Source organism: Pyrus communis, chromosome 1, assembly GCF_963583255.1.
Source record: "Pyrus communis chromosome 1, drPyrComm1.1, whole genome shotgun sequence".
NCBI classification, from domain to species: domain Eukaryota; kingdom Viridiplantae; phylum Streptophyta; class Magnoliopsida; order Rosales; family Rosaceae; genus Pyrus; species Pyrus communis.
Genome location: NC_084803.1, coordinates 16,740,515 through 16,862,212, shown reverse-complemented (window position 1 = coordinate 16,862,212; position 121,698 = coordinate 16,740,515). Strand labels below are relative to the sequence as shown.

Below are 121,698 nucleotides of genomic sequence, written 5' to 3'. Positions count from 1 at the left end.
TAAACACAAATAGTACTTGACGAAAACTCCTACATCCTAGCCGTTCATCGTACATTGTGCGATTAGTTTTCGTCAGGTACTATTTGTGTTTAATTTTAAATTAAAAAAATCAAATGATTTTTGACCGCACAATGCACGATGAATGATTAAGATGTGAGGATCTTTAGGATACCCACAATTTAAATTCGGATGGGATCCAAATCCTTGTGGTGGGTTAGCTTCTGAGCCTATTAATAATCAAGTGCAGCCCTACTTCCTTGAGTATAACAAAAATGATAACTTATTAATGACTAAAACAATGTCCATAACATTTGACATTAAGCATACTTAATATAGTCTAATCTTTTTAAATAAAGACAATCGCTTTCCACTTAGTACTACAGTCTAATGGTATTCCTCTTCATTTGTAAGTGAAAGGTCTTATGTTCGATTCTCGTCAAAGGAAAATTTGAACCATATTATTACTACCTTATTGTGAGACCAAACACTTTAGTATAGATAATATCATTTCGTTCGAAACAATTTTAAAAAAAAATTAAGACAATCACTATTGGTCACAAATATGCAGTCGGCACTTGCACTATTCTTTTTGTGGCATCAAAACGTGCTATTTTCTCAAGAAATTGTAGGCATTTCACGTATATAACTCTCTACAACATGTGTTTTAATTCGCCCATGGAAACCAACTCCATGTGAACTTTGTATGGTCATGCCAAAAATGGAAGCATGATCTGAGAAAAGCAATCATGGGTCTTGACCCTTTGAAGCATGCAAAGCACACGAGTGAACATACTGCAAATACGAAGATTTTTTATGGTGTTTCAGTATCGATACTCCAGACTTTTTAACTGTTAGTTCTTTACTTCAAACACAAAAATACATGGAGCTTGACCTATACAAGCAGCTATGCTTTTGGAGAAGAACACCCGATTCCACTTGGATTGGAAGAGGTGCTGTTTGAACTTGCTTCAGAAATCCTAGCTGATCCATCACCTAAGATGTTATAATTTCATTGACATGCGTTGGTTGATATGAATCTCATAGTATTGACAAATGTGAAATCCGCGACGGATTCCACATATAACTCTGTTACACCGTTCATCTAACGGCATCCCACAATATTTGAATCGATTTTCCGCATTAGTCTTTTGTCAGGTTATTTTTCATCCGGGGAAAGTTTCAAAAGTTTGAAATTTTGTGTTCATATCTACTTAATCGCCAAAGTATATTTGTCTGACAGAGTTTGCATTTTCCGAAATGCAGAAGCTCATGGAACAGTTCCTCAAGGGAGTAGATGCTAGTTCTAAGTGGGAACTCTATTACTGGCATGCTTGTTTAGTAAGCTCTCTACCTCGTACCTTCTTTCTGCTCTTGGAGAAGACGAACTGAATCAAATGTTGTCCGTGCAGGAGAAAAAGCTCCCGGAAGGAACGAGTGCGCTACTGAAACTAGAAGGTAACATATGCAAGCCATCAAAATCCTTCATCCACTCTTGTAGTAGTTTACTGGTTATATTATGCAGAATCTGTGGCCAAGTGCATGAGCATACACCAGAAGAGTTCCAACAACCGCCAGTACGTGTAGTTTATATGCCCCCTGTTGAGAGTTGATCGTTACTTTCCGCCTATGCATGGGTGTTTATCAAGATTGTGTTACTGCAGTCTACTACTGGGAAAATCAGAACGAACCAAAGACAAATGACCCTGAAGCTTTAGAGATAAAATCACGTGTTCTCTTGTTTACGCTAAAAGAAACCGCGTACTCATTCTCAGTTTAGTAATATGAGTGTGTGTTGTAACATGAGAGTCTAGCACATGTACAAAATATACTGAATCAACATTACCTTCAAAACATACTTAAGAACCCAAATTTATCATTTTGCTTTAGCACAAGGTTCTACAAATCAGCACCATTTTAGTTTTTGGATTTGTTGATAAACCGCTCCCATTCAGACTCTACTTCTTTCCAGAGTACCGCTGTCAAAAACAAATGGAGACGGTATAATAATTAGTTTACATTCATGGTAAGGAATGAATGACCTACAATGAGGGCCAACCACAAAGATGAGGAGAAAGCATGAGAAAATGTTGACTTACCCTCTTTCCGATATCAAACGGGACATATTTGTATTTGATCATGTGTAGGATTTGTCGTTTCATTGTGAGGACAAACAGAACAATCCAGTAGCATAGCAGTATTGGCCAGAAAACAGGTACATCCAGCAGAGAAATAAAGGTCATGATGAATGCAATAACAAATGCCTTTGTGATGGAATACCTGAAAAACATCAAACAATTTTGTTTATTAGGGAAAATAAAGGATCAAAATCAATACAACATCAGTGCATTAAACTCTCCAAGATTTTTTTAAACAATTGTATGTAATAAGAGACAATTCAGCTTCGTAATTCGTAAATGCTTTTCATTTTGTGAGGCGAACCATTTTAGTCATGAAGTCGAGAAATTCTAGCATACCAGACGGTAGACACCCATATGCAAGAACTTCTCACATAAGTCAAGGTATCGGACCCTAATTACCGGGCACATGAATCAGGTGGCAACATGAAATTTAAAATTCATTTCTTGATTATAACTCCTACAACCTGATGCCTGAAAACCAATAAGCAATATCAACTAGGACACCACTTCAACAGTAGAACCATCCTTCAGTAATTAAGAACTACTTCCATCATTATTTGAAGTCAAAATGGATTTCTACGATTAGAGTGAAAAGCATTAAAACCCTTCTCTAAAGAGGGAATGTTTACATACATTTCTAAGCAAGTTGAACTAAATACACAGGGAAAATAGCAGACTGATTGTTCGTTAATCAAGAAGTTCCCCCCATCCCTGGCATTATTAGAAGACACTTGAAGCATTTACACATCCTTTAACATACAGAACATATGGAAAGGGGTTTTTCATCAAAATAGGGAAAGAAGTTTCCCCCTACCTGAAAATAAGAAATCTTAGTCTCTAGAACAGACACTTGAAGCATTTACCACTACAACCTACATTCACACATCCTTTAACATTCATAACATATGGAAAGGGGATTTTCCATCAAAATGAACCCGGAACATAAGAAATCACACCGAACCACGCAATACTAGTTTTAATACCATCACTGCACATATGAAGCAAAGCTGCAAAAGGATGAAAGTAATTTACCAGAACTTAAACTCAGGAAGGCGGCGGACAAAAGGCTTAAACTCATCAGAACCACTTGTTGGCAATGAAGGGCCATCCAAGGACTCAAGCTCCGGGTCAACTTTCGGGGAGAAGAAACCGATCAAGAGATTCAAGATGTAGATCCCCAGACCATAGGAGACAACATAGAAACCCTGAACATAGTACACACGCAGAATGTAAATCATTGCCACAACTAGGGTTCCTAGCCACCTATTCACAGTGTGAGGCGTTGACCGATCCAAATAGTACTGGAATGCTCTCGCAAAATCGCTCCGCCATTGGGCCAGTGGCGCCGCCGCTGCTCCGCCCTCACTTCCAAGTCCCTCCATCAAGTTTGGATTCTACCCGAAAGATAAATAGCAGCAAAAATTACTGTCTTTTCGTTTTTGGAAGCTGACCTAATAATAAATCTACTTGATTTGTTTGCTCAAGTTAGCATAAATGATCTAAAAAATGTACGAATCGAAATTTTCTCTCTCATTTTCTCGGGAAACAAACAGGGGATACAGATTTGTTCTTGTGCATAAATCAGTGAACGAATTAAATTAAGTGCTGAGGTTTAAGCTAAATCAAGAAAAAATGAATGTAGGATCAGCGAGAGATAAAATTACCTGGTGATTGAGTTAGGGTTTCGAGAAGTGGACGAAACTTGGAAGACGATGAATTTACGACTGTTGCCTCTCCACGATTGGCTCTTGTCGTCTGTTGATTCGTAATTCGTAGAGCTCTGGGGAACTGCGATGGCGTTGGATTTGACCCGTGTCCAGCACCGTGAGTAGGCTTATAACATTAACAGGCCGGGTCAATGAGGCCCAGGCTCACGTATAGGGCTTTTAAAATATCGAATTTGAACAAGAGATTTCAAGTAAATAAGTCTAAGCTCCTAAAAACTTGAGCTACAAGATCTTTACAAAACTATTGAATTCATAAGTACTCAACATTTAACATCATAGTACTTAACTGTCATTCTCTTTATTTCACGACAATTAAAGATAAGAATTGAACTTTGGTCCTAAATATTGCTCTATCACGAAAACTAATCGCTCTTTTTTTTTTAACAAACGATATTATCTACACTAAAGGAATGAGGTTGGCTTAGCCTCACAATGGACTAGCAATAATGTGGTTCAAACTCGTATTTGACAAGACTCGAACCTAAAGTAATCGCTCTTATATGCACTAAATTAAGTATAATCAAGGGCGGACTCATAGATTAACGTAGAGAAGTGCATTATTATCTTATACATTATATTTTGGGTGACTGATTGACTTGTGTCTCATCAGGTTGATATGCTATGTTTTATTAGGTCATCTCCAACTAAAGGGGCTATGTTTAGCCCCTGTCCAGATTATAGCCCTGCAAAACAATTATTTTTTAAGGAACACTATCATGCCATATTTATATATCATCTCCAACCGAATGAGACTATTTTTTAGCCCCTCATTAATTTGTTATTTTGAAGTTTGTTCTTTAACTTTATTGATTAATTGAATTAAACTATCATATTTATAAATGAGTAAATCTCCATATTTCTTATCTTTATGTAATCTTTATAATTTTTCGGAATGATATGTTTGTTTTGCTTCCGAAAAAAAAATTTCATTTTTCGGATAGGAGTTTAAAGAATGTGAAGAATTGAAATAAAATGACGTAAGATAATATGGAAGGGTGAAAAAGATGTGAGAAATTGTGTAGAAATGGCTTAGATATTTATAGGAAAAACATAGATTTTACATTTCATCTAAAAAAAATAAAATCTAATGACTAGCTGACATCAGCTAGCATGTGGGTTGCTGATAGCTGGGCCCAGCTTTTCGGGCTGGCTAGCTAGCTTCAATTGCCCAGCCCAATGGACATAGGCTGGAGTTTAGCCCAGTGGGTCCCTTTTTTCTTTGGCATGGACCTCCATTGGAGATGATTTTTTCCTCATTTTAGGCTATAAAAGAGCCTATGGTCCTATGACATGATCAATTGGAGATGGCCTTAGTGTGGGATAACTTTTGTTAGGATGGTTCTGATCCTACTAATGGTTGATCTGGGAAATGTAATGTTTATGTTGGAATGATGATGTTGCCCAATTTCCACCACTTGTCTTATGTACTCTGCCCTAATCTTCTTTCGATTTTTTGCCTCTATATAAGAGCTACATTGAAGCATAAACATCTGTAAAACTCATCATTGTTAGCAAAAGACATAAAAGTAGTATCATTCACACGCTCTTACGTAGATCGGCCAATGTAGTTGGCCTTACTTCCTCCTTAAGTACAACAATGACTCTTAGTCACAAATATGGAAATGGAAATATGGTGGATCAAGTTAGGCACTTGCACTATTCTTTTGTGGCATCAAAAAGTGCTATTGTCTCATGGAATTATGACATTTCATGCAATAATGTCTTTACAACATGTGCCTTAATTCGCCCATGGAAACCAACTCCTAATGAATTTTAACGGTCATGCCAAAAATGAGGAAATCTCCAATTTCGGCTTGTTTTCGAGTATAATCAAGTAGTCTTTTCTTTATTTGTTCTTGTTTTTATATGTAATTATGTATAGTTGCCCCCTTGATGTTGAAAGAAATTCCAGTTGTGTTATTAACAGATCATATTTCTGCCTTATTAGTCCTCTGCCATGTTTTTGACTCTGTGAAATTAACTGTTTCTGTGTAATTGATCAGTGGGTGAAATATGATTTGTTCAAGAAGATTATTTGGTTATGTTGTTTTTTTCTTCCTTCTTTCTGTTTTGAAGGTTAGTGTAAAGGGTGAACATGGCTGACAATGATGGAGAAGGGAGTGGAAAGGATTCGGGGTTACCTCACCCTAAGCTCAATGAAAGAATCCTTTCTTCATTGTCAAGGAGATCGGTTGCTGCTCATCCCTGGCATGACTTAGAGATTGGTAAAATTTGTTGGCTTTTTGACTTGTAATCTTAATTTCTGTCTTATTTTTTGTTCCTAAGCGTTTCCTTATGTCAGCAAAGTTAGAGACCCTAATTCTTTATGTACAGAGGATACTTGGACTCGCATGTAACAACATGTGAGAAAGTGAGGTGCCATGTGTTATAGGTGTTACTTGTGTGTGTGTGTGTGTGAGCTGAGAGAAGCTTAGAGTTCGTTGTGTGTGTGAGTATTGCACTTCATTGTGTTGTGTGTGCGCGTGCGTGTGTGAGTTGAGAGAAGCACAGATTCCTTTGTGTGTGTGTGTGTGTGTGAGACTCGTATTCAAGAGTTCCATGTATAATTTGACCTCAACTTTACATGTTTGGTTAATAATGCCCGATGTTTTTGTCTATGCAGGACCTGGTGCACCAGCAGTTTTCAACTGTGTGAGTCATTGTTTCTAACTTTCTTTTAGTCTTTTTATTGTTCTGATCTTTTAGAAAAAGGACCCTTTAACAAATCCAACATGTAAGTTATGGATGTGTTGCATATGGTCGCCGTGGATGAGTTAAAACCTTTTAGAATAAGATCGTGGAATGCTTCTATCAGTGGACGATGACTTAAATAATCTTCCCCACTTTTTGAAAAATAAATGTCAAAAAAAAAAATATATTTAGCTGAAGATTCTGTTACACTAGTTACATCCAAGTGATAATTTCTGTGGCAGGTTGTTGAAATTGGCAAAGGCAGCAAGGTTAAGTATGAGCTCGACAAGAAAAGTGGCCTTATAGTAGTAAGACTCTTCTTCTTCTTTCCAAATGATAAGTTGTTGCCTCTTTAGTTAACCATGCTTATTCATTACAGTTAGAGAAATTTAAACATGGGCCCTGTATATTTACCGTTGTTTGGTAGACATTGTTATCATAGTGTTTGCTAGGGTATTGGCATCTAGTGTGAAATTGATGCCTTTCATGGAGGACACTAATGCATGAGGCTCTTTAACGCAGGTGGACCGAGTGCTTTATTCATCGGTTGTTTATCCACACAACTATGGTTTCATCCCACGAACAATCTGCGAAGATAGCGATCCTATAGATGTCCTGGTACTGATGCAGGTAATGTCATGTGGACACATAATCCACTTAACTTTTGGAAATAGATATGATCTTGACATCAATCTTGAGGGGAATTCAGGGTTTTAAATCTAGATCAATGCGTTTAAAGAACTTAATGTAACAAGCAAAGGAAGTTTTGTTTATTTTACTGCTGTTTTGATTTGGCTATCAGAATTTCAATATTTCTTCTTTGTATCGCTTCCCCTCATAGCGATCTGATTTCATACATCCAGAAGTGGGTGTAGCTATCGATAACATGAGCTCTATTGCAGGGTGAAAAGGATGACAAGATTATTGCAGTATATGCTGATGACCGAGTACCGCCATTACACTGACATCAAGGAGATTCCTCCACATCGCCTTGCAGAAATTCGTCGGTTCTTTGAGGATTGCATCCTATTACTACATTGCGTGCATTCCATTAAATTGAAGCGGTTGGGAGTCGTCTGACTCCACAGTTATGAATTATACTTAATCTATTAAAAAACTTTGTTTGTCTCTTTGCAATATGAACTGGTTTTTGCTGTATGCCCTTAGCTCTTACGCCCTGATAGACAAAAAGAATGAGAACAAGGAAGTTGCTGTTGAAGACTTTGTACCTGCTGAGGCTGCCATCGAGGCCATCAGATAATCCATGTGAGATAAACTTTAGTTCCTTTCTTTTCACGGTCGCCTATGATTATTGCAAATAGAATGTAAAATTTTCATTGTTATTGTTTTCTTAAAATAAAATCTTGTGTGCAAGAACCTGTATGCATCTTACATCGTGGAGGAGCTTGAGGCAGTAGGCTAACTTGTAGGCTTCATAATTAGCAAAATGGCTGGAACGATTTATTAATGTAGTGAGACCCGTAAACTAGTTGTTGAATACGAAATTATCGCGCTTTATCTCTGGATTTTAAATGATTGATCTTATGTGGTACATATGATTGTATATCTCTTCTGTGTGTTGAATAATGTTTTGTGGATGGTAGATTTTGTCATCGGATGATTTCATGCAACTTTGGATGCAAAGATTTACCTTTTCAAGTGATTGAATCTAAAAATTTGAGTTGTATTTGCTTTTACAGTATTTTTAGTGCATGAAAAGGAAGTAAAATGTTTTGGCATTAGGGTACAAAACTAAGAGAGCTAAACATGTATTGCTAAATTGGACAAGCATATGGGGCAACTGATTTGTAGCTCGGTTGGTCAAAAAGCATTCGCCCTTGAACCGATGTCTCATGTTTGAATCTCCCTTTTCATAATTGGATGAGTTTAGTGGAGATTATTTTCATTATTTGTCACAAAAAAAGATCACAAGCCTTGATCCTCAAATCCAGTTCCATGCTCAAATACTCAACCTTACCATTGTCAACCCCGGCATGAGTATCCTGCCAATTTCTCTCATGAACTTGTATTACATTACTGATTTTATCATGATAAAAAGAATTAAAGAGCTCGTTTTCCCTCTTTCTACGTGGTATACATATAACTGAAAGATCACATTACGATACTGTAGGGAAGCTGTAGTCAATAACCACCAAAACAAGATCCAGGCAGGTGACTAAACGGCGCGCATTGGTTCCGAGTGAGCGAGTCCAGTAACCTCCTTCGCTGGCCAACATTTCCAACCCACTTGTCAGCAACGCCGCTCTCCTCCTCAAACCTCTCAAATTCTCAAATGCTTTGCTCCACCACCCACAGCTGAGACCGCGACTGAACCCAGTACGCGCCGTCCCATACACCATCCCCTGCAAACTCACGCTTGTCGACAAACCCTCCTATCTCCGACGACGATGGGGACCCTTGGCAGAGCAATCTACACCGTCGGATTCTGGATCCGCGAGACCGGCCAAGCCATTGACCGCCTCGGTTCCCGCCTCCAAGGCAATTACTACTTCCAAGAACAGCGTACGCCCCCAATTCTTCTCCTTCATCTCCCAATTCCTTCAAACCCTAACTCACACAAATTTGCACACAAATTGCACAATCCTGAGTCTGTGACTTTGTTTATTGAATGTCGAATTGAATTTTGAGATGTGCCGTGGTTGAATTTTGCGTGATTTTGTTTCGATTGTTGTGATTAGTATCGCGGCATCGGACGCTGATGAACGTGTTTGACAAAGCTCCTGTGGTCGATAAGGAGGCGTTTGTGGCGCCCAGTGCGTCGATCATAGGCCAAGTTCAGGTGGGCCGAGGCTCCTCCATTTGGTACGGTTGCGTTTTGAGAGGTAAGCATTTCAGTGAATTTTGATCACTATATTTTAATTTTGTTGTTACCAAAGTTTGATTTGGATCATATTAGCTCCTAAAGTAGGGTAATTTTGGTTTGAGAATCCAGTTCTGTGAAAAAGTAAGCCAATTTGTTGTTGGGAGTAGAAGCGTAATCCCAAAGATGTTGTATTTACCTGATTGTTGTTTTCGGGTGTGAAGGTGATGCTAACAGCGTCAGCATTGGGTCTGGGACCAACATTCAAGACAATTCCCTTGTTCATGTGGCAAAATCTAACTTGACTGGCAAGGTTTTGCCTACCATTATCGGAGACAATGTTACTGTAGGTGAGTAATGTGTGATTGTGTTTCCGGTGATTTTAGCATGGTCTTGATGTGGGTTTAGTGTCAGGATCTAATTCTGGTGTCGTGGTTTTCGATTTGAACTGTGCAGGCCACAGTGCTGTCTTGCATGGATGTACTGTAGAGGATGAGGCATTTGTTGGTGTGGCTGCAACCTTGCTTGATGGGGTTTATGTTGAGAAACACGCCATGGTTGCTGCCGGAGCCCTTGTAAGGCAGAACACAAGGATCCCCTGTGGAGAGGTATGTCAAAACACCCCTTATTTGCGTGGAATGTGACAAGTCCGTACCCAGTTAAACTAGTTTCTTGATTGTTCAAACTGTTATTACAAAAAGCTCACAATAAGTTCATCCAAGTGACTCAGTGCGAGCTGACACCTTTTAGCTGAATGTAGCTCTTTTTGTTTATTAATTTTTAACGACCAACTTAAATTTTTCGAACTGGTTGTTTACTGAATGTTTTATATAACAGGTATGGGGAGGGAATCCAGCAAAGTTCCTGAGAAAGCTCACAGAAGATGAGATGGCCTTCATCTCCCAGTCAGCCTTAAATTATTCCAACTTGGCTCAGGTTCATGCAGCTGAAAATGCAAAGCCCCTCGACGAGATAGAGTTTCAGAAGGTTCTGCGAAAGAAGTTTGCACGCCGTGATGAGGAATATGACTCGATGTTGGGTGTCACTCGTGAGACACCGGCAGAGACTACTCTTCCTGATAACGCATCGCCACCTAAGGCTGCTTAAGAAAGTACGACTATTAACGATGTTGGTAATGGTACCACCTCTTTGAGATTTAGTGTAAGTGAGTGTTTTTGTTTATGTGCGGATTTATAGCGAATGGCTGCTTTACATTTCGAATAATTTTTGGGGCCGTCTGGAGTGTGAAGGTCAAGACTCAAAACACGAAGTATAGCATATGGCTCTGCTCGTTCTCTCTGATTGATGTGCAACTTCTCTTCTCTTATGATATAAAGCAAGTAAAATCAGGCATCGAAACCTGCTGACACTTTTTTCACATCCTTTGATCGATTTAGTTGTGGACTTAATAAGAATTATGAACGGGATTGTTAAAAAAAATTAACAGTTTTGAAACTACAATTTATAATAATTAGAAAATAGTTCTCATATTTAAGCCTTTAAGGTGTGCAATCGTAGATTTTGTTTCATCACGCTTTCTTCTTTTTTTTTCTTTTTTTTTTTTTTTGTGAGAAGGTTTCATCAAGCTTTAAATCAATCAAAAGATCATTCAATCCATTTCGTTTGGGCGAGATGGAAAATGTGAGTCACGGGGGCCACGGATTTTGATTTCACGGATTTTTGGCAAAGTTAGATTTTCAAAAGTAAACTAGAAAGTAGACGGTTTTAATTATCGAAACATTCTAGAACGAGGAAAAGAGCAGAGAAAATAGAATGAGAAGGTTTGACGGAGGTTGTCGGCAGGATAGCCCAACAAACTAACAACCTTGGATCAGATTGTATGGATTTTGCAGTATTTCTCAACTTCTGTGGGCTGGTCTATAAATCTGTAAACGGATCGGGTTTGTTGGGTTTGGGTCGGATTCAATCCGACCCGTTAAGTTAACAGGTCATCCGAACCCAACCCGTTAATCTAATAAGTCACCCATTTCACTCGTTAACCTCCGTTAACATTTTGTTTTTTTTTTTTTTGGCACTCCAATACACTTACACATGTTAACTACGGAAATTATGAACTTCACCTAATTGAAAAGGATTTCCAAGAGAGCAAGATCAGCAGCCATATTTAATGCAGAAAGCCATTCAATCTTGTAACCTCAGATCATAGTGAAAAAGTCCAGTAAAACAAAGAGCAAAACTTGCTGTTAAAACTCGCGCTCCTCCTCCTCCTCCCCAAAATCCAAAATCTACAGTTTCTGGGGTTTGAATTTGTTTATTAATTTACCATATTACAATCGATTCCGCTCCCCAAATTCTAATTTATAATCTCGCCAAGCGATGTCAACTATCGTCGACAAAATGTCCGGTGACCTCCACATGACGCCGGAGCTCCGCAGAGAATGACTGAGCTTACCAACTTAGCCAGATGAGTAGAGTATATAATGCAGATAGAGGTGTTTGCTCAACAGGTTTGGTGACCATGGTGCAACCAACAGCTAAGAGTTTATTTTTTGTTGTTAAGGCTTTACTGAAATTACTTAAACATCATCCACTAACGGGTGTTAACGGGTTGACCCAAAGTGATCCGTTATTTAACGGGTTCACCCGTTAACAATCCAACCCGTTAAGCATTCACCCAAATACTAATATCAACAGGTCAGATTAGGTTAACAAGTCAAGTCCAAAATTTCAGGTCTACTGGATTGGATAAAGAGCTATTATTTTTCTTTCTATTCTCAAACTTGAAAGTTAAACCTGTCTATGCGTCATCAACTCAAATCTTTACTTCTCCAATCCAAAAAGATAATTAGTTGACAAGTAAATCTAACTTAATTATCCTCATCATAAGTTTGAAATTTACTCATTTGGTTAAAAGTGTCTTCAGCCACTGTTCATGTCGAAATAAATTACAACGTAGAACAAACGTAAAGATCATAATTTACAATTTGAAATAAAAGTTAAGCACATCATGCTAGGGATTCGGGAACGTTAATACTTCAAAAGCATTTTATCCGTTTCACGCTTTTGCAGGACCATCACTAGTCTCAAAATCTTAAGATGTATCACGGCAGTATCATCTCACTTTACAATTTGCAAGCAGACAAAAAGTGGGGACCGAAACTTAGACCTACTAGAATCCAACTTAAGGACACTATCAAAAAAGACTTCGAGACCAACCAATGTATATCAAACTTGTGCTTTTTAATGTTTTCACAAGTCATTCTTCATGAATTGAGATCCTCTTCGATGTTTTGTGTTCAGAGCAAACGGATTCGGAGATACGAACTACTCATTTTAAATCCTACATTGATTTTATTAACTTATTTCATTGGTCCATCTTATACAAATTAAAGGTCTGAATCTTTCTCTCTCTCTCCGCACACTGCAAAATCCGGAGAGAGGATCTAAATTCATTCTTTCACTAGTTTGTTCGTGTAAGATGGTGGCATGCACTTTCTACTATTTATGTGCCACCCACTAAGTTAGGAATGGCAAGCAGTATGACTACCACGTCTTATCTAATTCAGATGTAGAGAGAGAGAGAGAGAGAGAGTGAGAGAGAGAGAGATTTATCCTATCCTAATCCTGTACTTGCGCTCTCCCCTCATGGAATAATTCCATAATTCCTGCTTTGTATACAAATATTATACAATATTTGACAGTAGGTATAATATTCTGCATCGTTAAACAAAGCAAATGAATTCCATTTTTCAAGCACAAAAATGAAGACTTTTGGTGCCTTTTTCATACGAAAGTGGCAAACACAAGGGCCCAGAAAAACCCCCTCTCTTCTTTTCTGGCAATTGGCATTCGGCAATTGGCATTGGCGTGCATGAGAGGCTTATGGGATACCCAACCTCACATTTCAAACATTTCAACATTTCAACAAGGAAAGAGAAATACGTTGTCAGAAGCACTTGCCTTAAACTATTCAAACACGTTCCCAAATTTCTTTCTTTTCAAATTTTTTTGAATTTTAAACATACAAAATTCATTACAAATTCAACTTGCTCGTAATCTACTGTTTTTTTTTTTTTAAGTTCTTATATTATTAAGCAGAGGGGAGAGAAGAGAGTTCGAAAATATAATATTAGTAGAGAAGAGGGGAGAGTTTTGAATCCAGAATGGACGGATAGAAATCCAACACCATTCCATTAGGATATTGGACCAGCTCGTAATCTACTGGTTCTTGATATTGAATGAAGTCTCAAGTTTGAATTTTTATGTACGCACTAATTAAACAAAAATATTGAGCATATGAATCTCAAATTGGGTCACTTATCTATGACCAATTCATTTTAAAGTGAAACCTTAACTTTTTTCATATTATCAAGACATGTTACCTATGTATTGAGTCCAAGGTCTAGGTGATGCCTCGTTATCAATGCCTACGTTCTCTCACGTCATCCAATATGTATGTCCATATGGTTAATGGAGGATGCATATTGGGACTCAGTGATCCCAGGACCATCCAAGTCCTAAAAATATACATGGGAAGGTCTTTTGAGAACCTTCCGAATATTTGATATGAGTCATTTTTGTGCTTAAAAAATGTTTGACGAAATGTTTCTCGCATGTTGCGTCAAAAAAGCTCTTCAAATTTTCTCAATAGCACTCATCAAATTGTTTTGGCATATGTTAATATTTGTTGACATGAGCACAACTTGATTTGACTGACAAAAAGTTAACCAAGAGTTCAACGAAATGTCTTAGTAAATAAACGAATTTTTTTTACACGCTTTGCGTTCTATTTCAATATAAAAAAGAGTGCTACTAGACTCACCCCAATGTCTTATTTTCCCACACACATGATAATCCCACCCACCATAAAAAAATTAAAATAGTAAAATGTTATTTTTCCACCCACCATTATTTCCAAAATAACCCTAATATATTTTTTTAAATAACTCAATTATATCTTTAAATAATATTATAAATAAATAAATAAAAATAGAAAGAAATAAAAGAAAATGCAAGACCTAAGACCTGGACATTCATCATCTCCTTCACACCTATCACTGCCCTGCAGAGACCCCGAATCCCTAAACTACTCTTCTTCCTCCTTTTTTGTCAAAACCGCAGATCTTAAACCCAAGTCTCTTTTTCCTCCATTGAAGTTTCTCGCCTTCATCTAGCCGACGCTTATTCCTTCCTCCAAATTTTGCGTCGATTCTAACACAAATCTTTTCCAACCTCTTTCCACCAAAGATATCACACCCCACTCACCATTATTTATTTATTATTTTAAATTATTTTTATTTTTTCAAAATTTTAGTACTTAAGTAAATAGGGGTTTAAGAGTGTTCTTTTAAAAGGATAAATATGCTATTAACATTTTCATTAAATGGTGGGAAAATAAAATACCAGAGTGGGAATATCAGCACTCATAAAAAATTTAAACTTTTATCACTGGAATCCCAAGATTTGAATCCTGAATCCACCACTACTTGTGACTCATGTGGAAAATAAGAAACTTTCCATATTTTGTATTACTATAGTTAATTAGTTTTATGATAAAACATTTACTTTTTCAAATAAATATTTAAATTTTAAAATTTAAAATACACTCAATAGGCAACAAATCGCATATAAATTATAGACGATTCTGTTTATGTATAGATGTTTGAATCGTTGAATGCAAAAAGAAAATAAATTAACTTTATCTATAGAAAAAGGAGAAGCCAAGTGCTTTATGCATTGGATTGGACTGTTTGACAGGCAATTTGGGAACAGGTGCCAAAGTAATATAAAGAAGAAGATACTATCCATAATCCATGTGTTTAGTTTAATTTAATAGCTGGATTACTTAATTACATTCCGATTCCCAGAACCTTGTTTTAATCCTTTTTTCTCAGTTTTTGTCCTGCTTTCAGACAAAGAGAGAGACACACAGTGTCTGTTGTTTCTTTTCCTTCTTTGGAATATGCAATGTCCTCAAAACAAGAAGCAAAATTACTAAACAAATTATGTCCAACAAGCTTTATAGACACGGTTTGCTTCGACAGTTGTTATTTTGAGTGAACGCCTGTTGATCGTTGACGTATGAAACTTGTAAGTTATAACGCATCTTTCACATTCTACATCTTATGTGACGGTCGCATAATCATAAACTTGGGAGAGAAACGTTGTGCAATTATTTCTCCTACATGGGTGTTTGTCGTTGGAATTTCCCTTTATATGTGTTGCTTGTGCTTTACTTTCCTAAATCGGTTCCTCTTACTGTCATTTGCTTAATTGCTAGTGATAATTTAGTTGAATAAAGCTAGACACATCAAATATGTTTCAGATACACATTATCGACATTTTATCCGTTATAGGCATATTTAAAGTAATTTGAATTTGAATACACAACATTATGGTTATATCATGAGAAATTTTAAGGAGACTCTCTTAAAGTGGGATTCTCCGTGGACTCTCTGCCCACATCTCATGTTTTTTGCACGAATATTGATATTAAAATGTAAGGTGACAAAAAATTCATGGAAAATCATATTTTGAAAAAGTCTCTTTAACATGTATCTCATATCATTCAAGAAATTAATATAACGAGTGTGACAGTACTACTCATCCTAGCTTATGAGTTTGTGACAGGGCAGAATAATAATTGAGTGATGCAACCAAATTGAATGATTGTTTTTTTGGTCCCCATTGACATGGAGAGAGAGAGAGAGAGAGAGCGCCCATGGCTAATAACTTCACCCTGGTAACAGTTAGGGTTATAATATAATGTCTCGGGTGGTGCTATATGCATACATTTTTTTACTTTCCACATATTTTTTAAATTTTTTAACTGTCGAATCGAATAAATTAAAAAAAAATTAAATGATAAAAATTAATAAAAAGTATGTGATAGCTCCATCTTAATGTCTCTATGAAACCCTGCAAAAATGGGAAGCATCAAATCATACATTACATTATATGCACATGCATATATATTATTTATCCACATTAAAAATTTAAATGCTCCAACTACCACCCTTTGAGGAGTTTTTCATTTTTAATGTTGACACCTAATTTCTGCTTGCAGATTGCAGGCTGTGAGAAAATTTTATTCCTTTTGATGATTGAATTTAATATAAATTAATGGATTACGTAGCCTTAATAATATACGAAAAAGAAATGAAAAATGCATTTGAGTGCTTTTTCTTGTTGCAATTAGCATTGGAATTGTGCATGGAATAATGTTTGGCTACTAAAAAATAAGTATGAACTTCTACTTAAAATTCTTTATATTTGAATCACAAAGTTTTGTGCCTATGATCAGAACTTTCATACTATGAATCACTTTGTAAAGATCGTCTCTACAAAAATGAATTGAAAAAGAATTGTTACTAGCACTTTAAAATTCTCATTTTGCATTATTCACGAGTGTATTTTTCTTTGTAAATGGAAAAAATTTGGACTGTAAAATGAGAATTTTGGAGCACCAATAACAATTCCCTAAAGCTAAGGTCATTTAGTCAATCTATTCTAGAAAATACATAGATGGTTATGCTTTTACCAATCTAGTCATCTGGTTTTATGCAGTTAATGACTAAACGATATTAGTTTTAATTGATTTTTTTTTCAAAGGCAATCTTTATAGATTGATTAATAATATGAACAGTTATAATCATAAAAATGAAGTTTTATGAATCTGAAACAAACAGTTTCAAATAAGAACTCCTACTCATTATTTGAGTTGCCAATTATTATTCTTATACATGAGCAATGTTCCAAAGTTGATGATGATTTTTTTTTTCCTTTTAAAAAATAAATTTACATGAGCCACTTAGGTTACGATCTAATGATATTTCTCTTCACTTATAAGTGAAAAGATTTAGATTCGATTATAGCCAAATGCATGTTTGAACTACATTATTGCTAGTCTATTATGAGGCTAAGCCCATCCCTCCTCCCTCAATGTAGATAATATCGTTTGTTAAAAAAAATAAAAAATTTACATGAAAGATCATCAACGGATTCTAAAATCATAAATCGAATATTTAATGATGAATTTTCAGTCCAAAAGGCTTCCATATTCTTCATTCAAATTTCTGCTTTCACCTTTTGCCTCGAAAAATCAATTGTAAATTAATGTTAAAAATGCATGCATCATCTTTACGTTTCTTTAGCAAATTCATTCCAATTTCTCATGGTTGATGATTACTCGATTAGGGATTCTCTTGCAACCAATACTCATCAATGTTGATTTTAACATTATGAGAAAACAAAATGAAAAGTCGATGTTTATTTGAAACAAGAATGCGGGTGATATTTTTTTTTTTTTTTGAACAAGTGATATTATCTACGCTAAGAAGAGAGGGTGGGTTTAGCCTCACAATGAGTTATTAATAATGTGATTATCGAATCTAAGATTTCTCACTTACAAATAAAAAGGAGAACACCGACGAATTAACAATTATTATTCACCTAAAATCTATAGCCCAATATAACATTTGTCATGAACCAAGGTCTAGTCTAGTTTCAAAATTAATAAAAAATAAAAAAAAGGGTCTAGTCTAATTACATGAAAGTTCGTATCATGTTTAATTGAATGCATGTGGGATATTGACGTTAGCAAAATTTACGCTATTTTATTGTCTATGAAGTTGTCACAATCGAAAGTGTTACAAAATAGTATCCTAGATGGGGTTAGAATCCAAAAAATTAATGGATGCACGTAGACGAGAAACGTCGATATTCTCCTACAAGCAGGATATGACAAGTTACTTTCCATCAAATCAAATCAAATGATGTCATATAATACCTAAAAACTAAATTCACCACTTCAAAGTAACCTCTACCATTCGTCGAGAGGCAATCCCAGACTTCTCTTAAAAAGACAAAGGATTGTTTGCTCTCTCACTTCTGATGTTTTTTTATTTGTATGGTCACGATTAAGTCATATTAATATTTTATATTATTATTTATTTTTGTCTTATTATCTCTATAAAAAAATAATATAAAATGTTGACATGGCTTAATTGTGATCACATAAAACAGGAGGGCATGGAAGTGGAAGGACAAACAATCCTTATCCCTCTCAAAGACACCACCGTCCAGGACGGATTGAAGTAAGGACTAAGGTGGTCCCAGGACTACGAAGTTTAAAAAATATATATGTGAACGAGGTCTTTCGAGGATTAAATGTTTGGTACGAATCTTTTTTGTGTATACTAAATGTTTGATGAAATATATGATAGACATATCTTAACATGTTGTTGTCTCGACAGGACTGGATAAGTTTTTTCTATACCACTTATCAGATTCTTTTGGCATATGCCATTACTTATTAATATGTGTGCAACATGGTTTGGCTGACGAAAACAAATCACCAAACATTCGGGGAAATGCCTTTGTGAATAGGCTGAATTTTTGTTTACGCACTCAGTTCCTATCTAAAAAATTTGTTTAACACTAGGACTCCTCAAGTTCAAATTCTAGATCTGCCATTCCCACCATCCTCATTCCTAGACCTGGCAATTTCTTACACGACTCGTTAACACAACATATAAACGACACCAAAATAAAGGGTTTCGTGTTAATATGATAACTAATCGAGTTGTTATTGGGCCACATGAGAAGAACCCCCTTAATAATGGGTCATTCACAGATTTACATGAAGGTGACACTTGGATAACCTGTTTCGATACGTTAAGAAAACAATTATTTTGATGATTTTAATTTTTTATACTAAAAAAACTTACTACAAAATACAAGCGTCATAGACTATATATATATATATATATATATATATATATATATTGTATATTAAATATGTATTATTATTCTATATAAATTTTTAAAAAAATTAAGTTTTATTTATTTTTATAGTACACAATGGGCAAAGAGTGAGTTCAAAAAATTATAAAACATATTAAAGTCTTAATGAAAATATCATTAATATAATTCTTGAAGACAATATATGTCACATCCCCGCCCAGGACGAATCACTTATCGGGCCTGCTCCACCACCGTAGCACGATATTGTCCGTTTTGGGCTTACCATTCCCTCACGGTTTTGTTTTTGGGAACTCACGAGCAACTTCCCAGTGGGTCACCCATCATGGGATTGTTCTAGCCCCCTTCTCGCTTAACTTCGAAGTTCCTACGGAACCCGAAGCCAGTGAGCTCCCAAAAGGCCTCGTGCTAGGTAAAGATGAGAATATACATTTAAGGATCACTCCCCCGGGCGATGTGGGATGTCACAATCCACCCCCCTTAGGGGCCCGACGTCCTCGTCGGCACAAACGCGACCAGGGTTAGGCTCTGATACCAATTTGTCACATCTCGGCCCAGGACAGATCACTTCCCGGGCCTGCTCCACCACCGTAGCACGATATTGTCCGTTTTGGGCTTACCATTCCCTCACGGTTTTGTTTTTGGGAACTCACGAGCAACTTCCCAGTGGGTCACCCATCATGGGATTGCTCTAGCCCCCTTCTCGCTTAACTTCGGAGTTCCTACGGAACCCGAAGCCAGTGAGCTCCCAAAAGGCCTCGTGCTAGGTAGAGATGAGAATATACATTTAAGGATCACTCCCCTGAGCGATGTGGGATGTCACAATATATCAAGCTAAAATTTCAATACTATTTCCTTTGGTGATGGATGAAAATGGAATGGTTTAATTGTAAAATACATGCAAGGTTCCTCAACCTTGAAACACACCCTTTATTTTACATATCTTTGAACATTTGGTATTTTGTAGTAATGTACTAATATTTTTTTCGTTAGACTCTTATTTTGGGATATGTAATACTTTTTTTTTTTTTTTTTTTTGAGAAAGGGATATGTAATACTTGAAAGATAAATATTTTTTATTTTTATTTTTTTTTAGTTTTTTATGTTTTGAATTAATATTTATGTGACAATGTGGTATGCATATACTAATTTTATAATATTTTTCTTTTATTTTTTTGTCGAATTATGTTTTTCATTTTCATCATTTATTGGTTTAAAATATATTTTATTTAATGGATAACGGGTCAGGTCATATTACCTATAATTTTAACGGGTGGATTTCAAGTTGGGTCATATTGCCCATTTACTTTAATTGGTGTTACATAACACGATCTGTTAAGATATCAAATATGTCACAAACATGAAAAACACGACACTAATGTCAATACCAAGACAAATGCAACTTATTTTTTTATTTTTATTTTTTGTTCAAAGACAAATGCAACTAGTTACTCACTTATAAATTGCCAAAGTTTCCCTCAAAGTTCATCAATTTTACAAACCCACCCCACAAAATAGTGAAATACTAGCAAACAAGGCGCCTTGTCATTCATTATTCTCTGTAGCAAGTCCTTCCCAAAGTGTTTATGCGGGAACCAGGTACCTGCTCATCGTACTCAAATTGGGACCCTTTTTGTTGGACATTTTGATGCATTGAAATTGAACCTTATCTAAAAGATTGCAACCCAAATTGCCCATTCCCAGTTGCCCTTTTACTCATTTCATTTTAAAAAAAATGATAAACATACACATTTTATAGCAGCTCGTACATACTTGTGTTTAGTTATGTTGGTTGTTTTCGTTTGATTTATTCAACTGGATGACCATAAATAAAGAGGGATATGTGAGAAGTCAAAAGTCACACTGCATGTTAGTAATTTATTTATAATAATTATATCTATTTAGTAATACTTATAATATACTTATATCCATTTAGTAAGGGCTGGTTTAGAGTTCGTGTTTGGTAAATGAAAAAAAAAATGTTTTTTTTTCTTCTCAAAATCATGGGTTGAAAAAGACCAAAACAACATAAAACAGAAGCAGATCTACAATCTACACATACCTCTCAAAATTTTATTTTTTTTTCATTGAAGATGGGTGAACAGAACCAATTAATGAAATTTTCATATTAAAATCCTAACTCATCTTTGACACCCTTGTTTTTTTTTTTTTTTTTTTTTTTCTGTTTTTTTTTTTGCTAAAAACACTTTTATTATTGTGTACCAAATACTTACCTGCTTCTTTTCACAGTTGTTTATTCTCATAGCATAGCAGAAGTAGTTTTAAAAAAAGCACAACAACCCCAAACTAGCCCTAATATTTATGATTAAATACAAAAAAAAAATAAACGAAGGAAGCACTTTTATGCATAAGTTAAAAGGTAATTTGCTGTTAAGTGAAATGTCTTAGATTCGATTTTTGTCAAATATGAATTTGAATCACATTATTGTTATCACATTGTGAGACTTATCCACTCCCCCGCCCCTTAGTGTAAATAATATCGTTTATTAAAAAAAAGATTATTTGCTGTTGGTATATCAAGAAAGTTGTTACCTTGGACTTTTCGGAATGTTCACGTAACTTTTAACTGGAGTGTCATTTTTTTAGCTGAACAATAAGAGCTCATTTGAAAGTACTTTGAATATTCCTGAAAGAGTTTTTGATAAAAATATTTTTTGAATCAATCCTTAATTAAAATACAAATAAATCCTACAAAAATACTACTAAAATACTTTTTGAAAGAGTGTGCTTCTTGAATAAAGCATCCAGTATATACCATACGCACATGATATACGAAAATTCTCGTTCAGCAAATAACATGTTGTACTCAAAAGTTTCTAGTTGTCCACCATTTACCGGCTAAACCCCGTCACTTGTCCAAATCCATACAAATTGCCAAATCCGAAAAAAGGGAAAAAGGTGAAAGGAAAATTCGTCATGCAATTATACGAGTCCTTTTTGGTAATTTCAGACTTTCCTTTTAATTCCACTTTCGTCGCCCTGTGTCCGAGTTCTGAGTCCTGAGACTCTCTGCAAGCAGGAGGGACTCAGCGGCGGAGAGAGAAAAAAAAGTTAGAGAGAGAGAGAGAGCGAGCGAGAGGGAGGAAAACGAAACGCCTCGCAGCGCAAAACCCTAGAAACGCGAATTTTTCTTCTCTCTCTCATGGATAATTTATCACATTCTCGGCATCCAAACAGGTCTTCTTCCGCGAAAATGATGAACAATGGCGGCCTCTCAGCCAAGACGCTCTACGACGACGTTTACGGCGGTCCGCCGAAGTTCGGCCTCTCGTCCCTCTCGCCCCGCCTGGAGGACTACAGCGAGATTTTCGGGAGCTTCCACGCGTCACGCGCCTCGTCGATTCCGGTGCTGGACGTTCCCTCCGTCGACGAAAACGAGGTCTTCTTCGATGTGCGGAGCTCCGGCTTCGACTACAGCGAGGTCTTCGGCGGCTTTAATGGCCTGGATTTCGCCGTCGCGTACGACGACCTGGCTGATCAATCCCACGGCGGCGGCGGCGGCGATTCCTCCGACGAAGCCTGGTATGATCATGCATGTTTTTGTTAAATTCTCAGTCAAAATTTGTTTCCTCAGTAAATATGTTATTTTTATTTTTTACTGAAATGTGAATAGCATTTTGGGGAACATTTTTGAGCAATTTGGGGAAAAATCTATGTCTTTCTATTTTTTGTGAGTTTTGAGTGGGAACTGTAAACTTGGTGACCAAAACAAAACAAAGTCTTGTGGATTTAGGTATTGGGGTTGATTTAATGAGGTAATTAATAACATTTGATCTGGGTTTTTTCCGGGTTGGATAAGTAAGAAATAGTGACCGCGAGGAACTTGTAGCTGAAAGTGGTTAAGCGCGTTTACTTTTGCACCCGAGCTCTGTGTTCAAATCGGGCCTCCCGGAATATGGATTGTATAGAAAAAAGAAAGTAAGAAATAGTGTCCAAGGGGAGGTTATTTATTTGATAAAAGTTCGATTGAAGTAAAAATTTGACTTCTATGATTGTAGAAAGGCGAGATAAATGTGTTTACCCGGAGTTGGAGACTAACTTCTCTGTTAGGATCTGTGGGTTGTTTTGGTTGAAGGTTGTGACACAGCCCGTGTTCAACACCTCTCTTGATAAGCTTCTTGATCAATCTAATCATGTACTAATGTATCTGAGTGAATTTCTTTACACATGGAAGTATGAAAGAACAAGAAACATAATTGTTTTGTCTATCATTGCAATAGTAAATGAGGAATAAAAAGATTTTTTATTCTTAATTTGAAACATGCAATGCTATAATTTGATGTTAGAATATGTTTTTCTGGTTTCCTCATTCATAGGACTCCTGCAGAATCTGGTTCTCTGTCAGAAGGGTCGGATGATTGCGGAAAGAACCAATGCTCAAACGGAGATCCTTACCAGTCATTTGATGGCAGTACAGATTTCAGCATGGCATATCATACAGCTCATCAAACAGGCAGTAAAGATTCTCTGAATGGGATGACATATGTAACTCAGGCACATGTTGTTCCTGGATACACATTTGTGCTGGATGAAATCACTCCCTCCCAACAGACAGAACATGAGAATCCAATCTTTCAAGTAGCTGATGATAGCAAATTAAATATGAACTCCAATGTGGAAGTGGTGAATCAAAAGTATCTCAAAAAGACCATGTCACACCCCCCTAATGGTAGTTCTTCCGGACAGGCATTTGGAGACAACCTTAAACATGAAAGAGGACATGGTAGATATGGTTCTCATCATAGAAGGCCGTTTGTGACTGTATCAGACATAAGCCTTAGAACTCAGCCCTCTCAGTTGCCACCACCCTCTCGACCACCACCCATACTGGATGGAAGCAGTGGTGATTCTGGTAGATTGTCCTCAAATTCTAACTCGATTGCTTCTGATGGGACTACAGGTGATAGTTCACCCCGGTTCTTTGATGTCGAAGTGGATGCAAGTTCATCTGCAGCAATCTCTGCAGCTGCTATGAGAGAAGCAATGGAGAAAGCCAAAGTACAACTGAAAAGTGCAAAAGAGTTAATGCAGAGGAGGAAAGACGGGTTCCAAACCTGTACAACATCGGGTTCAAAGAAAGAAATGAAAGAGAAGGAAGGAATGGTGGGTAAAATTGTTGATGACTGCAATGGTGTGAAAGATGAGGGAGTGCAGGGCACTTCTGTACGAGAAGATGGTAGAATGAAATTTGTTGTTAAGAAGGAAAGGCTGAAATCTTCAAAGACGACCAGAGAAGTTCCAGAATTTTTAGAAGATGAAATATTATTAAATGTGGCTAAACATTTTGAACAAGAGAAGCATGGGAATGGGTCTTTCAAAATTGATGACGCTAATGAATGGCAGGAAGAAACACAATATTTTGAATTGGCGGCAATTGATGAGTCCAAGAAGGCTTTTGAGCAGGAAAACAAAGAGAAGATTTTGGTTCAGAGCAGAAAAAGTCACGAGAACAGGCATAAAGAAAAGGCAACCATGGAAGCATTAGAGCAGAAAGAAGAAATCGATAAGAAAGTAAGAGCAGTTATTGAAGAGGAACCAGAGAAGCAACCTCGTGGATGGGAGGAATGCAATGCAAGACCCAAAGCGTCTAAGGAGGCATGCAGTCGAAAAGAGCATGACAAAAAGGTGAAAGTGGCTGAAAAAATTCATGAGAACGGACAGCATGAGATGAGTTCTAGAATGGGGACTCTACCTGCAGAACCTGAGAAGCAAAGAGATGCTGAAAAATCAGAAAAGCATGACATTGTGCTGGAGGTTCAAGAGCAGGCCAGGAAGCAGAAGGTAAATGATAAAAGAATTAGAAGTGACAAAAGGCTCAAGGAATCTCGCGGCACAAAAAGTTTTGAACAGAGACAACAAGAAGCTTTGAAGCAGGAAGAGAAGGAAATAAGGCTTAAAGAGGCATTTGAACAAGCAGAAAATGAGAAGAAACTGAAAAAGGTTCTTCAGCAGGAAGAAAATGAGATGAGGTTAAAGGAGGCTGCTCTTGAGCAGGTAGAAAATGAGAAAAGGCTGAAAAAGGCTCTTGAGTTGCGAGAGACTGAGAAGAAACTAAAAGAGGCTGCTGAACGGGAAAATAAGAAGAAACAGAAAGAGGCTGCTCAAATAGAAGAATATGAGAAGCGGATAAAAGAAGCTCTCGAGAGGGAAGAATATGAGAAGAGACAACAAGATGCCTGTGAAAGAAAGGAAGCTGAGCAAAGAATAAAAATGGCCCATGCTTGTGAGCAGCAATATGACATAAATGGATTAATGAAGGCTCGGGACAAAGAAGGAGCTGAGGGAAGATTAAATGAAACTTTTGGGCAAGTTAGAACTGAAAGCACGTTAGAAGAGGCTAATGAGTCAGAACAGACTGGGAAGACTGTTAAAGTTGCTGGTGACTGGGAAGAACTGAATGTCCTAAACACAACAAATGAGGGGACAGAGAGGAATGAAAACGGTCAGACCTTGTACATGAAACAGGAGGATCTCAGGGTATCTGGTGATACATGTAACCAGGATTGTAATCAGAACTCTCAAGCGACTCGACTATCCAATAAGCATGATGAAAGCAGTGAAACAGTGGCAGCAACACAAGAAGTCCCTGCTCATGAAGGAAATGGAGAGAAAAGGACTGAACACAACAATAGTGATACACAGCCAGAAGTAGTACGAGTAAGTATGCTGATTGATTTGGAACTTAAAGCATCTGACGCATCTGCACACCATTTAGAAAATGGAGAGAACTGGTTCAGAAGGGAAGATGCCAGTGAGTCTCTTCCCGTAGATGACAGTGTCAAGAAAGCAAGTGAAGAAATTAGGGCTGAACCTAAAGCTAGCAAAGGGGAATTGGGGGCATTTGAAATCGACAATGTGCCGGTTGATGAAAAGCTCAAAGAATCTGGCATGGCCCAGCAAGGTACACAAGAAGGAAATAGCCAAGTTGCAGTGGAAGATGCCTATGAGTCGGTTCCTTTAGACATTCACATGAAGAAAGCCGGAGAACCTGGCAGTCGCTTTGGACCACCACGGGTTGAGCAATTTAATCAAATGGATTTTGATCATGAAGCTAAAAAGGACTTAAAGGAAGTTGAAGCTGCCTCAATCAGAGAAGAAAACAAGAAAGAATACTTGACACCTAAACTGGTGAGAGAGTTTGTTGAAAATAAAAGGAAAACAGCAGCAGCTCATCCAGCCATGACAGAATTAAACAGCCAGAAATCATCTGGGCAATTTAATGCAGGTCAGCCACCAGAGAGAAAAGAGAAGAGTCTTAAAGAGACCGTTAAAAATGGGGAAAAAGAAAATGAAAGATTGAAAAGAGAAAGAGAGCTTGAAAATGAGCGCCTTAGAAAGATAGAGGAAGAAAGAGAAAGGGAGAGAGAAAGAGAAAAAGATAGGATGGCTGTTGATAGAGCAACACTTGAAGCTCGTGAATGGCCGTTTTTGGATGCTCGTGATAGGACAGAATCAGCTGCTATTGAGAGAGCATCAGCTGAAGCTCGACAAAGAACAATGGCAGAGGCTCGTGAAAGACTGGAGAAGGCATGTGCAGAGGCCAGGGAGAAGTCATTAGCAGGGATGACAGCCATGGAGGCCAGGCTCAAGGCAGAGCGTGCTGCAGTAGAGAGAGCAACTGCAGAGGCTCGAGAGCGTGCTGCAGAAAAAGCAATGGCTGAAAGGGCTGTATATGAAGCAAGAGAGCGTGTGCAAAGATCTGTTTCTGATAAGTTCTATACTTCGTCTACAAATATTGGCTTAAGGCACTGCTCTTCATCGTCGGTGAGTATTTTTTTTTTCCTGCTGGATTTATCATCCTTTTAATTAATTCATATTGTCAAACAGCGATCTGAACTGGCTGGTAATTCATAGGATCTACCGGACAGCACTAGGGGATCAAGATACCCATATTCCTCAGTATATGGTGGTACGTGATTTTTAATGCTCCAATGGTTATTTAAGCAATCTTTCTTTAAACTTTTCATAGTTTCCATCAATATTTGAGTTATTGATTGGTTGGCTCTAAACTATTGTTCTTTTTTCAAAACTTTCTATTACAGAGAGATATGAGGTGGTGGAAGGTGAATCAGCCCAAAGGTGTAAAGCTAGGCTAGAGAGGCATGCTAGAACAGCTGAACGAGCGGTATGATTTTAAATCATTTATAATCTATGAGTGGTTTAGTCTTACCCGGCATTATAATTCCAAGCTTTCTGGGACTGTTTCAGGCAAAAGCTCTTGCGGAGAAGAATACGCGCGATCTTCTTGCACAAAGAGAGCAAGCAGAGAGAAATGTAATTATTCTCTCTACATTAAATGAACTTTTATGACTTCGAATTGTTGTTTCATTTCTCGCTGATTGTCTCGGATCTAATTCTGTTTGCAGAGATTAGCCGAGACTCTGGATGCAGAAGTCAGGAGGTGGTCAAGTGGAAAAGAAGGCAACTTGCGTGCATTACTTTCAACTTTGCAATATGTAGGTGTTACTGATCTGCATACGTTTTGGCATTCATTCTTCATTGACTTCCTTGATCACTTGAGTTTAATTTAACAAAAATAGAACGTATCAGCGAATGAACCTGTTATCTTCAGTTGCATAGAGCTAGGCTCAATCAAGTGGTTAATTGACTAGACGTTTTTCATTGACAGATCCTTGGGGCTGATAGTGGTTGGCAGCCCGTTCCCTTGACAGAAGTCATAACAGCTGCAGCAGTAAAGAGAGCTTACCGGAAAGCCACTCTATGCGTTCATCCTGACAAATTACAACAACGGGGTGCAAGCATTCACCAGAAGTACATATGCGAGAAAGTTTTCGATCTTCTAAAGGTGCGTCAAGTGCAGTTGTCTGTTTGTGCCTTGAGTGATTTCTAGTTGTGCTTCTTCTTCTTCACTTGTTTGATTTTGTTCGTTGGTCTGGTTTAATACAGGAAGCTTGGAACAAATTCAACTCCGAAGAGCGGTAGCGCCGGCTTTTATGCATGCAGATATTATGTAATTTGATTTTTTTTATTTTTACCGCGAGTAATTATGTATCCTTGGCTCAAAAGAATAGTTGTTGGGTAAATTATAATTGAATGAAATATGGTGGTTGTATGTTCAAAATTTGGAAGACCAACGGACACATTCTCTCTGAAGTAAAGGCATATGTAATAAATAAAAAGAAGGAACATCTTAAATCTCCACCCGACCAAACTTAAGGACAAAAATTGAGTTATAAAAGCTAGAGAGGCTTACAGATGACTATTTTGCATGTGACAATCATGACGCCTCAATGATGTATAATTGCTGGAGTTCGACCCTTTTCTTGTTGATCTCTATTATTTTATACTGCTACTAATTATGATTGTATAACAATTGGTTGTTGTTGTAAATTGTTAAATGTCTAGTGTACTGCCCATGTTCTCTTTTCTGCACTAGGGTTTAGGTCAATTTTACGTCATAAAAAATGCGTTGTCTCCCCGAGCATGAGTGTATTTTGAAATGTCAATATCAACTTTCATGTATTTTTAACTAAAAAAGGAAAGTACATGTTGCATGATGCTCGCACGTCAATGAGTCATGTGTCTCTTGCATTCAATCAATAAGAGTAATGTAAGGGAGACCATATTTTCTAGACGGTGATTCCCTCCACCCCCTTCCGTCTTTTCACAATTTTTTTTTTTCCCTTCTCTTTACTTTTTTCTTCTCTCTCCATGCAAGATGAAATCCTGAGCATTCAAACAGGAGAGGAGGGAAAATCATGAGCATTCAAACAAGAGGGGAGGGGAAAAAAAGGAGGGAGATAATCCTTGTTCATATTATTTTACCAACATTCATGAACAATGTGATGCGACAACTGACACATAACAAACATTCAATGACATGAACTTATTAATTCACATGTCAAGTACACATCACATGCAACATCATGTGGTAAAAAGTATGTGCTCTCTTTAGCATTTTGAGGTAATTATTTTTTTCAAGACTATTTAGTTTTATGGTCTAGAGAAATTTCTTTTTGTAAGTAAGAAATTGTAAATTTAATTTTCATAAAGACGAATTCAAATAAAATTATTATGACTAGCTGTGAGACATCCAAATTTTTCAAAAAGATGAATTCAAATAAAATTATTATGATTTTTCACTCAATATGAATAATCTCGTTAAGTTTATATTTTTTTCTAAGTTTCAATAACAATAAACAATTTGATGAGCCATGTGGATGCGGCGTCTCTTCCGGCTCTATATTTCCTTAATAACGCCGTATAAGACTTGGCTTCCATATCCTAACATGTTGGAGAAGGAAGCAAGCCGAGAGTGAGTATAACCTTAGATGTAAGACGTTCCCTCACCCCAATTGATGGCCGCCCTAACTCGTCCTATACGTTCCCTCCGCCTTCCCGCCAAATGCTATTTCAATGGTTTCCACACCCACCACCTGTTTGATGAAACGTCTCACAGAGATATCTACTCGCTCAACTCCCTGCTCGCCTCTTACACTCGCAACGGACAATTTTCCTCTACATGGGCTCTCTTCTGCCGCGTTCATCGCTTGAAATCCGACCTCAATGCCTACACTTTCACTCCGGTGCTTGGTGCCTGCAGGGCTCTTCCCCGCCCCGAACGTGGCAGGCAAGTCCATTGCCTGATGATCAAAAGTGGTTCCGAGTCAGGAACCGTGGCAAAGACTGCCGTCATGGACATGTACTCCAAATATGGGTTTTTGGAGGACTCTGTCAGAGCCTTTGAGGAGATGGAGTTCAAGGATGTTGTGACTTGGAACGCTTTGCTTTCGAGCTTTTTAAGGCATGGGCTTGCCCGAGAAGCGGTTGGTGTTTTTGAAGCAATGAGGAAGGAAAGAGTGGAGTTCAGCGAGTTCACTATGTGTTCTCTGCTTAAAGCTTGTGCCTTTTCCAAGGCATTTCGACAAGGCAAGCAGGTTCACGGGATGGTGGTTGTGATGGGCCGCGATATGGTGATTTTGGGCACCGCTTTGATTGATTTCTACTCTGCTGTTGGATGTATGAGTGAAGCCATGAAAGTGTTCTCGAGCTTGAATTGTCGAAAGGATGATGTCATCTTCAATTCTCTAGTTGCCGGGTGTGTTCGAAACAAGAAGTACGAAGAGGCATTGTCGATTATGTCCGCCATGAAACCGAATGTAATTGCACTTACTAGCGCTCTTGCTGCTTGCTCAGAGAATTCGAATTTGTGGATTGGGAAGCAGATACACTGCGTGGCAATGCGTCATGGGTTCATATCCGATACCCAAATGTGCAATATTTTGCTGGACATGTATGCAAAGTGTGGGAAAATTTTGAATGCTCGATCTTTGTTCAATGGAATTCGTAATAAAGATGTGGTTTCGTGGACAAGCATGATTGATGCATATGGAAGTCATGGGAATGGGGTTGAAGCTCTTGATCTGTTCTACAAGATGGGGGAAGAAAGAACTGGAGTGTTGCCGAATTCTGTGACTTTTCTTGCTGTTCTCTCAGCTTGTGGGCACTCAGGGCTGGTGGAGCAAGGTGGGGAGTGTTTTAATTTGGCGATAGAGAAGCATGGTCTGGGCCTGGGTCCGGAGCACTATGTCTGCTTCATGGATATGTTAGGCCGTGCCGGTCAGATAGATGAAGTGTGGTGTGTGTTTGATGATATGGTTAAGCATGGCATTAGGCCTACAGCAGCAGTCTGGTCAGCATTGTTGAATGCTTGTAGCCTTAATCTGGATGTTAAAAGGGGTGAGCTTGCTGCTAAGCATCTTCTGCAATTAGAGCCCGATAAGCCCGGGAATTATGTTCTGATATCGAATTTTTATGCAACCATCGGAAGGTGGGATTCTGTAGATGAATTGAGGAGTGTAATGGAGACGAAAGGACTGGTTAAGGAAGTCGGAAGTAGCTGGGTTACTGATTCGCACTACCATGAACATGCCACCAGCCCTTACTGTTTGAGAAATCAAGACTAGTAAGAGAACATCTTTTGTTATGGATGCTAAGCTGGGGAAGGGCCGAACCCTCCATTTCATAGATTACAAATTCAAAGGCACAATGATTTCAAATACAGGAGAAACTTGCTTAATTCAACCATCGTCGATCTTCTCTAAATGTCGACAGGTTAGAACGTCCGTAAGACATGGAGAAATGCAGTGGAATTTCTTCATTCTGATTTAGCCTTGTTTTCTACCTTCTCCTCTTGGACTGGTGGAACGACAACCCTAAATGTCCATATTGCCAGCAGAGTGGCCTCTATCGGGGCAAGCCAGTAAACCATGATATGCTCCTTGGTAATATGGTCGCCGCGAGCATAAGCCCATCCCATCACCTGCCAAAGTCCATAAAGTTCAGGTTTAGTGGATTCAAGTTTCGTAAATTAAATCTCAGCAAGCTGAAACAGATTTACAGACGTGAAGAATCGTTGCAGGTACTTACAGAGGCTGGGCTCATGCAACCACCAGTCAGATCAGAGCCAAGAATATGAAGAGTTAACTTAGAAACACTGGAAATCCACGTCTTCCTGAAGAAACTCCCAGGGATTTTTCTGGCGAGTCCAAGCGAGATAGTAACAATCGCAAACGTCAGCAATCCTTCTGTAAGAGCACCTCGATGGATGTCAACGTTCAAACGAGGCCCCAGACCTATTTCGGGAAAGGTCGCAATTAAGAACCTAACCCCAGCAATAGAGCCAATAACCTGAAGAGAGGTAAAAGAAGATCATCGACTTTCCATCTATCCAAACAATATTTTCTATCTAGATTCCGTTATTTTACTTAAAATTTTCTCTCTATCCAAACAAACCATCAACAAGTCAAAGGGGGTCACCTGAGCAGGGATTCTGGCAGCAATAGTGAAAAGAAAGCGCCTGAAACCCCCGGTAAACGCGCCGGTCAACACGGTCAAAGGATTGTAGGTGCCACCGTTGGTCACCTTACCCAGCAACGCAAAGAAAAACATGTTCAAAATCGAAAGGGCGCACTTGATAATCTCCCCGCTGGGTCCGTGGCCAAACCCCAGAAAGCTAAACACGTAGATCTTAATCAGGACGCCCGACCATACCCACATGAACGAGATTACCAAATCCGACGCGAGCAAACCAATCCCCCCCATTTCTGCCGCGCAGCAATCTGAACCGTCGGTCGGTCAGCCGGGCCGGGCGGACGATGGTGACCGAAACTGCCTTCCGAGAATTTGAAGGAAGACGACTGGTTTACTTCGACGCGAAATAAAAAATGAAAATCGTTGGAGGGACGACATTGACGCATGTATTTTTGAAAGACGAGGTGGGAAGACCAGAATAACTTTCGCTGTTTTTTCTGTCGGATTGGAGATTCTTGGGCTTTTTTTTCTGCTTATTTTACAAGCCCACCATAACGGGCCCTTTTTTTATTTTGGGCTGAAATCGAGAATTAAAACATTAGACGTAATAATCATTAATAAACTGTTTCCGATATTATCTGAATGCGAGTAATCATGTATTCTTTAATCACAAGATGACCGTAAGAATATTTTTGGAAGCAAAGATTCCTACTTTCCTTTCTTTCTTGGGATTGGGACCTTTGTAGAAAGGCATTAAATGCGTGCCGTTAATTTCTGATAAGTTAATTTAGACAATGACAATGTAAATAAAAGGAGTATGGCGAGATAATATGAGGAATCTTATGCTCCCTCCACTGAACGAGATTTAGAATCTTGGTGACGTGGACGAAGTTATGGTAAGTGGTAGAGAGACTATGGTTGCGTCACGTTTCAATATCATATATACTAAAATCCGTAGGGGTTGGGTACTGTGGATGACCAGTGTCTGGACGGAACTGCCCTCGCTTCTCTGTTTTCTTTCCGTTTGTGTCCCTGTTTTCCACAAGGCGCTCATCTCATTCTCTCGACTTCGAGAGTCATCTTGAGTTAGGGTTTTGTTCCTTCGTTGCTTTTCTTGATTTCGGTTTTTCAATCCTGGCCTTGCTCTCCCATCTCGAGTTCTCTCTGTGTCTCGGCTTTTTCCAAAAAATGGTTAAGTCATTAAGATTTGTTTAGATCCTTTTGTCGGAGGCTGGAGACGACAACGCTCGCTTGCTAAAAAATAGTCAGTTTGGTCTCGATTTGCAGAAAATTTGGAGCGGATCACGTTTCCTGCTGCCAATTTGGTGTGGACTTTGAATGTTATGTGCTTGGGAGTGTAAATTTGGATTTATAAACGGGTTTTTCATTTAAATTGGTTGTGATTTTGGTTGGATTTATAAACGGGTTTTTCATTTAAATTGGTTGTGATTTTGGGAATTTTGGCCTCAGATTTAATTTGGTTTTCTTTTTGGTTTCAGGAGATCCGGTTTTTCGGGTTTCTGACATTAAGGTGAGGAGTTTTGAAATTCTACGTTTTTTATTCGACTTCCAGCCTGAGATGTAATTTTAAAGCTGAAATTTCCGACTTTTTTTTTATTAATCTTAAATCAGATTAGTTAATTATAGTTAAATAATTTTTTTTTTTCTTTCTGTTATGCAGCTGAAGTAACTAGAGTTGAGAAATAACAATTGGAGCTTAGAGTCTTTGCATATGAAAGTTGAATATGAGCCTTTGAAAGGCTTTGTAAACGTGTTCTCAATTGTAGGGCATTGGATAGCAATTTTGGGTGAGTCTTGATTCCCCAGTGCACATAATTTTGTTTCAGTTTATTTGTCTACTTTTGCATTTCTGTGGAATTTTTTGGAAACCCAAATGATTCAGAATTGAAATTTATGTGTAAATTGATAAGTGTGGGTATGTCTAACAGAGTAAGAGCAGTAATCCAGTTTTGTGATCAGTTCGATTTAGGGGTTTTGATTCAGTAAGGGGTATGGATAGTGTGTGGACAGAGATTAAGCTCTGTGGTGGGCAGAAACTATAGTGTGTCTCCTACGGGGTTTTCTTTTTTGGAATCTCCTTTGGGTCCATCTTTGCTATGCAAAAGATGAGCTGAGTTTGTATGTTTTTGGAAAAGAAAGAAAAATTTGCTTTTCTGTTGTACAAGAAGATTCATAGTGGTTGATCTTTTGTTGCATACTTTTTCAGTTTATTCTTACTCATTTATTTCCTAAATTTTTTACTGTGACTCTGAGTCTGTATTTCAACTTATACTTTATTTACTCTTCTTTTTCAGCGTACTATTTCACACATTTACTCTTCAGTAAACAGGCTAACGAATTTTTGCATACAACATTGTCTCCGATCATCGTTCATTATAAGGTATGCTGTTCTCACATTGTCTTCCGTTCACTTTCATAAAAAAAAATTATTGCATTTGAATATTGATTGGCCTTAGTCTTTCTTTCGTCTTAACTATCAATGCACAAACTTATCAATTATTGACAAACTCACACTCGAATAAACAGTTTTTCATACACTGCAAGACCAGTTTAACCTTTGAGTTACAGCTGCAGTGTTTGTTACCATTGCTCCATTATCAGCTAAAACTTAACCATCTGTTATGTGTATATGTTTGCTTCTTCCTGTAAATATGATTAAAAAAAAAAATTGTTAGATTGACACATAGTTGTGTTAAAGAACATTGAAGGATTGAGTCAGCTGATTGGAGATTAATGTTTATGTGGAGATTAAGTATGTTTTGTTTATTGTTATTGTTGCTTTTGGTGTGTGTATCACAGGATTATTTTGTGTGTTGAGAGTGAACAATGTACTGTTCACAAAGGCAAAACAGGGAACAACAACTACTTCATATGGGAAGAAGAGGTTAGTTTAATTGTAATTATTTTTTTTTATTTGGTTAAATTCGAAGTTGGTTGGCTTGGATCTAATTTGCTCGTTTACTTGCTTAGGTTGGAGTCACTGGTTTTATTAATGCTGGTGATCGAAATCAATCCAAGTTAATGTGAAAACGATATCATTATTTTTGTTATGGTGAGAACTGATTTAAATTAAGAAGTTGAATTACTTTTTTATACCTCTTTTGTGATCATTTACTGAGAATTTGTTAATTGTTTTAATATATATATATATATATATATATATATATATGAGGTAGGATTTCTACGTTCGTTTCTCATCTTTAGAGATTGCTGAATTTCTACATTCATTTTTCATCTTTAGAGATTGTTGGATTTCATATTGTCGAATAGTTTATGGATTTTCATATTAAGCACGTCAATATGTTTTTGCAGTAATTCAATTAGATGTGATATAAGTTGATGTGTTTATATTTTTAAAGATAATTTTTCACATAATTTCTAATCCTGCAGCAACGCGCGGGCAAAACTTTCTAGTCTTAAACAAAAACTTTATTAAATGAGTTAATTAATTAATTTCTCCATTTCTCTTTCCTCTTCCCTACAAAATCTTCGTTGACATTTCATTGCATGCGTCAGCAAACTATACAGCATGGAAACCCTAGATTTGCCTTGTCCTTTTTAACCAATGAAAAACTTTAGTACTTGCTAATAAGATTATTTTTAGCAAAAGTAATTGTAAATAAAAGTGGTTTATTGAGAAACAATCTAAAACATGTTGTACTACGTGACTAGGTTGCATATCTAACCCGAAGAAAATATCAAATATTCAATTTGGATCCGCAAACCAATAAGGACTGCTCAATTTGGGGTGGTAGTTGTTTCCACTTTAATCGGAGGTAGTTACAAATTTGACTCACTACGTTAGAAAACTATGCGTTATTTGTAAAACATATCCTTTGTATAAATCTTATCGTGTTGTCCCATTTGTCCAAACAAATACTAGTAACCTTATTGGAGGTAGGATGTCGTCACTAAAAAACTAGTAATTCTACTTTCAATTGGTAAAATAATTTTACATTCTTGTTCGGATTAATTTTATCTTAAATTAATGTTTTTCTTTTGCTTTTGGAATGGATTTAGGTTTACTTTGGTGCACTTTACTTTATCCGATTATATATTATTGTCATTTATTTCAAGTGACGTTATGGTACGCCGACAATCACACCAAAAGGGTCGAGTGGATCGCCTTAGTTTACGATGCTTCAGAACAAGGCCGGGTTTGATGAGTTTTTGATTAGAGTCCCATGCTGAAATTTATAAGATCGGTAGTTTGCCTCAAACTATAATTAAAGTTGAGTAGCTGGATTTGCACGTCTGGATCTTGACCGTTGCAATCGTGTTTCAAATATCGGTGCGCTCCATACGCTGTGTAATGTAAAAAAATTCATAAATAATAGGGAAATAAGGTGTTAGAGAAATTCAAACGTCCAAAAGCAATTGAGGAAAATCAAAATCCCTGAACGATTCGCAATTTCTCAATTCCCACTTAACAACCAGCTCATTCATTCTAAGAGCATTCCTAGTGAGGGGTTTTATATGAGACTGGAAAAATGATGGATATAGTCCATTTTAGAGTTTAAAGGAATCCTTGGGGCTTTACAAAAGAATCTCTCTCAATGAGGGGCAATTTCTTTCAAGCTCTATATAGGGCTATATTTATTTATTTATGTAGTAATTTGATTATGCAATGATTTTTTTTTTTTTTTTTTGTGTTAACTTTACTTAAGTTGATTTTTGGACGTGCTATCTTTTTTTTTTTTTTTTTGTTTTATGAATCTTTCAACCTAAAAATGTTCAAATTGTGATGAAGTTAGATTTCATCACTTATGAATCATTAATTGGATTAGATTCTCTTATCTCAATCTCATCTATTGAAAGATACAAACTCCCACTTCGCCCTCTGAAATAATTTGATTTTCACGTATAACACAACAATTTACCTAGCACCAATTGGTAAATTAGTATTAGACAATTTTGAATCAAATTTATTTGAAAATTTCACCCATCAATGCCCATGAACGTTAAATCAATTTGAAAGTTTTAATTCTTATGAAATTTAAAACAATCATTAATTTGCCAAATTGCAAAAAAAAAAAAAAAAAAATGTAAGAAAAAAGAATTAAAAAAAAAAGAATAAAAGGAGAGTATAATTGTATTCACAAGTAGAGAGAGTGATATAATTTTGCTCACGTAGGTTACTACTTTTTCTATGGGACTCGTTGTTTTTTGGGGTGAGATATAGCCTAATTTTATGTTACCCAAAAAAGGAAGTTGATAGCCTCAGTGGTGGATCTAGCCCCACTGGGGATGAAATTTCTTGCTACATCAAAATGATAGTTGATAGCTTATGTGGCAATTTGACATTTTGTATAATATTTTACTCCATCCGATATGTTAAATAATAATGTTATTTAATAAACTTTTTATCTTTTTGTGGAGTCCAGTGATTAAGGGAACCAATCAAATATTTAAAAAACATAAGAATATTTATTATATATTATATTAATCTATTAAAATATCATTTAATAAATTTGACATCTGCTGTCAAATTTGACAGTAAAAGGTTTTGCCTTCAAATGACTCAGCGCCACCTAAGAAATTGAAGGCTCGGTTGGAGAGAGCTTGCTGCCATTTTTCATTGTTGTATGCCTACGTGGAAATTTTGACATCTCATTTGAAGATGCTCTAAGACTTGAAATGTAGTAGCTTTATGGAGGATAAAACTCCCATTAAGGATGCTCTAACTCTTCCCCAAGCCAAATGTCTTAACCTTGACCCTCGCAAACGTTCCAACGGCCACCAAACACGCCCTATCAAAATATAACAGCAGAAGAAACGTCACCGTACCGAGATTAACACAACAAAAACATGAGCGCTTGTTGGGAAGCTTGAAAATCCATTCTACCCTTGACCTAAATCGTATATCGGCGGTCTGCTTGCCACAAATTAAAATAACGCTTTGGACTTTTATGTCTTAACATTAAGAAAACCCTACGGGCTACTGCCAACGCAGCACTCAATTTTGATTTAATTTAATTAATACATGACCAAAACAAATGAAAAGTTGCACAAATGGACCTGAACTTTCCCAGTTTTGAGAAATTGCGATATAAATGAAATGTTTTTACAATAACACCCAAATATCATGTTTTGCCACTATTTGTCACTTAAACTTCTCATAATATCTTAGAGCATCCCCAATGACGGCTCTACATGAGGCTAGAAAAATGGTTGATATAGGCAAATTTAGAGGTCCTATGAATCTTTGGGACTCTAAAAAAGAATCTTTCCGTGCTAGTCCATTATGAGGCTAAACACACACACTTATCTTTAGTGTTGATACTATTGTTTGTTAAAAAGAATCTCTCCCAATGAGGGGCTATATATTTTTTGGGCTCTATATAGGGCTATATATTTATTTCTGTAGTAATTTGATAACGGAAAAAATTTATATTTTTGTCTTAACATTTCTTAAGTTGATTTTTGGACATGTTATCTTAAATCTTTTTATGAACTTTTCAATACTAAAATATTCAAATTTTGACAAAGTTAGATTTCATCACTTATGTGTGTGTTATCTTAAATTTCATCACTTTTTATGAATTTTTTTAACCTAGAAAATTGAATACAAAGCACAACATTTTTTTCTTTATCAATAACACAAAGTACAATATTTTTGGATAAGCATAAACACAAAAAAAACTACAACATTAAGAAAGGCAACAAACTACATTAAAACAAATACATCATAATCAAATCTCTCCAGGATACTCCGTTGATGTAAATGGAGGTGATAGTCACCCTCAAAGTTTAAATGGCATGCAATTCTTTTTTCTTTTTTTTTGAACCTCATTTTGTTGCTCTCTTATCCACTCTCTCCTAGCCGGAGTCTTAATCTTTGAAGTTGCGCTTATTCTCAAGAAAATCTATCCCATCTTAGGATACATGTCATTTTCACAACTTGAGTACTTGAAAGTTGAAGTTAATTAACTCAATACACGCCCACTTTATTGCAGCTAAAATAGGTGTTTACGTGGTTTTTTTTTTCTCAAAGAAAAAAACTCAACAATTTCACTTTAGTGTATTTTTTTTTAATTTTGCTTTTTTTTTTATAAATTTTTAACTTATTCAACCTATTTTGTAGTCGAGTGAAATGATGACAATAACCTTAAAAACGAGAGGTTCTTGCGTCCAACTAGTCGTATACATGTACACAAATTATTTTTGATCAAGTCACCACATTAGCTTTGACAATATATACCACGACTAGTTAGCCTGACACTAAACGACACGAAAATAATAGGTTCTTTGTTAACTAGTTAACGAGGCGGGTCTTTATCTGACTACTCGTTAAGATAATGGGTATGACACGTAGACGACACGAACAAGACCCGTTTGCCAAGTCTAGACATTAGGCATGATAGTTTCTTGTATGACCCATTAAATTGACACGAAACAACACGACCCATTAACGAGTTGGGTCCATATTGGATCGCCTATCAAGAACCCGTTAAGATAGTAGATTTAACATAACACGATTTGTTAAGATAACGAGTATAACACAGACACAACTCGTTTGCCAAGTATACCCTACATGCATGAGGCGGGATAGGGGGTTCTTGTGTAACTTAAGGTCTGACCAACAAACTTTTTTTGAACAATCGATATTATCTACATTATGGGGAAGAAGTGAGTTTAGTCTCACAATGGGTTAGCAATAATGTGGTTCAATTGCCTTTGGTGAGAATCGAACCTAAGACCTCTCACTTACAAACAAAAAGAAGTACCACTAGACTGTAGTACTAAGTGACGGTCTGACCAACAAACTTTATACTCTATCTTTGAACAAATGGTAATTGCTAAATAGAAAAAGTTAAAGTAGCATTGTGTAAATTTGAAATATTTGCAAAAGCTTGGTGTACACTTCTAGGAATAGAAAAAGGGACGTTTGAAATATTTGCGGGGACCGTGTGAGAAGGAGGCTTCAAATAGCGAGCGAGAGAAGCTCTCAGAAAAAGAGGCGGTCGTTGCGATAGATTTCAAGACCCATCCAACCAACTCGGAGGTTCAAATATTCTCTCTCATTTGGTGAAAGGAAGAAGAAGGTGGTGATGAAACCCCATAAAACCTAAAAATCTCGATAATGTTTCAGCTCTGCAATTGCACCCTCTCCTCTTTCTTCCGCATCGTCCTTCCCTTTCTTCCTCTCACCTGAACCCCCTTCTCTCTCTATCTCTCTCTTTCTCCTCCCTGGTATGCATCTTACTCTATCTCCGATCTTACTTTTCTGTTTCTGCATCTAGTTTTCATTTCATGATTTTCATGTGTATTTTTGTTTGTGTTTGGCTGCTGAGAATCGGCGTCTCCCCGAAACCTGGAGGATTTTCTGATTTTTTTTTTCTCGGCAACCAAACATAGCGTTAGGATTCTTCCAGATTCGATTTATTTGCTTATTTATTTATTTATTTATGATTAGTCTGTTTATTGTTCTTGAAATTGGAATTTGTGCGGCTTAGGTTTTTACTTGAAGAAAATGAATCGGATTATAAGTGTTTAATTTTTGGATTATAACTGCACAGCTAGGATTGTATTTATTTTTTGTTGATTTGGATTTTTTATGATGATGAATTGATGATGCAGAGCCATGCCGACTTTCACTGTCATAGCTTTAGATAGGTTGTTAGAACCTGGAGCTTCTTCCAAATCTGCTGACATGTCATCTCTTCCAAATTCCAATTCGAAGCCTCTTTCGAGTTCAATGCCGGTTCCTGACTCCAAGCTGGAGAGGAGGAACAGCACCTCCGTTGTGGAGAAGAGGCCTCATCGACCTCAGATTAGGCCGGCCCTCTATGCTACTCCGGAGGCCACACCGCTCCCGGATTCGCCCACTTCATTTCCTCCCTCGCCTTACATCATCAACCACAAGCGCCGTGGTCCAAGGCTTATGAAGAGTTACTCGGAGCAGGATGTGTCCTTGCACCAAAAAGCTGGAGGTGGAGAGAAGCTCAATGGGGATGTCAACCGTGCGGAGGCCAAGGCGGCAAAGCTCAATGGGAATGTCAGCAATGCAGAGGCAAAGGTGGCAAATTCGCCTATTGATGATTTGAATACTTTTACTTTTCAGAAGCCTGTTGAAGTGCATCATTCAAACGGTGTCCATCATTTCGTGAGCAGTAATGGGCAACTTAGAGGCAGTAATGTGGAACTAGGTAGTAGTAGCGAGCATGAAGATAACTTCTATGTGTCCAACAAGAGAAGCAGTAATGTGGAACTGAGTAATGGTTCTGCTAGGGAAGATGATTTGTTGAAGCAAGTTGCCATGAGTCCAGGGAGAGATAGTGAACGTGAAGATTTCGTTGATCCGAAAGACTCCATGAGTGTCTCAAGTTACAACACTGATGGAGAGGGAAATTTTGGGGCAGAGCGTTCTGCACAGACCAGTACGCCCACGGGGGAATTTTATGATGCTTGGGATGGTATGTAGCTTTGCTTTTTTGGTTAATTTTATTTCCTTTCATTTGATTATTAATTTTTCATGAATGTGCTTTGTCCATTTATCTGTGAATTAATTGAGCATCATGATTGAAGATTGGAATATGCTGATTTTGCCATAGTTTGGTATCTTTACATAGAATATGATGTATATTTCTTTTCCCCCCTCTATATGTGTAGGGATGTGCAATTTGGCGGGTCATACTCATATATTTTCATCTCTTATGTAAATGTAGATTGGTGTTGAGCATGTAATCTTTTACTCTACCTTTTTAATTAATCACATTAGATACCTTGACCCATTCGTTAACTCTGTCGTGTTTTGGTTGACATGCATATCTCATGAATTAGAAACTCAAGAACAGAATTTTCATTTCGAACCAAACTCATTTCTTATATCTTCATAAGGTAAAAACCACCTGATCCAAGTATAGCGAGAACTAATCTAGTGCGTTTGATATTCTTGTTAATAATTTGTATTATATTTGGATTCATATCAATTGATAGTTTACTCTAACTCGTCCTACCATACATAATAATTAATCCTAGCTTGTTATTTCGTATTGGGTTCAAGTTGTGTTACTGTTTTGTGTTTTCTTGAAAGTTAATCCTTTCCAGTTTATTTTCATAAAGGGTTTGTGTTGTGTCATACTGTTGCTGAAAATTGACATCTCTGTCTATATGACATATAAATGGTTCATTATTCATGAGATTACTACTAAATTGCTAATCATGATTAAGGGCATTCACATGCTGGTTCTCTAGAGATGCCCGACTATGTGAATTTTGAAATTGCATAGGAGGAGAGATTAAATTATGACATTCTATGCATGTCTTGTGTGTGTTTGAGAGCTTTTTGTTTAGGTTATGCATTAAAAGAACACTTCGTTTCTCCTGTTCAGAAGTTCAGTTTTAAATTACAAAAGGGTTTCCAAGTTTTGTATGCTTAATCTTTTAATGTTCTGTAATCCACCTTATTCTACTATGCACTACAATAATAAAGTTTTGGCATTAATGGACAACTTACTTTTATTGTTACTTTGTGTAGAACTTTCATCTGAGAGCGGGCAAGGGCAGCAGCTTTCTGTTTCTGACCTTGAAGTTGAATTGCGTGAAATGAGATTGAGCCTCATAATGGAGATAGAGAAGCGGAAGCAAGTAGAAGAATCCTTGAATAACATGCGAAGGCAGCGGCAGAGGATTAGGGAACAGTTATCTCTTGTAGGATTCACACTCCCTGAAGATCCCACTGTTGCAAGTGGTCACGAGCAACTAGGTTCTGATCCTGCAGAAGATCTGTGCCAACAAGTTTATCTTGCTAGGTTTGTATCAAATACTATTGGGAGGGGATTGATAAGGGCTGAGATGGAGATGGAGATGGAAGCTCAGGTCGAGTCAAAGAACTTTGAGATTGCTCGGTTGATGGACAAACTTCGTAACTATGAGGCTATGAATCAGGAAATGGTTCAGAGGAATCAGGATGTTCTTGGTGAGATTTCTATACCTTATGCCACTTGTTTATTTCTTGATTTCTAAGGCTTTAGTTAGTTATTCTATTGTTTATTAAATCAAATCATTTCCGATGCCTACCTCAGTCGAACTTGGTCCTCTTCCCCGTGTTTAACCCGGAACCCTCTATTAGGTGGAACATATTGTTTTATTAGTTTGTGGGATGCATTTAAAAATAATATGGGAACCCAGTCCTTGACGGGAATGTAACTGGAAATATTCTATATGGAAGTAAATTTTAACTGTTCTCTCTGTGCCCAAATGTTGACTAAAATGCATCTGTGCACCTTCCTAATGCGCATAATGCAGTCCTTGGATCTACCTCACGTAATTAGCTCAACTAAGTTTCTCTGTTTTTTTTTAATTTTTTAATTTTTTATCATGTAGAGATGGCACGGCGTGACAGGGAGAGAAGGGAAAGAAGACAAAGATGGGTATGGGGCTCGATCGCTACTGCTCTTACTCTTGGCACTGCAGCCTTGGCGTACTCATATATCCCGTCCAGCAGGGGATCGCCAGGCTTTGATTCTGAGGTTCCTGAAAGGAGTGATGCAGGCAAATGATAATCACTTTACGAAGCAACCGTGACCCAATGCCGTAACACAGGAGGAGAAAATAAAAGGTCTTTTATTATGCCACACCCTTTGTGGATCAACAAACATTCTCTCGCACCTTATACAAGTTAGATTTTCCTTTGATCTGAGGAGGTACGGTTCTGCAGAAAATAATTCAAGTTTTGGCCATTACTGGCATATTGGAAGGTTTATAGATCACAAGTAGGAAGTCATAAAGTTTGAAGCTTCGGGTTGTCTCGAAGCGATTATACGCAATTTGTTTGCCCGTTAAGTATTCGGTTTTAGAAATAGTGCTTGTTCACGGTGCTGCTGCTGCACCAGTGCACAGCCCCTGGAACTTTTGGTCGAGGGCTATTTGACCTGCAGTTTGATTTGCCCGTATTCGATTCCATGTTTTTGCAATTTCAGTTTGAACTGAATTGGGTTTTCGCAGTTGATTCAGCAGCTACTTTTTTCCCTTTCACTCACCGGTCACCCTTATCAAGGGAATCATGCTTTGGCTTAAATCCTAACGGCCAGATCTATTCGGCTTTTCGTTCACCCATAAGGAAAGTTGTAGGTTGTTTGCATGTTTTTAGTTCGGGAAGCAAAACATTTGATTTTGTACGTGTAAAGAGAGATTATTATTTGAGAAATTTTATTTAAATCCAAGTAACTTCTTTTTACACCCAATTTGACATTTTAAATGTTAATTGTCTATTTTATCCTATTGCATTACTATTAAATATAAAATGAAATTAATAATAAAACTCAAATTTATCAATAAACCTAAATACTATAATTAAACCTTACGATCATTCTTTATTTATCCTACGTTCATTCTGGTTAAAACCCTAATAGCTCTCATAGAGAAAAATAAGTTTTTTTTTTTTAATTTTTTTTTTTATAGATGAATGGTGATTTTGAAGTTTTGAATCCTCCAACTAAGGTATGACTCAATTTATAAACTTTTTGTTCGTTTGATTTCAAATTTTTAGAGTTTAGAAGATGAGTATTTTGGTTTTAATTTTTTTTTTTTTCAATCAATCCCGCATAGTTTGTTTATATTTCTGCAATAGCAAATTGCTGCAGTCGGTCTCCCACTGTTCAACTGCACCCCAAAAAACCAAAAAGACTTGCAAATATTGCAAGGACCTTGGATTCCATTTGCTTCTTCTGTTTTTATATTATTATTTTTTTCTTCTCCGTCGGTGTAGTCTGATTACATCCTAAAATCATGGCATCAACATGAGTTAAAAAGTAAAGCAACGTCTCTTGATAGTATTATATACAAGCAAAAAATATAGTTAAAAATCAAATGGGTGTAAAAATAAATCGACATATTGAATTGGATTTATAGGAATATATTAGGTAGTAAATTAGGGTTTAAAGATATATTAATAGTTTAGATAAAAATCAAATGGGTGTAAAGAGTAAGTTAAGTGTAAAAATGGATTACATGAGTTTAAATAAAATTTCCCTTATTATTTTGTTAAAAGGGAAAAAAGAAACAAAAATGAGTAATTTTGCTCACCATTCTCAAGTGGTGGTTATGTTTAACATCTTATTTGTAAATTATTATGTTAAATGAGTTTAAATTTTAAAATTTATATCTATAAATTATATATAGATATTGAAATTTAAATTTATCTAATAATGAAAGGTAATTTGAATACAATTTAACGTGAATACAGGTCCCAGAGAAAAAGGTAGAGAAAATGGGGAAAAATAAAAAAACGGCGCCGATTTAGAGGTTTATCCACTGGTAAGATATAACAGAGTGGGAGGAGAGTCATCAGAAACTCTGGAGCTCCGACAATGGAGCTAGTTCTGCATATGTCCGCAACTCTTCCCAGAGAAAACCCCCTCACCCACTACCGCCACTCTAAATTCCTCGCAACCCAAAACCACCACACCTCTCTCTTCCCCCATTTCTCTATAAACCCACAATTCCAGCCAATATATCGAAGAAATTGGACCCCAAAACTTGTGTATGCAGCCACAAATCACCGGCTCGGGATCACCGAACAAGAACAAGCCCAGGAAGAAGAAGAACAAGATGCAGAGGAGGAGGAGGAAGAAGAAGATTACGATTACTCGGGGGACGAGTCGTCGTTACTGTCTCTGAGTGAGAAGCCAGACAGAAACATGGCTTTGCTGGATGAGTACGAGATGGAGGAGCTCGAAGATGCCGCTGACCCGAATCATCGGAGCGGTAAGAAAATGATAAAATATCTTCTGGGTTTTGTTTAATTTTAGCAGAGGAATTTTGGGTTTTATTTAAGAGTTGGCATTGTGGATTTGATTGAGTGAAAAATGCAGGGTACGTGGCTGTGCTGGGGAAGCCGAATGTGGGAAAGAGTACGCTCTCGAATCAAATGGTTGGTCAGAAGTTGTCCATTGTTACTGATAAACCTCAGACTACCCGGCATCGAATTCTCGGTATATGTTCTGGCACAGACTATCAGGTAGCTGATATTATTGTTGGTTTTGTTTCAGTTGTTTATATGCATTTGTATTGAAGTCTCATTGAAAGCTATGAGAAATGTTGTGGTTCATATGTTGTTATAAACTATAATAACGGTGTAGTTTGGTTACTTAGCATATAAGGAAACATAAAGGAAATGGTAAATGCGGTTAAGTTTCTGAGGGTTTGAGGTGTACCCATTTGATGGTTCCCCGAGCAGCGATTTTTGCTTCAGGATTCATATTTTTAGGTCCAAGGTTTAATTTTGTAGTCCCTTATAAATAAGAGCCAACTAGTATCTTGGTTCGGACAGAAATAATACTCTATTGATGGTTTCGGAAGTTTTGGTAAAGCATATGGCTTTGACATTGATATGTTTGCAGATGATACTTTATGACACACCGGGTGTTATGGAGAAGAGAATGCACAAGTTGGATTCTATGATGATGAAGAATGTTCGCAGTGCTGCGGTTAATGCGGATTGTGTTGTTGTTCTTGTTGATGCATGTAAAGTGCCTGAAAAAGTATGCTTCTTCATATGTAGGATTACCTATGAAACTTTACCTTCATGTCCTTAGATCGTTTTCTTGTTTCTAGATTGATGAAGTGCTGGAAGAAGGAGTGGGTAACCAGACTGAAAGCTTGCCACCCATTTTGTTGGTTATGAATAAGAAGGATTTGATTAAACCTGGTGAAATTGCAAAGAAACTGGAGGTCAGTATTTGTTTACATGTATAACTACACACGTAATTCTGGATCTTGTTGTTTAAGCTACCTGTTGAGCCTAAAATAAGAATTACATATTTTACAGTGGTATGAGAAATTTACAAATGTTGATGAGGTCATACCTGTGAGTGCCAAACTTGGACAGGGAGTGGAAGACGTCAAGCAATGGATTTTATCAAAACTTCCTTTTGGGCCAGCATATTATCCGAAGGTACTTGGAATTTCATGTTATAGACTCATGGTTGCCTTTCCTTTCTTTTCAAACGGAATTTCTTAATGGTGTTCCTATTTTATGGCTGCGAATGTTCTATTCTTGCCTTATCCCAATCATCAGGAGTCGTGTCGAAATTGCACAATGGTTATGAATGTCATAAGACTATCCATACAATCAGACCTCACATTCTAAGGGAACATAGAATTAATAAAAGAAAATAGCTTCAGTTGTAGGTTTTCTGGCATTAGTTTCACAATGCTTTCCATCGCAAAGAAGAAAACTATATCAGTGTAGAACTTTTGAAAGTTAGTTCCTTTTAAGCAGGAGTAAAAATCCATCTTCCGTATGCTTATTCAAAGTGGATATTTAGACGTCAAGAATATCCACAAGTGCTATTTTCATGTATGGAAATACTTATCTTTATTCTCTATGAGTCCTTAGGACATTGTCAGTGAGCACCCAGAAAGATTCTTTGTATCTGAAATTGTTCGAGAAAAGATCTTTATGCAGTACCGCAAAGAGATTCCTTATTCATGTCAGGTATGTAGTATAGAAGCTCAAAAGGTTTGGCTTGTGAGGAATGGTATCCAATCCCTAGAAAGAAACAGAATAAAATGATAATATTTATAGTTTCTTTTCTCCAGGTGAATGTCGTGAGCTACAAAACTAGGCCAACGGCAAAAGACTTTATACAAGTGGAAATTGTCGTTGAAAAAAACTCACAGAAGATCATTGTTATTGGAAAAGTAAGTAATCTTCAGTTGCAATACTGTGTCTACTTTTTTTTAGCTATTATGAAATAATAAGCTGGAAGATGAAATTTTCAAGTGCAAATGCTTGCAAAAGGACGTGCAAATTATATTCAAATTAATTTATCTTTTATTTTCTTGATCAAAGATTTAATATGGGGTGTAAAGGCATGTATCACACAAAGCCACAGAGCTTTCATGTGCCATCACTGTACGAAGAGATAGCTTGTCCGCTGATTTTGTGTCCTGAATAATTTCGTAGGAAGGGAGAGCTCTGAAACTACTTGCAACAGCTGCGCGGCTCGACATAGAAAATTTCTTGCAGAAGAAAGTCTTCCTAGAGGTGCCAAGTTATACCATGAACAATCTTTGTGCACAAACTATGTTAACTTTATCCTTTAATTGGCCATTGTCCTGCACTTATAGCATTGTCACCGTGGGCAGTTCAGCTGCTGCATTATCTCCTCACTTTTACATTTTTCGTCATGTCTTATATAGGAAATATCCACCTTACAGGACTATTATTCATGCTTTAAACAGGTTGTAGTGAAGGTTAAAGAGAATTGGCGGCAAGACGAAGTGCTTTTGAAGAATTATGGCTATGGGGGTCAAATTCAAACATTATGATGTCAGGGCCAATCCGTATCCATTGGAGTACACACGTGACGATGGCCGTATCATTTTGCCACAAAATCGTATGTTATCTCTGAGATGATTTTGATGTCGTTGATTAACGTAGATGCCTCCCGTTTCTTTTTGTTATATGGAGTAGGGTATATTGTAATCTCATTGGGAAGATAGTCTCAAGCATTCCTGTAAGGCTGTAAAGCAATGGCATTTTCCCAAAGCCAAAGATTTTGTTACTTGTAGAACCCCCTTCAGTCTCTCTTTCTCTCTCTCTCTCTGTCTCACACACACACATGTGGGCTCAGTAAGCCCTCTAATCTTGCATCCCAGGCTTTGTAGAGATGCATGTCACTGTTCAAACATATGCACAATGGCCCAGAACGAACGTGGCATATATTCCGTATGCAGTTAGTGTGCCATTGTGGCATTTCGATTTAATAATATGAAAGGGCAAGTGTTAAACCCTACACTCCCACGATGCCATTTGCGTTGCAATGCCATCCCAGAAGTGATGCCATTTGCGTTGCAATGCCATCCCAGAAGTGTAGGTAAGCTTCCCATAACGTGGGATGTTTGAGGCAGTTGAATGGTGGGAGGCATCGTCACTTTAAGTGATAGTCAGACAGGACTTTGACTTGCCACGTGTCACCATCATGTCAATACCCGCAGATGGCGCCAATTTAATGTAGGTCAAAGTCAAAGAGTCAAATTTTGACAAAATAAAAGAAGCCAAAGAGTCAAAAAGATATAAATGTTGTGCGAAAAACTTACCTAGAAAATGATAATGCGTGTGGTGGCCCTGGTGGGTAGATAAGGAAACATAAAAAGTTAAAACCTTAAAACAAATTAAAATAAAAAAAATGCTCGAATGGGTGTTGGTTTCAAATTTTCATAAACAACGAAAATGAGAAGACATTGAATAGATAGTAAGTCATATATAAATTAAGAATTGGTGTCTTTTGTTCTGTTTAGTAAGTTGTATACAAACCACGAATTGATCTCCAAATGTAGTAGAGAAAAAGAACGGAACTTTTCAGCAATACTGTACTTGTTTCTTGTATTGTAACTTGTAACCATACTAGTATTACTGGTGTTTCTGAGATCATACTAGTTTGAGGATTACTAAATCTTATACTTGAATACAGGAACGAAAATGCAACTCGTGGTATCGTCCATGAGTCATGGTTACGATTAAGCCTTGCCTTTAATATTACTTTGAAAACGTTTTCAAACTTAGTCTTTCAATGAACTCCACATGTTTGCCATTGAAGTTTCCATGGACATAAATCTAGCAAATAAATTTGGAACCATAATATTTTCTGCATTGTTGGAACAGGAACAGGTAGCTGAGTGTTTGACTACGGTACTAAAATTTATTTGGCGTCTACCTACAAAATTCGGCGGTTCCGCTGCTCTGCTGCATGGATTACTAGTTTCCTTCTTCTCTATTTATTTGCACATTTGCAATTATAAAACAAGACAACCAAATTCACCTCCAAGCTTTTTATCCAACTGCAATAACATTACATCTACATTTTAGAGAAGATGAAGCATCCTTCTATTGCTCTTCTTTTAGCAATTATAATACACCAACAATGTTTTATTAGTCCCATCCATGTTTCAGCAGCAGGTGATGATTTCATCAGAGTAAGGGGAGTGCATTTTCTTCTCAACGGCAGCCCTTACTATGCAAACGGCTTCAATGGCTACTGGCTCATGTATGTGGCTTCTGACCCATCTCAGAGGCACAAAGTCTCGTCTGCTTTCCGCGAAGCAACTAGCCACGGACTCACCGTGGCTAGAACTTGGGCTTTCAGTGATGGAGGTTACAGGCCTCTTCAGTTCTCCCCTGGCTCCTACAACGAGCAAATGTTTAAGGTTCCTCTCTCATACTTGGTCTGCTTTACTCTTTGTTTTTCCTATCTGTCACTCTCGACGCCTATGATTGGATTGGATAATTCACTGAACTAGGCCTCGTTTGGTCTTTACAATTGGATTGGAATGGATAATGCACTATATTGAAGTATGCATACAGTGAGTTACCAATTCCAATTCACTCATAGTTACCAAACAAGGCCTCAAGGTATGCTGAAGTAAGAAATGAAGGCCAACTATCAAAGTTTGTCCCAAATGAAAGAATTAGATGGATTAATTTATAACTACAAGGCGTTGATCCTACCATTTTGTGTGGATTGAATGAGATGAGTTTCATTCACAAGTGATCCATCATCCATCTAATCCTAGGCCATTTCTTCTTTCAACATACTTTGAATTTGCTGAGTTATCTAATCCAATCTTAGCCACCACGGGCGCAAAAGATTTTTGAAGTTTGCACTAATGGTGGGTTTCGTAAATGTTTTCCTTCGGGTTTTGGTTTGAAGGGGTTGGATTTTGTGATAGCTGAGGCCAGAAGATATGGGATTAAGCTGATATTAAGCTTGGTAAACAACTATGAGAGCTTTGGAGGAAGAAAACAGTATGTGAATTGGGCAAGAAGGAAAGGGCAGAACTTCACATCTGATGATGATTTCTTCAGGAACCCTGTTGTGAAGGGTTACTACAAGAACCATGTAACCGTAAGTGAAAGCAATAAGAACTCATTTAGTCTCTATGATTGGATTGGATAACTAATAAAATCCCACGTAAGTTGAAGATACGAGTTACTCAACATACCTTGGGTATAAATATATTATCCAATCCAAATCCAATCCTAGGCACAACGATCCTTGAGAGTATGCAACGAGCCTTTTCTGTTTATGAATATGCATGATCTTCATTTCTAATTTTGATCCATTTTTTTTTTTTCAGGCTGTTGTTAACAGATATAACACCTACACTGGAGTTCATTACAAAGATGACCCAACAATTATGGCCTGGGAACTTATTAATGAGCCTAGATGCTCATCAGATCCTTCAGGAAGGACTATTCAGGTTAAAAAAACAAGCTACTGACTATCAAATTTCATCTTTCTTAAACCAAGTTTCAGGAAAAGCAAAAATATAAACTAATCATAGCTCTTATAGAGGATAAGGCTGCCTGACTAGGATAACTTTCACATCGGGTGGGACGAATGTGAAGTTAGGTGAGACTAAAATACAGGGAGTCCCATGCTTTTGTGAGAGCTGCCTTATAAATGGAGTGGTGGTGGTGCCCCTGCACAAGTTTTTCTCCTCGAGAATCAAAATAAATGCTAACTAGCAAAGCATAGATGGATAATATGCTAATTACCAAAATTGCAGCTACCATTTTTATGTGTTGTGCATTGCTAATTTAAGATGGATTTTTTCTTTTCATGTCAGATTTTTACTAATTGGTGTTCATACTAACAGGCTTGGATAATGGAAATGGCTTCACATGTGAAGTCAATAGATAGAAACCACTTATTGGAAGTTGGTCTAGAGGGATTTTATGGACAAGCAATACCTCAAAGGATGAGTCTCAATCCTGGTTATAATATTGGAACAGACTTTATTGCGAATAATCGGATTCCTGGGATCGATTTCACAACAGTTCATTCTTATCCTGATCAATGGTAAACATTCCTTAACTTGCAGGATCATGTCAACTTTCTTAGCGGTGTACTTATACCGGTTTTTGCTTGAGCAGGTTGGGTAGCTCTAATGATCAACATCAGCTCGCTTTCTCGAACAACTGGCTCAATACCCACATCCAAGATGCACAGAACATTCTTCAAAAGCCGATATTCATCGCGGAGTTTGGGAAGTCATGGAAAGATCCCGGTTTCAGCACCTACCAAAGAGACTTGCTCTTCAACACCGTGTACTCCAAGATATACTTTTCGGCGAAAAGAGGAGGAGCAGCTGCCGGGGGACTATTCTGGCAACTTCTCACTGAAGGCATGGACTCTTTCCGTGATGGATACGACATAGTTCTGAGTCAGAGTCCCTCAACAGCAAATGTGATTGCTGAACAGTCTCACAAGCTCAATCAGATTCGGAAGATCTTTTGCGCGGATAAGAAATGCTCGGATGTGGAAGAGGGCAAGGGCCATTAGAAGGGATGAATGGTTAGGTAGAAACTGTTGGTTTTATTTATTTAGATTATAAATAAACATAATCCACCAAATAGGAGATGGATTATGATAACATCTTTAATTATTTGTTATAATTAAAATGCAAGGAATATGCTTGGTATTATGGGCTTGCCTTAGCATCCAAGCCTTCACCCTAAACCCTAGCTAGACCACTATAATAGAGGTCTTAAGGAATTTCCTCCTCACTCACAAAACCCTCCCAAACACTCGGTTCACCAAGATGGAGGGGGAGACTTGAGAGGAAACTCTTAGAAGCAATTCCAAGTAACCAACTCACCGCCCTATGTCTCAAATTTGTACACGAAAGCCCAAATTCATGCGTGTTCGTGGTTCCTCGCTCGAGACGGTCGTAAGAACAAGAAGGTTGTTTGACATAAGGTTTTTCTACTAAGTATAATCCCTAAATCTTGAGTATTTATATATGTTGCATATTCATATATTTCTAATAGTGGTATTAGAGCTAATAGCTCTTGTTTTTCGCCATTCAATTGATATATGAGCTGAGAACCTTCATCAATACTGGATGTGGCTCGAAACTACATAAGTCATAACATACATAAAAATGTATTGTGCAAGAATCCACAATTCCCTTTTTATTATTTATTTACTTTACTAAAACAAAGACACTCTAGTAATTGCCGTAACTATAGTAGTTGTCACGTCATGTGGAGACTCACGACCACAACCTTTTCTTTTATGATTTCACTTCAAATACGAGTTGATCTCCAAGTTGGATGTGAGACACAAGCAAAGAAAATTAAGAAGCTATGGAGTTTGATCGAGTTCTTAGAAACTTCTCAGTCTGACATCGAAGAAAGTCAAGCATGACTTTGTGGCAGGTGTAAGAATGTCAAGCATGAGAAGTTTGTGGCAGGTGTAAGAATACCACGCTCCAGTCTGACCCACCTAGCGTCAGAATGTCAAGCATGACTTTGTGGCAGGTGTAAGAATACCACGCTTTCTTCGTTATTATGCTTTCTTTATGCCAAATGGTGCTTCAATGGACAATTTTCTAACTCAAGACGAACTACTATGGAAGATCAAAACAAGAGAGATGAAGGAGAAAGAGAAGTAATCTGGAGAGTTACTCACTTTAACGACACATGTCACTTGAAATCCTATCCGACAGATTATTGAGATTACATAAAGATAAGAAATCTGGAGAGTTACTCACATTAGCGACACGTGTCACTCGAAATCCTATCCGAAAAATTATTGAGATTGTATAAAGATAAGAAATCAGGAGGCTTATTCATTTAGCAACAAGTGACACTCAAAATATGTCTGAAAATCTTATTTTAATATGGTAATTTAATTTAATTAACCATATTAATTCAATTAAAAGAATAAATTATTGAGGAGTTATGTTTGGCCTATGGCTCTTTGGCCCCCTCGATTGGAGATGAGTTTTTTGTCAAAGGGTTATGTTTGGCCTATGACTCTTTGGCCCCCTCGGTTGGATATGGTATAAAATATAGTTTGGCACTGTTCATTAAAATATAATTTCTTGCAAGGCTATAGGGCTAAACATGGCCCTTTGGCCATCCTTTGGTTAGAGATAGCCTAAGATGAGACCTTATGATGGAGAAGGTCGATCTTGGCATAATTCATGTATATATTTCCATGACTCCAAGTAGCCTGGTTATAGCTGAATGTGGATTGTCTAATATAGGAGCCTGGATGGCATCCATGCCAAGAAATTTAGGTTTGATGCTAGCATAGCAACTGCGCTCAGAGTTGTATGACGCACCAAATATATGTTTCAAACAAATTGATATGCTTGTATTTGAAGTATGAGATTACGTCATAACATACATGTTTGAGACTAGAGTCAGACAACTATATGTGCTTAAGTTGATCAAAAAATAGTTAGAGTAATGAATAAATCACTTCTTCAGTACTGTGTGAGTCACTGAATTTTTGAATCCAACAACTTGTACCCTTTGGACTAAAGACTATGTCAGAAAGAGGATACTTGTCGACTGTTGTTTTAGCGTACTTACTTGAAGACACTCATCAATCATTACCATCTAAAGGGTGTGTCTAGGAAAGCTGTCAAATCTACTCAAACTGACATGAGTGCTTAGGAAAGACTGTTTGTCATTACACCACTTTAATATAACTCATTAGCTAGCCAGCGTTTGCGTAAAAGGCGATAACATGATTACATTTAATACTTGAGAGAAAAGACATTGCTTTTTCACGAGGGATTAAAGAATGTCTTGTTCTGTGTTTTAGAAAAACAATTTAGGGTATAGACGAAACGCTATCGAGAGAACGTTTTCATTGGCTATGCAAATAGTTTAAAGTTTTCTGTTCCTATGCTATAAATATTTTCGTTGGGTCGCGTCTTAATCATTCTTTGTGAACGTCAGAATGTTGGGAACTTGGGATGATGACAAGTGAATTTGAACGTGAGGACGCCACTCCTATTTGGGTGAGTGGGAGATGTTAGTTTTATTTATTTAGATTATAAGTAAACATAATAAACTCAAACACGAGATGGATTATGATAACATCTTTACTTATTCATTAATAATTTAAAATACAAGGAATATGCTTCGTATTATGGGACGCCAAAGCATCCCGCACGCAAGCCACATCCGAAATTCCCAAGGAAATTTACCACGGTGAAAGTGGAGGCTCAAATCAAGAGGAAACTCCTAGAAGCAATCCTAAGTAGCCTCTCACCACCCTGTGTCCCAAACCTGTACACGAAAGCCCCAATTCATCATGTGTTCGTGGATCCTAGCTAGAGTATGGTTGTAGGAATAAGACGGTTGTTCGCCTCATCCGCTTGGTATAATTCTTGAGTGTATACATACATACATACATATATACACACACACACACACATATATATGTGTGTGTGTGTATTACACTCTTTAAAAAGGCAAGCCTATAGGAGATTGATCAAATGCATTACACTTGTGAGGCTTGCTGTTATGGTTTCTCTGTTACAGATGATTCGGATGAACTTTTTCCCTCCAGGAAGGAAACTTGTGTTACAAGTATAGTTTGCACTTTTCTTTGCCCTACATGTCTGGACGTCTCGTACTTATGTTGTCACTTGTCAAGTGTGAAGTGGGTTTTCCAGGAAGTTTTCTGGTTTGTAGAAAACCAGACAGCTTCAAAGTCAAACATGTTATTTCATTCTGTCAAGCTTGTAATGCTGCTGCAAAATGAAAACTCTAATTTGTTCTTGTGTTGCTCTTTGTGGGATGAAATCTCGAGGCTACAATGGTTGGAGATCGATGTGGCTTAGAGTTTTGTAAACCTGTTAAATCTCAAGGCATGTAGCATATCGCTTCAACTATGGAGCTTAATATTCAACTAGAGTTTTTTAGCATGATTATCACGAATTTACGTGAAATTACTAATCGACTTATATTATAATATATGAATTTATTTATTATTATTATTAATATCATAAATTGATGTTATATCAATTATGTCGTTTATTCATATTGTAACACATGAACTGTCACACCCAAAAGTTTCTCTATGCTATAACGAGTGTTGTCCATGGAACACATAGAACATGAACTCATGACCTCTTCAAACACAATAAATTTTAGGGTTAATTATGAAACTGTCATGTGGGGGTTTTACCAATCCACTCACGTTATAACAATATAACACGTGTTTTATTTATTGATACGAAACACATTATGCATGTTATATTATAATATATGAACTAATAACGTTACACGTCTGTGTTACGAGTACACTCGGAAAAGTGCATTCAAACAAATTAGTCTCCCTCGGTACCAAACCAGTCGCAGAGTATTTCTGATTGAGATTGAGTTAATCCCATGTCCATTAGACAACAATAGCCAGAAAAATATTCCGCGCTTCTAACCTGTAGGCGCCAAATGTCTCTCATGGTCGCTCAATAACCAGAACATGATTGTATCAATTAAACCTCATATTCGACGAATATTTACAGCTTCAGCCTTCGCTCACGCAGAATGCAGAAACCTTCTTCTTCCGGATGCAAAACCAGACCATCTACATCAGAAGACCCATTTGGGTAATCATGTAGATATGCTTGAACTCAACGCTCAATTAAAGCAGCTAGTTAAAACCAGTAACGTTGGAGAAGCCCGGCAGATGCTCGATCAAATGCTTCAGAGAGATATGATTTCATGGACCAATATGACTTCAGGCTACGTTGGTCTTATGGGGAAGTAATACATGGATACTCGATGAAATCGGATTTAGTATATTTGGTCTTCGTGGGCAGTGCGCTTCTTGACATGTATATGAAGATTGGTAAGATTAAGAAAAAATACAGGCTTTTTGACGAAATGCCGATAAGAAATGTGGTGTCTAGGACCACTGTTATAACTGGCTTGTTCGTGCCGTTTACAATGTAGAAGGGTTGGAGTATTTTTCTGACATGTGGAGGTTGAAGGTGCGGTATGACGCATATGTGTTTGCTATCTTGTTGAAGGCGTGTGCTGATTTGGGTGCTTTGCAATATGGGAGAGCAATTCACACGCAAACAATGAAGAATGGGTTCGATGAGAGCTCAATGTGGCAAACTCTCTTGCCACCATGTACAACAAATGTGGCAAATTAGACTACCGGTTGCAGTTGCTTGAAAACAATGAGGATACAGGATTTCGTTTCATGGACATCAATCATTACGACTTATGTTTGGACAGGTCAAGAGGACCGTGCAATCAAAGCCTTTATAAGAATGCAGGAAGCCGGTGTGAGTCCTAATGAATACACTTTTGCAGGCGTCATCTCTAGAGTTGTCAATCTTGTTAGAGTTGAATGGGGTGAACAATTGCATGCCCACGTTTTACACAGGGGTCTTATCTCTTTGTTGTCGGTGGGAAATTCCATTGTAACCATGTATGCCAAGTGTGGGCGTTTGGCTTCAGGTTCTAAGGTGTTTCATAAGATGAGCAGGAGAGATATTGTTTCATGGAGCACTTTAATTGCCGGGTATTCTCAAGGAGGTTACGGTGAAGAAGCTTTTCAGTTTTTGTTGTGGATCAGAAGGGACGGACCAAAACCAAACGAGTTTGCTCTTGCTAGTGTATTGAGTGTTTGTGGAAGCATGTCGATGCTTGAACAAGGGAAACAACTGCACGCTCATGTTCTGTTTGTCGGTTTAGAGTTTACATATATGGTACAAAGTGCTCTTGTGAATATGTATTCGAAATGTGGAAGTATAAAAGAAGCTGCAAAGATCTTTGATGTGACAGAACTTAGTGATATTATTTCATGGACGGCGATGATTAATGGATATGCTGAACATGGGTTCTACCGAGAAGCCATTGATCTGTCTGAGAAGATTCCTAGGGTTGGTCTGAAACCAGACTCGGCAACCTTCATCGGTGTTCTTGTTGCTTGTTGCCATGCTGGACTGGTTGATCTTGGTTTCCACTACTACAATTCAATGAGCAATGACTTTGGGATTAATCCTGCAAAAGAACACTATGGCTGCATGGGTGATCTCCTCTGTCGAGCTGGACGGTTACGTGAGGCAGAGGACATGATCAAAAGTATGCCAGTTCAACAGGATGATGTTTTTGGTCTACTCTCCTCAGAGCTTGTAGGCTCCACGGTGATGTCGACTGTGGAAGACGTGCTGCAGATGAGATCCTTAAATTGGATTCGAGTTCTGCAGCGACTCACATTACGCTGGCTAACATGTATGCTGCTAAAGGAAAATGGAGGGAAGCGGCAGAAGTAAGGAAATAAAGGTCGAGGATCGACCATCTGCATTTGTCGCTGGAGATCGGTCTCATCCACAAGCTGATGATATATCCAGTGTGCTGGAATTACTAGCTTCAAAGGCAGAAGATACAATTCAGAAAATTGGTTCTTCACTAATTGACGTTGAAGGTTAGCATTTAATCCATAAAAAATTTAAAGCTAATCTCTTCAATTGGATGAAGCTACGTCAGACTACATGCAAGAGTCCAGTTTATATTAAGTGGGATCCTCTTAAATTTAAAGAAATCTATGGAACCAAATGAAATTGCATCTTTGGCTGACGTTCAAGGATAGGAAGTCGCATGAAAATTTGGATCCGGGGTCGCATTAAAAGGTCAAGCATTATCGAAGACATACTCTCAAAGAGGTCTCTTTCGGCTTTGTCAACATCCGAGGGCTCTGCATCTCTAATTCAAAGCATGCCGGGTTTAAAGGCTAGCGTGCTGGGTTCAAAGTGTTTGGGTTGCATGTAAGTTTCACTCCTATACAATTAACTGTTGAAACAAGAAGATATTGTTCAAACCATTTTGTCACTCCTTTATATGCTTTCTCAAATTTGTATACAATTTTTTTTCTTTTCTTCATCCATGCATTTTGTAGCTGGATAATCGGAAGGCGTTCAACCCTCAGCATGTCACCAGTCAAATTTCTGATTCATCAACTAAAACTGACACTCAACAGAAATTTAAAATTACCGACTACTTCTTAGTCTAATGGTATTTCTCTTTTCAATGCCCCCGATGAGGATCCTCCGCTATAACTATAAGAAAGAAAAAAAAAGCAGAAACGTAAAAGCCAGAAGCATAAAATGAGATGTACTAGTGGAAATGCAATTTACCATTATATCAAATCAATGTACGTGGTTTTTCACCTTTCATCCTTGAGCCAATAACGAATTACATGCACAACAAATCCTAGACAAAATCCAGCAGCCCCCACAGATACAACTATTTGAACCCATAAAGAGGAAACAAATGCTTTCTCCACAAAAGAATTCCATGTCCAGAACCAAAAGATGGCGAAAATAGTTCCGAATGCAGCACCCACAACAATTTGGCTGAGTGTATGAAATTTTTGAGAGACTCGTAACCACGACTGCAAAGACAAATAATAAAGATATACATAAGCAATCTAAATCCCCTTCAGTTCTGTTTACTTCGGATCTACTATCTAGTCAAGGCATATTGTTGCTTGTTCATTCTTTGCATGTCCAGCATTTATTGAGTTGAGAATACATTTGCTCGCCACCACACGTTAAATGTCATTGGATGAACTTAATTTCTGAGATTCGTGTAACGGATTATATTAAATCAAACTCATCCAATGACACATAATATTGTGGTAATGTTCACCATGGTGAGCAAATTTGTTCTTTTGGGTAGGGCATCAACTGAAGATCTTGAACACTCAACTCAAGTATGTAGCTGAGCTTTTGACAAAAAAAAAAAAAAAAAAAAAAAAAAAAAAAAAAAGAAAGAGTATGCAGCTGAGCTTCAAAGCATTATTTAACTGAAATCAACACATGATTGAATACTTACAAAATATGTACCAAACGCCAAGGCAAATGCAGTGACAGTCACAGAAATCTCATTGATCCCTAGCCATTCCACAACTGCAATAGCAGCACACATATAAACAGCATTGGATGAGAAAATAGAGGTAGCAGATTGATATTTGACTGACAAAAACAAGAAAACTACATGCCAATTCTCATCAACACCAACAAAAACACTGCATGCCAGTTATTCTCATAAATTTCATCCGGTTGCATTTCATGGTATCAGAGCTGAGACAAAGTCACACCAGAAAATCCCCTAAAGATGTACTCTTCGACATATGTTAAGAATTTTGCTAACTCCCTCATATCACACAGATTGAAAAATGCGACTACAATCCCACATAGCTGACTCACTGTCTTCTGGAAAAATCCTAAAAATTTAATCTTCACGAAGCTTTAGAGATAAGATTTAAAGGCAGGCATCATCAATCTAATGACAGGTCATCTAATCCATTCAATGATGAAGATCAGAAGACATCTTGACCCTTAGATGTGTCTAGACTCTAGTTGCTCGGCAGATGGCAATCATTAGTGCCTTAAAAACTGACTATTTTCCCCTAAATATTCCTCTGACCACAATTTGAAATTGTAAAAGTTCATAGCTGTCATTAGCATCCTTCCCAATGACATTATGCTGCAAACTGCTCTATGAAACTTAAGCTATCAAGGAAAGGATGAACAATGTATATTAAGCTCGCATTCCACGTAAACATGTTTATAGTAGTTTACACCAATCAGCGTATTATATCTTATAAACATACATTTTTTCAAGCAACAAGATATACTCTAATCTACGGGGAGGTGGATTCAACTTGAGCAAGAGGGCGGGGATTCTTCCGTTAAAAAGCATACAACATTCAGTTAACTGAGAAACACAATATCAAGAGGGATAAGAGAGATTACTTGACCAAACAGTGAACATAACAATGTAGAAGATGGATTGTGCGTGGGAAGAAGGCATTCCGGGCTCAGATTTCAACGACGGAATTGGCCTCTCCTGGTTCAGTATCCTTTTGAGCATAACAGATAGGATTGAATTTACAACAGACCCCATTGCAGCCCATATGGCTTCTCCGTCATGCCTCCATAGAATCACCACAGCAAATAAAGCAGATATAATCCACTTGCTCTGCATCCAACCCAAACCAATCCCTTAACATCATTCTAATTAAAATAAAACCCGACAACTATAAGTTTTATACAAAAACACTTCGAGGTCGTGCTCTAATTAAATTAATTATTAGTACTACAGTATTGGATTTGAAGCGTTTTTCTCTAAGTCTATGTAAAACACCCAATACTAAACATGAAACAGGCGATATTACCAACCAGTCGATTGAGCTTCGATTCCAACCCATTATCCACAACCAAAGGACTCAACTCCGAAGTCCCATCAATGTAATCTTCACGATGAAGCTCTCCGCCGCCGTCTTCGCCATCGGCGTTTCGAAAAGGCAGCATCTTTATCAGCTCAACCATGGAGTTGGAACCCATGACTCTGCTCCTCTGCCCTGAAACAGCTTTCTTTGGAACAAACCCACCTGAGGAATCCAGTTTTTTGGTGGGAAATCTGGGAAAAGAAATGGGTTTCAGAGATTTGAGCCAACAAGAACAGCGGGGGAAGATTCTGAGATTTGGGTAGTGGAAGAAATTGGTGGCTGCTGATGGTGGCATGGTTTATTGATGGTGCGGGAATGGGGTGGGTAGGCTGAGAGCCATATCTCAACGTTTTTATGGTGGAACTGGAACAAGTAATAAATGAGCGGCGCATAATAGCGTTGGGTGGTTTTGCTTTGGGCTAGATTTGTCTCTCACACAACTCTCCTGGATCTTGCCTATAACCTAAGATTTGTCGCTTGATGTACTGCAATATGAGTTTGTTATTAGTTTAAATGGTGCATTTGTTGGGCCTTTGTTAGGTTTTGAGATTCACAATCAAAACTAATATGGGTCTGAGCGTGCCACCGTTATCTTTGTATATCATATTGTTCTTCATTTGTTATTAAGTGAGATGATTACTTGCGCCACAAGTTATTTAGACTTCTTAGTACGATTGGATTGTTTACAGATGAGTTAAGTCTGTATAAAGTTCTTTTCTTGCCTTATAAACAAGGACTTTTACTCATAATATCATATGTCCAAATAAAGGGAGTTCAAGGTCCTTCAAATTATTTCTTTGATTACGGTTAACACTAAAGAAGCAAAGTTAATTAGTTTAGCAAGATTAACCATAGATGAAACCTTGAACGAAAAGCAGTAAAAAATGATATAGGAGTTGTAATCTTTGGAGATCTACCTTACGTAAGTACAACAGAAATGCATAAAACAACAGCTCTACAAACAGTCAGGTAAGAGTATGACCTTGTCAAGCAAGGTTTGTCTTCTTGTAACCATTTCTCTTTGTGTTTTACAGGGGTTGTAATCTTTGGAGAGTGAATTACAAATCGGGTTTACTAAAGGAATTTGATACTACAATACACGGGAAGGGTAACAGAGCTTCTAAAACTTGACAAAAAATGGCTTTCTATGGTGCACCTGCAGTTAAAAATGATAAAGTTTGAACAAACTAAAGCTTTATGGTTTCTTGCTTTGTTAAAGTGCAAAGTTGGATGTTTTTTTATTGATTGGTTGAGTATCCTTCTTCCTTGTGTCCTTCGTTGCTTTTAGACTCTCTAACCCGACTGTCCAAGCCTCCCTGTTTTGGTGATGGCCTCCAGAGCATGATGAGTCACCGTTTATTTACCTATCTATGTCCTTGAAAAGTACTTTTTGCTGGTGGTGAGTTGTCATTTGTCTGTCACTTCTCAAATAGGCTTGTTGCCTATTTCTTGGCAAAAATGATTTTCAATTCTTCCTGAGCTGCCAACTATCTGAGCCTAATCCTCTTTCTATTTTTTGCATTCTTGGGCTTCCAATTGCACTAAGCCCAACATTAAATATCCACTCAAATAGGTTTTGCTGAGAAAAATTCAAACATGGATGTGTTATTTTCCGGGAAATTCCAAAATGGCATCAAAATATTATTTGTGGCACAATGGCAACATAATGTACTTATTAAGGCATGACTCGTGGTGCTTTCGTCACTCATATTTTACCCTAATTTTTGGATAATATCATGCAAATAACTTCTTCTTTTTTTGAGTATATCGATATTTTTAAACTGGGAGAGAGGGTGTTCGGCTAAACCACACAATGGGCAGCCTAATTTGATATCGAATTTTCCATTCACGAGATTTGAACCTAAAACCTGTTACTTTTAAGCAAAGAGGAATACTACCAGACATGTAAATAACTTTTAGTTGACCTAATTCATAAACGTCTATTTTTATTTACTTATTTGGGAATTAAACTTAGAATAATGTGTTAATTGCAAGGCTAGTAGTTTGGTTGGTAAGAGCATATCGTAAACAACATTGCTTGGTAATAATAACTTGATAAAATTGAGAATAGATCATTTTCAACATGAGATTATTTATTCATTGCTTTCTTTTCATTATAAGTGATAGTACTATTCTAAGCTACACTAAGAGAAGAGAAAAAAAAATTGATCTTGAAACATAGTGTGTTGAAGAGAAAGTCCATTAATTAATAGAGCAATCTAACACTAATTCACTACTATTTATTTATTACATGCGTGGTAGTAAATGATTTGCTGAAACTTATAGTATAATACACACACGTGTTTATTTTGTTTTCCAATTTACCTTATTATGTATATTTTTAGGGGAGTATTTTTGCTCACCATCATTTAGTGTGGTGTATGCTCACCACCCTATTTATCACCATTAGATGAGTTTGAATTTTGAGATTTGTGTAGTGGATAAACATAAATCTCAAAATTCAAACTCATCTAACGGTGATAAATAGGGTGGTGAGCATACATCATACTAAATGATGGTAAGCAAAAATGCACTCTATTTTCAGTGTTGTACAATAGAAATTAAAGTCATTTAGTCAAAGATCAATAAAACTTTACTATTTGGCAATATATCAGTGACATATTTTTGTTCTAGACTTAATCAATGATATATTTTTATTAATTAAGTATAGATCAATGATAAATGCTACATGGGCTTTAAGGCATTATCAATAGTCAAAATTTTATCCTTCTCTCCTTCTCTTTCATTTTTTTCAAAAAAATTGTGACTACATGCTGCCCGATCTTTCTTCTCCACCCCACAACCAACCGCTAAGTAGATTTGCGAAATATGCAATCAAGCCGTCCACGTGCGCTCACTACATCGATCTCTCTTAGCCCTCTCCCACTCCCAATCCAGCAACTTGTTCTTGGTGGGACTCTTTGACGACGCCACACCACCGCCACCACCTACAAGAGAAAAAAGACTTGAAATCAAACCCAAAAAGCTCTAATTTCAATACATACACCTCGTTGTCACCATCTTTCACCAGCAAGGCCTTCTCGTTGAGATCGAAACGGGTAAAGCCGTGACAAGGATCTGCGAGGGATGAATTTTGGGTTGAATTTTATGGGTTTTGATGTTTTCTTCTTTTGGGTTGAAATCTTTTTGCGTTTTGATTAATTTGATGGGTTCTATCTCCTTTTGTTCTATGATATGAAGTTTATATTTTTTTTTTTAGAAAAGTAATTTTATGGTTGAGAGAGACTCCATGAAATGTGGAAAAGATTACGCAAAGAAGAAGAGAACCAGGAAATGAACACTGCAATGCAGCGTCTGAATAGAAATGTAAAAACAGACCCAGGAAATGGACATTGCATTGTATTGTCTAACTCAAAACGTTAAAAAAAAAAAAAAAAAAAAGAACTAGGAAACGAACACTGCATTGTAGTGTTTGAATCAAAATGTAAAAAAGAAAAGAAAAACAAAACCAAGAAATCAAAATGTAAAAAAGAAAAAAAAAAAAAAAACAGAACCAGGAAACAGACACTGTGTTGTAGTTTCTGAATCAAAATGTAATACAAGAAAAATAGGACATGGAAAAGAACACTGCATTGTAGTGTTTGAATCTAAACATAAAAATAAATAATTGCTCGAAGAATGAAGCATAGAAGGCGTGTGAATGATGGAAAAAAAAGGAACTAGGAAATGGACACTGCAATGCAAGGTCTGAGAAGGGGGGTGTCAATTGAAGTAGGTGCCAGCTGTAATGGCAGATTATGTAATTTTTGTTTATTTTAAATGCATTTAAGTGTCATAATACATGATTGACCTATTTATAATTAACATAAATATTGTTGATATATTGTCAATATGATAACTTTGTATTGATTTTATACAAAATCACCCTATAAATTAAGTGCATTCTCCTTCTAACTTGTTTTAATTTGTTCATGAATAATAAATTCACAGCCAACCACCACTACAAAAAGCTTAAACAAACGAAACAGCTCACATGTACAATTGAAAAAAAAACCAGAAAATTCCAGCATTAACACTAATTAAACAAGTAGCATAAGATTCTAACTGTGGCAAAGCGTTCCTAATTTGTGCATAATCTTGAACGCCATTCAAGTAAAGTAAGAAGAGGTTAGCAACAATACTGCAATACTCTGTTTCTTTTTGTTGGAAAACAACAGCAGTCGTCTAGTAGTTACGTGAGAGAGAGAGAGAGAGAGAGTCTTGATGTTGGAAAACAACAACAGTCGTGTAGTAGTTATGTGTGAGAGAGAGAGAGAGAGAGAGTCTTGATGTTGGAAAACAACAGCAGTCGTGTAGTAGTTACGTGCCAACAACAGCAGTCGTGTAGTAGTTACGTGAGAGAGAGAGAGAGAGAGTATTGACAAAGTTGAAAGTCCTTTTTGGTGCCTGAATTTTTTTTTTTTTTTGAATAAGTTGAAAGTCCTGATAAAGCTTTAATGTGGCCACTTAAATGCGCGTTATTCTCTATTGTATGCATTTTTCCCATATAAATGAATATCGTACATATTCGAAGAAAGGTGTTTTTAGTTATTCTGTGTCGAATATGCAATGCTTGCCTGACTTGATCGTATGTAGACTTTAGCCCAATGTATCCGTTTAATATATGGTTCTCTCTCTTCTCATTTTTCTTCGAATCATCTGTATCTAATATGATTTATAAACATAGTTTGTTAAAAATAAAACATAAAGAACTTGGATTGGAGTATTCACATTTTGTCGCCCCTCCCTCTCAAGCATTTGTTTCTCAGTTGACAGTCTGAGTTGGCGCCGATTTTCGGACTTCTTGTTGTTGCATAATTGATAGAAAAATGGAAGAGAATAATTCACTGCTAGGATTTTGCATTAAAAGTTTTTAAGCCACATATTATTATGATTTAGTGATATTTTTCTTTACTTATAAATAAGAGATATTAAATTCGAATATCAATGTGAGTTTGAAATCAATTTATTCTATCATCCTGAGTTTTAGAGGGTTTGTGGGCTTTAAAACTTTGGAAAACGAGTGACTAAAAACAAGGAACCATAAGAGCAAGTCCACCCCAATGGGGTAGGTTAGGACAAAGCCTAAAAAATAGGCTGGCTTCACTCAAATCCCCTCCGGCTGATCCAAATAGGCCAACCCACAACCCAAGCCAACATGTAGGTCAGCCCAAAATGTGCTGAGCAACACTACTACAATATTAGCTTTAGGTGGCGGATGATGGTGGCGAATATTAGAAAAATCTTGTTGGATAAATTATATTCGACACATCATTTAATTAGTTGCGGATATTAGAAAAATCATGTCGGTTATATCCGACATAAAGTCCTGGCGGATATTTAGTCGCAGATTCTGGCGGTTTTTAAGTTAATGGTGGCGGTTATAACCGACATAAATTGACTATTTTATTATTTTAGTATTCTGGCGGTTATTATTTTAGTATTATGGCGGTTATAACCGACATAAATGAAAGTTTTATTATTTTAAAATGTTATATTGATTAAACATAAATAAATAAACACATATTTTAAATATTTTTTTTTCACTCATGACCCTAAAGTCTAATGAACCCAATTCCCACGGGTCATAAATTTTCTGAGAGAATAATAACAACATACTACAATCTGAAGCTCAATCATTTTTGTAATAAGGATTATGCTCCCTCACATGCAAGCAACAAGATACAAAGAAATTCAAACAATTTTTTTCAATGCGACACAAAGCACATTGTTTGGCACATAAACACACATGAACATCTGATGTACTCTATCATGTCTCATTTTATTATTTTAAAATGTTATATTGATTAAAAATAAATAAATAAATAAATAAATAAATACATTTTTTAATATTTTTTTTCACTCATGGCCCTGTCAGATATAACCGACAGGAAAAAAGCAAAATTTTGGACGGCAGCCTGAATAATCTATGAATGTTTTTTTTTATTTATTTTTTATTTTTTATTTTTTTGCGATTTTTTACACATGCTATCTCAGAGTATATACAAACATATTTGACAGTTGGATCGTTGAAACTAGTTTTATAAAATGCATATCCTACCAAATTGATAGATTTAACAAACACTTAAGAGTTAACGTTATACTTCCATCAAGTATAAAATAAGATTTATCCACTAGTGTAAATATTTTAAATTGAAGATCGAATTCATTCATTGCATTCTTATAGGATCGAGGAGTGTAGCTGCAAAAGATCACCAAAATTGGAGCTAAAATAACCGTTAAATTGTGATTTTTTGTTTATAACCATCGAAAACTTTTGTTCCGTGCCTAATCTCTGAATGTTTGTATTTTGCGATTTTTTACGTATGCGATCTTGGAGTGTGTACAAACAAGTTTGACGGTTGCATCGTTGAAAAATGTTTCATAGAATGCGTATCATATCAAAACAGTAGATTAAACCAACACTTATAGTTAATGTTATACTACCCCATCAAGTATAAAATAAGATTTTGTGGTATCCACTAGTGTAAATATTTTAAATTGAAGATCGAATTCATTCAATGCATTCTTATAGGGTTGAGGAGTGTAGCTGTAAAAAATCATCAAAATCGGAGCTAAAATAACCGTTAAATTGTGATTTTTCGTTTATAACCGTAAAAAACTTTTGTTTTGTTACCTAATATCTGAATGTTTGTTTTTTTTGATTTTTTACATATGTGATCTAGGAGTGTGTACAAACAAGTTTGATGGTTAGATCATTGAAAAAAGTTTCTTAGAATGTGTATCGCGTCAAAACAGTAGATTAATTAAACACTTAAGAGTTAATGTTATGCTTCTATTAAGTATAAAATAAGATTTTATAGTATCCACTAGTGTAAATATTTAAATTGAAGATCAAATTTATTCATTACTTTTTTATAGGGTCGAGGAGTGTAACTATAAAAAACCATTAAAATTAGAGCTAAAATAACCGTTAAATTGTGATTTTTTTGTTTATAACCGTCGAAAACTTTTGTTCCGTTATGCAATCTCTGAATGTTTTTTTTTTTACGATTTTTTACGTATGCAATCTCAGAGTGTGTACAAATAAGTTTGATGGTTAGATCGTTGAAAAAAAGTTTCGTAGAACGCATCACATCAAAACGGTAGATTAAACAAACACTTAGAGTTAATATTATACTTCCATTAAGTATAAAATAAGATTTTGTGGTATCCACTAGTGTAAATATTTTAAATTGAAAATCAAATTCGTTCATTGCATTCTTATAGGGTCGAGGAGTGTAACTGTAAAAAAATCATCAAAACCGGAGCTAAAATAACTGTTGAAAACTTTTGTTCCGTTACCTAATCTCTCAATGTTTTTTTTTTTTTTTTGCGATTTTTTACGTATGCGATCTTGTAGTATCTACAAACAAGTTTGACGGTTAGATCATGGAAACTAGTTTCGTAGAATGCATATTTCTGGTAAATTTGCTAAATTTTGAAGTGGGAAAAGTAATTTGTGCTAAATTTTTAGTTATGTGTTTCAAGTATTGATTACACAATATTTAGTTTGTGTGATGACATTTTCATTGTACAATTCTCTTTTTGTTTCTTTATCGCATATTTTACAAGGGATATTATCTATTAAACCAAAAGTGTAAAAATTATCTATTAAACCAAACAATTATTTATTTAATTTTTAAAAACGTATTCTATTTAAATACATATTATTTATTTATTTATTAAACCACAAAATTATTATTTTATTTTTTTAAAATCGTAACAAAATTTAGGGGGGATTTTTGCCGCCATTTTGTTTTTGTCGGTTGTAATCGACAGTAATGAAATTTTTCTGTCGGTTTTTATTTTAAAAAAATATTTCTTTCAATTTTAACCGACAATAATGAAAATTTTCTGTCGGTTTTTATTTAAAAAAAAATTTTCTTTCGGTTTTAATCGATAGTAATGAAAAATTTCCAAAATAAAACCCCTTCATCTCTAAGAGCAGTAATGGCTTGGTTGCTCGCCGAGTCATTCGCGGAGTCGATACTTTTGCCTTCTAGGTTTGTGTCTGTGCTGGGCTACTTGGTCAAGCAATACTTGTTTGAAAGAATGGAGCTTCTTCCCAACACCGCCACGCTCATCTCATTTTACAGAAAAAGAAAAGAAGAGGGCAAAGAAGAAGAAGAACGACTGGAAGAAGTAGAAGAAGAAGATGAAGTTGAGCTTTTGGCGGGGACTGTGGAAGTTTGCTTTAACAAAAAGGGTGCCGTTGCCTCTCCTCCTACACCAACTCCTCCCAAGAATTCACCTTATATTAGTAAAATGGCGGGGAAAAAATCACTTTGGAGGTTTGTTTTGCTTCCCCAATTGAAGTTTTACTTTATCAGAGCTTTATTCTTGTCGGCATAATTGCATTGCATTGTATTCTTGTTGTAATTCGCAGATTGAAGTTGTATTTTTTTTTGAACTGAATGATCACAAAACTACCCACATATAACACCAGATTTGAAAAGACAAAGCTTTAGTTCACTGTGTCTCAAATGAGACTTGATTTAAGATTATGACTTTGTAAATTTTCAGGAGGAGCATTAGATGGCATCTTTTGAAGGCAAGCGAGGAACTAATCTCGCAGATGAGTTCCTCAAAAGAGGTGTACTTGCATTGCAGGATGATTGATACAGCTCCATTCAACATGTATAAAAAAGCAGGATACGACATTGTAAACACGGATACCATTTTGATTTTGTTGCTGTTGCAGAGACGCAAGCACTTAATGTGCAAGAAACTTCCAGTCTTAACCAACTTTTCAGAATCGGATACGTTCTATTCACAAGAGGAATTAACACCATGAATGTTTACGTGAAAATCATAATATGTGTCTTTGAGGTACATGTAGTTGCTGCCATAATCTTTTTTTGTAGATTTGTATTGATAAATCATTATGTAGTAAATCTCATACTATTGCCTTCTCTGAGCATAGTGAAAAAAACTAGGAATTTTGTGTCTTCTCTAAGCAGCAGTAATGGCTTGGTTCTTTATTGTTATGCAGAAATTAATACATTTGAAAGGGAAAGAAATGATTCAGAAAGTGATTTATATATATATATATATATATATATATATTTTTTATTATTAATATATTTTCTGTCGGTTTTATCCGACAGAGAATGCTCTTATTAATCATTATTAATAAATTCTTTGTCGTTATATTTGACCCAAGTTCTGTCGGTTTTAGAGTATTTTCTGTTGGTTTTATCCAATAGAGCTTCTTTGTCAGTTATATCTGACACAATTTCTGTTGGTTTTAGAGTATTTTCTATCGGAAAATTCATTTCCTGACGCTGGCAATTCTGTTGCTTATTATATCCACCACTGCATCCATTTTTCTGTCAGATTTTGCTTAATATCCGACAATAATATACGTTTCTTGTTGGTTATCATAACGATACTAATAAATGATTTCGTAGTAGTGCAATGTATCGGTTTATGTGACGTCAAGCTGGCGTTAGCGAGGCCTAATAATTTTTTTTTGTGTCGGGCGCGTGGGAAACACGCATGAGTGGGCGCGTGTTCCCGATAGAAAAAAGACGCAATAAAGAGGAGCGGGGAGAAGCCATGTGGCGTTTATTCGGCTGATGGATTTCCAACGGTAAAAAAAAACTTGAAATTCAAATCTAATGGCTAGTGACACGATGTGATATAAACTAACACACAAATTAAAACCTTCTTCTTGATAGTTGTAGTATGTAAAAGTAGGGATCGTTCTAGGTCGGGGATTAGAAAGGCTGCTAATCTACACAAATTAAACTCTAAATCACTAAACTAGACTAAAAAACAGAAAACTAAACTTAAAATGACTCAAAACAAACTAAACTGACTCAAATAACTCAAAACAAGCACTAAGGGGTTATTTGGACGAAAATCTAACTAAATTGACTCAAAACATGAAAGGGGGGTTTGTTTGGACAAAAATTGACTTAAAACTAATAAGTTGCAGAACTAATTAAAGGTTACACGAAATTGAGGTGAATTAAAAGGTTAAAGGCTAGCTAGAGGGTCCTTCTCCACATATGACACATATAAATCGATTTCTAGTTATTATTCCTATAAACCATAAATGACAATATCCCAAGTTAACCGTGAACTGCACAAATTAACCATCAGATTTTCCTAATTTCATTGAATTGGACTTAGCGACGCAATCAAATTATTCTTATCAAGTTCCCTATATGAACTGCATAATAGAGATACATATCAAAGATCATTAAGTTCTATGAAAATTATAAGCATTGACAAGGCACTCGTAACTATGAACTGCATAATACTTCTGCCATGGATTTACTAACACAATCATGACTAGTGACTTCCACTACTTGTGAATATAAGTTCATAACTATTAGGTGAAATTCCCTTATATTTTAGTATCAGATTCATGCATGCAAACTAAGTATGCATCCTTAATTAACATACAAGAATAAGTTATCAATCAAATAGATAAGTAAATCGCATTCATGTTTTACGAAACAATAACTGGAGGAAATCAATTCATATTACATATATGTTCATGGCTTTGAATTCACCTCTAACTAAAACGAAATTAGTTCCACATGTTTGCAATTAAACAAAACCAATCTAATTTAAACATTGAACTAAACCTAAGGATAGAAAAAACCTAGAAACGCTCCATCACTCCAATGGTCTTGGATAGCAGGTCTCGGCACAAAGCTCTTCTTCTCATTCCTCCGTTGCAAAGCTGCGGCACAAAGTTATTTTTTCTGATTTTCTCTCTAAAGCTCTCCCTCTCTATCTCCCCTGAAAATTGCGGCACAAAGTTATTTTTCTGATTTTCTCTCTAAAGCTCTCCCTCTCTTTTTGTGCAGCATAATATATGTATATATAGGCTAGGGTTCACGGCACCAATCCTTGGAGGACAAGGATAGGGCATGGCACAATTCTAAGAGAAGAAGGATTAGGTTATTTGCATGATTTCAAGACTTATAGAATCAGATATGCATTGTAAAACATGATAAGGACTCCTAAATTCAGATGGGAAAGATTTAGAATAGGATAAGGACTCCTATTGTAGCTAGAGATGAGTTTAGATAATGTTGGATTAAATAGGATAATGTTTGGATAATATGGGATAATATAAGATAATAAGATAAGACAAGGTTGGATAAGATCTCATTGTTTTCAGCTGATTCCTTGTTTTCCAAACCTTAATATAATTATTCCAGATTTGTAGCACAATTTTACCATTATTTAAACACCGAAAACGTCCATCCATTATTCTCCATTCACATGCTATCCAATCCAAGTCCAAAACTGCTCTAAATTGCTCATTTTGGCCAACTTTGCCATTTGGACCTGCAAACACACGAAAATGGCTTAAAACACTCTAATAAATAGAAACTAACTGAGTAAATGGAAGGAAATAGGTTAACAAAGTCGCATAAATATGCTCCTATCATGACATGGCGCGTTCTGGGCCGTCCGATTCCTAGATCAACGATCCACGATTTTCGGCTAAAAAAAGAAAAAAGAAAAGCAAACAGTCATAATTATTACCGTTGGCCATGTGTCCAAATCTTGGCTGTTAGATTTCAATCTTTTTCAAATCCAACAGTCTAGATTAATTAACTTAATAAAAATTAATAAAAAAGTATGAAAAATTGTTTTAAAATATAGAAAAAATAAAAATAAAAATAATAATTATTTTTTCTATAAATACCTAACCATCATCTTCCACCTTATGTGATTGTTGAAAATCTTATCGAAATCTTGGCTAAAGGATTGTAAACAGATAGTGACACATGGCGCGTTGGGATTAGTTGAAAATCTTATCGAAAATCTATCCACAAATTTTACTTTCGGATATGACACATGCCGTGACAAGATTGGTTGAAAATCTTATCGTAATCTTGGCTACAAGATTGTAAACAGATAGTGACATGTGACGCGTCAGGATTGGTTGAAAATCTTATCGGAAATCTATCCACAAAATAGTACTTTCAGATAATGGCACGTGGCGTGACAAGATTGGTTAAAAATCTTATCTGAAATTAAAACTAATTTTTTTTATAAAAAGATAAATAATATTTTAATACGAATTGACTAGACTTTATGCTAGCGCATTTTTTAGGGGTGGAGATGCATTTGGTCAATTACTGTTCGTTGGGGTCAATTGCTATTCATTTGAGTTAATTAAATGGGCTGGGTGCTAGCGCATTTTTAGGGGTAGACTTGCTTTAACAGCAATGAGGCCCTTGAACAGGTGATTAAAATCCAAATCCAACTATGGTTTTGATAGTGTGCAGGAGAAGGGTCCTTCAAGGACTTGAAGAATAAGAAACCCTTGTTTCTTGTCCAACCACACATGAGAGCAAACTATTTTAGGTTGACGACCCTTTTTTCCTTTCTTCTTATTTTTTTTGGGGCATAGCATAGATGTTGGTGAGAGAATATATTTTAGAATACGAATTATCTATTTCTAAAGTAAAGAAATTAAACAGAAAAGCCGCTCTGGTCACTTTAGTTCCCTAATTATCAATGGTGTAGCCATGTTAAGGGCTACCTTGGGCTATAGCCTAGGTAGCTTTTCATAAAAAAATTATATTTTATGTGTAATTTTTATTGATTTTCGAATATGACCTATTATATTTAGTTACTAATCTTAATTCTCTTGGTTTAACCATATAAAATTATATAATACAGTTTACAAACCATCACTTTTTGTTACATCCTTTTTCTCATCGCTTATTGTACATGTACAACTTTAGATTTGTTTGAATTTTAACACGTATTTGTTTAATAACGAAAAATTCTCGGCTCACCTTGTGAAATTTTCTTAAGCTAGAGCATACTCCGAAAAATATAGTATTAAGTTTCTTTGTTTATAAAGATTTAAATCTTTAAGTTACCCCACATGGTGAAAATTTCCTAGCTCCACCATTGTTGATTATAGTGATCAAAATAAGTCATTTAAAGTTTTGTCGAAGCCTCAGAGCTAAAATGTGTCATGCTAAGGGTCTGCACCAGCTCTAGAAGTAGAAATAACTATAGGATGCATTAGGCCGCTACTTGAGGGCTTCCCTCAAGAGGTAGTTTAGTCACTTTCTATTCTGGCTAAGAAAGGGAATATGTTTGATCGTTTAAGGGGAATGCGAGTTTCGATCCCGAGACGCATGGGTATAAACTCAACACCCTATCCACCAACAAGTGATGGGAGATTCGAATTTAGAATCTCGTAAAAAATGAAGTGGTGAGCAGAGAAGTCCCAATGCAAATTAAGGCCTAAGACGAAAATGAAATGAGATCGTACTAATTTAGTACCTTATCATGAATTTTTCATATCATATTAGAGTTATGAGAATAAGAGATTTTTCACTCTTTCTAATCAAGAATATGATGAATGATTAAAATTTTAAGATATATAACAAGCATATGGAGAAAATATGAGGATTAATTTAAATTGAGGTCCAAGGTGCATGCCTTGTGATCGTCTTGCCTCTGGGTCACCTCTGTCGATGAGCAATGATATTAAAAACATTTCGGCATAGTTCAAAGTGTGAGGATGTGAAGAAACATCTCACATTGTAAGTTTGTCAAATCTTGCATTATAAGGAGTTGGGCTATATTTTCACATATTCTCAGTTTTATAGTAAAACTTCCACTTTCTTCATTCTATCATAGTATGTTGGCACACGTGTGAAACCCAATAATTACACATATTCAACATCACTCTATCTGTGATGTCTACGTGTTAGGCTTGAAATTTTACTCTAATTAAGCAAGACCTGTGAGGAAATGCCCCGCATTGAATGTTTACCAACCTTGCATATCCTTATACATTTCAAAATTAAAATAAAATTAAAATCTTTGCATGTCTTGATAAGAAGTTGGATCATAGTACTCATCTTATTAATACGCTTTATAATGGAATATTAATTTTCTTCATATAGGGCATTGAGTGTCTTCTATAATGGTAGATAGAGAAATACAGCTTGACTAAGAGGTAGTTTGTAAACAAGCCATTTGATATTAAATACATGAACAAGACACTTCCCAAATCTTTTTGCAAAAACTAAAAAAAGAAATGAGAAGAAGATTGTGCATATGCTGCATGCTCTAGTCGTTCTGTAGTATTATTAATGCTCATCTTTAATTAAGAAAAATGGAAGAAGCAAATGTCATGTCTGTGTGGAGCTTACTAATACCACATAATCCACACCACTAAAACCAAACTAAAACGAATATATAACATATAAGAGTGTTTAACTCAAAGGTAAAGTGTTATCTGCAGCAGCCTTTACATATATTCTTCTGGTCTTTACAGCCAAGAAAGTTCCATTATGTTCGACAAAAAGCTTCAACCTTGAATCAATTAAATCACTTTCAAAAATCAAAGTCAAAATTATGTTGAAAACTCTGCGAACAATGGAACTTTCACTTACTGCATGCAGATTCCGAAGAAGCAAATTTCCACCACTAAAGCTCCTTTATCTGTTTTTGTTTAATCAAAACCCTAGCTAATGGCTAAAGCTTTGTGGATAATATAAGATAATGATCAGCTGGCTCACCGCTCATGCCTTTGACAATTGAAATATTATGCCAACAAGGACAAGAGATATCTTAGCCTCAAATCCAAATGATAATACCAAGAATAAATAAAGCCAAATTAACTGCAGAATTTATGGAACAAATAAAAATGGAGCCCATATAATTTGATGCATCATATATATCTCATTTGAAATGGAGGTGGTGGAGGTGAATATATATAATTGAACGTGTTTGCCAAGTGGGTGATGAATAATACTGCAGATTCTTTGATCATCTCCAAGGAAATGTTATTAAAATCTATATCATATATATAAATTAAGAAAGAAAAAAGAAAGAAAGAAAGAATACTCGATTAATAAACTTTTAAGAGTTTAATGAGAAATTATTGTGTATTTGTATGTGCCAATCTGGTGTCATGAATTCATTCAACTACACACAAAGTCATGGATTTTGCTAAAAATTTGTCGCTCAGATGCGAGTGGATGATTTTGACCATCAGACGAAATATAAATCTCACATGCATCAACTATATGTATCTGTAGAAGAGACTAATCTCAACACATAACATCTAAACCTTTTTAACTTAGTAATTGTTATATAATATGATTCGGGACTTGTAAAATTAGGAGGAATGAGTCAAAACTCAGAAGTGTCAAAGTTATCGAGCATTAATTGCTTTAATGTTGTGTGGGGGGGGGGTGTGGTTGGGGAGGAGTTAGTGGTTGTGTGGACTGTGAAACAATGCCACGCGTGTAAGGAAGCAGATAAAAAAAGACAAGGAAACGTTGTCGGATCGGGAGAAAGAGACGGTGGAGGCCATGGAATCCGCATCCATCACTCAGTCTCTGTCAATTATAAACTCGTTGCTTCTTTTGCTATCTGCGGAACTTAAGGAACTACAAGTACGAAGGATCAAAGAGAAGACTCCTTTACAACTGAACTGGACTGATCAACTCAGATAATACCTAACACCAGACGGACTCATTCACGGAAAATCTACATTCTAGGTTTTTCCCTACCCTACAATAATTGATCAAATTACTCCAAGTGGGTCCCATTGGAATGGATCCTATCTAATTTCGATCAGAAGAAATTTTGAAGCGTGACAGGTCACAATAATACCTAAGTGATTTGGTTATATTACATGATGAATACACCTGCAAACTGAAACCTAATTCAAGGAAGAAGAAACTCGACCCAGCCAAACAACCAGTTCTTTTATTTGCTGCTGTTTATATACCAAGATTAATCTATCTGCATGCATATTTCATTTCAAAAACTGAAGACTAGACAGTAGAGACAGCCAAATCCTCTTGTGACTTGTGAGGAGTTGTCAATAATAGTGTTCAATATTATTCATCTGGGACATTCATCATACGTTGTCGACTACCACCTCGGCCAACGACCAGTACCGTCTCATTTCATTGGTTACTTTTCTGAATTAGTATTGCGAAATAAATAGGGTTGCGTCTCCGTCAAGCATCCTCTGCACTCTGCAGAAGGTCAGTTCCAGACAAATCTTCTTTAAAAACTGAAAAATAACAATTAAAGGAAGGAAAGAAGATGAAATTTTTCTCTATAGTGTTTAATTGGACAATATAAAGGAAATCATATCTTTAGAAAATACTGAATGATGTCATCGTTGATTATTAAATTTTGGGAGACTTTGGATGCGGTCCTTAACTATGAATATTATTTGATTGAAACCTTGTTGGTTTTTAATTTTTGATCGAGGTCCCTGAAATTAATGTGATAATTTATTTCTATGTACGTTACTATATTTTTTAAATTAAAAATTAGAAATTTTAGTTGTTTATATAAATGAGATTTTAAATAAAAAAACCAAAATTTGTGGGATTAAAAATATTAAAATATAAATATACAATTGTGTGTGTATATATATAAGCATGCGTACATTCAACAAAATTAACCAAAAAAATTATTGTATCAAAACATGGGTACATTCTTCAAAATCACAAAAAAAAAGAAAAAGATATTAGGTTTAATAACGTTAGTAAATTTCTTCGATTAAACTTGACATTGATACATTTTAAAATCAAAGAAAAAAGAATGTACCCATATAAGTTTAAAAATGGATTAGAAAAAATTGAATATATTAAAATCAAGGAAAAAAGAATGTACCCATATAAGTTTAAAAATGGATTAGAAAAAAATTGAATATATATATATATATATATATATATATATATATATATATATATAAAGGAATTGTTATTAGCACTCCAAAAATCTCATTGTACACTCCAAACTTTCTATATTAGGAAAGAAAAATACATTTGTGAGGAGTGTAGAATAAGATTTTTGGAGTGCCAATAACACTTCCCAAAAAAAGGGTACATTTTACATATAACAAATTGGTATATTTAAGAATGAGTACATTTTAAGATTAAAAAGTTTTACATGAATGGGTACATATAATTAGCATGGGTACATTTAGCAAAATAAAAAGTACAAATAAAAAAAATATATGGGTACAAATACAAATAAACTTTAAAAAATATGGGCACAAAAAGAAATTAATATATGGATACAAATTAAAACTGAAAAGAAAATTGATACAAATTAAAAAAGAATTACAAATTAAAAATGGGTACAAAAGCTAAAAATATATGATAAAAAATTTAGTCATAAATATAAATATACCAATTGTAACATTTTTAACATTAAATGAATATATTTAGAAATAAAAAAATATTTTATTATTGAAATAATTAATGATGTTATAATACCCAAGGACCTTGATAAAAAATTGAAAATGAATAGGATTTTAATCAATGGAGTAGCAAAAGGAAGGATGAAAACCTAATTTCTCCTTAAATTTTTTATGTAATAATTTAAAGAAGGAACTTAACAATATTATTGAATTTTGGCTTTTTAACCAAATGGTCTCTGAGATTTGCATAACACATCATTTTGGTCTCTAAGATTGAAAATCAATAGAAATGGTCCCTGAGATTGTCTACCATCTATTATTTTGATCATTCCATTAAAAAATCCGTTAAGTGTCCCGGAGCTCTTGGCCGGAAGTTTGGGCAATTTTCAAAGCTTCGTAACTCAATCGTTTCTTAATCAAATTCGATTCATAGTATATCAAAATAAAGATAGGAAAGCATAGAACAAGATTATATCCATTTGGAAGATCAATGGTTGTCGGAGATGGCCGGAAAATAGCCTGAAAGGTGACTGTTCCACGGGAAAACTGGAAAACTCGCTGGAAACTGGGTAAACTTTAAACATTCATAACTTCTTCAACACTCAATGAAATTGAGTGATTTAAAAATAAAAATCATACTTCTCGACGAGATCAAGAGAATAGTATTTTATAAAAGGCTAAATCGCCATGTTTTGGCCGTAAAATAGCTCGAAAATGGCTGTCTTGGTCATCGAGTTAGCCACTTTCGAGCCATTTTATGGCCAAAAATGACGTGTTAGCCTTCAATAAAGGTACCATTATCTTTTTCTCGTTGAGAAGTATGATTTTTGTTTTTGAATCACTCAATTTCATTGAGTATTGAAGAAGTTATGAACGTTTACAATTTACCCAGTTTCCGGCAAGTTTTCCAGTTTTCCCTACGGACCAGTCACCTTTCAGGCTATTTACTGGCCATCTCTAGCAACCATTGAGCTTCTAAATAGGTATAATCTTGTTCTACACTTCCTTATCTTCATTTTGATATATTATGGGTCAAATTTGGTTAAGAAACGACAAAGTTACGAAGCTTTGAAAATTGCCCAAACTTCCAGCCAAGAGCTCCAGGACACATAACGGAGTTTTTAACGGAAGAACCAAAATAATGGATGGTGGAAAATCTCAGGGACCATTTCTATTGATTTTCAATCTCAGGGACCAAAGTGATGTGTTATGCAAATCTCATAGATAATTTTGGATAAAAAAAAACCTAGAATTTTTTAAGTAATAATTTAATAAAGGAACTTAACAATCAGCCGTAATATCGTATGATGTATAAAATATAGTTTAAGTAGATGGAATGGATCTATCTAGCATTGGTATATAACACCATAAGAAACCCTAAAACGTAGTGTGCTTCCCCCAAATCTTTCATGTCAAAACTACTGGAAATCATGTTTTTGGTTTCTCTAAGCAAATGAACATTAGAACGGGCAAGTAAAATGTCATCCACGTAGAGAACCATAAAGATAAGGTGGACTTTACCATTTTGAAATAAATGCAGTTGTTAATCTTGTTCTCTATGAAGCCAAAGTCTGCCATAACTTGATCAAACTTCTTATACAATTGTCTAGAGGCCTATTTGTGTCATATATTGATTTGTTAAGTTTGCAAATCATGTCTTCCTTCCCCCTTTCAATGAATCCAGTTGGTTGCTTCATATATATCTCTTTATCGAGACCACCATTCAAAAAAGCTATCTTAACATCCATCTGGTGTAGTTCAAGGTCAAAGTGAGCAGTGAGTGCCATGATCACTCGAAATGAATATCTTTGGTTGAAATTGGAGATAATGTTTCATTATGATCCGAACCCTTATTCTATGTAAAACCCTTGGCTACCAATCTTGCTTTATATCTCTCAATCCTTCCCTGTGAGTCTCTTTTAGTTTTATACACCCATTTACATCCAATGGGTTTGACAATTATTGCAGGCATAACCAATGTCCAAACATTGTTCATTTGCATTGAATCCAATTAATCTTCCATGGCAACTTGCCATTGTAAGGATTTGGAGCTCTCCATTGCTGCTGATATGTGGTTGGATCATCATGATCACCAATGTCAAATTCAACTTCCTGCAAGTAGCACAAATAATCACTTGGAATAGCAAACCTCTTAGGCCTACTAAACTTTCTTGTTTGAATTGGTAGGGTTTGAGGACAGGTGCTAAAGTTGATGTAAATGCAGGTATGTGCTGAGAAGAATTGGGAATTGAAACAGAAAGAGATTGTTGTAGTGTAGTATCATGGAAATCATGTTGCAATGGATATGTCATAACATCTTGTATTGAATTACTTGGTGGAGAAAGCACATGTGCAAGATTCCATGTTTCTGAACTCACCATTGACACAGGTATCAAAACACTCACAGTGGTATTTGGAGTACACTCACTCTCAGTGATCTAAGGTTCTTCACATTTCTCTTCAAACACATGAAGTTTTGGAATAAGAGTGCATATCACTGCAATCTTCAATGAATTTGGCATTATTACTCTTTACTATCCTATTTAATGCATTAGGATAGTAAAATCTGTAACCTTTGGACCTTTCTGCGTACCCTACAAAATAACAATTAGTGGTTATCATGTCCAATTTTCATTTAGTTGGATTCTAAAGCCTAGCTTCACATCTACATCCCCAAGTATGAAAATGAGCTAGGTTAGGCTTTCCTACCTGTCCATATTTGACAATGAGAAAGCATGCTTCTAACCATTTCCTTCAGCGTTTTATTTCTTCTTTTAGCAACACCATTCTGTGATGGTGTCCCAGGAGTTGTATACTGTGTTGCAATTCTTTCTTGTTCCAGAAATATGGCGAATAGACCCTTTTGTTGTCCTTTTTCTATGTACCTTCCATAATATTTACCTCCACGATTGGACCTCACAATCTTAATTGATTTTTCCAATAGTTTTTCAACCTCTAATTTGAAATTCTTAAAACAAGTTAAAACTTAGGGCATTTCAGAAATCAAATATATAAGTGTATCGTGAAAAGTCATCAATGAAGAGAACAAAGTATGAATTTCCACAAATGGTTGGTTGGAAATGGTCCATAGACATCTATAAGTATGATCTCTAAGAGACCATTGCTTCTTGTTGCTGCACACTTGTTTGTTGAGGTCTTAGTTTTGCCTTTAAAATAGTTAATACATTCCACAGTATCATAAACATCCAACTTTGGCAATATTCCATTCTTGATTAATCTCATCATCCTTTCTCTTGAAATATGTCCAAGTCTTTGATGCCAAAGCATGTATGACCTGTCATTTAGGGACATACATTTTGAAGCAGAATGCTCAATACTGAGACATTCTTGGTGATAAGAACATTCAACTTGCCAAATATCACTATTTGGAAACACATAACCAAGTAGAATGTCAAACTGATTTTGAAAATAAAACTTAATTTGATTAATATCCCTTACAAATGAAAAACCATCTTTTACGAATTGTATAGCAGAAAACAAGTTCCATCTCATAGAAGGAACATAAAGTACATTATTTAAAGTTAAAACATAGCTAGTTGACAATCTCAATTTGACAGAACCAACAGATTCAACTGCAACTTTATTCCCATTTTCAACATAAACATTGTAGATCTCCTTACTTGTTCTCTCTTGGCTTTGAAATCCCTGCAAAGAGTTTGTTATATGTATAGAATAACCTATGTTAAACCACCAAGAATGCTGAAGAATAAAAATCATTTTTGACTTTACTATCACATAAACATTTATTGTTGTTTTACCTTTCTTGATCAACTAAGCTTTAAAGCTTGGACAATCTTTCCTCAAGTGATCCTCAGAATGACAAAAATGACATTTTTAACATTATTGTGATTGTATTTAGGTCTAGAAGCAATGGAAAGTGTATTTGACTTCATAGGTAACACAGTGGACTTGTAATGCTTCTTAGAACCAGAAGTTGTTCTAGCAGTTGATACGAACTTCTTGAATGAAGTGGCTTCTTTCCCTTGAAATTCTCATTCGTGTTGACACCAATGACCTTCCCCTTTCCTTTTCCGGCATGCACAAAGTTAGCAAACTCACTGTTCTCAGACCTCATCTTCTTTAATAAACTCTTCTTGACTGCAAATGGCTATCAACTCATTAATGCTCAAAATCCCCTTTTGAGTGTTGTAACTCACTTTTAGTTACTCATAATCATTGGACAATGAGTTAAGAGCCATGTGAATAAGGAACTAATCAGTGATACCGATGTCCAAGGCATTTAATTTGTTGGCAATGTTAACCAATTTCAGCAAGTGTTCACAAACACTTCCTGATCCATCATGTTTGGTGTTTATCAGTGTTGACAGATAAACACTAGTTTCAACCTTGTTTGATCTTTTGAACTTCTCCTCTATTTTGTCCAAATAGTTCTTAGTCAAGTCACAATTAGGAATCCCTTCTCTCACATGTTCTTCCATCACATTCTGCATTATGAACAAATACATCTAGTTTGCCTTTTCCCATTTTGCAAAATGTTCCCTTTCTTGTGCAGTACTTACATATGTCAAGGCTGCAGGTTGAGGAACTTTGAATGCAATACTAAACTCTAACATGCCAAGATTCATCTCAAGTTGTTGCTTCCATGTTTTGAAATTGTTGCCATTCAATTTCTCAATATTTACCAGGCTCATCATATTGAAACCTGATTTAAAGCAAAAGGAATTTGGAAAAATCTCATAAATATATATGACCAAGAATGAATTCTTAACTTCTTGTCACACTTCAATTATGGTTTTAGTTACACCTTTGGGCAAGAAACTAACCATACATAACTATGAGTTCCAAATTTGTTGCATAACCAAATCATGAAAAAATTCCAATACTAGATGTAAATGTCACCTTTGGGTGAGTATGAGTTCACAAATAACATGTTTTTCATGATTCCTTATACACTAATTATACAAAAGAACCCAGTAAACTTACTTCTTTGGAAGTGGTTAACCTGTTAATATTTGCATATCACCATGATCCATGCTACTACATTATTCTGAGATGATTATTTAGCCCTACACTTTGGTGTTATACTTAATTAATCTCATAATTCATTAGTCTGATATGTTTGTAGATACATATTGATAGGATTAAAATCACACCACAAAGTAGCACACAAATGTCCTATTGATTTTCCTTATTAACACTAAGATTTGTCAATTGTAGCATATGAAAATAAGGGTTTTTCCCGCAGAAGATTGTTTTATCTAACTACTTAAAATGTCACAAAAACTGGGCTGCTGTCCCTACTGGCCAGCCACTGAAAAATAATTATTAGACCGACTTACACTTATCTAAAGTCTATGAAATTTTATATGTAAACACTAGACACACAGAGGTACATTCACACAAACATAACAGAAACAGATTTTAAGTAGTTCACAAATTAAGAAAAAAGAGTTAGGGGAATTGCTATTCACCACCAAATAATCATACAAACATGTTATGTTTCATTCAAATTCCTTTTATTTCCGGATGAAGATGCTCAAGTTGGCTCAATGTTAGAACTCAACCTATTACTCTTTTTTATGTAGTTGTTAAAAGAATGGCATTTTCAACTTAATTTAGTCCCTAGCATGCAATCTAGAGTGGCGTTTTCATAGATTTAACAAGTAGAAATCATTAAGAACGAAAAGAGTTTGAGTCATCACAAGGCATCGTAAGTACTGGCGTTGTCTTACTTATCCTAGAAATTGGTTCACATGTAAATCGCAATTAACAAGTACTACTCTAGAACATTTGTAGGTCGTCGTTCGACAAGGGCAGACACATACATATTCATAGCATTAGAATCCTAGATATGCTTACTAAGTATGCATCCGTAGAAAACACATAAATAATTCATCAATGAGACAAGTAGTGAATCAATTTTCATCCATTCATAAAAGTAATTCAAACAAAATATCATAACAAACTTGCAATCATATTCGGGGCTTCAAACAGCCCCTAACTACTAAAAATTTAGTTACACAATCCTTAAGTTAAAACAAAAGATAGACATGAGTTTGAGAAAATGGAACTGAAAGAAACAAACTGAGGCTTCCTCTTTCCTTCCTTCCCCAACGCTACTTTTAAACCAATTCTTGCTGCATCATTTTCTTCTCCTTAACTCACCCACTAATAGCCATTTAGTGATGACAATAAGTGAGAGGAAATGGTAAAACAATTGTAACTCCCTGGGTAGCCTTTATGCCAATTACTCCCTCTTAATCCTCACCTTTAATTCCATTTCCTCTGATATTTGAATAAGTGTCAGCTGGTTTGTTCTTGATTGCATCAATTTTGGCTGCTAGATTTATTGGGTTTATTGGGTTTATTGCTTTATTGTCAGTTACAAACTGCTCAGCCTCTCGGGAACCTTTTAGTGTTAAAATGGTCATAACTTCTTCTAGAAAAATGATATTAACAATCTGCAAAATGTTCCAGAAAATAGACATCCGTACCTTTCCAAGCATATAAGGCTCATTCTTTAATTCATTCTTACATGTTCGCAACTTCTTCCAAAGTCAGCTGATCTGCACAGGCAGTTTTGACGAATTTGTTACTTAAAATCTCACTTGTGCTATTTTTCTTTTCTTTGCTTGACAAATCCTACAAAACAAAAAAACAAAGTAAATAACTCAAAAATATAAGGAACTAACTAAGAAAAGACAAGTGAATTTGATATAAAATATATCTAAATATGAGCTTATCACATATTGCATGGAATTTGTCATTATCATAATCGTACTCAATTGCAAACCAGACATAGTATAGGTAGGTGAAATGAATATTGTTTTTCAACAACACTATAAACATATATGTAAACTGAAGAAATAATAGCAGATCCAAATTTACACAGAATGAAGAAATACATGCATGCAAGGTTCATGTACCAGTTATCTGACTTATCGATGTGTTGGACTTAATCACATTAGCATGCACAGCGGAATACTTGAAACATGTATGATTTAAACGAGGTTTAAATTGTGTGGCTTTGATACCACATGTTGGAAATATATGTATAAGGATCGTTAAAAATCCCTCGTTCAGAAATCTTAACATTGAATGATAACTGCTACATTTATTATGTCATTATGCATGCAGCGATTACTTACTTGTAGAAGAAGACATTGACACCAAGTTTGATCACTTGTCTTTATATATGGTCCTCTATGTGGATGACATTTTACTTGTGAGTTCTAATGTTCATTTACTTAGAGAAACCAAAAACATGCTTTCCAGTAGCTTTGACATGAAAGATTTGGGGGAAGCACACTATGTTTTAGGCATTGAAATTGCTAGAAATCGGTCTAAAAGATGGTTAGGCTTATCACAGAGAGCCTACATTGATAAGGTTCTCAAAAGGTTTACTATGGAGAATTGCAGTGGTGGAGATTTACCACTTGGAAAATGTGATAAGTAGTCACAATCTCAATGTCCTATCATTGACTATGAAGTGCAAACAATGAAGGATAAGCCTTATGCTTCTTTAATTCGCAGTGTGATGTATGCACAAGTTTGTACCAGGCCTGATTTGGCTTTTGTGTGAAGTGTGTTAGGAGAATTTCAATCAAATCCAGGGTTGGCTCACTGGAATGCTGGCAAAACGGTGTTGAGATACTTGAAAAGAACTCAGTTGTATGTGTTGTGTTATCATTATGTTGAAGATCTAGAACTGGTATGTTATACTGATGCAGACTTAGGTGGATGTATTGATGACATAATGTCTACCAATGGCTATATTTTTCTAATGTGTGGTGGTGCTATCTCTGAGAGGAGCATATTTATGCAAATTTGTTAGCATATTTCCTTGCATTTACTCAGTTAGTTCATATTTATTGGAGTGTTTTAAGTTATTTGCATGTGTTTGTAGGTTCAATTGGCAAAAGTGGCAAGAAAAGGCAATTTGGAGCATTTTAGAGCAGTTTTGGTATTGGAATGGATAGCACATGCATGGAGCAAGGTGGATGGATGAATTTGAAGTTCAAGAAAGGCTAAGAATATGCTACAGAGATGGAAGAATTAATTCAAGACAAAGAAGATTTGGAGCTTAGCAAGAAAGAAGGAACATGAGCCAAACTACCTTATTTTGTCTTAGCCCAATCATAGTCCTACACTACCTAAGTTCCAGCTGCCAGGGGGATCCCTAATTATATTAGGACACCTAAATATATGATTCTAGAAGGCTCAATCCTATGCCTACAAGGGTACCGCACCTATTCCTTCTAGAACACCCATTCCTTGCTGTGCACTCCATTCCCCTTTCCTCTAAGATCTAGCAGCATCTTTCTTTCCTTTTCCCTCTTGGATTCTGCATTTAGTTAGCCTTTTTCCTTGTGGATTTGGATTGCAAATCCTTCTCCAAAATTAATTAGGGCCGTGCCATTCTCCGTATAAATTTATGCATTTTTCCACACCAAAAAGAGACACCACCCATCCACCACACACAATAGCCTAATTTTAGAGACAAACACCTTTGTGCCGCAATTTTGCAAGGAAAGAGAGGATAGCTTGGAGTCATACCTACCATTCAAGACTTTTGGATTGTTGGAGCGTTTCTAGGTGTATTTAATCTTCTGTTTTCAATGTTTGATTTTAATTATATTTGTTTAAATGCGAACATGAGGAGCTAAACTCGTTTTAGCTAGAGGAGAATTCAAAGCCATGAACGTTTATGTGATATGAATTGATTAAGTCCAGTTATTGTTTTATAAATCGTGAATGCAATTTCTTTAACTGCTTGATTGATAACTTGTTTTTGTATGTTGATAAGGGTGCATACTTAGTTTGCATGCATGAATTTGATGCTAAAATATAAGGGATTTTCACTTAATAGTTATGAACTTATATTTGCAAGTAGTGGAGGTCGCTAGTCACAATCGTGTTAAGCAAATTTATGGCAGGAGTATCATGCTTTTCATAGTTATGAATGTCATGTCAATGCTTATGATTTTCATAGAACTTAATGATCTTTGATATGTATCTCTATTGTGCAGTTCATATAGGGAACTTAATAAGAATAATTTGATTGCGTCGTTGAGTCTAATTCAATGAATTGAGGAAAATCTAATGGTTAATTTGTGCAATTCACGATTAGCTTGGGGCATTGTCATTCGTGGTTTATAGGACTAATAACTGGAAATTGATTTGTATGCATATGTGTCATGTGTGGAGAAGGACCCTCTAGCTAGCTTATCACTCATCAATCCACTCCAAATTCGTACCCTTTATTTTGTTTCTGTAATTTGTTCGTTCAAGTTTTAAATTCGTCAAAAACCAATTCCCCTTTAATATTTCGTGTTTATTTAGTGAGGACCTGTTTAAATCTGTTTCTTTTAGTGTTTTGAGTCAAGTTAAGTCAGAATTCGTCCAAAGTCACCCTTAGTTTCTGTTTTGAGTCAATTTGCTTGTTTTGTGTTGTTTTGAATCATTCTAGTTTGTTTTGAGTCATTAGAGTCTAGTTTTCTGTTTTTGAGTCTAGTTTAGTGTTTTAGAGTTTAAAAGTGTGTAGATTAGCATCCCTTCTAATCCCTGGCCTATAACGATTCCTACTTATTCATACTACAACTACATAAAAAGGGTTTAAGTTTGTGTGCTATTTTGTATCACATCAATCTCATGTAGGAATAAGAAACAAACTACAAGAGTAGTGTCCACTATGGAGTCTGAATATATTGGTTGTTTTGAGGCAATGAAACAGTGTAACTGGATGAAGAACTTAATCTATGATCAAGATTATGAGAAGCATTGAAAGACCACTCAAGCTCTACTGTGATAATACAGTTGCAATATTTTTGCTAAAAACAACAAGAGATCAGAGGCATGAAGACTTATGGATATCAAGTATTTGAAAGTTCAAGATAAGGCTAGAGAGGGTGTGATTGATATTCAACATATCAGCACACATGATGGTTGCAAATCCAATGACAAAGGCCTTGAATGTTACAGCCTTCAACAAACATATACAGAAAATGGGTTTGTAGTCAACATTTGATGTTCTTTAAATGTGGTTTAAGCCATCAGTAATGTAATAAAGTTAATACATATGTTGTAATGCTGAAGGTTAATGTCTTCAAAATGCTTAACAATTATTTAAGTGTTAAAGGTATCTGCAGTACCTTGTGACCAAAGAAATGTGGGAGTCTTTAACTTGCATGCAATTATGTCCCAAGAATTTTGTTCTTTTGAATACAACATAGATATATTGGAGTTTAATCAGTTTGTGGTTTTAAAGTTCTGACATTGTATTCAATGTCGAATAGCTTTAAAACTCAACTGATAAATTTTCAGTATATAGTTGTTAAGGTCATTGAGAAAATGCAATCAGTGATCACATTTGTATGTATATTTGCAATTCAGAATGATGAACATATTTTGCTCACATGGGAGATGTAAGAAACCCTAAAATGTAGTGAGCTTCATCAGTTCATGTTTAGTGCAATTATATAGAACAAAATGGTTGTATTTCATTTAGGACTTATATGTGTGACTCATACGGGATTGGAGCCACAAGGGAGGGAAACTTCAAGTTACAATTATTTGAATTTGGTGATAGTTAACCGAAGGAAACTGCTTGTAACTGCATCCTTGATGAGAGGATGAGTTGCAATATAAATAACACTTTGCTCTTTTTTCTCGGGTGTGTGTGATCCATCATGAAGAAACAGTCTCATTGAGTGTTCTCAAATCAGTTTTAGTAACCAAGAGAAGAGAAGACATAACACACCCCGACCGGAGTTGAGGTGTGTTGGCCATCACGCAAGAGTGACATAGCCAAGAGTGCAAAAGAAGTAATTAAAAATATGAACAAATTAAAACCAAATTAAAACTTATTTAAACTAGAAATAAGTAAACATGCGGAAGTGATCAAACCTGATGTACAACTGTCCAGAGCATAGGTAACATAAAGGTGCAAACGAACTAATTAAGTACTAAATACACAACAAGAGAGGAAATATCCCTACATTATTTGATGGAGTGTCAGAACCGCCGATTAACCCTTATGTGCCATAAAAGAGGACAGAGGATAGCTATCTAAGACTTGGATGGGCAAAAAACAAAAGGGTGAGTGGGCAAAAACAAAGCTTTAGAAAACACTTTTTTTTTTTTTATGAAAGTAATAACCCTCACTGTAAAACCCGTATAGTTTCCAAAAAATAATACTACATAATATGAAAATGAATGTACAAGAGCTGTGCAAATAGAAGCACACCATGCCACAATATCTCAGCAGTAGTAAATGTAAGCCAGGTGTAAAATCAATCTAAATTAGCACGCCAGTCGGAGTCACCTAATGTGACCTATACGACTGGACCTATTGCTCATCAGTTTATGCTAACACACGAGTCGAAGTCACCTAGTGACTTGTACGACAGACTGGGTGTAAATATGTATGCTCTAGTGCTACGATCATGTGATGGCTAGTGATAAATCGCGGGTCACCTACGAGTCAGAATTGCCTATTGCAGCCTTTACGACAGGCTAGCACCTATTTGGATCCATGTCGAGTGTGTGATGCGGGAGGTGAACATACACGTGAAGGCTGTGCCCTGGCCCAAGGCGGGAACACAATCACCGGGGTGTAGCAATGATGAGCACTAAATGAATATATGCATGCTCATATAATGCAACCATTTCAACCACATAATAACTCACCTGAACTTACATGCGCCTCTGTAGGATCATTTAACATAGTCACAATTCTCATCATAATGCAATATTTAAATATAACACATTTAAATCATGGCATGCTATGCATAATCAATTTAAAACATTTCTAGAAACCGTATATATATCCATTCACTGATATGTCGAAGGATCGTCACCCCCTAGCCTCGCTTGACTGCTTTTGTCCTCAGGGTAGGTCTCCCCTATATGCGAAACAACTATTTTTAGTTAATTAAATAGCACATACACAAGAATCTAGGAATAACTTCTCATAGTTTGCTCAAACGGAAGGTTTGAATATACAAAAATGGTCTACTCGAAGTCACGGACCCACATGTAAAAACCACTTGCTGGCCGGAGGCCGGACGCGCCCTTACGCACCATCCAACCCACGGTCATACGCGCGGCCACGTGCACAGCATGCGCAACGGAAACCCTAATGGACGTTAGGAATATTCCGTCAGAATAGACGGTTTTTGGTTCGTCGATTTTTGGGAAATTTTGCTGAATTCTCTTAAAAGTCCAAAATCAAATGAAAAACAGCCTGAAAATCCCTCGAAAGTTTTGGCCAAAACTAAAACTCCTCGAACTCACTTGTTCCGACGTCAACTTCACTCCAAACTTACTCTAGGGTCCTTAGGGAGTTACGTAGAGGCTTCTTCACGTCCTAAAACCTTGAAATCTCGTTGGGATCACGACGATACCAACTCGATCGAGTTGGAGCTTTTGAGTTAGCGAGTTAAAACTCGTCCGTTCGTCGATCAAATGGTATGACTGGGTTTGTGAGGTCGAGATGAGTACGATGGTGGTATTTGCAGGTTCGATCTGTAATGATTTGGTGATGGTTGTGTTGCGGTGGTGTCTTGGTGCGAGAAGGAAGAAGAAAGTGAGAGAGAGAGAGAGAGAGAGAGAGAGAGAGTACCTGATTGCAGAGAGAAGAGAGATATAATCTGAATGGGCTAGGAAAAATAGGAACTAAAATAATTGGTGAATAAGGTTAGTGATAAAAATAACGTAAAACTGCATATGTATATCCATGTCACTTAGGCAACCAGGGTATAATCGTCATTTTACACACTCAGGGAGAAAATTATATAGAAAATAGGGACGGGTAGTCACAAGAAAAGTGATCAAACTTGGTGTCAATGTCTTCTTCTACAAGTAAGTAAATCCTTATTACTTGTTATAATCGCTGCATGCATAATGACGTAATAAATGCAGCAGTTATCATCATTCAATGTTAAGATTTCTAAACTAGGGTTAGGGTTTGATTGTTAACGATCCTTATACATGTATTTCTGACAAACGCAAGTTAAAAATTAATTGGCCGTACTATAAATTTCAAGAGAAATTTTACATTGTGCTTGTAACTTGATGTTACATCACGTGTCATTATATAAATGAATGAAAATTTTATTTTTTAAATTGTTAATTTTTTAATACAAATATTTCACTACTTATATAATAATAAGTAATGTACCATCCTATATTCTACAATAAAAAATCTGTCAAGTTTCAAGTTATAACATTTTCATGCACTCATTGTGCCATGCACTGTGTACGTACGTGATTCACTGATGTAAATGTACCGTGGTTTGTGCATATAAAGGGTTTGTCTCCTATCCCTACATATATTATATATTCGGGTTTTGGTATATAGTCCTCTTTGAAGTGATTGTATGCAACCGTGGATTGACGATCATCAACCCAATTAGTAGGCATATCATTTATTAAGAATGCACTTTAATTTAAAAAATTGAGTAAAATGATGAAATCAAATCTCAATTGTTCAAATACCGACTATATCAATTAAATACTAATAACATAATAATTAATATTAAAGATATGGTGATCCAATATTCACGATGAAGATATATAATTATTTCAGCAATTGAGATTTGAAAATAATCATTTCAACTAATTTTCTTATTGATTTTCATGTTTGACTTAAGTACATATAGCCTACCTTGGTTATCCATATCGATTCTATGGAATTATAAAGGATCTTATAGGGAAATGAAAGGAAGTAATATACCGATTAAGTAATTTGCATCAGAGCTCATTCTCTTTGAAGATATATACTAGTTTTCAAATTTGAATGCATTCTTTGTTCAAAACACATTTATTTTTGTTATCTCCCATAATCTACATTGACATTTAGGCAGTACTCAGTATAGTCAGTCTCAATTTCCAAATCATAAATCATAATAATTTTATTTTTACATATACTATGCATGTGCTGTTGAGGGACAATTATTTTTTAAGGCAGAAATGTTATGGAGACTCTTTTAAAATAAAAAATTACATGAATTCTCTACCACCTAATAGTTTAATGTTGATTATTGTGCTAACATTATAAAACATTGTACAAAAAATCTGAGATGGCAGAGAATCCATAGAGTCCCACTTTTGAAAGAGTCTTCTTAGCATTTCTCATGTATAATAAAAGAAAAGAAAGCAAAAGGAGATAAACATGAGAGAATTCATTTGTTTATGTTTTTTTTTTTAATGAACTCTTCACTTGTAAGTGAGAAGTATTAGGTTCGATTCTCACCAAAGACGAATTTGAACCACATTATTGTTAGACCATATGATGCTCAGTCCACTCCTCCACCCTCTTAGTGTAGATAATTCGTTTGTTAAAAAAATAACCATTGATTACTGTTCAAATATTTTGACATTAACTTCTTTTTATTAATGCAAAGCAAACAAAGGCACGATTTTGCACAAAAAATAGTTGACGAAACAGACTTCTCTTAAATTATAGTAATACAAATCGATAACCCTAATGTGTCATCGAGATCTAGCTAGGGTTTCAACATAAGGGGAAGAGTTTTTTTTTTTTTTTTTTTTTTTTTTTTTGAAATTAAACGATAATAGATTATTGATTGAGGAACGTCATGACATAGTTTGGGATACAATAAGCCAAATCAAGGCAACACACATTCTTCCAAGAGTAAATCAGAAATGAATAAAGTAGGGGAAACATCCCATTCACACTCCTGGCTCATAGAGAGGCCAAAACGTGCTAGCCTATGGGCAATAGAGTTGGCTTGGCAGTGGGTATGGATAAAAATAGCCTCAGTGATTGATGGCAGTAACGCTTTAATATCTTCCATAATTTGTCCAACTGAGGATAACTTAATAGACGACACCTTAGACGCTTCCACAATCTAAAGCGAATCACTATCACAAGTTATGTTTTGAAAACCCCCTATTCCCCGCCCATCTCAAGCCTTCTCTAACTGCCATTGCTTCCGTTTGAAGTGGAGAGAAAACATCCACACAACACCCACTTCTTGCTGCTACAAAACAACCAGTGTCCCCACGAATAATGATGCCAAAACCAGCCAACTTCTTTTCTATATTCCAAGAGCCATCAATGTTCATCTTGAGCCTCCCCGTTGGAGGTGCAGTCCACTTTGGTTGACTCATTGCTTGGGGTATAGGGCCCGATCCTGCAGCCTTGTAGTTGCAAAATTCTTGCCTCCAAAGTAGAGTCCCTGTTACACGGATATCTGGAGAATCACATTGATCAACACATAACCCTAATCTTATATTCTATTATTGACCAATTCTTAAGTATTCTTAAAATTTGGAAATAGGAAACTGGAGACAGCGGATATGCTATCCCCAAATTTGTCTCCATTTTGTATCCCTTCTAGTTTATTGACATATGTCCCTAAATTTAACTCTATTTAAGACAATCTCTAACTCTTGGGATAAAACCTGAAATTTTTAACCTAAAACATTTAGGTTTTAACACAAAAATAGTTTTTCTCTTCCAACCCTCTGGTTTAAATTTTTAGCCTAAGATTATAAAAGAATGAATTTAGGATAATTTTTTTCTTAAAGTAACTATTTTTACAACAAAAATTATGCAGCCTATCATAATTTAATTTTATGAACATTTTAACCTAAAAATATTTAGATTCCGATAAATACTGAAAAATTACTAAACCGACACTATGAAACTCGTGGAACCCTACGAAAGAATATGAAACAAATAAACGTATTATTTTTTTTTAATTTCTTTTAGCTGTTGGATTTAAATTTGAATCATTAGATTTTTTTTTTTTTAATCATTGGATTTGATCATATTAGATCTTAGTTTGTATTCAATGAATTTTTAAATATAAAACTAAAAAAAGTACACTATATGGTGGGTAATCCCACTAACCCAAAAGAAATCTTGACCTATATTTGTCTCAGAAATGAGTTTTGGGTTAAAACTCATATTTGTCTTAAAGGTTAAAGCAAGTTGGGGTAAGTTTAGAACATAAAATTTGAATTTTACTCTAAGGGTTAGAGTAATGTTTTCTAAAATAAAACAAAAAAACTAATTGTTAAGGGAAAACAAGCATCTAACTGCCATCCGAACTCTACCACCAACAGAACTATGCCGACAACCACCCACCCCAACCACACCATTCCGTTGGCGACACACAGCTCATTATGGTCGGAAAATCTTCTTCTCTCTCTCTCTCTCTCTCTCTCTCTCTCTCTCTCTCTCTCTCTCTCTCTCTCTCATAACTCTTCTTCCTCTTTGTCTCTCTTTGAACACGCGCACTAAATCGTGATCGATCCAGCCCACCATAAAACAATTTTTGGTGAATTTTGGAATTTGGGATGAGGAAGAAACCTGATCAATAGATCGAGATTTGAAACGAGGTGAAGAAACAGTTCGAACATCAGATGGATAAATGCGGCTTCACTAGTGAGGGGAAATTGAAGAAAATTGAGGTTCCACCTAAAACCAATTGGCAATAAGGGGAATAGTCCAACCTCTTATAAGCTCATGTAAGTTCTCTCCTCTGATCCTTGTGAGACTCATTCTCAACGGGAATAAAGAAAGAAGAAAATAAGCTTTGTTGGTGGTGAGGAAAGGAGTTGCAGCCAACATATGGGCTTAGGTTGATGTTGCTGTTATTCTCTTCAATTTTTAATTTTGATTTTATTTTAATCGATCTTATAAAAAGTTAATATTGTCAACAAAAATTTAAGTCAAGTGATGCATGTCAAAAAATTACAAAGGAGACACAAATTTGGAGATAGCAGACTTGAAGGAAGTAAAATAAAAAAAGAGTGAAAAAAACGACATAGACCAAGCAAATCATGGAAGGCACAGGGAAGGAAGGGAAGGAGAGCATTGTTGTACGCGGCGCGCGCGGGCGCCCGGGGGGGGGGGGGGGGGGGGTGGTGGTTGTGTGTGTTGAATTGGTACACACCACATGAGGAAAGTGTTCGTTTCGACATGAAACCAAAACAACCAGAACACATGATGCGCGCAGAAGCGGTACCACTGTACTCTACTGATCACTGATCCTTTCTTATTTCAACAGGCAACTGCAGAGCACCTCACGTGAAAAACTTCACATCTTGTCATCCTATTCCTACCTATCACAAATTTCAAACACGTTAACCAAACATGGTTAAAAAGAAAATTGAAAGGGTGAACTTAACAAGAATATTGAAAAGGTAAACATAACACAATATCAAAGCCATCTATTCACACATTGCTAACTTGGGAGTATTATCGCCCATTAGAGATGAAAGTCTTGTATTAATGCTTAAAGATTTTGAGCTAATTCAGGCATTGCTAACTAGTTTAAATTGGATCCTTGCATTCTAACACATATTAAAATGGACTATTCACATCTTAATATATTTATAAGAAAACAGTTTTGTGTACTGCAAACAGTTATTCTAATTTCATGTGTTATAATATAAGTGGATGACATGATTGATATATTTCTTGCTTAAATAGTATATTAATAAATAAATAAAAATATAAATACAAGTGTTATAATTTGAATAAAATAGTAATAACATATCACGTTTCGTTGTAACGATATTCCAAGTACATTAAAAAATTACTTGTCTACAAAGGAGCCCTATATTCTTTCATCATGCTTCTTGTATTAAATTGTTAAAATTCCTTCAATTTATATTTCTTCTCTCTCTTCACAAAATTTAAAACTCAAAGTGTGCTTGGAAAATATATTATGAATCAATATTAAGTTGCTAGTCACTATAGCCTATTCCTCTCTCCTCCTATTATTTGTATTGTGAAGCCGAAAAAGGAGATCATAAAGTACGGTTGGAGGACTTTTTTCTTTTGTATTTCATGTTTTTGTATGTTTAAACTAAGCTTCCTTTCACTAGTGATCTTTATTGTAATGAAAAATTAGATAAATAAAAAGAAAATAAACCATTACCTAAAGCAAAAGGATTTCTTGCAGAGTGCAAGTCTCTATAAAACGCAAAAGCATGGTCGGCTTCTCACTTCATTCATAGCTTCCAAACCCCACGAACTCACAAACCATCTCTCCCTCTGTTCCTCTCACGTAACGTCCAGTCCATACAATTTCACTTCCAACTCCAAACATTTTCCCGAGAAATCAAGACTTCCGCGGAAAATCACCTCCAATGCCACATTAAACCATCTCACAATTAGTCACACGTTCTGTAATCAATTTCCAACTCCAACCAAGTTTCCCCTGTTTGTGTCTCCCCGAAAATGGAGTCGTGGGATTTCGACATCGTGAAGGCAGAGAAAGCCAGCGCCATGCGGAGGTACAACCGCCTCCGCACTGCCGCAAAGCTCCTTCGCTCCGCGGAAATTGGCGCCGGCGTCCTCTTCCTCTCCTGGACATTCGCTCGCCTCCCCTTCGCCCTCACCCTCTCCCTCAACTACTTCCTCCTCCTCTCCGGCGTCGTTTCGAGCCCCCTCTTCGTCTTCCTCCTCTGCCACGCCATCATCGCCTCTTTAGTCCTCAAGTCCCGCCACTTCAGCTCGGCCGATAGTAATAACAACGCCGTGGAGGCCGAACTCTACGGGGAGTTAGTCGAAAGCAGCGCCGTCGGAACGGACAGTAGTACCAAGTCTCGTTTAGAAGACGACGTCGTCGGCTCGCGCGGGGCAGAGGAGGTTGTGTACCAGGACAAGCAAACCGTTTCGGAGGTGAACTCGGCGGATCCTAAACAGGAAACCGAGTCGAACTCGGACTCAGACTCGGAGATTACGAAGAAGATTCGGAGGACGAAATCGGAGAAGTTCGGGAGGGAGCGAAAACCGGAGAAGCTGCGCAGATCGGAGACGGATATTGGCCGGAAAATCGCGAGGCCCGGCGAGGAACGTGCGGGGGAAGATACGGAGGAGGAGGACGATTTGAGCAACGAGGAGTTTCAGCGATCCATTGAAGCTTTCATCGAGAAGCAGCTGAATTTTCGTCGCCAGGAATCTGTGGCCATTGTTCTTCAGAACCAGAGCTAATAATAAAAAATAAAAAAAAATCCTAAAAAAAGTTAAAAGCAAATGAAGAAATTAAATTTGAGTGGATGTAAGCCAAGGGTACCTACTGTTATGTACAGTATTTTCTGGTTGAGAAATTTGTGGGAAATTATAAAAATAATTTACTACAATTAATCTCTTTTTGTGTTTTATTTTTATCTGAGCCGTCAGATTGGATTGGGTTGAGATGGATCCGACTGTGCATGGAATTTTATTTTGATCGTAAGCGCGGGAATATTATTGAAAATATGAACCATGTGCTTCTTGCTTGTGGAAACAGCATGAAATTAAAGGAATATATGCTAAATGCATTATGTTTGGTATTTTTTGGGTCTATTTAATCAAATGGTGGAATATTTGCCGAGGAATCGAATCGAATTCCAACGTCCATAGAAAGAGTGATATATGCATGTGACTATGCATTGTTGTTGAAGTTAGATTCGGTGAAGGGCGTCAATTGTGAAAGATGATGGCCACAAGAGGAGCAGAGAGCTGCTGGAGAGGACGGTATCACGGTAATCTGCTGGAGAGGACGGTATCACGGTAATCTAATTTCGAGTAATTCTGGAATCCAGTTTCGGATATTAGGTGGACCTCACCCATTTTTTTATTCTCCAAATGTTAGTAAACGCTAGACTGTGTCAGGAGTAGTGCAATTCCATTTCTCTCGACTCCTGCCCCGTTTGGTAACACACCAATAAGGTTTTTCTTTTTATTATATAATTATGAGACAATATTTTATTGTACAAACGTTAAAATTGTTCATTCTATTTATCATTATTTAAAAATTATCTTTAGAAAAATTTATTCACTTTGAAGAACGTTTAATCATTCATTATATGTTGCAAAAATCGACGATTATAGTAACAAATAACATCTTCATGTATTGTATATTTTTAAAATGATTAAAAGAGGATTTTAAATTATAATAAAGAAAATAAATTGTTTTGGTCATAACTTTTCCCTACTGTCATATAAAGATGAATGTCTCCTTTCATGTAAATCAATGACCTTATTTAAGCCCATCTCATTTATTTGTTTAAAAACAAGTTATGTTTCAGTACGACCATAACTGTCACATCCTGGTCCGGGCTCGACTCCGCCATAGCACGATATTGTCCGCTTTGGACCCGACCACGCCCTCACGGTTTTGTTTCTGGGAACTCACACGATAACTTCCCAGTGGGTCACCCATCATGAGATTGCTCTCGCGCGTACTCGCTTAACTTCGAAGTTCCTACGAAACGCGAAGCTAGTGAACTCTCAAAATGCCTCGTGCTAGGTAGAGATGGGACTATACATATAAGGCTTACAGGATCCACTTCCCTGTGCAATGTGAGATGTTACAATAACACTTGTCATTGATGCTATCAATCGACATGTCACAACATGTGTTGTGTATTTAATTTTTTTTATACAAGGATATATATACTTAGGCCTCGTTTGGTACACCGTATAACACACCGGATATGATTAATTATACGGTATCAGGTTTTTGGTGTCCCTATGTATTAAATAGTCAGCCGTCTAAATACTTCAGCCCAACCTATTCTATACGGCTGACACCCGCTTAACTATCCTTTCCAGAACACGGTATTATTTAGTCGGGTTGAAAACATGGCTCTCTTGCTCTCTCCAACTCCCAGGTTATCCTTCGAATCCCAGGTTCTCCTCAATCTTCTTCTCTCATCTGAATCCCAGGTTCTCCTTCTTCGTCTTCTCCTCCTTCTTCTCTCATCTAAATCCTAGGTTCTCCTTCGAATCCCAGGTCCTCCTTCTTCTTCTTTTTTCTCATTCTTCTCTCTCATCTGAATCCCAAGTCCTCCTTCTTCTTCTCTCTGTTCCACCCTTCTCCTCCTATTTTTCTTCTTCTTCTCTCTATGTTCTGCCATCCTCCTCTTATTTTTCTTCTTCCAGATCCGGAAAAAAAAAAAAAAAAAAAATTGACCTGAATGTTGAAAATTGCAAAGATCCTAAATTGGGTATGTTGAAAATTCGAACTTGGTTGAAGAAATGGGTTGAGCGATTTATATACTCCTCGTATCTGGAATAAAGCTTGATGAATTCATAATATCAATGCTTGTGCTGGTTTGGCTGCAGCAAGATCTGGATTTGATGTAATTCCAGTATTGTTCAAAATTCATCATTCATCAATATAATAATATTTTTAAGTCTTTCTTACCCGATAGAGTATCCAACCAAACATAGGATAAATAATACGGTTATTAGTCCGATATTACACCAAACATCCGACTAATTTAGTCAGTACTATCCGATGACTATTTATCTTATCCGACTAAAATAATCAGTACCGTTCGAGTTGCCAAATGAGACCTAAGAGGTATCAAATTCACATGTCCTGTATTATGCTGCCACTCATAGTATAACACGCTATTTAATAATGTTAGGTGTGCATGAGTGTGATCTTTTAAGAATTGAAAGCTCGAAGCTCTAAAAATTTATAGGTTTAATTTACAAATGAAGATTATAGTGGCTAAAATTCATGGATAATTCAATTTCTCTTTTGATTGCCACCAAACTGGTTTTTCCATCCGCAACTAATTTACAAACATAATTGACAAGAAATGCTCCTTTTCTGAAAAGTTCCACAGTTGCTTCTAGTAGGTACGATTCATGATTGATCATGTAATCGTCACTCGCACCAAACTTTCTCAATAATAATAGTAATTCCTTTAAGCATTGTCTCACACAGGGATCATATTTTTGCTGTTAAGTGAATACAATTCTCTAGTGGATAAAACAGCACCAATCATCATAAAATTATATGGCAATGATCTTCCAAACTAAAGTGTACCTTAAACCATCCATTTAACCTTCATACCGAAAGTCATTTACACTTTTTTCTGACGAGATTCGATTCTTGCTGAAGTGATTTTCAATTTTAACAAGCCTTTCTTTTAATCATATATAAGTTCGTGTACCACTGCACGTATATTTGCTGACTGTATTTACTGAAGTAAGACTCATATTTACAAATAATTTCGGTGGTGAAAAAAACTGGTATAAATGGTTCCATTTCGTATTTGCTAGAATAAAAAAATTACACCTCTTGATTTTCGTGTCTTAGTTATCACAACTTATATGCTTTTATTAGCATCCTCATAAAAGGAGACGTCCAATTATTTTAGTTTTATGTTTAAGTGATTAGGTGGAGGGGGAAACTGTAAGTGGTAGGTGCCAACCAGGAATGTAATTGCTGTATTATTTCCCAGAAGTTGATGAAGACCTTCACGTGATATCTTCTGAAATTTCGAGAGGTCATACTTCTGATGATTTATATATTTGTTGATCTTATTATAATTGGCATAACACAAAACGAAAATAATTAGAACTTGAGCATGTTTCTTCCTTGTTGGTTTCAAATATTTAGATTCTTAATTAGCTTTAGAAGGATCATGTTGCGTGCTTCTGTAATGCATAAGATTTTGTGCTGATTGTGGATGATGCATATGCGTCTTTAACACTATCTTCAAATTAGTAATTAGTATTAAGATATATCCCTATATATATATATATATCAATTAATTAGCTGCTGATGATAATTAGAATAATGCCTTTGTTCGGTAGTAAGAAATTCACTTTACTGCTAATATGCCTTTGCCTGTATTTTAGGTCCCAGCCCCACTCACTTGGGTAAGTAATTTAAGCTCATCTAATATTCTGCACACCACTTCTCTCATAAAATCTTTATTTAGATATAAAGTGGGATTGTAAAATGTACACCAGTATATGAGAACAAATTTAGGTTCCAGCTTTAAATACTGTCTATGACAAGATCTAATTACTATCTACTTAGGAATTGATTATTACTTTATTTTTAATTTGTACATTTTGTGCTTAAGACGTGAAAAAAATATATATATAGGAATGAGAGATAAAGAAATGTGGTGGGGAGAAGGCAAAGAAACAAAAAAGGATGAACGAAAAAAAGTTTTTAAAGTGAAAATACTAAAAATAGTTTCTGATTATATTTTAGTTTTTAGTTTTTAGTTTTCATTTTGTGTGCTCATTTCTTCATAACTTTATTCTTCATCTACCTCATGATCCTACCTTTACTAATTAAAACAGTTAAATTCATATAATAAAATCGGTCTTTATAGAATTTACATTAAAAATAGAAAAAAAATAATATTTAATAAACAATTGATTGAATTACATTATTGCTAGCCCATTGTGAGGCTAAGCCCACCCTCACCCCTTTAGTGTATATAATATCGTTTGTTTAAAAAAAAAACAATTATTTGACAATTAATTTAATCACATTATTATCCGCGTGCGAAAGACCTTTTTTATAACCAGCATTACACGCCTCTTCAAATGTTTTGAACGTGTTTAAAATTAGAGAAAATAATATTTAATAAACAACTGATTGAATCACATTATTGCTAGTCCATTGTAAGGCTAAGTCTACCCCTACCTCTTAGTGTATATAATATCGTTTGTTAAAAAAAAAAAAAAAAAAACAATCATTTGACAACTTATTTAATCACATTATTATCCGAGTGTGAAAAACTTTTTTTTATAACTGGCATTACACGCCTCTTAAGATGCTTGGATGTGTTTAAAAGTAGAGAAATTGAATCACATTATTGCTAGCCTATTGTGAGGTATTAATTATTAAAATTAAAAAATTTAAAAAAAAACTGTACCAAAAAAATTATTAAAAAAAGCACTTAAAATAACAAAAATACCCCTGTCTTATTTGATGCCTTATCTTGAGATGCTTTTGATTTTTGTTTGTCTTGGGAGTATGTTGGTCCAAATATTTTTGTTGAAGCTGGATGACACCAAAAGCATTGTTCGCCTTTTTGTTCTCTTTATATATAGATACCTAACTTCAGCCACCAATTATATGGGGAAAGATCAGCCACATACTAGCTAGGTGATTAATGAGCCAAAAATCCTGTACCTTAATCATCCATAGCTACCATCACAGATTATCTTCCTCCTGAAAGCTTGCATGTTTCTCTGCATCAAACACATACAATTATGTGTATGTTTCCAGTTAATAAAAAAACTAGAAAGATAATTATATACAATTAATGATACGTGTATGTTATAACTAATTTTTCCAATGAACATTGATTCCAACACAGAACAAAAAAGAAGAGATGCATTATTATTTAAACCGCTAGATTAAAACTGTCAAAGTTCGGCTATGCAAATCCTACCGTCTAATTTTCGACATCTAGTGCCGAATAGAAAGTTGTGGCTATTCTGCAATGCTACGTGTCCAGCAGAAACCATATTCAAATTAACCAAAAGGGACCCGTGGGACAAGAACTGACAAAAGAGACTAAAAGAAAGTGAAGACTCTGTTGATTTATAGACAGATATAGTGGTGCAAGTCGATTTTGGGAGAAGGGCTCACATGTCACATTTATGCTGTTACTTGATGTTTTATGTCAACAACATAAGAATCTCAGTTAGTTTATGTCTATAAAACTGTATAATTGATCTGATATGTCATGTTGGTGATTTCTTCATGCCATATAAAGTTGCTATCCGAATTAAAGTGGAAATGGCAGTGCAAAGCTAGCTTCACCAAGCAACAAATTTGGTGAGCCTGATGTGAAATAGTCATATTTTTATTAGAAATGGGGCATGTTTATTATTGGGAAAATACCAATGATATAATTGTATGCTTCACCCGAAGCTAGGAGGATCCTCGTCGAATTCTTCAATCACATCCGTTCATCGTACATCGTACGGTTAGAAATTATTGTATATTTTTTATTTAAAATTGAATATAAACAATACCTGACAAAAACTGACCACACTATATACGATTAACGAATGTGATTGAAGAGTCCCAAAATCCTCACAAAAAGTATCTGGCGAGGAACCTCTTTCCACCAGAAGGAAGTGTCCCGTATTATTTAGGTCAAGAGTTTGATTGAAAAGGAAAGTGGGATTTGGTGATGAACATATAGGTAGTAGAGGGGACTTTTCCTAAAGAAAGGGTGGCTTGGATCATATAGCTTTGTGGCTTCTGTAATTGACAAAACTTGTCACTTGTAAGGAGTGTCTGGTCTGTGTGCTATATAGAGGACCTATACTAGACTCTTTGCTTCTGTTTTTGAATAATTGTCTTCATCTTAAGCAGCCAGATATTCTTGCTGTTTCGAAAACTTCTTGTTCTTTCAAATTTGCATTTAAATGTAAGAAGAGGAGATAACATTACATATGTGGATGCAAATTTCTGTTTTCTTGATCTTGGACAAAATTGCACTTACAAAACAATTAACACCTTAGGTTAAGGCCAAGAGCCTCAAGTGCCCACGATGATTGGAGGGGGGACTTTGGCCGTAGAACCTCCGATATTAAAGTTAGAATTTAGAGAGAAAAAGTGTTTTGAGAGTTTTTTTTAATTTTGCAAGAGTGAGGACCTCCTTCCTTTTCAAAGAAAATGGAGTCCTATTTATAGAGCATGGTCGGCCCTCTTTGGAAGAGAGAGTGGCTGACCCTTGGATGTTTTTTGGGGGTGTAATGGTGATTAATTTGGTGATTAATGGATTAATTAGGAATTAATCCATTAATTAGCCTAATTAATTTAATTTATATGGAAGGTTTTGAAGGTTATGGAATGATTTCCTTGTAGAGGATATGAAGTAAATATGGATAAGATAAATTTGAACTTGTTACCTATTTTGGGCACTCTTGACTCGGTTATGGATGATTCTCCACTCCTCGCATGTAGGAAACCCGGTGTGTCTTAAGGGTAATTTTGTCATATTCACCTAAAAATCCACGTGTCGCCTCTTGATTATTTTTGACTCCACAACATATAATTTTGACATTTTAGAGTTTTTTGCATCTCTCTTTGCATTCCAACTTATATCCAATCTTTTTGGAAATGTTCGAATTCGAAAGGAAATTTTGATGGCAGAATTTGAAATTCTATTTCAATTTAAACCCCTAGCGCCCACGTGCAAATATGTTCCACTTTAAGGGGTTCTATTTGCGAGATGTAAGAGGGTAGTCAACTGACAATACATAACAAAGGGTACGGATCTTCAAGTTTTTCTAGACACAAGGCGTGGGTCAGTTTTTCAATCTATTCTCTCCATGGTGAGAACCTTTCATTCCAAGCTGAGAGTTTTCCTCACTGTTTGTGTGAAGTTTTCAAACTCAAGAAAATTTGGTGGCACCGATCCTAACTTCGGCCGATGTCGATTGCCGTTTCCTCCTTGCTTTCTTTTTCTTTTGTTTTCCTTGCCTCTACTACTTTTTCTTCCAAATTTTTACTTCGATCTGTTCTGTTCCTTTATCCCTGAGGATATACCTCTTCCTAATTCCGATCTTCAACCATGCATCCCACTGAGATCGTGCGTAGAGTTTCTGTGTATCCACCAGCTTGGGTGTTTCCAACACCACCACTTTCTCTTTGTTGTTTGCCAGTACCAGTAGTGTCATTAGTGGGTTTCCCCGAGCTTCATACTAGTAGTTGGCTTCTCTTGTTTTGTTGCCGGCTATGCCTAGTTTATGATTGTGTTCAGGTAGAAAATCGGGGTTGGATGGGGCATTTGATGAAGCTTCTGGTTGTGGATACTTTGTGTTAGCTTTGGGCCTAACTGTTTTTGGGCTCTTTTGCTTGTATGTTGTTTTGTTGTTTAATAAAAATAACCTTTTACCAAACAAATAAAAGGCGTAGGTCAAGCCTAATAGAACAATAGTGATTCCAGTTAAAAGGAAGTCTTCGGTAGAGTTGCCTCATGCCACAACTCACTCACACAATGTGAGACTCTTACATGCGGATCTCATTCGGTCTCAGTCTCACCCTATTATGGTGTGCTGCAACACAAGGCAAACTCAAACCAATCTCTCCCCATTAAGACACTGGACCAAAAATTAAACCCATCGCAATGTTATAAAATTTGAGCCAATCCAACCCAATGAAAAAATTGGAGTAGGTTTTTGGCAAATTCATTTCTGGCTTAAAGACATAAAGCCTACAAGAACCCTAAAATAGAGTGGAAAGTAATAGAGTGGAAGGTCAAAGAGTGCAACGATATTGATGAGGAAAAGAAAGAATTTGAATTGTTGTTTCGACAATACTCCACAGATATATAGTTCTTTTGGTAATTTTCTACTCACTTGAATTTTTATCCTTAACCTCATCAAACACTTTGATATTTTTCTAGATTATCAGCATGAATTGCTTTGAAGGATTTTTCAGTCTGTTTGTTAGGTGGATAGCGATTTTGACACTCATCGATCTTTTAGTCATTTGCACTCATAGGAGGAATGAGGGAGGCTTCAGAACGAGGGTTTGATGGTTTGAAATGAAATTATAAAATAGCAAGCAATATTCAAGAACTAGAATTTTCGTTGCTTCATCATTCCAAATCAGAAGTCAAAACCACAAATATCACAGTGCGATCAGATTACTTGGGCAATCATAATTTTCTAAGTACAATCCCAAAAGTGATGGGCTTAATCTCTTCTTTAGCCGCTTCTTCATCCACCAATCTCCCAAAATTTTCAAACAAACTGTCCAAGATTCCTTCTCCAAAATGCTGCCCAATCATTGGTTCTTGAATAGCCCTCACAGTCATTGCAATACTAGTTCCATAGCTCTCATCGTTCTTGCCATGCCTCTCATCCAGCCAAAACATCTCAAACCTGTCCAATTCAAAAGAACCCTCCTTCCTCACTTCCTGTTCTATTTCATCTCTCGATGGAGCATAGAAATGCACATCATATGAGTCAAGCTTTTCCTCCTCAACTTCACCCTAACACAATCAAAACAAAATTATTCTCAACTGGCTAAACGCATTCATGTAACTCTAAACATGTGCCCATATATGTTCGATTCTCCCTCCTATAGTATCACTTATAAAGTGTCTTAATTTATGCAAAATCAACTGTGACAGCATCCTAGCGGCACGACCACCTCATAGTTCCCTCTGCTACCTACCTAATTTTCAATTTAAATACCGCGTGCTGCCTATCCCAGAATTGATTTTTTATATTATCTCTTTTTCAATTTTTGAACGGGTGCCACTGTGATTCTGTCTTGGATATAAAGACATACATTTGATAAGAAATTTTGGAGTCTCTTGGTGTGCATAATAAATTAGTACCTCGGAAACCAAAATGGCAATGGACTGAGAAAGAAGCTGCCATAAGAAACAATTGCCTCTATCAACATGATCCGGGCCACTCCTTCCCAACAAGATCAGCACCATTCTTCCTCCTGCAGTCAGCTCCTCAGACCTTGACTTAAGGAACAAAGTGAAGTCCTCTTGAAATTGCTTCAGGTAAGCTTGAGAAACTCCAACAGGGCTTGATTCAGAAATGTAAACACTTCCTTTGTTTATAGACTTCCCCTCTTTGCAGTAAATTTTTGGAGGAACCTGCATGACATCATAGTCAAATAGATTTGACCACTATGTTTTAGGGCAGTTATTTTTACTCTCCTGTTTTCTCTTTCTGCACTCATCCTCTGGTTGCTATCCCTTTAAAGGCTAGAACCTCTGGTTTCTATCCCTTTAAAGGCTAGAAAAGAAAGAGAGGAGTGCCGGGAGAGAAAAAAGAGTGAGAATCAGTTCCCAAGCAAAGTAGATTTGAAATAAGAAATGGAAACTGTAGGATGAGTAGATAAAGTGCAATGTATTGTTGGGAAAAAGTCTTCCATAAAAGAATATCAGATTCTTACCCTAGATAGCCAGTGCAAACTGTAGGATGAGTAGACAAAGTGCAATGTATTGTTGGGAAAAAGTCTTCCATAAAATGAGCCAGGATAGGCTCCTATATAAATAGAGGGAGATTTCCCATTACTTCTTTCGTCGCTGAGGTCTTTGGAGAAGTCTGGCAAGGCCTTGAAGATTGAGTTGAAGTCATTGGAGGGAAGATCATTGAGGTGAACTCTGAACTCTGGTGATGGTTGAAATGTTTTTATACTGAAGCCTTCAACTGCTTCAATGATTTCTTTGATGATTGATAAGGTGTTGGGTCCGGATGAACAGCCCAAATCAGCTACGCCTAAGCTTTTTGGAGTTGTTGTGAGGTAAAGTTCTTGTATTGCCTCTAAAGTTATGTTCTTTACCATATCAGATGCCTTCTTCTGTCAATCCAGAATTAGAAAGAAAAAAACATATAATTAGGAAATAAACATTCTGAACACACACACACGTACACACACAAACATATTGGGAGAGAACCTGGAGTGAAGAATTTCTGGCATAGCTTGTACGGCCAACTCCTCCAGTCATGTGGAAGACATTCTCTACACCCATGCTAGCTTGTTGCAGCTGGTTCTCTGCTGCCTTCGAACTTGGTGGAGCTTGCTTCTTATATTTTGAAGGCAAATTCACATGATGCATGTCATTTCCCCTGGGGCAACTGTCTTTATATATATATATATATATATATGTATGTATGTATGTATGTATGTATATCTGTCTCTTTGTCATGGCAGTTCAAGTGGCGTAAAAATATAAATAATTCCAGTGTCATGATTATAAGTACATTTATGGATTGAAAACATCTGGTGCTTATGAGAAGCGTGACGACTGAGGCATTGTCTTTAGTGGTAGGGTAGATTATTTAGGTGCAAAATCCATCCTAAATGTATTAGATGTCATGGTTATGGATACAATTGTAGTTTGACAATAGTTGGTGTTTATGTGCAGCGTGATGACCGAGAGACTCACTGGGAGATATATTTTTGGCGCAGGATAGATTGTTTCGGTCCTAAACACATCATAAAATGTATCAAGTGTCATGATTTTGGGTACAATTATAGAAATAGCCATGATTTTGGGTACAATTATAGAAATAGTCAGTGCTATGAAAATTGTGATGACTAAAGCACTATCTTTATTGGTAGGATAAAATATTTGAATCCAGGTTGAAATATATCTACATGTCATGATTTTGGATACAATTATGGAAATAGCTGGTGTTATGAGAATTGTGATGACTAAGACACTATCTTCAGTGGTAGGATAAAATATTTGAATCCAGGTTAAAATATATCTACATGTTATGATTTAAAATGTTATGATTTTGGATACAGTTATGGCTTGACAATAGCTAGTATTAAAGAAAAACGAGATAAAATAGACACGCCCATAGAAATATATCATCGAAGATAGAGTTGAATCCCTCAGTGCTAAACCATCTTAATCATGGTCTCATAGCCAAGTTGCCTAAGCATGACCCTTGCAAAACAAGCACTAATTATGCTTAAGAGTATTAGAGACTTGTCTCATAATTCTGATTTGGCTTATATTTGTCACTTTCGCTTTTCAGTTAAGCTGCTGAAATGCAAAGTTGGTTTGTTGGCCAATGGCTAATTAGTTGCTTTCGTGTGTGAACCGAAGTCATTGATGGAGATGGTTCGTACTTTAAGTGCACGATGATAAGGCTCTCAGAAGGTTGAGGTAGGTATGCTGCGCTATAGTTGGCTTTGGTCCCAAACTTTCCCAAATTGTCTGGGCTGAACCAGCTTTTTTGAAACTTGCAAAAATCACTGTAACTGTTAGCATGCGTGGTTCTGAGATACTTGTTGTCCATGTCTTGTCACAAACAGCAAGCTTTGCTGGGACACATGTCGGCTGAGGGGGCAGTAACTGGTGCTATGAAATGCGTATTTGAGTTGTTGCAGCAGATTCATTGAACATACCGTGAATCAATGGAGAATGACAGGTTCAATAGTATACGTGGACTGGACACTACGAAACTATAATTTGTACCTATTAATTAGAAATGGGGGCAAAAATTAAGAATTTTCACATTTAATAATTAGGAATGACAAATATTAAAATTGTACTTAAAAAGAACGTCGCTATTAATAAATAATGACGAATAAGTATTTATTTAAGCCTGTAATAGTTTAAATGTCATATAAGCAAGTCTGACGTGCAAATAATATTAAGGGCGCATGTTTAAAGTATTAGAGATGATTATTAAGGACGCTACTTTATTATTTATTTAATGCATTTATATTTATTATTATTGCATTTTAAGAATTATATTAATTAAAAATGTTTTTCAATCTCCCATTAATTATTTGATTGTATTCTCACATTTTTAAGATTAAATATGTTTACGATTATTTTTATTTTCATCCACCATCCTAGACGAAAAAATTAATATTAAAATGATTCATACTTCTTTGATTTAATACAAATGGCAAAAGTATCATGAAGAAATTTAAGCCTATTAGATACAAATGGTAGTCTAAACAAAATTTATGTGTCTAATCAATCTTCTGCATCCAAACATCGAAATGATGCAAAGTTAAAAGCATGTGGCTTCCATAATCCATCCTGTAGATACACTGTTACATCTCACATCGTCCAGAAGAGTGGATCATATAAGTCTTATATATATATATATATATATATATATTCACATTTCTACCTAGCACGAGGCCTTTTGGAAGCTCGCTGGCTTCAGGTTCTATGGAAACTTTGAAGTTGAGCAAGTAGCGCGCGAAAGCACTCCCATAATGGGTGATCCACTAGGAAGTTCTCGTGTGAGTTCCCAGAAACAAAATCGTGAGGGCGTGGTCGGGGCCCAAAGCGGACTATATCGTGCTACGGTGGAGTCGAGCTCGGAATGTGATGAGAGCCCGGGCCGGGATGCGACATACACTATAGAAGGTAAAAGCAAATTAGAGTAAAACTATTTTTAGAAAAAATAAGAAACAAAACAAGCAAATTAAGTAGAACTCACAACCCAGAAAAGAAACGAACAAATTAAAACAATCAAATTACAATCACTATTCTTGTAAGTGGTATTTTTCATGCTCTCATTTTTTTATGCACTCCTCTATTTATTTCTGTCAATTCATTCTGCTTTGAGTTGAACCAAAGATAAAACGGGGAGCAAGAAAATCAATTTCTTTTTGGTATTGTTACTTTAAAGTATCGTGATTTCAATTTTGTCACTTTTACCCTTGATTTGGTTTTTACTTTTGATACTAATTTTGCTCAATTTTGGCCTATTTATGTAACTTGGTGTGCACATGTGCTTCATGTGCCCTATGTATTATTAATCTTTCAGTATTAAATAACACTTAATAAGTTTTAAAAATGAAACAACAAACTCTGAAACACAATTTTTGGACAAAAAGGGACTTGGAAACAAGTTTTTGCTAGAATTTACTTAGAGTGAAACTAGGGTTACTCCAAACAAAAATAAATTCAACCCAAAGTAGTTTTCTAAGTTTCAAGAGATTGAAGCCAATTTAGGAAGGAATGAACTACAAAATGTTAAATAGCAAAGATTATAAATGTCTTTTATGATCATTTACAAAAGCATGTGAGCGAAATTTGTAAATGCCTTCTTTCAAGTAGTGATTTGCAAATCCCTCTTACATGTCTTTCAATGCTCATGAAAAGGTTTTCTAATCTCCTTCATCTAATATTTTGTAGTATATTTGGTACTAATGTGACCTCAATCTCTTGAATCTTCGAAATCCCTCGTCCAAACATAATTATAGGATTTAAAGCTATAAACCAAAAAACAAACTTCTTTCCATCAATAAAAATTTCTCATTTGCAAACCTTTTTTCGCTAGTGGGAACCCCATAATATTATACTTGAAAATGTGGTAGAAAAAAATGCCTGAAAATGAATCACCTTTTTTTCTTCTTCCCACTTACAAGTTACAACATTCACACTACCAAGTTTACCAGAAAATTGGTATACCTATATGGTACTTAATCATATGTCAAGTGGTGAAGAAGTGCTTGATATCATATGTGAAGTGGTGAAGAAGTGCTTGATATCGTGGTGTTTATGTCCGCTTAAAATAATTACTGGCATATGAACCGCTTAAAGAGGAGAAAAGAAAATGCCAATACTTCTCAACTCTTCTCGTTTTGGTTCGGGCCTTTTATTCTCCAATATAATGCGATTTTGCAATCAGTGCTAGCTTTTCTTGCCTTCGTGGGTCTCAAGTAATAATAACCTTCTGAATTGACCAAAAGATAATTATAGCCTTCTGGACAGTACACTTCTAGTGCACATAATCATTCCCAATTTCCACAAAATAAAGTAACAAGAAACTGGGAATGCCGTAGTTGATGTATGCCATGACAAGTTTTAGTTAGAGCTTGCGTGCAAGTATTTATATTTTAAGCGGTACGATACCTAATTTGTACTTACGATAAGAGATCGATTCTCACTTCTATTATCTCTTAAGTTAAACGAAAATAAAGGCATAATATATCACAAGTTTATTTTTTTCACCGGAAACTTTGCTCCAATGTGTGTCATACTTCATTTATGTTGATACCAAGTATTTTTATTCATACCTGACTGTTATTAAATTTTCATTATTTCTTTAGAAACCCTTATATAGCATGATGAATTATCTTAAAAGAAAATAAATTACAGTTAAAAAGATACCTATCTTTGTTCACAACGATAATTAGGTGGTCTATCTCCTAATTAAATGGTTTGTTCTTGTTGGTTTGTGCTTAGCTATATATTATTTTCTTTTACAGGAAAATATTATTTAAAAAATGAGAATTTTAATGAAACACTCTCGTTACTGTTCACTTTTAACGAAAATAATATTTTTATCTTAAAAAATCACTCCTAATACTATTTACTTACACATTTATTTTATCATTTTCATTAAAATTAAAATTCTTTTATGACTTTCGTTAGTTTTTCTTTAAAAAAATCCTAGAGTATCACTCGCAAAGAATTTCTTGATACTTTGGAGACATTTTGTATCCATGACAATACATGTCCAGACAAAAATGAAGCTAAATATTAATTAATTATTCCTTTATCAATTGTCAAAAAATCACTTCTTCTGTACGTATCTTGGCTACTTCTTTGCCAAACTCTTCGACATAGAATCAGAGTTCATTTCTCTTCTTTGGTTAAATAAAATTAACAACATTTGATAAACATTTAAGATTAATTAAATACTTAATTCTTTGGAAGCATCTGAATCATACATAATTCTTAATAATAATAAAAAAAAGAAAAGAAAAGGGTTTTTAGTTCTATCTATTCATGCCCTTAAGGTTAGGAAAAGATCCTTTTCGGATCATTTTTGTGAGGATTAGGAGAATCAATTAATCATGATCGTTCATCGTATATCGTGTGGTCATAAATTATTTAAAATTTAAAATTGAATATAAATAATATCTAACGAAAACTGATCACACGATTTATAATGAACGATCGTGATTGATGGATTCTTTGGATCCCCACAAAAATGATCCGAAGAGGATCCTTTTCCCAAGGTTATACTATGTGGGGACCAGCATATAGCATTACACAACAACATGGGCGGTCATTCTCGGCAATAGTGTGCAACAGCTCGAGTATGCGTTGCCCATTGTAATGGGCAAGGACTCAAAATTATTGTGGATTCTTTTAATTGATTGAGAATCAAACAACCGCATAGATAATACATAACTATTTTCCTTGTAAGCCACCATCACAAACCGGCCATCAATCCAACCACTTAAAACCCCAGGAACGAAGGAAACCGGTGCTCCATCGCCCTGCAAACAACACCACAAAATCCACATACAAAAAACCAAGGAATCCAATGGGAAAACACAACACACCGGAGACAGAGCCAATAAAGGCAAACAGGAGGAAGGAGGTGGTGCGAACACCTGAACCATAACTCTACTCACCTTCCGATAAACCCGCAACAAAATGTGGTTAAGAGATGTGATTGCAAACCATGGAATCGTGAGGGGATGGAGCAAATTGGTCCGAGGTTCTAGGGTTTTCTTGTTTTGTTTTTGTTTGTACTGGATTTCGAGACTTATTTTGGGCTCTTTTTTGTGTGCTTTTGAGGCCCAATTTCTTTTGTTATGTACTTAAGTTGTGTTTGGACATCTGTGTAACTTTACTTGGCCTTTACCTTGGAATAATATTTCCAGTTTACCAAAAGGCTAAAAAAAAAAAAAAAAAAAAAAACTATTTTCCTTGTTTGAGTTACATATCATTTGGCAAAGTACTTGGCTTTTTCATACAACAGATGACAATTTTATATATTTATGAACTATTTGCATAATTTTAATGAGGTATTTTTACATGTACAAATAAATTGTGATTTACAAATAAAGAAAATATATCTTTTATTTTACATATAAGTATGACAAGCAAATTTGACCTCAACTAGTTGACTTGTATACAAGTGCACGAAACCTAAATAAAAAAACGCTTTGTTTGGCATGCTCTCCACTTTGTTTGAATAACAAGGCATATCTTGATGATTTCATAATATATGTAAGCCACTTTGGAGAAATTAAGTGAGGAAAAAGATTATATATGGATCATAGCATATAGTCAAAATAGTCCCTATCCTTTGATTGATCGGATTACTTTGTCAACATATACTTTTGTTTTTTTTCCTCTCATATATTTTTTATTTAGCTTGTGTCTTGAATTTCCTCACATATTGGTGTATCTAATATAAATGACATATGATGGATAGTGGTTGATCTCATGGGAATCAAATTGGGTCAAATAAGAACAAGTCAATGAAACATATAGGTTTCATCTCCTTAACTTTGGCAGGCTTGATTTTGATCAAGTTGGTGATACAAAATATATGTTGTTTACTTAGGATTTATATATATTAAGGCCAATTGGACAAAATCGACCAGCTTAATTGAGATGAGCTTATCTAGCTAGTAGCTAGGGAGTGAACAAAGCTCCATATATTACACCACCTTTATAGCTAGTTTAGAGAGAGAGAGAGAGAGAGTTGAAGCTCTAGCTCTTCAATGGTACAAAGGACTGTCCTCAAGGTTGATATATCATGCCTAAAATGCAAGAAGAAGCTCCTCAAGGCAGTGTCTGGCCTACAAGGTAACATAATCATGTCCCCTCTTGAATCTTATTTCCTTAATTTCCCTTGGCATAGATGAATTATGCTTGTATCGCTTCTTAGTTATTCAGGATAAGATTAATTGCAACTTATCGTATGAGTGTAGTATTCAACATGTGATATTGTTAGCAATTCATGCGTCCATAAATAACTACTAATCATTGATTGATAAAGAACTTCCACAATATCAATGATTGATAATCTCTCAAGCACGTTTGGACATCTGACCAAAATAAAACTCGAGAGTTTATTAAGCATTTAAGCCTCACAACGTCTAAACCAAAAATGTACAATAATATCTGTCATATTAATTAATCACCTCTGATCATTTCAGGTGTGGATAAAGTTGAAGTTGATGCAACCAAAGGAACTTTGACTGTAACAGGCAACTGTGATCCCTATGAAATAATTGTTCGAACTGGAAAAGCAGGTAAATTTGCTGAAGTAGTGAGTATTGGGCCGCCTCCTGCTCCACCTAAACCTGCAGAAAAGAAGCCCGAAGTGAAGAAACCTGAAGAAAAAAAACCAGACCAGAAGGTCGAACACCTTCACATGCCCCATAACTGTGAAGAATGTCAAAGATTGGCCATTGTAAGGCTGGATCCTAGTTATGATCACAACCCCTCCTGTTCTATCATGTGATGATAAAGTCAAATAACCCATGATATTGTCAAGGTCAATGATTTTGTATGATCTATCAATTTGTCAGTTTGGGTTAGAGTTTGTTAAGCTTAATCATTCGCCTGCCGATTAGTTGGAGACTTTTAATAGTTGATGTATGCATGTGAATCTCATTGTGGAACTTACATGCATGTTGAGTTAAAAATCGTTATTTTACATGAACGACTGACCTAATCATAATCTATAGAGCCATGTGAATTGTATTCACAAACAAAAATAATCATGTGTAAGACTTAAAGCTCGTAAAAATTAGAGTGATAATATTGATGCCATTCATATTGTTCACACGCACATTTTATCATTTATCCCTTGTGGGTTTTTTTTGTTGGAATGCTTGGATAGGCTTGTTGATTATTGTTGCATAATGCTTTTACGTTGACGTTTCTAAATAAGCTGGGTAAACTGTCAAATACCCCCTCTAACTATGACAAAGCTATCAATTACTCATTTAAATTATTTATTTTTTTGTCGATTTACCCTCTTAACTAGTATGAAGCTGCCGATTTTAGAAAATCTCATCCAAATTTGCAGTGGCGGAGCCACATGGAGACCAAGATGGTACTGGCCTATCCAGAAATATTAGTTTATATATTTTATCTGTTGGTTTTATAACTAAAGAATGTGCGGCTCGGTGGTTAAAGTGGTTTTTGTGTTCCTGCACGTCAGGGGTTCGAAACTTGCTGGTGAATCTACTTCAAGTTCCTTATCAGCAATTTCTTGTTCTTTTGGTTAGTAGATACAAAACAAGGTGTTGTAAAAAATTATGAGAATGATTGAATGCCCACATGGGAATAGTTTGTTGTGTTATGCTTTTTTAAAAAATGGTTTATCACATATGATTGTTTGATTTGTCACGGGTGATTTTCATTCTCTGTAAATCTGCGGATGTGGTTCTATAAATAGAGCACTCTGCGGGTGATGAAGATACAACAATTGAAAGAGAAAAGAATTGAAAACAATAATATTAGTATCACTACCTTCCTCTTTTTATCTGCAATCCTTTTGTGTTATAGTTATGAAACAAAACAATGTGATATTTTGCACCTGCTTCGCTCTTGTCCTTAACAAAGGTTATCTCTCAAACTTTTGCCTATTTATAACACAAGGTTAATTTATGTTGAAGAAAAATCTCATAATAATAGTATTGAGCCATGATTTTAAATTTTTGTTTGAAATTAATGTTAACTTTATTGTTAATCTCGTAACAATTTTTGTTTCTATGATATAGTTATTTTAATACTAAATTTTTCATATATATTAAAGATCTACCAGTCTTGTTTGATTAAAATTTTCCATGCCAATACAAAAAAGGAACCTTTAATTTTCTCTCATTATTATATTGCTATAATTTTTTTGTCTAACTTTTTTTTATATGATTTAAAGGCCCTCTGGTTTGAATTTCTGCCACCGCAAATTTCCGTTAAGTGGCGTCATGCGAGCGGCATGTGACATAGTTTCACGGACAAACTTGGAATTCGACTCGAGAAAACAATAAGATTCAAGAGAATTTTATCCATATAGTTCGGGAGAGAAGGGCCAAGTGATGAAATTCTCTTTAATTGAAAGTATGATAGTTCATGGGACTTTATGCACTCGAAAGTATATCACTCACTTAGCGTAAATTTGGATGAAATTCTCTTAAATTGAACAGCCAAGTGATGATTCACAACCTTTTTCTAGTTAAGGGGGTGATTAGCTGAATAAATAGTTTTAGGGGGTAATCAGCAACCTTGTGATAATGGCAGTTTACCCAAATAAGCTAGAACTAAAACATCCCAAGAAAAAGCGATTCCTAAGTGAATATTTCATTGTTCTTCCAGCTACTCGTATCTGCCTTGATTTTCTTTTGGAGTGCTTCCAGTAGCTATGGTAATGATTGAAGATGATTGGTAATGATTGAAGATGATTGGCTGATGTCGGAAAAGAATTGGCGCGAGAGGTTGAGGTGCATGTTTAGCGGATGAGAGTGCATGGACTTTCGTTAGTGTTGTGTTGGTTAGGCTTGAGTTTTAGAAGAGGAGATTTTTGGTGGTGGATGAGGTTTTCGCAATGGTGGTTGGAAATGGAATTCCAAAGAGTACGACAGTGGAAAGCATGATGCTGGATTTGTGCCAGTGGCTCTAATGTGTTTCCTATGTCAATTTTCAATCTGAAAGAAAAATTGACATATGATACGTATTAGTAAGCGGTTTGAAAAATCAACGATTTATATCTTGCATAAATTCAATGAATTTTACAGTAGTTTATTTTTTTTGAACAAAAGATATTATTTATATTAAAGGGTATGGGTGTGTAGCCTCACAATGAACTAACAATAATGTGGTTCAACTTTACTTTTGACGAGAATCGAACATAATAAATTTTACTATAGTTAAATCTTGCATAAAAGTCAGCATTAAGTGAGACCTAGCACTGTAGCTGAAATTGTAAAAAACATAAGGACACTGCCGAAAAGGGCAAACTTTTGCACTTAAAAAATAAAAATAATAAAAAAAAGTGAATGATGCGGAGTTTAAATCTTATGCGCCTATTACATTTTTTTTGAGCTCTATCTCTAAAGTAAACGTTAAATTCAAAACATTAAATTTCAGTTTGATAATTAATTTGATAATTTGATATATTATCAATATTTTCTTTCCATCCGATATATCAAAAATTATCGCTTTATTTATGTTTTTTTTTTAAGTTAATAAAAGTTAGGTTGTTGTTTGTTTAAAAATAATAAAATAATACTTAAATATGCTAGCATTCTAAGCAAGTTAAGTGGAATGTGTTTGGAAATAACAAAAATCAAATTTCAAAATAGCTTTGAATTTGATATTTTTTTATCCATGTTAGCTTAGTCTTATTTTCTGTGTCGTGTTTAATATCTCGATTAGAGTAAATAATACATCATTTATTACTATTATATATTCATGTAATATTTTTGAGATCTTTTTTAAAAATGTTTATTGATTGTCAATAGTCAATCTCACGGATACAGACCACACACCACATGAGATTTGGTGGCGGTGACGTGGCTCCTAAATCCAAACTTCGCTTGAAATTGCAGATTTACCAACCACCGCGGAACGCGCGACATTTTGGCTCAGTATTTGCTTCCAGAAACCGTCCCTGAGAGCACCGATGAAGTAAATACTAAGTTCTCATTGGTCATCCTCAACTCAGTTGCATAACGCGGACGCTTCGAAATGCCGGCCGGTAATAAAAACTCCCGAGTTTTCTGTATCGGAACCGTCGATACGAAGCTCGACGAGCTCCGATTCCTCGCCGAGTCGGTTCGATCCCATCTCAACGCCTTCTCCACAGCTTCCTTACTGAAGGTAAATCCTTCTACTTCTCGCCGTTTATTTATTTATTTTTTAAATCCGATACAGAATCTCAATTTCCTATACCGAAACGGCAGGTCAAAGTATCGGTGGTGGACGTATCGGCGAGTCGGACCGAGACCGATAGAAATCCAACCAATTTCGAATTCGTTTCGAGGAAGGAGATTCTCAGTCACAGTTCTGAAGCATCAGCCGATCAGATTCCGGAGGACAGGGGCGAAGCGGTTGCTGTAATGAGCAAAGCGCTCGAGAACTTCCTGTCCAAAGCTCAGAACGACGGCATTTTAGCCGGAGCTGTAGGTCTCGGAGGCAGCGGAGGCACGGCACTGATATCCTCCGCCCTAAGATCTCTGCCAATCGGAGTACCGAAGCTGATCTTATCGACCGTCGCGAGCGGGCGGACCGATCACTATGTGGGGACTTCGGACCTGGTGTTGTACCCGTCAATTGTCGATGTCTGTGGGATTAATAGCGTGAGCAGGGTCGTATTGAGCAATGCTGCTGCTGCGTTCTGTGGGATGGTGGTTGGGGGAGTTGGGAGGGGCGGAGATTCACGCGGTGGCGGTGGAGGGGTGGAGAAACCGACGGTGGGGCTGACCATGTTTGGGGTGACGACTCAGTGTGTGAATGGGGTTAAAGAGAGATTGGAGAAGCAGGGGTATGAGACATTGGTTTTTCATGCCACTGGGGTTGGAGGGAGAGCCATGGAGTCTCTGGTTAGAGGTGGATTCATAAAGGTAATACCTTTTGTTGGAAATTTATTCGCTTGTATGTGTTGGTATGTTAAATTTGAAGATTTTTCAATTTGTTTGAGTAGAATTTTCGGAATGGATATATAAAAATGTGAACTTGGTCAGCTTTTATCAACGAGAGCGCTTTACAGAACAAGGGAATTTTGATTGTTTGATTGTTGAAGCTCGAGATATGATTTGTTTCGCATAGTTTTAATGTAAATACTTGAAAAGATGTAGGTATTTCAGAGCTCATTTCGAAGCGTAGGCCTACTCTTTCTTATTAATATAATACAATTTCATCTCATTTAACTATCGACGGGTATATGCATTGTTTTGTTTCCGCCGCAGTTTGCTACGTGCGAAGTCCAAACCTTTATGTAATTTCATTTCATTTAACCTTAGTATTGCGTTAGTCTTTTTGTGTAAGTTTTGTTTATTTGGAAGGTTTCCTTGTTTTACTTAGGGGGTTTTGGATATCACAACAACAGAGGTTGCAGACCATGTGGTAGGGGGTGTCATGGCTTGCGATGCTTCCCGCTTTGATGCCATCATAGAGAAAAAGATTCCTTTAGTACTAAGTGTTGGAGCTTTGGATATGGTAAATTTTGGAGCTAAGGATACCATACCATCCAATTTTCAACACAGAAAGATTCATGAACATAATAAGCAGGTAATAACTGATAAGTCTCTAAACATAATATGACGCTCAAAACGGTTGTCTGTGTGTGGATAACATGGAAACAATACTCGTCATTTTCAGGTTTCACTCATGAGAACCACTGTAGATGAGAACAAGAAATTTGCTGGTTTTATAGCAGATAAGTTGAACAAATCATCATCAAAGGTGGTTGTTTGCCTACCGCAAAAGGGTATCTCTGCTTTGGATGCACCGGGGCAGCCTTTCCATGATCCAGAGGTCAATGCTTCGCTGATTAATGAACTACAGAGGCTGGTCCAGACAAATGAAGATCGGAAGGTACAATTATTTCCCATCGAATGGTGTATTTATTTCAATGCTCGAACCGTCTCTAGTTGCTTTGGTTTCATGCGCAAGACCAACATTACTATTGAAAATAGTGCATGTTTTTAATAGGTAAGGGTGTACCCTCATCATATAAATGATCCTGAGTTTGCAAATGCATTGGTGGACTCATTTTTAGAGATTAGTACAAAGAGTTCTATCCAGTCTACTCCACCACAAGTTCATGAATCAAACCAACAAGTTCATGAAAGTTCTGTTTCGAAGATAAATTTGTCAAGCTCTGAGACCGTTCCACGTAACCTGAGTGATTTCCCAGATGCAAGACCAGGTTGTAGTTTGAACTGTGTTCATTTTCTTGGAGTAAATTAGAATCATATTAATAGGAATTCAATTACATTGAATGATTTGGAGAAGGATTTAATGATTGAATATTAGAGCAACTTTTCTCAATGAATAGAGCTGCAGATTTGTTTTATGTCATTATTGGATTCAGATCTAACCAGTAATGCGTTACTTCTGTGACAGAAACTCTGGAAAGAACTAGGGTGGTGTTGCAGCAACTCAAAGATCAAATAAATAGAGGAATTCCAATTATAGGGGCAGGTGCAGGGACAGGCATATCTGCAAAGTTTGAGGAAGCTGGTGGTGTTGATCTGATAGTGGTGTACAATTCAGGGCGCTTTCGCATGGCAGGAAGAGGTTCATTGGCAGGCTTATTGCCGTTTGCTGATGCAAATGCTGTAGTACTTGACATGGCCAATGAAGTTTTGCCAGTAAGTTTCAACCGCTCTATAGTATAAAACTTTATAAGAGATCTTCAGTTCTTTACTGAAAGACTGACAATTCAAGTTAGTAGTGCAATACCTTACCCGTTCCTATGTCCCTTTTAAAACACTTTTTGCTGATGTGGAGCTGATGATAATGATAGGTGGTGAAGAAGGTACCTGTTCTTGCTGGGGTGTGTGGAACCGATCCTTTTCGCCGAATGGATTTCTTTTTAAGGCAGGTGGAGTCGATTGGATTCTCTGGGGTCCAAAATTTTCCAACAGTTGGACTCTTTGATGGTAATTTTAGACAAAATCTTGAAGAAACTGGAATGGGATACCGGTCGGTATTAAACAGAGATTTTTTTTTAAAGATTGATATTATAATTTATTGCATTCTGCACATTAACTTTTTCTTAATGGAATGATTAGATTGGAGGTTGAGATGATCGAAAAAGCACGTAAGATGGGGCTCTTGACAACCCCATATGCTTTCAATCAAGATGAAGCTGTGCAAATGGCAAAAGCTGGTGCTGATATCATTGTGGCTCATATGGGACTCACCACATCCGGCTCTATAGGGGCAAAGACGGCTGTTTCACTGGATGAAAGTGTAGATCGTGTACAAAATATTGCAGATGCTGCAAGTAGGATCAATCCCAACGCCATTGTGCTTTGCCATGGTGGTATGTGCTCATGAGCTTTTCATTTCTTGTTACCAAGTTTTCTTTTTATCATATTAATGAACATGAAGATCGTTTGGTGCAATTTGCAGGTCCAATCTCGGGTCCAAGAGAGGCAAAATTTATACTAAAGAACACCAAGGGAGTTCATGGGTTTTATGGGGCGTCAAGCGTGGAGAGGCTACCTGTTGAACAGGCTATCACCTCCACGGTCCAACAGTACAAATCGATTTCCATCAACTGAAGTTTGATCTGCTTGTTTTTGGTAAGCACAGATGCTTCGTGTTGTGCTTGTATCCCTATTATATTTGCTTGGTTACATTATATAAAAAAGAAACTAGCGTTGATATAAAAGTTGATGTCGCTGTTGCTTTATAGTGGTTTCTTAGTACCACTTGTAATATTATATCATCTGATCAATAGTAACAATATTTTGGCAAGAATTTGTACTTTAGATTTTGCAAAATGAGTGACAAGCTTCCCGATATATTTTTTTATTTATTTATTTTATTCCTTTCTTTCTTGCTTCTTCTTCTGTTGGGAAAAAGAAATGGTTTGTTGGATATTGGGCCTTAATACTTAGCCCATAATGTAAATAAG

General features: G+C 36.1%; 13 protein-coding genes, 1 long non-coding RNA gene and 3 pseudogenes across 16 annotated transcripts; 13 read left to right on the top strand and 4 right to left on the bottom strand.

The window, feature by feature from the left end:
• Window positions 1-1,716: 1,716 nt before the first annotated feature.
• LOC137734846 (protein RER1B-like) lies at window positions 1,717-3,959 on the bottom strand. 2 transcript variants are annotated; one of them, XM_068474150.1, is made up of 4 exons: window positions 3,803-3,959; window positions 3,171-3,532; window positions 2,097-2,277; window positions 1,717-1,976 (listed from the first exon to the last, which is right to left on the bottom strand). In XM_068474150.1, exons 2-4 carry the CDS (start codon window positions 3,518-3,520, stop codon window positions 1,956-1,958), a joined length of 552 nt encoding a protein of 183 aa, XP_068330251.1. In that variant the 5' UTR covers window positions 3,521-3,532; window positions 3,803-3,959; the 3' UTR covers window positions 1,717-1,955. The 2 variants fall into 2 exon arrangements, with proteins under 2 accessions (XP_068330251.1, XP_068330260.1); XM_068474159.1 differs by having other exon boundaries at window positions 3,171-3,589; window positions 3,803-3,939.
• Window positions 3,960-5,960: 2,001 nt separating this feature from the next.
• On the top strand, window positions 5,961-7,979 carry LOC137713575 (soluble inorganic pyrophosphatase 1-like; annotated as a pseudogene).
• Window positions 7,980-8,682: 703 nt separating this feature from the next.
• On the top strand, window positions 8,683-10,679 carry LOC137740572 (gamma carbonic anhydrase 1, mitochondrial-like). Its single transcript, XM_068480415.1, has 5 exons — window positions 8,683-9,079; window positions 9,256-9,399; window positions 9,602-9,727; window positions 9,834-9,985; window positions 10,215-10,679. Exons 1-5 carry the CDS (start codon window positions 8,965-8,967, stop codon window positions 10,482-10,484), a joined length of 807 nt encoding a protein of 268 aa, XP_068336516.1. The 5' UTR covers window positions 8,683-8,964; the 3' UTR covers window positions 10,485-10,679.
• An 11,447-nt stretch (window positions 10,680-22,126) lies between these two features.
• Window positions 22,127-28,277, top strand: LOC137731853 (auxilin-like protein 1). Its single transcript, XM_068471099.1, has 8 exons — window positions 22,127-22,643; window positions 23,438-26,885; window positions 26,976-27,030; window positions 27,164-27,246; window positions 27,330-27,395; window positions 27,488-27,577; window positions 27,751-27,927; window positions 28,029-28,277. Exons 1-8 carry the CDS (start codon window positions 22,264-22,266, stop codon window positions 28,062-28,064), a joined length of 4,335 nt encoding a protein of 1,444 aa, XP_068327200.1. The 5' UTR covers window positions 22,127-22,263; the 3' UTR covers window positions 28,065-28,277.
• A 1,036-nt stretch (window positions 28,278-29,313) lies between these two features.
• On the top strand, window positions 29,314-31,161 carry LOC137708267 (pentatricopeptide repeat-containing protein At5g66500, mitochondrial-like). The gene has a single exon (XM_068447312.1). It carries the CDS (start codon window positions 29,441-29,443, stop codon window positions 31,046-31,048), a length of 1,608 nt encoding a protein of 535 aa, XP_068303413.1. The 5' UTR covers window positions 29,314-29,440; the 3' UTR covers window positions 31,049-31,161.
• On the bottom strand, window positions 31,111-32,331 carry LOC137708277 (probable aquaporin SIP2-1). The gene is made up of 3 exons (XM_068447323.1): window positions 31,902-32,331; window positions 31,512-31,772; window positions 31,111-31,404 (listed from the first exon to the last, which is right to left on the bottom strand). The coding sequence occupies exons 1-3, from the start codon at window positions 32,184-32,186 to the stop codon at window positions 31,240-31,242; spliced, it is 711 nt and encodes a 236-aa protein (XP_068303424.1). The 5' UTR covers window positions 32,187-32,331; the 3' UTR covers window positions 31,111-31,239.
• Window positions 32,332-33,029: 698 nt separating this feature from the next.
• LOC137719299 (uncharacterized) lies at window positions 33,030-35,074 on the top strand. 2 transcript variants are annotated; one of them, XR_011066366.1, is made up of 6 exons: window positions 33,030-33,220; window positions 33,395-33,426; window positions 33,577-33,703; window positions 34,211-34,296; window positions 34,716-34,800; window positions 34,887-35,074. It is a non-coding gene; the product is annotated as an uncharacterized lncRNA (long non-coding RNA). The 2 variants fall into 2 exon arrangements; XR_011066360.1 differs by lacking the exon at window positions 33,030-33,220 and having other exon boundaries at window positions 33,306-33,426.
• A 4,758-nt stretch (window positions 35,075-39,832) lies between these two features.
• On the top strand, window positions 39,833-44,082 carry LOC137711402 (uncharacterized). Its single transcript, XM_068450641.1, has 4 exons — window positions 39,833-40,109; window positions 40,497-41,332; window positions 42,397-42,837; window positions 43,245-44,082. Exons 2-4 carry the CDS (start codon window positions 40,501-40,503, stop codon window positions 43,418-43,420), a joined length of 1,449 nt encoding a protein of 482 aa, XP_068306742.1. The 5' UTR covers window positions 39,833-40,109; window positions 40,497-40,500; the 3' UTR covers window positions 43,421-44,082.
• Window positions 44,083-45,119: 1,037 nt separating this feature from the next.
• LOC137712449 (GTPase ERA-like, chloroplastic) lies at window positions 45,120-48,453 on the top strand. Its single transcript, XM_068451520.1, has 9 exons — window positions 45,120-45,626; window positions 45,734-45,879; window positions 46,262-46,402; window positions 46,476-46,592; window positions 46,690-46,815; window positions 47,260-47,358; window positions 47,463-47,564; window positions 47,830-47,910; window positions 48,108-48,453. Exons 1-9 carry the CDS (start codon window positions 45,230-45,232, stop codon window positions 48,192-48,194), a joined length of 1,296 nt encoding a protein of 431 aa, XP_068307621.1. The 5' UTR covers window positions 45,120-45,229; the 3' UTR covers window positions 48,195-48,453.
• A 1,286-nt stretch (window positions 48,454-49,739) lies between these two features.
• LOC137724643 (mannan endo-1,4-beta-mannosidase 7-like) lies at window positions 49,740-52,654 on the top strand (annotated as a pseudogene).
• A 3,481-nt stretch (window positions 52,655-56,135) lies between these two features.
• Window positions 56,136-58,516, top strand: LOC137708995 (putative pentatricopeptide repeat-containing protein At3g47840; annotated as a pseudogene).
• An 8-nt stretch (window positions 58,517-58,524) lies between these two features.
• On the bottom strand, window positions 58,525-61,317 carry LOC137709003 (lipid phosphate phosphatase epsilon 2, chloroplastic-like). The gene is made up of 5 exons (XM_068448152.1): window positions 60,873-61,317; window positions 60,447-60,672; window positions 59,524-59,597; window positions 58,857-59,080; window positions 58,525-58,745 (listed from the first exon to the last, which is right to left on the bottom strand). The coding sequence occupies exons 1-5, from the start codon at window positions 61,215-61,217 to the stop codon at window positions 58,691-58,693; spliced, it is 924 nt and encodes a 307-aa protein (XP_068304253.1). The 5' UTR covers window positions 61,218-61,317; the 3' UTR covers window positions 58,525-58,690.
• A 7,558-nt stretch (window positions 61,318-68,875) lies between these two features.
• Window positions 68,876-69,719, top strand: LOC137713481 (GCN5-related N-acetyltransferase 5, chloroplastic-like). The gene is made up of 2 exons (XM_068452816.1): window positions 68,876-69,216; window positions 69,449-69,719. Exons 1-2 carry the CDS (start codon window positions 68,876-68,878, stop codon window positions 69,717-69,719), a joined length of 612 nt encoding a protein of 203 aa, XP_068308917.1.
• A 26,147-nt stretch (window positions 69,720-95,866) lies between these two features.
• Window positions 95,867-97,302, top strand: LOC137728877 (uncharacterized). The gene has a single exon (XM_068467674.1). The coding sequence runs from the start codon at window positions 96,304-96,306 to the stop codon at window positions 97,057-97,059; it is 756 nt and encodes a 251-aa protein (XP_068323775.1). The 5' UTR covers window positions 95,867-96,303; the 3' UTR covers window positions 97,060-97,302.
• Window positions 97,303-105,480: 8,178 nt separating this feature from the next.
• LOC137729043 (probable methyltransferase TCM_000336) lies at window positions 105,481-107,426 on the bottom strand. Its single transcript, XM_068467867.1, has 4 exons — window positions 107,265-107,426; window positions 106,760-107,167; window positions 106,185-106,457; window positions 105,481-105,833 (listed from the first exon to the last, which is right to left on the bottom strand). Exons 1-4 carry the CDS (start codon window positions 107,424-107,426, stop codon window positions 105,498-105,500), a joined length of 1,179 nt encoding a protein of 392 aa, XP_068323968.1. The 3' UTR covers window positions 105,481-105,497.
• A 6,395-nt stretch (window positions 107,427-113,821) lies between these two features.
• Window positions 113,822-114,567, top strand: LOC137733947 (heavy metal-associated isoprenylated plant protein 43-like). The gene is made up of 2 exons (XM_068473170.1): window positions 113,822-113,906; window positions 114,260-114,567. Exons 1-2 carry the CDS (start codon window positions 113,822-113,824, stop codon window positions 114,565-114,567), a joined length of 393 nt encoding a protein of 130 aa, XP_068329271.1.
• A 3,081-nt stretch (window positions 114,568-117,648) lies between these two features.
• Window positions 117,649-121,595, top strand: LOC137738229 (toMV susceptible protein tm-1(GCR26)). Its single transcript, XM_068477864.1, has 9 exons — window positions 117,649-117,929; window positions 118,013-118,672; window positions 119,133-119,339; window positions 119,430-119,645; window positions 119,763-119,979; window positions 120,177-120,424; window positions 120,580-120,758; window positions 120,848-121,101; window positions 121,191-121,595. Exons 1-9 carry the CDS (start codon window positions 117,798-117,800, stop codon window positions 121,340-121,342), a joined length of 2,265 nt encoding a protein of 754 aa, XP_068333965.1. The 5' UTR covers window positions 117,649-117,797; the 3' UTR covers window positions 121,343-121,595.
• Window positions 121,596-121,698: the final 103 nt, after the last annotated feature.

Coding starts and splice junctions, on each gene's coding strand:
- LOC137734846 (XM_068474150.1), bottom strand. CDS start 3,520: ATGGAGGGACTTGGAAGTGAGGGCGGAGCAGCGGCGGCGCCACTGGCC. Junction 2,278..3,170: donor CTTCCTGAGTTTAAGTTCTG/GTAAATTACTTT, acceptor GATGTTTTTCAG/GTATTCCATCACAAAGGCAT. Junction 1,977..2,096: donor CGTTTGATATCGGAAAGAGG/GTAAGTCAACAT, acceptor TGTTTTTGACAG/CGGTACTCTGGAAAGAAGTA.
- LOC137740572 (XM_068480415.1), top strand. CDS start 8,965: ATGGGGACCCTTGGCAGAGCAATCTACACCGTCGGATTCTGGATCCGC. Junction 9,080..9,255: donor TTACTACTTCCAAGAACAGC/GTACGCCCCCAA, acceptor TGTTGTGATTAG/TATCGCGGCATCGGACGCTG. Junction 9,728..9,833: donor CGGAGACAATGTTACTGTAG/GTGAGTAATGTG, acceptor TGAACTGTGCAG/GCCACAGTGCTGTCTTGCAT.
- LOC137731853 (XM_068471099.1), top strand. CDS start 22,264: ATGGATAATTTATCACATTCTCGGCATCCAAACAGGTCTTCTTCCGCG. Junction 22,644..23,437: donor GATTCCTCCGACGAAGCCTG/GTATGATCATGC, acceptor CCTCATTCATAG/GACTCCTGCAGAATCTGGTT. Junction 27,396..27,487: donor GAGAGCAAGCAGAGAGAAAT/GTAATTATTCTC, acceptor TTCTGTTTGCAG/AGATTAGCCGAGACTCTGGA.
- LOC137708267 (XM_068447312.1), top strand. CDS start 29,441: ATGGCCGCCCTAACTCGTCCTATACGTTCCCTCCGCCTTCCCGCCAAA.
- LOC137708277 (XM_068447323.1), bottom strand. CDS start 32,186: ATGGGGGGGATTGGTTTGCTCGCGTCGGATTTGGTAATCTCGTTCATG. Junction 31,773..31,901: donor CTGCCAGAATCCCTGCTCAG/GTGACCCCCTTT, acceptor ACCTCTCTTCAG/GTTATTGGCTCTATTGCTGG. Junction 31,405..31,511: donor GTTGCATGAGCCCAGCCTCT/GTAAGTACCTGC, acceptor GGACTTTGGCAG/GTGATGGGATGGGCTTATGC.
- LOC137711402 (XM_068450641.1), top strand. CDS start 40,501: ATGCCGACTTTCACTGTCATAGCTTTAGATAGGTTGTTAGAACCTGGA. Junction 41,333..42,396: donor ATTTTATGATGCTTGGGATG/GTATGTAGCTTT, acceptor TACTTTGTGTAG/AACTTTCATCTGAGAGCGGG. Junction 42,838..43,244: donor GAGGAATCAGGATGTTCTTG/GTGAGATTTCTA, acceptor TTTATCATGTAG/AGATGGCACGGCGTGACAGG.
- LOC137712449 (XM_068451520.1), top strand. CDS start 45,230: ATGGAGCTAGTTCTGCATATGTCCGCAACTCTTCCCAGAGAAAACCCC. Junction 46,816..47,259: donor GGCCAGCATATTATCCGAAG/GTACTTGGAATT, acceptor ATGAGTCCTTAG/GACATTGTCAGTGAGCACCC. Junction 47,359..47,462: donor AGATTCCTTATTCATGTCAG/GTATGTAGTATA, acceptor TCTTTTCTCCAG/GTGAATGTCGTGAGCTACAA.
- LOC137709003 (XM_068448152.1), bottom strand. CDS start 61,217: ATGCCACCATCAGCAGCCACCAATTTCTTCCACTACCCAAATCTCAGA. Junction 59,081..59,523: donor TGGCGTTTGGTACATATTTT/GTAAGTATTCAA, acceptor TTGTCTTTGCAG/TCGTGGTTACGAGTCTCTCA. Junction 58,746..58,856: donor TATTGGCTCAAGGATGAAAG/GTGAAAAACCAC, acceptor TCTTTCTTATAG/TTATAGCGGAGGATCCTCAT.
- LOC137713481 (XM_068452816.1), top strand. CDS start 68,876: ATGGCTTGGTTGCTCGCCGAGTCATTCGCGGAGTCGATACTTTTGCCT. Junction 69,217..69,448: donor GGGAAAAAATCACTTTGGAG/GTTTGTTTTGCT, acceptor GTAAATTTTCAG/GAGGAGCATTAGATGGCATC.
- LOC137728877 (XM_068467674.1), top strand. CDS start 96,304: ATGGAGTCGTGGGATTTCGACATCGTGAAGGCAGAGAAAGCCAGCGCC.
- LOC137729043 (XM_068467867.1), bottom strand. CDS start 107,426: ATGCATCATGTGAATTTGCCTTCAAAATATAAGAAGCAAGCTCCACCA. Junction 107,168..107,264: donor CCAGAAATTCTTCACTCCAG/GTTCTCTCCCAA, acceptor CTGGATTGACAG/AAGAAGGCATCTGATATGGT. Junction 105,834..106,184: donor TTGCCATTTTGGTTTCCGAG/GTACTAATTTAT, acceptor TGATTGTGTTAG/GGTGAAGTTGAGGAGGAAAA.
- LOC137733947 (XM_068473170.1), top strand. CDS start 113,822: ATGGTACAAAGGACTGTCCTCAAGGTTGATATATCATGCCTAAAATGC. Junction 113,907..114,259: donor GGCAGTGTCTGGCCTACAAG/GTAACATAATCA, acceptor TGATCATTTCAG/GTGTGGATAAAGTTGAAGTT.
- LOC137738229 (XM_068477864.1), top strand. CDS start 117,798: ATGCCGGCCGGTAATAAAAACTCCCGAGTTTTCTGTATCGGAACCGTC. Junction 118,673..119,132: donor TTAGAGGTGGATTCATAAAG/GTAATACCTTTT, acceptor TGTTTTACTTAG/GGGGTTTTGGATATCACAAC. Junction 119,646..119,762: donor AGACAAATGAAGATCGGAAG/GTACAATTATTT, acceptor TGTTTTTAATAG/GTAAGGGTGTACCCTCATCA.